General features: G+C 52.4%; 7 protein-coding genes and 1 long non-coding RNA gene across 9 annotated transcripts in view; 6 read left to right on the top strand and 2 right to left on the bottom strand.

Moving 5' to 3' along the window:
• The first annotated feature begins 2,291 nt into the window (after positions 1-2,291).
• Positions 2,292-36,506, top strand: IP6K2 (inositol hexakisphosphate kinase 2). 2 transcript variants are annotated; one of them, XM_012771207.2, is made up of 6 exons: positions 2,292-2,369; positions 28,131-28,451; positions 30,348-30,570; positions 32,072-32,247; positions 35,094-35,269; positions 35,733-36,506. In XM_012771207.2, the coding sequence occupies exons 2-6, from the start codon at positions 28,250-28,252 to the stop codon at positions 36,231-36,233; spliced, it is 1,278 nt and encodes a 425-aa protein (XP_012626661.1). In that variant the 5' UTR covers positions 2,292-2,369; positions 28,131-28,249; the 3' UTR covers positions 36,234-36,506. The 2 variants fall into 2 exon arrangements, with proteins under 2 accessions (XP_012626661.1, XP_012626665.1); XM_012771211.2 differs by lacking the exons at positions 30,348-30,570; positions 32,072-32,247; positions 35,094-35,269; positions 35,733-36,506 and adding an exon at positions 29,279-30,076.
• Positions 36,507-38,681: 2,175 nt separating this feature from the next.
• NCKIPSD (NCK interacting protein with SH3 domain) lies at positions 38,682-49,457 on the top strand. Its single transcript, XM_012771204.2, has 13 exons — positions 38,682-38,956; positions 41,505-41,614; positions 41,817-42,021; positions 42,449-42,539; positions 42,796-43,286; positions 44,364-44,534; positions 44,706-44,792; positions 44,880-45,018; positions 45,135-45,215; positions 45,400-45,528; positions 45,620-45,712; positions 45,851-46,023; positions 48,574-49,457. The coding sequence occupies exons 1-13, from the start codon at positions 38,786-38,788 to the stop codon at positions 48,775-48,777; spliced, it is 2,145 nt and encodes a 714-aa protein (XP_012626658.2). The 5' UTR covers positions 38,682-38,785; the 3' UTR covers positions 48,778-49,457.
• Positions 49,458-50,814: 1,357 nt separating this feature from the next.
• Positions 50,815-55,300, bottom strand: LOC105874937 (uncharacterized). Its single transcript, XR_001155748.3, has 2 exons — positions 54,638-55,300; positions 50,815-51,024 (listed from the first exon to the last, which is right to left on the bottom strand). It is a non-coding gene; the product is annotated as an uncharacterized LOC105874937 (long non-coding RNA).
• Positions 55,301-56,503: 1,203 nt separating this feature from the next.
• On the top strand, positions 56,504-93,791 carry CELSR3 (cadherin EGF LAG seven-pass G-type receptor 3). Its single transcript, XM_076007459.1, is given in 56 exon segments — positions 56,504-60,251; positions 61,845-62,495; positions 62,962-63,187; positions 63,448-63,563; positions 63,929-64,017; positions 64,124-64,281; positions 64,874-65,037; positions 65,315-65,440; positions 65,530-65,699; positions 66,107-66,292; positions 66,998-67,114; positions 67,510-67,681; positions 67,851-67,992; positions 68,091-68,211; positions 68,488-68,671; positions 68,960-69,061; positions 70,392-70,486; positions 70,712-70,921; positions 71,201-71,396; positions 71,654-71,809; positions 72,120-72,285; positions 72,840-73,007; positions 73,176-73,302; positions 73,393-73,638; positions 73,640-73,681; positions 73,837-74,011; positions 74,240-74,352; positions 74,805-74,884; positions 75,379-75,502; positions 75,972-76,088; positions 76,177-76,328; positions 76,567-76,676; positions 77,037-77,195; positions 77,745-77,945; positions 78,942-79,827; positions 82,508-82,514; positions 85,814-85,965; positions 86,048-86,187; positions 86,362-86,472; positions 87,024-87,169; positions 87,351-87,515; positions 87,593-87,745; positions 88,076-88,158; positions 88,236-88,383; positions 88,659-88,772; positions 88,905-88,982; positions 89,271-89,366; positions 89,451-89,557; positions 89,705-89,774; positions 90,786-90,878; positions 90,962-91,069; positions 91,503-91,595; positions 92,485-92,664; positions 92,821-92,875; positions 93,131-93,267; positions 93,508-93,791. Coding segments are annotated over 56 exon segments (12,246 nt in total). The 3' UTR covers positions 93,523-93,791.
• A 1,728-nt stretch (positions 93,792-95,519) lies between these two features.
• On the top strand, positions 95,520-96,590 carry TMEM89 (transmembrane protein 89). Its single transcript, XM_012771656.3, has 2 exons — positions 95,520-95,979; positions 96,392-96,590. Exons 1-2 carry the CDS (start codon positions 95,683-95,685, stop codon positions 96,581-96,583), a joined length of 489 nt encoding a protein of 162 aa, XP_012627110.1. The 5' UTR covers positions 95,520-95,682; the 3' UTR covers positions 96,584-96,590.
• Positions 96,591-104,400: 7,810 nt separating this feature from the next.
• On the bottom strand, positions 104,401-105,292 carry LOC105858869 (mitochondrial import inner membrane translocase subunit Tim9). Its single transcript, XM_012742275.2, has one exon. It carries the CDS (start codon positions 105,064-105,066, stop codon positions 104,797-104,799), a length of 270 nt encoding a protein of 89 aa, XP_012597729.1. The 5' UTR covers positions 105,067-105,292; the 3' UTR covers positions 104,401-104,796.
• Positions 105,293-106,349: 1,057 nt separating this feature from the next.
• UQCRC1 (ubiquinol-cytochrome c reductase core protein 1) lies at positions 106,350-116,096 on the top strand. Its single transcript, XM_012771188.2, has 13 exons — positions 106,350-106,492; positions 106,752-106,892; positions 109,334-109,420; positions 110,395-110,524; positions 110,999-111,197; positions 111,794-111,873; positions 113,358-113,473; positions 113,712-113,855; positions 113,989-114,149; positions 114,265-114,350; positions 114,965-115,053; positions 115,393-115,468; positions 115,910-116,096. The coding sequence occupies exons 1-13, from the start codon at positions 106,424-106,426 to the stop codon at positions 115,972-115,974; spliced, it is 1,443 nt and encodes a 480-aa protein (XP_012626642.1). The 5' UTR covers positions 106,350-106,423; the 3' UTR covers positions 115,975-116,096.
• Positions 116,097-120,190: 4,094 nt separating this feature from the next.
• COL7A1 (collagen type VII alpha 1 chain) overlaps positions 120,191-121,896 on the top strand; it is a 30,633-nt gene continuing 28,927 nt past the window's right edge. Inside the window, exons 1-3 of the mRNA XM_012771185.2 lie at positions 120,191-120,391; positions 120,885-121,065; positions 121,717-121,876. Of these exons, the coding sequence (XP_012626639.2) occupies positions 120,307-120,391; positions 120,885-121,065; positions 121,717-121,876 (426 nt within the window). The 5' untranslated portion in view covers positions 120,191-120,306. The remainder of the gene's footprint in view (positions 120,392-120,884; positions 121,066-121,716; positions 121,877-121,896) is intronic.

Below are 121,896 nucleotides of genomic sequence, written 5' to 3'. Positions count from 1 at the left end.
CATGCTTGTAGTTCCAGCTACTCTGGAGGCTGAGACAGGAGGATCACTTGAGCCCAGGAGTTTGAGGTCACCCAGTGAGCTATGATGACGCCGTTACACTCTAGCCCGGGTGACAGAGAGAGACCCTGTTGACAGGAAGGAAGGAAAGGGAAAGGAAGAGGAGGGAAGGGAAGGGAAGAGGATAAAGGAAAATTAGCTGGGCATGGTGTCGTGTGCCTGTAGTCCCAGTTATTTGGGAGGTGAGGCAGGAGGATCACTTGAGCCCAGGAGTTTGAGGTTGCAGTGAGCTATGATGATGCCACTGCACTCGGGCCAGGATTACAGAGCAAGACCCTGTCTCAAAAACAAAACAAAAACAAAAACAACAAAACAAAACAAAACAAACAAAAAAACAGTGTATGAGAAGGTGGTAACTGCTATGGAAAAAAATTGAGCTGGGTAAGGCTATAAAGGTGATCCCTAGTGCTGGGGGCAGAGAGGGGTAAGTTACGGTTTGAAATGAAGGACTCTGAGAGTGTTGGGATGCAACTCTGTGGAAATTTGTGCATTCCAGGCATGGGGAGCAACTAGAGGGTGCATGGAGTGTGTGATGTGTGAGGAACTTTGTGATGTTGAGCAGTAGGGCTGGAGGCTAGCAGAGGAGATGCAGTTGGAGGGGTAATGGGGAATTATGGGGGTCCTGGGTCCTGCTGGTTCTGGCTGTTCCCTGGGGAGGAGCTACTGCAGGGTCCTGAGCAGGGCATGAAGGGATCTGACATCACAGGCTGATGTGTGGAGAACAGACCGAAGGCATCAGAGATAACAGCAGGAGACTGGGAGGCAGCTGTGACATTGCCCTGGAGAGGCGGTGCTGGTTTGGACTCGGTGGAAGCCATGGATGTGTCAAGAAGTGATCTCATTCTGGACAGATGATGCTGATGGAGGCAGCAGAACTTCCCGGCATGTTGGATATAGGTGTGAAAAAAAGTAGGGGTGCTCTGAGGTGTTTGCCTTGAGCAATAAGCAGCACCATGCTGCCATTACCCAGTCTGGAGGAAGTAGGGTGGGGCAGGTTGGGGAGATGAGCTAGAGCTAGGGTAACACAAGTTGAGTTTGAGATGCCAATGACTGGAAGGCAGAGTACAGATGCCTAGTCGACAGCTAGACACTGAATCTAGCACTCAAGGAGGGTCTCAACTGGACAGACACCTTTGGGAGTGATTGATATGTAGGTGGCATTTGAAGTCACAAGCCTGGATGGGATTATGAAGGAGTGAGTAGAGACAGAGGGAGCCAAGAGGCAAAGGTGAGAAACCAGTGAGGTCATAGGAAACCCAGGAGGCATGAAGCCTTGAAAGTCACACAGGGAAGGAAGGTGCTTCCAAGAGAGGAGAGATCTGTCTGTCACAGGAAGTCTGCGCTGCCCACTCTCATAAAGGCAGAAATATTTATTTACTGGCTTTGTTCACTGCTGTATTTCCATCACAGAGTGTGTTCAAAAACACTTGTTGAATTAAAGAGTGTATGGGTGAAGACTGTATGGGTGAATGCACACTTCTGCAATGCCAAGCACACAGGGCGGCTACATTGGCCTCCTCTGCGGAAAGAGCCGAGATCAGGTAGGAGGCTCTGCCCACTCTCACTGGCACCTAACCCCTCCCCTGCCTCTACCACCCACATTCATCCATGTGAGAGCCTTTCTGGCCAACACAGGCCCCAAGACAAATGAGTCTCAGACAAGCCCTGTGGTGTGGAGCGTGGCGGAACCTGGGTTGGGCACTGGGTCATTCACCAGTCCACAGAGGACTCTATACAGCCACTCCTCTGTCCATCCCTCTATATCTAGTCATTTGTCCACCCACCTACATGCAACCGTCTGTTCTGTGTATATAACTAGTCCTTTGTCCACCGTCCAGTTACTTTTCTGTACACTGTCTACAGCCACTCTTTTGTCCATCTTTCCCTCTATTCACATCCAGTCCTCAGTCCATTCATCTGGTAGGGTGACCAACTTCCCAGTTTGCCTCCAACTGTCTTGATGTTGGCACTGAAATTCCGCATCCCGGGAAACTCCTCAATGCCGGGGAAACCAGGACGGTCAGTTGATTCCCCCAATTCCCATGCATCATGAAGTCCACCCACTGTCCGCAGCCCGGGGGACCATCCTCGCCCATCTGACTTCCCTTCCGGAAGCCGCCGCAGCGAATCCCAGCACCCTAGCAACAGCGTCTTTCAGGCGGTCCAGTCCGCATTCGCAGCTGCTGGTGCGAGCCAATAGCGAGGGAGGCCGGGAGCGAGGGGCGGGGGGCGGGGCTCGGCCTGGCGACCGCCATTTTGGTGGGAGAGAAACAATAGGACGGAAGCGCTGCGGGACCGGGCTGAGGCAGCAGGTAACGCCCGGCGCGCTGGGCCTGTGGCCCTGCTGCCCCTCGAGCTTTGGGGAAGGGTTTTTCCGGGCCGTTGTGGAGGCAGGATCTCTGGTCATTGGTGTCTCCCGGGTTATTTGCGAACAGGGTCTCTCGTGATTATTGTTGGGAGGTCGTCTTGAGTCTTTGTGGAGCCAGATTTCCCTCGGTCATCGGGGAGGGGCATTATTTCTTCAGATCTTTGGGGAGTGAAGAGCTCCCCTGGTTTTGGGGAGACAGAATCGTCCCCAGTCGTTGGAGGAGGTCTTCCGGATTTTTTGAGGGACAGGATCTTACCTAGTCGTTGAGGAGGTCTCCCGGGTCTTTGTAGGGGCAAGATCTCCGTGTCATTGAGGGGTCCCCCAAGTCATTGGCGGCCACGACCTCTCAGGTTATTGAGAGGGGTCTGCCTGGATCTTTGGGTGGAGGGCTTAGCCCAGTGCCTCAGGTACTGTTACCTGGGGCCGGCAGCTGTGCAGCCATTTTGAGTGTTGGATGCCCGTTGGGCCTATCAGCTGGTGTTTGATGGGGAAAGCTACACACCTAATCTTACTGGAAAAAAACGCCCTAAAATGGATTGGAAGACCTCTTCTTTATAGTGGTATTTCCACTCTTCACATTTGATTACAAACGGCTTTTCTTTTGTATCTTCATGACTTGTTTCATTTTAGGATTTTATTCGGTCCCATATATCAAGAAAGGTGCACTAAAGGAAAAAAATGGCTGGAAATAAAATGTAGCAACCAGTAAAATCTTGTGCTCTTAAATATCTGGGGAAACCGCTAGTCACGGCTTGAAATTAAATATTTTGGTAGCAAAATGTACATAGAACAAAATACAATCTTCTTGAATAGTTCTAAGAAAAGGTACTGAAACTTTCAAAAAAGTGGTAACAAAAATGTTGCAGATCACCAGTTTTATGATATTTTAAAAATAAAGGACCATGATTACAGTGATTTTGTTGAATCCTAGTATTTAAAATGTTTGCTGTATTTGCATTTTTAGCCAGGTAACAGTTTAAGCGAACTAAGATGCTTATTTACATAGGTTGTTGGTCTGGGGTTTGTATAATTGCATCCTGTAACTTGGTGTTAAATATTTAAAGAGAAGTTTCAGGGTGGTTGTGTTTTAACTTTAGCCTCTATCAGAATTAGAGATGGCAAAATGAATATTTTATCATATTTGGCATAATAGGCCAGTTTAACACCTAGTAACTTTTTTTTTTTTTTTTGGAGACAGAGTCTCACTCTTGCCTGGGCTAGAGTCCCATGGCGTCAGCCTAGCTCACAGCAACATCAAACTCCTGGGCTCAAGCAATCCTCCTGCCTCAGCCTCCCGAGTAGCTGGGACTACAGGCATGTGCCACCATGGTTGGCTAAATATATATATATATATATATATATATATATATATATTAGTTGGCCAATTAATTTCTTTCTAGTTTTAGTACAGATGGGGTCTCGCTTTTGCTCAGGCTGGTCTCAAACTCCTGAGCTCAAACGATTCACCCATCTCGGCCTCGCTGAGTGCTAGGATTACAGGTGTGAGCCACCGCACCCGGCCCCTAGTAACTTTTTATTTGGAGAAAAAGTCAGTTGAACTGTTAACTGTCATTTCAATAGGTTTACCTGCTTTGTAACTTTAGAATTCACAGGCATGGTTAGAAATCAAACGGATGAGAACTAGGACTAGACTTGCTATAGTTGTAGAAGCCAGTTTAACAGATGTCATAGACTTCTTTTGTGCTTTGAAGTTTCATAGGTGACAGACAAGTACACTGTATACCAGGCCTGTATCTGTCTGAGCAGTGGAATGTGCCAGGAAGGAGCAACCACTTACTGAAGAACCTTAGCCAATCTCCCTTGCAAGACGGATGCCAGAGCCTTCTGTTAAGCTCCTGAGATGTCACTGGTATCTAGGCAACAGGGATGAGCCTTAGACTCCCTGAGGCCAGCTTGCTGAGGTGAAAATTTTCCATTGTTTGGCTCATAAACAAGATGCACTGGGGAAGAATTTTCCCTTTAAATGAAGTTATTTTACCTAGTTGAATAATCATAATCATTTTCAATAACAACTTGAACATATTTTTGTACATTAGAAAGTAATCAGGATGATTACTCTCATGTGATTACATTTTATAACATGTTTTTGCTTTTTTTTTTTTTTTTTTTTTTGAGACAGAGTCTCACTCTTGCCCAGGCTACAGTGTCGTGGCGTCAGCTAGCTCACAGCAACCTCAAACTCCTGGGCTCAAGCCATCCTCCTGCCTCAGCCTTCTAAGTAGCTGGGACTACAGGCATGTGCCACCATGCCTGGCTAATTTTTTTCTCTATATTTTTAGTTGACCAATTAATTTCTTTCTATTTTTAGTAGATACAAAGTCTTGCTCTTGCTCAGGCTGGTTTCGAACTCCTGACCTTGAGCGATCCACCTGCCTCGGCCTCCCAGAGTGCTAGGATTACAGGCGAGAGCCACCTCACCCGGCCTTGCTTTTAAAATAAATTATATTTTTGCCTATTTGCTTACTATGTAATAATAGCAGTAAGTAGTAGTGTTTTACAGTATATATATTATGGTGGCAAGGAAATGTCCTTTGCCTCCAAAGTTGAATTTAGAGTTCACGTCAGAGTTTGAAGGAAAAGACAGTTTGCCAAGATGATATACAGTTGGCTTGGGTCTGTCACCCATCACCAGTGTCAGCAGTTACCAACTCTTGGCCAGTCTTGTTTCATCTGCACTCTGCCCATCCTCCCTCATTGCCCCACCTAAGAGAGAGAGAGAGAGAGAAGATTAAAATTTAAAGGAAAAGCATATCCAAGAAATGTTATTTTATCCATAAATATTTCAGTGTATATCTAAGGGATAAGGATCTAATCACAGAATCTACAATACCATTATTCTGCCTAAAAAACATGATAATTCCTTAATTTTTTTCAAATTACATCATGTTGAACTGTTTTCATTTGTCTCAGTAGTAGTTTTTTTATTTTTTTATTTCCAAGGGATTGACCTTTGATCAGTAGTAGTTTTTAACAGTTGTGTTGTTCAAGTCAGGATGCGGGTAAGGTCTGTACATTGCATTTGATAGAAATGGCTCTTTTGTCCCTTAAATTTATATGTGCTCTTTCTATTTTTCTTTTCTTTTTTTTTTGAGACAGAGTCTTGCTTTGTTGCCCAGGTTAGAGTGAGTGCCGTGGCATCAGCCTAGCTCACAGCAACCTCAAACTCCTGGGCTCAAGCAATCCTGCTGCCTCAGCCTCCCGAATAGCTGGGACTACAGGCATGCGCCACCATGGCTGGCTAATTTTTTCTATATATATTAGTTGGCCAATTAATTTCTTTCTATTTATAGTAGAGACGGGGGTCTCGCTCTTGCTCAGGCTGGTTTCAAACTCCTAACCTCGAGCAATCCTCCTGCCTTGGCCTCCTAGAGTGCTAGGATTACAGGCATGAGCCACCACGCCTGGCCTATTTTTCTTATAATTTATCTGTTGAAGCAACTGATGTTTGTCTTGTAGAGTTTCCTATTATGCTATTGCTGATAACTCCTTGTGCTTTAGACATTTTGGCTCTAATGGCTGGATTTTAAGGATTCTTCTCTCTTGTTTATGTTTTTGGTAAAGAAGTTGAGAAGGAATTCCCATGGCTTGCTAAAAAATGAACTCCAAGCTGTGAACTCTGAGAGCTGTCAGGGCTCTAATGGGCCATAGAGTATGAAACCCTCCTCCCTCCCTCCAAAGGGTCTGAACCCTGGATTTCCATGTAGAACTTGGAGGAGATTCTGACTTGGCCTCCAGGAGGGTGTAGATATTCTGCCCCTTGTGTCTCTTTCCCTCACACTATTGTTGCACCCTTTACTCAAAGCAGGTTCACAATTATTGGGGCTTTGACTCTTTGTAGCTAATTCCCAGTTCACTTAACCTCTAGTCCCAGTGGCTCCCACCTAGCAGCTGAACATTTCTTCTTGAGTGCTTGACCATCCCCTTACATTTTCTTAACAATTGTCCTGACTCCTGATGGCCTAATATCTGACTCATCTCTCTCATTTTATTTCCTATATCAGCAGTTCTGAAGATAAGATCCATGGTTACCCCAGGTTACATGCAGAGTGACTGACAAGGGTATGCAGTTTTCAGGAGAGAGGCCCACAGATTTCTCAGATTCTCCAGGGAGTTAGTCATACCTCTAAGGGTTAAAAACAGTGTTCTATACCGAGACATCTACCAAGATCTGTTTCTCTGTCTTCCCCCTTCTTTCCTTAATTCCTCTGTGTGGGCTGAGTGTCTATGGGCTGGACACAGTGGAGAGGGTAGGGGACCCTGTGTCCTGCTGCGTGTGCCATGGAGTGGGGGTGATGACATTAAAGAGGTCATGGCAGGTGGAACAAATGTTTGGAGACAGTAGCTCTGGTGTCTTGGGAACTGCAGAACAAAGGGTTGTCAGGGAATGTTCCCCTTCCCACCTAGATGAAGAGGCCTATGAGAGAAGAAAGCCTAGGCTGGGGGATGATGGAGAGGTATCAGTTTGGTCTTGATATCCTGGTGGCTTTCCAGGGGTTACAGCTCTGGCAGGGATGCTCCTGCTATCATCACCTTCCTCCAGAAAACTTCCAAGCTCAGGACTGTGAGGGCAGTGCTGCCTCCTTTCCTTTCCCTTCTGGTTTTGACATCTGAATAACCAAATATTAAATTTATGATCTTGCTAAGTTACCTGAAACATTTCTGTGATATGAAACTAACAAAAAAGCTTGAGAACTTTCTGAGGCACAGTTTTTCTTACAAAGTTTTAAAATTTTTTTTTTTTTTTTTTTTTTTTGAGACAGAGTCTCACTTTGTTGCCCAGGCTAGAGTGAGTGCCGTGGCGTCAGCCTGGCTCACAGCAACCTCAATCTCTGGGGCTCAGTGATCCTACTGCCTCAGCCTCCCGAGTAGCTGGGACTACAGGCATGCGCCACCATGCCCGGCTAATTTTTTGTATATATATATATATTTTTTTTTTTTTTTTGAGACAGAGTCTCGCTTTGTTGTCCAGGCTAGAGTGAGTGCCGTGGCGTCAGCCTAGCTCACAGCAACCTCAAACTCCTGGGCTCGAGTGATCCTTCTGCCTCAGCCTCCCAAGTAGCTGGGACTACAGGCATGTGCCACCATGCCCGGCTAATTTTTTATATATATATATCAGTTGGCCAATTGATTTCTTTCTATTTATAGTAGAGACAGGGTCTATACTATTTATAGTAGAGACAGCTCTTGCTCAGGCTGGTTTTGAACTCCTGACCTTGAGCAATCCGCCCGCCTCGGCCTCCCAAGAGCTAGGATTACAGGCGTGAGCCACAGCGCCCGGCCTGTATATATATTTTTAGTTGGTCAATTAATTTATTTCTATTTTTGGTAGAGACGGGGTCTCGCTCAGGCTGGTTTCGAACTCCTGACCTTGAGCAATCTGCCCGCCTCGGCCTCCCAAAGTGCTAGGATTACAGGCGTGAGCCACCACGCCCAGCCAGTTTTAAAATTTTTCTTCTCTCAAAACCTCCTTTTTCATTTGTGCTTGTAATATGTATAGGATTATTTCTTTACCCCTTAAATAAGATAGTGCAAAGCAGGCTTTTATTGCAGAGAAGACTCCCAATAAATGCTAACTTCTGCTGCCAGTGTCCTTCTACCCGTGTCACTGTAGTAGTGACTTGCAAGACCTCTATGAAACCAGGTTTTCCCTACTCTCTCTGCCTGGTTAATTTTCCTGACATAAAATGTCATTGTCTGGCTCCAGAACCTGCAGTGGCTCACCTACATTATAGGTCAGAGTGAAACAATGGGTGCAACCTTTTTAATATATACTCTGTCCGAGCAATTCCACTTACAGGATTTAGTGTGCAACGACAGGTACAAGAATGCTTGTTTGCATTATAATTGTAATTAAAAAATTAGAAATAGCACAGATGGCTGTCATTAGGGAAGTCAATAAATACATTATGATTATGTGTGAATATAATGCAGGCTTTGAAAGGAATCAGATGTGGAAAGATGTTGAAGGCATATAGTTTAGTAGGACAAAAATGTCAAAACAAAAGACAAATAGTGAATGATTCCACGTATATGAGTTACCTAGAGTACTCAAATTCATAGACAGAAAGTAGAATGGTGGTTGTCAGGCTGGGGGCAGAGGGGAGTGAAGAGTTATTTAATGCATACAGTTTCAATTTGGGAAGATGAAAAAGTTGTGGAGATGGATAGTAGTAATTATTACACAACAATGCGAATGTACTAATGCCACTGATCTATAAACCCAAAAACAAAAATGGCAGATTTTACATTATATATATTTTATCACAGCAAAAATAAAGTTAAGGGAGAAACATAAAGCTGATTTTACTAGGGAAAAAAGCTAAAACAACACATACAGCCTGATCTTATTTATGTAAAGAAAAGAAAAATGCATGTGAGAATGGAGTCTAGTATAATAAAAGAAAAAGAAAAAATACATAGAAGAAAATCTGTAGGATGAAGAGGCCCCCATACTAGTAATGGTCATTTTATCATACTTATAACCAGTAAAAAAAAAATCCGTTTATTTAAAAAAACTAAGCAGGATTGTCTCTTGGCACTCCATTCCTCTGCCTGGCATTGAAGCCCCCTTTCTTCATCCTCCTTCTACAAAGGCAAGCTTATTATGGTCTTACCCCTTGTACTGACAAGTCCACCTTCCAACCACCTCTTCCATTGAACTCTTTGGGGGAACTCTGGGGCAGTGGACTCACAAGGAAAGCTTATGTTTGGGAGTGCTTAGCATACAAGCTAGGCAGTAGGTTAGATGTTTGATCTTGGTTCCACCTTATGGTGGATAATTAATTGTACTATATACCTGGTTATAGATGAAGACAGGCACTAAGAATAGGTAAAGCATTATTTATACCCAAATAATGTAAGGCAGCCCCTGATTTCCCAGGGAGAAAATTTAAGAATTTTTTGGCACAATTCAAATGTATAAACTTATAGAGATGTTGATGAAATTGGATTTCTCATAATTTTTTTTTTTTTTTTTTTGAGACAGTCTCGCTTTGTTGCCCAGGCTAGAGTGAGTGCCGTGGTCTCAGCCTAGGTCACAGCAACTTCACACTCCTGGGCTCAAGCAGTCCTACTGCCTCAGCCTCCTGAGTAGCTGGGACTACAGGCATGCACCACCATGCCTGGCTAATTTTTTTCTATATATATTACTTGGCCAATTAATTCCTTTCTATTTACAGTAGAGATGGGGGTCTCACTCTTGCTCAGGCTGGTTTCGAACTCCTGACCTCGAGCAATCTGCCCGCCTCGGCCTCCCAGAGTGCTAGGATTACAGGCGTGAGCCACTGCGCCCGGCCTCTCAGAATGTTTTTAATTGTATGTACATACTTAGTTATTACCTAAAATACTATATTTCTTTAGCAGTTATACTTTTTAGCACATTTTGAATTAGTTCTACTCCAACTTGCCTACATGCATCTTTGCTATTCCTATAGCTACATTTGGAGTCATTTGATACTCTTCTCTTGAATACATCATCCTTACCTCTTAGTGATGGGAGATGTGACATTGGAAACCTTACCCCAGTTTGGTTGTGATTTCTGCAGTGTGACCCTTTTACTTTGTTGATTTAAGAAAAAAAAAATAATAGCTTTTTGAGATACAGTTCATATACCATGTAATTCAGCCCAAAAGCAATCTTGTCGCCCCCTTGCTGTCCTGGTATAGCCTTTCTCCCCACTCCCCGCCTCCCCACTGGCTCATCAGTCTTTCTGAACTCCTCTTATCCTGGCAGGTTTCAAAGGATATAACTGCACTGTATTAGAGGCATTAAATCAGGGTCTAGCCCCAAAGATGGAGGGAGGAAGCAGGTCAGTGCTGTTTAGCAGGCTCTGTTGTCACTTGTGGCAATATGCTCTGCAGGTGGTCATTGGGGAGGTTGTAGCACATGGGCCTTTTTCTGGTTTCTGCATGGGCAGTTGGGGATGGTGGGACTTTTACTTATTCCGCAGGAGTTTGTTGTGCCATGGCATACATCCTGCTCAGGTGCATCTTGGATTCAGACTTCTTACATGTTTTAGAAATTGAATGTCTAATCCCAAGCCTAAGGAAAAGTAAAACTTTTCTTTTAATGGAATAAAATGTGTTAGAGACTAGGAAGCCAGAACACCAGCTCTAATGTTGCTGTTTCTGCAGTTAGTTTGTGAGAATGTGCCCAGTTGATACCTGGGCTTAGATCTCACAAGGCTGGGTTTGTGGGTAGCTGCCATGTTGCCTGGGCTGACCCTGGGGTTCTGTGGCCCAAACTCCCTGGGTAATACATTCTGCCTTTAACCGTGTCTGTCAGAAGAGTCCACCACCAGGGCTCCTTGCCTTGATCTTTGTATTCCTCTTTTAGTTGGGGCTGCTTCAGAGCCAATAGGCCTTCCTAACTACAACTGCACACTCAGAAAAGCAGGTGCCCGGTCGGCTGTGTAAGCTTGTCTCAGCTGTCTGGCAGAATGTGAAAATCTTGCATCCCCTTTCAGTGCTTGTTTCAAAGAGTAATAGACTATTTTTGTTTTGCAAGTATAAAACTAACATTGGATGTGCATTTTCAGTGTAACCTTTGTCCCCACCCAGATACTTGCCTGTGCCAGTCTCTGATTGAGATCCCATTTCTACACAAATTTGATGTTATTGCTGAGACTGCAGCAACATTTGTCTTAGGATTAACCTAAGCCCAAGCTTGCGAGCTTTCACTCTGATGCCCATTTGTTTAGATGTGCTTTAAACTTGGTGTCTATGGACTGTGCTGTGCCATGGTTCCTTCTCCTCTCATGAGCTGGGGATGTTAAATCTCTGCAAAGTTCATAGTTTATCTGCTTTTGTGGGGTGCTCTATGGAGGTGTGCAGACCTGCTTGGCTCTAGTGCTGAACAAAGTCACTGTTTCCTTGGGAATTTGCCCAGAGTTACTTAATAAAGGAAGAGAGGGATGGGCTATAGTAAACTTGACCAGAATGTATGTTTTTATGAGTTTGAGCAACCTGGTAGGAAAAACATTCACCAATAACTTATTTAAACCACCTATTAGCACATTGCTGAAATTACTGTCTTTTTTTTTTTTTTTTTTTTTGAGACATAGTCTCACTTTGTTGCCCAGGCTAGAGTGAGTGCCTTGGCGTCAGCCTAGCTCACAGCAACCTCAAACTCCTGGGCTCAAGCGATCCTTCTGCCTCAGCCTCCCGAGTAGCTGGAACTACAGGCATGCACCACCATGCCCAGCTAATTTTTTCTATATATATTAGTTGGCCAATTAATTTCTTTCTATTTATAGTAGAGACGGGGTCTCGCTCTTGCTTAGACTGGTCTCGAACTCCTGACCTCGAGCAATCCGCCTGCCTCGGCCTCCCAGAGTGCTGGGATTACAGGCGTGAGCCACCGCGCCCGGCCTTACTGTCTTCTTAATTTAGTTAATTCTTATTTAACATTTTCAATTTTTCTGCTATTATAAATAGAAATTCTACATGTAAGGCAGTGAAATATATCATTCCTTGAACAGTATCTGTTCTCTGAGGTGAATACCTCTGGAGGAGAGATTAGCTGAGTTGGTTATAGACCCACTACTGAAGAGCTTGGGTGGGTTTTTTTGTTTTTGTTTTTGTTTTTCTGAAACAGGGTCTTACTCTATCAGCCAGGCTAGAGTGCAGTGGTGCAATCATAGCTCACTACAGCTTTGAACTCCTGGGCTCAGGTGATCCTCTTGCCTCCGCCTACTAAGGAGCTAGGACTGCAGGCATGTACCACCTCACCCAGCTAATTTTTTAAATTTTTTTGTGGAGATAGGGTCTAGCTATGTTGCCCAGGCTGATCTCAAACTCCAGGGTTCAAACAATCCTCCTTCCTCACCCTCCCAAAGCTCTGGGAGTACAGATGTGAGCCCCCATGCCCAGCTGGTTTGGGATGTTTCTTGCTTTGCGTTCCTGTCTGAGTGTGAGGATACAAATGTCTCTTCCCCCAGACCTTTGGGCTGCCCCTGCCCTTGGTAGAATCTGCTGGGCCATATGGGACTGATACACAGCAACTTGCCAGGGTCTCATGCATGAGGACCTTATGGGGTAGTCAGGTTGCTGCATTTACACTGAAAAAGGCCAGGGGAGGACTGTGAGTTCAGTGTACAGGATCCTGGGGCATTTGAAAGGTTAGACTTTACAGGAATACCAGTTGGCAGCTGACAGATTTAGACTCTGGGGCTGAAAAACTAATGGATGTGGCCAACAGTCCTGGGGCAGGTGAAACCTGAGAAAGGGAAAGGCCCCCCCGCCCCCAGTGATTTTTCTTACTCTCAGAGTGATTTTACTTTGAAAATAACTTAAGCTCCTTGTTATGAGCCATAAGAGTGGTTAGAATGTCAAAAGTGGAAGTACCCTGTTGGCTTTCACTGCTGGTCCTCAAATGCCATCTTTTTTTATTTTTTTGGCAACACTGTTTTAAAGACATCTCAAATACCATCTTGATTGACTGAAGCTACTGTCCTCCTCACAAGCCAGGTGATTCTGACGGGACTTTTGCTTTGGAACTATGAGTGTGGTTGATAGTGATTTCCCCAAAGAAATTTTAAAAATATTTTGCTGTTCCTTAATTTGGAAAGAAATCTCGGGCCTTGTGAAGGATAATTGGCAAGTGGCTCTATATTAGGACATAGTGTTGTGACTGGTGCCGTCTCAGGAATTTTCTCACAGTTGTGTCTCATTCTTTTCTTGGAAGAATACTGATTGCACTCAGGCAGAGTGGTTGAGTGATAAAAGCTTCCAGAATGATGCTGTGAACCTAGGATACTTTGCAGACCCTTGAGGGGAGTGTTTGTCTGAGTGAAGTGTTGAGAGGACCCAGAGAACACAGTTCCCCTAGGGGCCCAAGGGGCCCACAGGACCTGGTGCAGCATAGGGCACACTTTGATCCCCCTTCTGGCAGGTGTGGCACTTGGGGATGCTGGCCTGGGCAGGTTGGTTCTGTGGCTGTTCATGAAGACTGAACATTTTTTGGCACCATTTCTTTCAGAGGATTAGTTTCGGTGTCATTTGGGTTTGGCAACAGGCCCAATAGGTTAAACATTGCCCACAGGCAGGGAGCATATAATCTTGTCTGAAGCTAATGGGCCATTATTTATTGGCACATGAGAGAACCATGATTTGAGGTAGCAAAATCCCTCATAGATTGAGACCTCTCAGCAATTTTGGCCATAGTCTAAGAGGGTCACTTGTATGTGTTCCTGTTATGTATGTTTCCTACTGGGTGGTGGGAATCGTAAGTCTGCACCAAGGAAGAGGAGACTAGAGGTGGAGAATTGCCCTTAAAAGAGGAGTAACTGGTTCAGGTGTGGTGGTTCACACCTGTAATCCTAGCACTTTGGGAGGCTGAGGCCAGAGGATCACTTGAGCCTAGTAGTTCAAGACCTGAGCAGCATAGCGAGACTCTGTACAAAAAATAGAAAAATTAGCCAGATGTGGTGGTGTGTGCCTATAGTCCCAGCTACTGGGGAGGCTGAGGCAGGAGGATCACTTGAGCCCAGGAATTTGAGGTTGCCATGAGTTGTGATGAGGCCGCTTCAGTCTAGCTGGGGGAAGAGCAAGACCCTGTCTCAAAGAAAAAACAAAAAAGAGAAGTAACTGGGTTTTTAAGGAAAACTAAAAATTCTTGGGGTGTGTATAGAATACATTTAGCTATTTATAAGAAAATTTTATATTCTAATAAAGGGGACATTTGACACCTTAGAATCAGTAATTGTTTTAGCTAGAAGAAGCTTTTTTAAATTGCTAAAATTCTGTATAACTGTAGCAGGTTACTCTGATGAACATATTTCTAGGTAAGCTGAAAGCTCCTTCTCCCTGTCCCCCTTGATCTTGAGACCCTCTAGTTTGTCATTCCAGAAATCTGGTCTCATGAGACAAAGAGATGGGCAGTGTGGTCAGTGCTAGTAGTTCAAGAGAGGAAAAGCAGCTGAGAGGCCGCTATGTTTCTTTGGAAAAGCTTATCCAGAGTTTTGGAACAGAGTCTGCTGTTTTATTTGCCCCTTAGCTTTTAGGGGAAGGATCTACATGAATTATAGCATGATTTTCATGAAATCATTTCCAGTTACAACCTGTGGTTTCTTTCTTTATTAAAACTAGAATAAAATGTTATTGAGGGCAAAAATGAACCACCTAGTGTTGGAGCCCAGGAGTCTATCAAGTTGATAGAGAGCCTTTGTGTTTTGTCAGTCTGGTCTTCCTCCTTTGACAGGTCCATCTCCTGCTGTGGCATGGGAGTGACCCTGCCAGCCAGCCAGGCTGCAGCACCTCTGAGGTTAGGACTATGATTCCAACATTCTAGCAGTGATTCTTTCATATCAGGTACCATGTTGTTTTTCTGTAAAGAGGCAGGCCTCAAGGCACCCATTTGTAAGGACGATAATCACAGTATCTGCTCCAGAGAGTTCTTGTGGAATAAAGGAGCTATATAAACAGTAAGTGCTCAATGAATAGGAGCTCTCATTTCTGGCATGGTTTATCCCATTGTCATTGAAGGTTGAGGAGTTGGTCACATCCTCCTCTGACCTTCTAGCACCTTGTATACACCTAAGGACAGTGTGTGTTGGGGTTGTTATCCTCACTTGTGTATGTGTGGTCCATCTTCCAGGGTCTTCATCATGGAGTGAAGCTCTAAGCATGTGGTGTGGGCTAGATTAGTGTGTGTTTGTAGGTGGATTTAAAACCTTCAAGAGCTGGGCAGCCATTTGCATTTTCCTATTTCAGTTTCAGTGAATTTCTCCCCACCCTCTACATATTTTCTCTCTCAATTATAGAGATATAACATGCTCAGAGTTTGAGAATATTTCAAGAAGTTTGAAACATTCAGAAAATTAAAAAGAGAATAATAGTCTTACCATCTAGTACAGGGCAGATCCAAATTTTGTGGTTTCTGAAGTTTATACCAAATAATATAAATGCATATACTTTATATAAATATATAATTTATAATTATACATGTAATTATAAATGTCATCTTTTTTTATTTTTTTTTTCAAGGGGAGTTAATACAGTTGTATAAATGTCATCTTTAAACAAAAGAATTTACAGTTATGAAAACAATTAGGTGAGAAAGTAAATGCTCATTTAGATAGAAAAAATCTCAAAAAGTTACACATTTTAAAAAGTAGGCAAATACTACAACAATAATAATTTTTCTCTGTTGTTTTAAAGAGATGGAGGTCTCACTATGTTTCTCATACTGTTCTGGAACTCTTGGATTCATGCATTCCCCTTGCCTCAGACTCCTAAGTATCTGGGACTACAGGCATGTGCCACAAGTCCTGGCTCCCCTACATTAAGGGTAGCATTTTTACCACATCTTTCTATGATAGCAATGTTATAACTTTCTGTAGAGAGAACAGAAGGGTCTGTCATTCCTCCAGGGTGGTTGATCCTATCTGCTTTCTATTAGTGACAATGTAGTTCTTTCAGCTTCACAACTCACCATATGTCCTTTCAATTTTTAGGATTGTTGTCATGTTTGAAAAACCTGTATCAGGTTTCTTTTACACATGAGCTATGGGGGAGTTCAAGGCATTCAAGGTTTCTTATGCAGTGACCATAGGGCCTTGGAAAGGGGCAGGCAGCCATGGCACCTGTGAGTAGCTGGTACTTTTTTTCAGTTTTTATGTATGTGTGTAGTAAAATATACATAACATAAAATTTCCCATTTTCAACTTTTTTTTTTTTTAAATAAGTAAACAGCGAAGGAAATTTTCAACTTTTTTTGACACAAGGTCTCAATATATTGCTCAATAGCACTCTGGGAGGCTGAGGTGGGCGGATTGCTCGAGGTCAGGAGTTCAAAACCAGCCTGAGCAAGAGCAAGACCCCGTCTCTACTATAAATAGAAAGAAATTAGTTGGCCAATTAATATATAGAGAAAAAATTAGCCGGGCATGGTGGCGCATGCCTGTAGTCCCAGCTACTTGGGAGGCTGAGGCAGGAGGATTGCTTGAGCCCAGGAGTTTGAGGTTGCTGTGAGCTAGGCTGATGCCATGGCACTCACTCTAGCCTGGGCATCAAAGCGAGAGTCTGTCTCAAAATAAAAATAAATAAATATATATATATATATATATTGCTCAGAATGGGCTCAAACTCCTGGGCTCAAGTGATCCTCCCCACCTCAGCCTCCTCAATCACTGGGACTACAGGCATGTGCCTCCATGCCCTGCTAACATTATAACTATTTTAAGTATATAATTCAGTGGCATAGTTGGTACTTTTTGATAGTCTTTTTCACTGAAAGTCTTTTTTTTTTTTTTTTTTTGAGACAGAGTCTTACTCTGTTGCCCGGGCTAGAGGGCCATGGCATCAGCCTAGCTCACAGCAGCAACCTCAAACTCCTGGGCTCAAGCGATCCTCCTGCATCAGCCTCCCAAGTACCTGAGACTATAGGCATGTACCACCATGCCTGGCTAATTTTTTCTATATATTTTTAGTTGGCCAATTAATTTGTTTCTATTTTTAGTAGAGACGGGGTCTCGGTCTTGCTCAGGCTGGTTTGGAACTCCTGACCTTGAGCGATCCTCTTGCCTCGGCCTCCCAGAGTGCTAGAATTACAAGTGTGAGCCACTGAGCCCAACCAACTGCAAGTCTTTAGACATAGTTTAGTGATATAGGTTATACAAGTTTATATCTTCTTAAAGAGTATTTCATAAATGTTTTCTTGTTGTTAAAAAATATAAAATTGATAAGCAAACTTTTGATGGTATCCTAATACAATTGAATGAAAAAAATTTTTTGTTTCACTCCTCTCCTATTGTTGGATGTGGAGGTGAGTGCGTTCATGATCAGGGATAAGAGATGTGTTGTCGGGATTTGATTTTTATGGAATTTTCCTGAGGTTGATGGTATTTTGATGCCACGTACCCAGATGAGTCGATTTGGTGCTCTCATAAGGCATGCTCTCAAACATTGATGACAGCTTTCCTCTTTCCTTACTGGCTTTATTTTGCTAAAACTCCTTTTTTTTTTTTTTTTGAGACAGAGTCTCGCTTTGTTGCCCAGGCTAGAGTGAGTGCCGTGGCGTCAGCCTAGCTCACAGCAACCTCAAACTCCTGGGCTCGAGCGATCCTTCTGCCTCAGCCTCCCTGGTAGCTGGGACTACAGGCATGTGCCACCATGCCCGGCTAATTTTTTTATATATATATCAGTTGGCCAATTAATTTCTTTCTATTTATAGTAGAGACGGGGTCTCGCTCTTGCTCAGGCTGGTTTTGAACTCCTGACCTTGAGCAATCCACCCGCCTCGGCCTCCCAAGAGCTAGGATTACAGGCGTGAGCCACAGCGCCCGGCCTTAAAACTCCTTTTTATATATTCATTTTGTTGCCAGGGATTATATCTCATTTGTTGCCCAGCTTTCCTTGTAAGTGTAGGTCATGGGAGGGAATGGACTTCCTTTGGTATAATCTTGCTGAGATACCTTGTTAAGGCTAAACTGGCAGACCCATTGCTAAAGAGGCCTGGTGCATATGCTCAGGACCAACTCATGGCCTTTCTTGGCTTTGCCTACCAAAGATAAGGATGATTCTTTTTTAGTGACAATTTAGCAACATGAAAACCTTGAGTCTTTGGGATGTGGCATCAATACCAACACAGAATATGTGAATTCTAGTTAATATATTTGTTTAAACTATAATAGGATTTAATCTTTTCATAGCCATGTTTTGCATTTATTCTTTAGTAATCAGTTTTTCCTCACCTAATAATTTTCCAAAACGTTAGTTGTCATCACATTAAGAGCTTGGGCTTTGGGCCGGGCATGGTGGCTCACTCATGTAGTCCTAGCACTCTGGGAGGTCGAAGCGGGTGGATCGTTTGAGCTCAGGAGTTCGAGACCAGCCTGAGCAAGAGCGAGGCCCTGTCTCTACTAAAAATAAAAAATAAAAATTAATTGGCCAACTAAAAATAGAAAAAAAAAAAGAAATAAAAAAAAAATTAAAAAAAAAAAAGCTTGGGCTTTGTTTACATGAAGTGTTTCCACACCAGCAGGTCCCATATGAGTGTTCAGGTACAGAGTCCTGCATTTGTACTTCCCATTTAATGCAGACTTAATAAGGTAGATAATAATAAATGCAAAATCAACACCAGTCAGTGCTTGGAATGCATTTTGAGATAGGGTCTTGCTCTGTTGCCCAGGTTAGAGTACAGTGGTGTCATCATAGCTCACTGCTGCCTCAAACTTTTAGGCTTAAATGATCCTCCTGCCTCAGCCTCCCAAGTAGTTGAGACTACAGGTGCGCCCCACCACACCCAGGTAATTTTTCTTTTTTTCTTTCTATTTTTTTATAGAGATGGGGGTCTTGTTATGTTGCTCAGGCTAGAGTTGAACTCCCGGGCTCAAGTGATCTTCCTGCCTTGGCCTCCCAAAGTGGCTTCTTGGAATGCATTTTGTAAAGTGTGCAACATGCCTTGTTTTAATAATTGTACTCACCACTGTATGATTAGTGTGAGTTTGGATTATGATTGTAGTGGGTGCATTTTGAGTTCTCTGATGATGTGTGTGCAGCAGATATTCATGACACAGTAGTGATTTGAGGCACATTCTGTGGAACACCTACTCTATACTGGTGCTCTTTTGAATTCTGGAGATTTAGCAGTGAGCAGGACAGTTAAACATTTCTGACTTCATGGAACTTGTTTTCAAGTTGAAGTGGGGTGGGAAGTGACAGTGTGGGAGTTAGCTACTCTCCCAGCAAAACAGGTCCCAGGCAGGATCGTTGCAAGATATTTGGAAATAATAGAGACAGATAAATAACAGAGACAAAGTGCAGTTTAAAGTGATGGGGGAGTCAGGGGTCCTCCAGCATTCCTGTGAGCTGTGAGGCCCCAAGTGAAATCCCATATCAGTATTTATTGTTACAGTAAATAGTTGTCCTTGGTTAAAGAATTATGTGTATAGTTCATTCGTTGAGGTTTCTAGGCTCCCCAAAGGTTTCAAGGGACCTTTACCTAATTCTGTCTACAAGAATAGATGGCTACAAAATTTTTTAAGATAAACATACTAAGCCCTGAGTTGGAAACATACCTAGCTGAGCATACAAATTAAAGATAAAAATGTATAAAGTAGGAATACTGACTCTGTGTGCTAATCTAATCTATTTCTCTAAAGTCCTGACCACAGAGACATGTGGTCAGGAGTGCAGCAGGAATAGTCTTGAAGTTTAAGATAGTTCCATCTGCACATTATCTGCTGGGCACTCATGTTAATCAGCTTCTCAGCTAGGGCCCAAACCGAGCTTTTGCTGTGCAAAAAATCTCAAGGCGATGACGGGCAGCATCAAAGAAACGCTGCTGTGCAGACGTCCTCTGACAATGCCTCCTCTGTTGGGAACAGCTTCTAGTTTATGAACTAACATGCCCACAGATTCCTTCAATGCAAAGCCTTGCAAAACTCCTGAAACCTTTCACTTCTCTTAGCCTATTTTCCCAACAGACAGGCAATAAACAAGACCAATAAGAAGCATATAATATGTTAGATGCTAATAAATACTAAGGAGAAAATAAAGCAAGAATGCATCAGGGAATGTGGCTGGAAAGTGGCAATTTTAGATAATGTGGCTTGGGAAGATCTCATTAAAGAAGTGACATTCGCATAAAGAGCTGAAGGAGGTTAAGAGAGTGAGCCAAGGAGGAATAAATATCTGGAGAAGAGTGTACAAAGCCTAGGGGAACAGCAAGCACAAAGGCCCTGAGGTAGGTGTGTGTCAGGCATATTTGAGAAATAACAAGGAAGCCAATGTAATTGGAATAGATTTCTTGCTGATTTTTCTTTCCTTCTGGCTGTTTTAAAGAAAGGTTTATTGGACCTTTATGTTTCTGTTCTGTTCCCATGTGCGTGAAGGATGCTTTTGCTTTGGCTTTACAAGAATTGAAAAGAAGATAACCATGCAACGGTAGAAGTATGCTAGTGTTGAGACCCTGATAAAATTAGGTTTTCAAAGTGAGAAGATGGGCCGGGCGCTGTGGCTCACGCCTGTAATCCTAGCTCTTGGGAGGCCGAGGCGGGCGGATTGCTCAAGGTCAGGAGTTCAAAACCAGCCTGAGCGAGACCCCGTCTCTACTATAAATAGAAAGAAATTAATTGGCCAACTGATATATATATAAAAAATTAGCCGGGCATGGTGGCGCATGCCTGTAGTCCCAGCTACCCGGGAGGCTGAGGCAGACGGATCACTCGAGCCCAGGAGTTTGAGGTTGCTGTGAGCTAGGCTGACGCCACGGCACTCACTCTAGCCCGGGCAACAAAGTGAGACTCTGTCTCAAAAAAAAAAAAAAAAAAAAAAAAAAGTGAGAAGATGGCTTTAGGATGTGTTGGTATTAGCAGTGGTTGTCGTGGATTTATGAGGGAAAGCATAGCTGTCCCTGAAAGGCTCTACTATCAGGGGCTGCCTTCACCACAATCAGAGAGAACCCCTTATTTTGACCAAGATAGCAACCCATGCTGATCCTGGCATGAGTGACTCAAGATACTCAAAGTGAAGCAGATGAGCCAAATTAGAATAGATGAGAAAGGAAATTTCAGTTTGCTTGTAGAAACTAACAGTGAATAGGTGTTTTTTTTTAAGTATAATCTTTTCTGATTATTAAAATAATATGTACTTTTAAAATTTGTGTAAATTCAAAAACATATAAGGAAAACAATCTGTTTTATTGAAGTATTATTTGTATACCATAAGACTCACCAATTTTAAGTCTGTATTTGAGGAGTTTTGGCAAATTTATGGAGTCGTATAATCACTGACCAAGACACAACATAGAACAGTTTCATTACACCTAAAAGTCCTCTTGGCCCCATTGGCAGTCAGTCCTGTTTCCCCAACTTCTGCCTCTTTGGCAGTTACTCATCTGCTTTCTGCCACTGTAGTTTTGCCTATTTCCGAGAATTTTATGTAAATGGAATCATATAGTATGTAGTCTTTTGTGATTGGCTTCTTTCACTTAGCATAATGCTTTTGTGATTAATCTGTGTTGTTGCATGTATCAGTACATACCTTTTTAGTTGCTGAATAATTATCCACTATATGAATATACAGTTTATCAACTGACCCACTGGATGGAAATTTGGGCTGTTGTTTCTACCTTTTGGCTATGGTGAATAGTAGTCCTGTGAACATTTGTGTATGTCTTTCTGTGGACATCTGTTTTCATTTGTCTTAGTTAAATGCATAAGAGTGGGATTGCTATATATAGTAAGCATATGCTTAACTTTTTTTTTTTTTTTTTAAGACAGGGTCTCGCTCTGTCACCCAGGCTAGAGTGCAGTAGCTTCATCACAGCTCATTGCAACCTCAAACTCCTGGGTCAGGCAATTCTCCTGCCTCCGCCTCCCAGGTAGCTGAGACTACAGGCACACACTACCATGCCTGGCTAATTTTTCTATTTTTAGTAGAGATGGGGTCTTGCTCTTGCTCAGGCTGGTCTCAAGCTCCTGAGCTCAATCAAGCAATCCACCTGCCTCAGGTTCCCAGAGTGCTAGGATTACAGGCATGAGCCACCATGCCCAGTTTAGGCTTAACTTCGTTAGAAACTACCAGACTGTTTTCCAAAGTAGCTATACCTTTTTGCATTCCTACCAGCAATGTATGAGGTATTCAGTGACTGACCCTGATGGGTGTAGTCATGGGTTATGTTTGAATGTGTATTGGGTAGATGCTGGGCCGAGGCTCTGGGCCTCATGGGGGTGAGGTGCTATAGTGAGGGTTGTTTTTCCACCATCAGGATAGTCTCTCATGCCATCCCCTGTGACTTTCTGACCCTGGGGCTTTTCTTGAGGCAAAGTAAGTGGCTCCATGGATCCCATTTGTAACCTAATTAAATTCTGGATGACTGAACCAAGGACTCACAGGTTTTCATAAGTCATAGCCATTTTACTTGCAATACTTAAAAAGTTAAGAATATTAGACCTGGTATGATGACTCATGCCTGTAATCCCAGCACTTTGGGAGGCCGAGGTGGGAGGGTCCCTGAGGCTAGGAGTTCGAGACCAGCGTAGGCAACATAGTGAGTCCCTGTCTTTAAAAATTAAAAAAAAACAAACCAAAAAGCAGCTGGGTGTGGTGGCACACACCTGTAGTTCCAGTTACTTGGGAGGCTGAGGTTACAGTGAGCTGTGATTGCATCACTGCACTCTATCCTGGGTGACAGAGTAAGACTCTGCCTATTAAAAAAAAAAAGTTAAGATTATTAAGGTATTGTTTCCAGGAGATCCTTAAACCAATTTGATATGGGGGATGGACTGTGGGGGAAAGCTATATCTATCCTATCCTAGGATGATCATGTTCTGTGTTCCTTACCTGTTCATAGTATTATGGACAAATGTGAGGCAATGTGAAAAGCTAAAATAGATGCTAAATCTGAAGCCAGTATATCGCGAGTATTTCCTATCTCTCTAGCTACGTGGCCCACACATTGCTTCAGCTTTATGGTAACCATTAATACTGCAGGATTCCCAGGAAACTGAGCCTTACACCTTGGATCTTAAAACCTTAAAAGAAGACCAAGTGTGGTGGTTCACGCCTGTAATCCTAGCACTCTGGGAGGCCAAGGCGGGAGGATTGCCCAAGGTCAGGAGTTCAAGACCAGTCTGAGCAAGAGTGAGACCCCTGTCTCTGCTAAAAATAGAAATAAATTAGCTGGACAACTAAAAAATATATAGAAAAAATTAGCTGGGCATGGTGGCACATGATCGAGACCAGCCTGAGCAAGAGCAAGACCCCATCTCTACTAAAAATAGAAAAATTAGCCAGGCTTGGTGGTGTGTGCCTGTAGTCCCAGCTACTCAGGAGGCTGAGGCAGAAGGATTGCTTGAGCCCAGGAGTTGGATGTTGCTGTGAGCAGTGCTGATGCCACAGCACTCTAGTCCAGGCAACAGAGCAAGACTGTCTTAAAAAAAAAAACCTTTAAATTTAGAGATCCCACTGTTCAAAGTGCATGTTGAACAAAGAGAGTAACAGATGAAACAGAGCAGGTGCTTTGGAGATTTGCTGTGTAATCTTTGGGAAGTTGATCCTTCACTTTCTTGCAGAGATAGAGCCTATAAGGGACTGTAACCAGTGCTAGAGTGCAGTAGCCTCATCACAACTCTACTTCCTAGCAACTTCAAATATAAGAAATATGTTGAACAGTGAAGGCATACTGATGTTCATATTAAGAGATGGAATATAGTTGAAAAAAAGGATCACAAAGGACTTAATTTATTATGTAGAATGCACTGACATTTTGTTTCTCTCTGGTTTTTTGGTTGTTGTTGTTGTTGTTGCTGTTGTTTTTTGTTTCTAAGACAGAGTCTGGCTCTGTTGCCCCAGCTAGAGTACAGTGGTATCATCACAGCTCACTGCAGCTTCAAACTCCTGGGCTCAAGCGATCATCTTGCCTCAGTCTCCCGAGTAGCTGGGAATATAGACGCACCACCACACCTGAGTAATTTTTCTATTTTTAGTAGACATAGGGTCTCACTATTGCTCAGGTTGGTCTCGAACTCCTGACCTCAAGTGATCTTCCTGCCTTAGCCTCCCAGAGTGTTAGGATTATAGGCATGAGCCACCATGCCTGGCCTTACTATGTTTTATTAAAAAAGAAAAAAGCTATTGGTCATCACTCACTAATTTGCTTATACAACCTGTAACATAGAGATCTACTTCAAGCCTCTCTTCTCAATTTTACAGACCAGAAAACTAGAATCCAAAGAGAGCCAGGGACTTAGAGTCTTCTCTAATACATAATTTCTCCAAGCAATTGAGTGGAAGAACTGGTACTAGAATGGGGCTGCACCTCACCACATGCCAATTATTTGTCTCCTTAATTCTCCCTCACATTTTAGAGTTTCTTCTCTTAACTGACTTGGCTCAGGCAAGAATGAGCCTTATTTTTCCTACCCCTGTACCGAAAAAGATGATGATTCTCTCAGGAGCAGCATCCTCCTGGGTTAGAGTGGAGGGAGGGTGGCAAGGTGCCACATCATGCCCAGCAGCTAATGAACACTCTGGTGACCTGGGAGAAGGAGGTAGAGACCCTTACTGGACCTTTTAGCTTCCAACTGCAGCCATGAGCCACACCCTAGTGAGATGCCATGAAAGACTGTTTTTGTCTGTTTCATTTTATTTTACTTATTTGTTTATTTTGAGACAGGGATTTGCTCTTTTTCCTGGGCTAGAGTGTAGTGGCCTTATCATATCATAGCTTACTACAACCTCAAACTCTTGGGCTCAAGCCATCCTCCTGCCTCAGCCTAGCTAATTTTTTTTTCTTTTTTGTAGAGATGGGGTCTAACTATGTTGCCAGGCTGGTCTGGAAGCTGGCCTCAAGCATCCTCCTACCTCAGCCTCCCAGAGTACCTGGATTGTTTTTGTTTTTTAAAAAATTTTCATCAGAAGTGGGGATGGGTGGCCCATCGCAGTGGCTGACGCCTGTAATCCTAGCACTCTGGGAGGCCTAAGTGGGAGGATTGCTTGAGCTCAGGAGTTTGAGACCAACCTGAGCAAGAGTGAGACCCCTTCTCTACTAAAAATAAAAAAAAAAATAGCTAGCTGGTCATGGTGGTGCATGCCTGTAGTTCCAGCTACATGGGAGGCTGAGGCAAGAGAATAGCTTGAGAGAAGGAGTTTGGTGTTGCTGTGAGCTGGGCTGATGCCATGGCACTCTATCTGGACAACAGAGCCAGAGACTCTGTCTCAAAACAAAACAACAACAACAACAACAAAAAGAGGTGGGGAGGGGTAAGAGAGATAATGTGGAGAGAGAATTTTATACTTAACTGAGTACATTTAAGGAATCCTGAGCAGAATGGGAAAGGGGTTTGCATCGTTGTTAGCAATGCTCTGATAGCAAAAGCAGTTTTATACCTTTAAGAAAGCTTTGGGCCGGGCGCTGTGGCTCACGCCTGTAATCCTAGCTCTTGGGAGGCCGAGGCGGGCGGATTGCTCAAGGTCAGGAGTTCAAAAAAACCAGCCTGAGCAAGAGCGAGACCCCGTCTCTACTATAAATAGAAAGAAATCAATTGGCCAACTGATATATATAAAAAATTAGCCGGGCATGGTGGCACATGCCTGTAGTCCCAGCTACCAGGGAGGCTGAGGCAGAAGGATCGCTCGAGCCCAGGAGTTTGAGGTTGCTGTGAGCTAGGCTGATGCCACGGCACTCACTCTAGCCTGGGCAACAAAGCGAGACTCTGTCTCAAAAAAAAAAAAAAAAAAAAAAAAAAGAAAGCTTTGGATTGTGTTTCTAAAGCCTAGCCCATGAAACGCATCTTGTGCTTTCACAATTTAATAATTATGGCATCTGTGCTGTGCTTTGGTACTGGTAGGTGTAGGCTGACCATGCATCAATAGCTTTCCTTTGCTATTGCTCTTACTCAAGTGGTCTTTTCAGTAGACTAATGTGAATTAATCTGTATAGACCTAGAGAAAGGGCTTGTGTGGCCAGGCATCTCAGAGCTCCATCTTCTGGGGAGAGTATAGAATGGCTAGTTACCAGGAGCTGGTGCAGTGGCTCATGGCTGTAATCCTAGCACTTTGGGAAGCCAAGGTGGGAGGGAGGATCTGTTGAAGCCAGGAATTCAACACCAGACTGGGCAACATAGCAAGACCCTGTCTCTACAAAACAATAAGAAAAATAAGCTGGGAGTTGTGGCATGCGCCCTGTAGTCCCAGCTACTTGGCAGGCTGAGGCAGGAGGATTGCTTGAGTCCAGGCATTCGAGGCTGTGGTAAGCTATGATTGCACCACTGTACTCCAGCCTAGACAACAGAGCAAGACCCTGTCTCTTAAAAAAAAAATGTAGAATGGCTAGAATGTACTCATATTTACAGTCCCATTGCCTGTATTGAGTTTCTGGACTCTTCTCAGTACATAGCCTCCTGTTGGCTTTTGTGGTGATGTGAAGATAGTGCCAGGCAATTAGGGCCTTAGGTTCTCTACTCTTTGCATATAGGAAAGTTTATTGATTCCTATTCCTTAAGTCCAATTGAGGCCCACAGTCAGGTTCTCTCTGAAAGGAAGAGATTACACCAGTTTAAACTCTTTAAAAGAGGCTACTTTATAAATAGAAAATACAAATATGTGGTGAAAACACTTTCATGGGAAAAGCTAAATGATCCATATGCATAGTAAGAATGCTGTACCAAGTCAGAAGTGCCAGAGACTGTGGGCTCTAGAGGTAGATGTGTGGGGCATCCAATATTCTGAGGTTCACTTGGGAGCCGTGGCTTATCGTCCCTGGCCCTGAATAAGTTTCCTAACCTCCCCTAATTGACTTCATTGTTTGTAACATGGAGAGTAGTATCTACTTCATAGAAAGTATCATGAGGACCAAAAGAAGTTCCTGGCCGGGCGAGGTGGCTCACGCCTATAATCCTAGCACTCTGGGAGGCCAAGGCAGGAGGATCGCTGGAGGTCAGGAGTTCGAGACCAGCCTGAGCAAGAGCGAGACCCCGTCTCTACTAAAAAATAGAAAGATATTAGCTGGACAACTAAAATTATGTAGAAAATATTAGTTGGGCATGGTGCACATGCCTGTAGTCCCAGCTACTTGGGAGGCTGAGGCAGGATGATCACTTGAGCCCAGGAGTTTGAGGTTGCTGTGAGCTAGGCTGACGCCATGACACTCACTCTGGCCTGGGCAACAAAGCAAGACTCTGTCTCAAAAAAAAGAAAAAAAAATTCCTGTAAGGGGCCTGGCACATAATAGGTGCTTTACCCACATTAGAGGTTAGAGGACACATCTCCAGAGATGCATCCTCACTACCACCATCTCAGTTGGAGTCACGGGAACTAAAGGAGTTCCCAGTAAGATCCCTGTACAGATACTGAATGTAGCTCAAGACCTGTAAGTAGTTTTAGTAGAGACTGTGTAGTCTGTAAATTGGACAAAACAGAAAAATAGCTTGACGTGCCCTGAAATGATTAACAGGGTGCATACACAGGTGTGCTTTGCTAATTATGCATCTAGTGTGTGGCTAGTTTCTAAGGTCCTGGACCTGGGAGGGGATGAGAGCCCTGATTGCCCCTGAAGCACAACTTTGATTTAAAGGTGTGCCCCAGCTTTTGGCGATCAGGATAGAACTGATAAAAATAGTAGGTGACCTAGAACACTGTGTATCTTTTTAAACGGAGTTAGCCAGCCTCAATCAGTTGTTTTTAGATACAGCCGTTAATCATTAAAGCTGGGCCCAAGCTCCATTGCTAATAAGGTTAATGGGGCTTGTCTTTGGCCTTGGGCAGGGGCGGTGTTTGTCACCAGCCTGGACAAGTAAATCTTACTAGATTATGCGTAAGCAGGTTTTCCCTGTATTTAAATGCACTTTATAATTAATGGAAAGACTTGGGCATCATTCACCTTAAGCTTGACAATCTTATTAGAAAATGATAAAATTTAATCCAAGTATTAGGTTTGAAATTGTGATTTCACCTCGTCCAGCATCGTGTTTTGCCTGCTGTAGTGGCTTCCTAATGCAGAGGTGGGGGTGCTGGCCCATTCGGTTCCCCTGGATCCCTTTCCCTGCCAGTCTGCATCCGGCCCTGCCCCTGAGCTCAGAGTATTTGTCTTTCTGCGGGAGGAGGCGGGGCCTGGGTGGGCGGAGCCCTGCGAGAACTCGGGCTGTTTGTCTTTCTGCTGGACGAGAGGGCAAGCAGCTCTGAGTCGGTTCCCACGGGGCTTCCAACCCTCATGTTATCATTGTGTTTGCTTCCGGCATAGAGTACTGGCCTGAACAAGCCAAGAAGCCGAGACCAGTCAGACGCAGGGACAGAAAACAGGACGCACTGGCCGCTGGACTCTGCCACCGCCCCCTTCTCCCTGCCGTCTGCGCCCGGAGGATGAGCCCAGCCTTCAGGGCCATGGACATGGAGCCCCGCGCCAAGGGTGTCCTGCTGGAGCCCTTTGTCCACCAGGTCGGGGGCCACTCGTGCGTGCTCCGCTTCAATGAGACAACCCTGTGCAAGCCCCTGGTCCCGAGGGAACATCAGTTCTACGAGACCCTCCCAGCCGAGATGCGCAAATTTACTCCCCAGTACAAAGGTGAGCCCCCAGCAGAAGGAGGGGTCTCCAGCACCTCGCTAGGAGATGTGAGGGATCTTGGCTATGGAAGGCCCTGGCAGCCATCCCTGGAGCCCTCGCCCCCTCCCACTCTGTGCTTTCCCTCCTCCTCCTCCTCTTGGCCCTCAGCCCAGCACCTCCCCCTCAGTTTTCAAGCCTTGGTAAGATTGCTTGATTTTTTTGTTTTGTTTGGTTGGATTTGAATTTATTTTTGGTGGAGGTGTAGTTGTATTTTATGTTCAGGTATCTCTTGATCACAGTAACCCATAGTCCCCCATGGGGGGACTGTGGGGGAAGACTTTACCCAGACTACTTGCCACCTGCTTTTTGTCCTCCAGGAAACCAGAAGCCCTGGTGATTAGGTAGGCTGGGAGCAGGGTTGAGTCAGATGGAATGCAGGAGTGGGAGGCCTGTGCTGATTATGATTAGCTGAAGCCCTTTGCTATTACGGAATGTCCCCAAAATTGCTATGTGAAGGCAACCCTTTGATTCTCATATGGTGACTTTTCTCTCTTTTTATAATTTTTTTGGAGGGACATCAGCAACCACCAGCTTGGTGTGGTCTTTCCTGGGGAGGGAGGAATCTTTTGTAAATCAAAGAACCCATTAAAGAAATTAATTTTAAATGTGCATTGCCTGGTTATACAAAAGACTGGAGGACAATTTAGGTTCTTGTGGGACTGCTGAAACATTGTTTTTAAAGATAGAATGTACTGGGTGCCTCTCTCTGTACTCTGAATATGCATGTATGTGGTGGGGGTGGGGAAGTTGGGGGCCCTCACTTGGTCCTTCTCTGTTGTTTTTTCCAGGACAAAGCCAAAGGCCCCTTGTTAGCTGGCTGCCCCTGCCCCCTTTTGTCCCCTGGTCCTTTAGCCCGGGGCCACAGGGAAGTGGGGTCCCTGAATTCCCCACCCTGGCTCCTTTCCATCCAGAGCTGGGGGCCATCTCAGAAGTGTCGTCTCTCTCTGAGCACGCATTCCCCTGCAGCAAGCGAGCGGGCAGGCAGAAGGACTGAGCAGATTGAGTGATCCTGGGGCAGAGAGGCCTGGGAGGAAAGGTGTTCAGCCAGTCGTTTGTAAGGCGCTCGTCGGCACCTGCTGAAACGTTCCCACCTGACAGCCCCCTTCTCAAAGACTGTCTAATTACACATGGCAGGTTCTAGAGACTCGAGGGGGAGAGCTGCTTTCAAGGCTGCCATGTGTCTGTGCTCCCTGCCCAACCCTATCTGCCTTGTGTTCATTTTGTTATTTTGTGACATGAGACTGTAAAGACAAATAAAAATATTTCAGAAGGACAAAATACTTGGGGTGCCCACCTGTGTGGGGTGTCACGGAAAGCCTTTGCTTGGGTGTCTGTTGTGCTGTGTGGTTTGTTTTGTTTGCCCCTTTATTTTGTTCTGCTTACCCAGTCTTCCCATACCCTTGGATGCATTTTACCCTCAGGCAAACCCTGTGTTCAGGCTTTGCTTTAAAGCAAGCCTTGAGGCTGTCAGAGTTTCTGTTTAGGGCATTAAAACTTCCCACAAGAAATAAAGAGCAATGTTTTAAGTCTCTTAGGATTAGAAGAGTTAACACAAAAATTAATAAACACTTTCAATGATGGAAAAATGTGTCTTGTAATTCTTTGGCTCTTGCCTTGTTGAGTGCATTAGAGAGGAAGACTCTCGGCTGTGTTTGCTCCCTAATTGCTTGTCTTGTATGGTGTCATCTTTTCTAGCTGTTTTGATATTTGTTAAGTTTGCAGATGAGTGTGGGGCCTCTGGCATCATAGAGACTAAGGAACAGGGTAAGAAAAAAACAAATGTTATAATCATGTTATTTGGAACGCATCTTCCTGTGGAATTAAAAATCCTTTCTGCTCCTCACCCCCCTCTTCCAGGTGTAGTATCTGTACGCTTTGAAGAAGATGAAGACAGGAACTTGTGTTTAATAGCATATCCACTAAAAGGGGACCATGGAACTGTGGACATTGTAGATAATTCAGACTGTGAGCCAAAAAGTAAGCTCCTAAGGTGGGCAAACAAAAAACATCACGGCCTAGAAACAGAAAAGACTCCCAAGGACTGGGTGCGTCAGCACCGGAAAGAGGAGAAGTTGAAGAAGTGAGTATAATAGACTGCTGGGAGGTGTTGGGGGTTTTGATTATGTCCCAGTTCCCTGGAACTAAGGACTCATGATGGGTTTAGTAGGTGCCTTGTCATTCAGTGGCCAGTTCCCCACATGCCCAACTTCTTTTGAATTTACTCTGGGTTAGATTATGCCATTTTGGGTAAATAGTTTTAATGGCTGCTATAAACAAGATTCATTCTTTCCATAACTGCTCTGTGTCAGGCCCTATCGTGTGTCCTGGGGATATAGCAGTGACCATGACAGGAGCTTACCCTTTCACTGTGGGTTGCTCATCAATGGGGACAAAATGTGATCACTGATATTGGACATCCCCAAAACCCCAGGGTCCATCTACACAGGGCCTTCCAAGTCCTGCACTTTGGCAGAGCTTATGAAAATACAAGTTATATAAATTAAAGTATGTGATAGCATAGGTAAGTAGGTCGACCTATTCCCTCAGAATTTCAGTTCATATTTTCCCAGTCTCCAGCATTTTAAGTCAGGGGAACCTGAATGTATCAGAGACCAGGAGAATGGTACTAACTAGAGGAGGACAGTGAAGGCTGCTTACCTGCAGGGGCCAGGGAGCAGAGACGGATCTTGCATCTTAGGTTCTCCTTGATGTAGAAAACAGTGGTGGGCTGGCCCCTTGATTTCCTTTTTTTATTTTTATTTTTTTAATTTTAGTGTATTATGGGGGTACAAGTGTTAAGGTTATATATATTGCCCATGCCCCCCTCCCCCCTCGAGTAAGAGCTTCAAGTGTGTCCATCCCCCAAACATCGCACCTCCCACTCATTATGTTTGTATATACCCCATCCCCTCTCCCCCAACACCCCATAAATGATACTCCTATATGTCCACTTAGGTGTTGATCCGTTAATACCAATTTGCTGGTGAGTACATGTGGTGCTGGTTTTTCCATTCTAGAGAGACTTCATTTAGTAGAATGGGTTCCAGCTCTATCCAGGAATATACAAGAGGTGCTATATCACTGTTGTTTCTTAAAGCTGAGTAGTACTCCATGGCATACATATACATTTTATTAATCCACTCATGAATTGATGGGCACTTGGGTTGTTTCCACAGCTTTGCAATTCTAAATTATGCTGCTATAAACATTCGAGTGCAGGTGTCTTTTTCATAAAGTGACTTTTGATCTTTTGGGTAGATGCCCAGTAGTGGAATTGCTGGATCAAATGGTAGATCTACTTGTATCGCTTTGAGGTATCTCCATATTGCTTTCCACAGAGGTTGAACTAGTTTGCAGTCTCAGATTTCCTTTTTTTAAATGAACTTTCTTGAGGTATAATATACTTTGGATAAAATGCACCCATATGAAGTCTTCAGTGAGTTTTGGCAGATGTGTGCACTGAAACACCACTGCATCAAGATATCAGACTTTTCCATTACTCCAGAAAGTTATTTCCTGCCTCTTTGGCCCTGAATTTTGATAAGACATAATTGATTTATTGGGTCCTTGTCTCTTTATAGCCATAAGTTAGAAGAAGAATTTGAGTGGCTAAAGAAATCTGAAGTCTTATACTACAGTGTAGAGAAAAAGGGTAATATAAGTTCCCAACTTAAACACTATAACCCTTGGAGCATGAAGTGTCACCAGCAACAGTTGCAGAGAATGAAGGAGAATGCAAAGCATCGGAACCAGTACAGTATCCTTTGTTCCTGGGTCTCTCTGCCTTGGGGAAAGGGGATGAGAAGTGAGGAAGGCACTTGGAGCTCGGAGAGAGTGCTTTGGTTTTTATACTAAGGTTGTGCTAGGACACCCTGTGTGATAACTGGGCAAATATTGCCTCCCTCAGGGCTAGGGACTAGATTGGGAGTGTGCTTGTGGGGAGTGGGAGGTATTTGGTCTCTGGAGGTGAGGGGTGCCTCATGAAGGGGCCAACTTGCATCAGGTGGGCTGGGTAACCTAGAGGAAAAGGGCAAGGGGCTAGTCCCTGTTTTCACACACCTTCAGAAGCCAAATGGTGCTTATCTGCCAAGGGCTGTGAGGAGTTGGGGGCTAAGTGAGGAGACTTTCTTTTCAGCCCTGGCTCACCAGACTGGCACGTGAGCTGTGCATAAGGAAAGCACTGGGGTCTGTCCTTTTATTTATTTTTAATTTGTATTAGGGAAAACATGTTAAAATAGAATAATACATTGAACCCCTAAGTACCTGTCACCCAGGTTTAGTAAGAATCCTTCAGAGATAATATAGTACATGTCCGTTGGGAAGCACAGTGTTTGGTTGTCTTCTCTTTTGGGTTGTCATTGTCTTTGGTCCATTTTTTCATTAGGTGATTAGGCAAAACTTTTTGGTAAAGGGCCAAATAGTAAGTATTTTAGGTTTTGTGGGCCAGAGTCTTATTCTGCCATTATAGCATAAAAACTGCCATAGACAATACTGTACATGAGTAAATGTGGTTGTGTTTAAAAACTTTTTGGTGGCCGGGTGTGGTGGCTCACGCCTGTATCCTAGCACTCTGGGAGGCCAACGTGGGCGGATTGCTCGAGGTCAGGAGTTCAAAACCACCCTGAGCGAGACCTCGTCTCTACTAAAAATAGAAAGAAATTAATTGACCAACTAAAAATATATATACAAAAAATTAGCCGGGCATGGTGGTGCATGCCTGTAGTCCCAGCTACTTGGGAGGCTGAGGCAGGAGGATCGCTTGAGCCCAGGAGTTTGAGGTTGCTGTGAGCTAGGCTGACAGCCACGGCACTCTAGCCTGGGCAACAGAGTGAGACTCTGTCTCAAAAAAAAAACTCTGTCTCAAAAAAAAAAAAAAAGAGATAAATATATATATATATTATGATGCATGAAGATTAACTGTGTACGCCTGTAGTCCCAGCTACTCAAGGGGCTGAGGCAGGAGGATCACTTGAGCCCAGGAGTTTGAGGTTGCTGTGAGCTAGGTTGACAGCCACAGTACTCTAGCCTGGGCAACAGAGTGAGACTCTGTCTCAAAAAAAAAGAGAGATAAAAAAAAATATATATATATATATCTCAAAAAAAAAGGAGATAAATATATATATATTTTATAATGCATGAAGATTAACTGAAATTCAATTTCAATGAGTGTAAATAAAAAGTTTTTAAACACAGCCACATATATTCATGTACAGTATTATCTATGGCTGTTTTTATGCTGTAATGGCAGAGAGAGACTCTGGCCCACAAAACCTAAAATATTTACTATTTGGCCCTTTACCAAAAAGTTTTTTTTTGTTGTTGTTGTTTTTTTTGAGACACAGTCTCACTTTGTTGCCCAGGCTAGAGTGAGTGCTGTGGCGTCAGCCTAGCTCACAGCAACCTTAAACTCCTGGGCTCAAGTGATCATCCTGCCTCAGCCCCTCGAGTAGCTGGGACTACAGGCTTACACCCACCATGCCTGGCTAATTTTTTATATATATATTTTTAGTTGTCCAATTAATTTCTTTCTATTTTTAGTAGAGACGGGGTCTCACTCTTGCTCAGGCAGGTCTCGAACTCCTAACCTTGAGCAATCCACCCGCCTCGGCCTCCGAGAATGCTAGGATTATAGGCGTGAGCCACTGCGCCCGGCCTATTTTTTTTATTGCTTAAAAATGTAAAAATGATTCTTAGCTTACAGGCTGTACAACAGTGAGCTGCTGGCCAGTTTAGCAATTCCTGCTCAGGGGAAGCACTGGTTCCTTTTAATGGGAAATGATGAGACAACCGAACAATCTGCGCGTTAGGGACTCTCATTACTTCTGGTCATTGTTTCTAGACCTTTTCAGTGCACACTGCTAGGAAACAGACATTTATTTATTTTTGAGAATGAGTCTCACTCTGTCATCTGGGCTGGAATGCAGTGGCGTGATCAAAGCTCATTGCAACCTTCAATGCCTGGGCTTAAATGATCCTCCCGCCTCAGCCTCCTGAATAGTTGACACTACAGGTGTGCACTACCTCACCTGGCTAATTTTAAAATTTTTTGTAGAGACCGGGTCTTTATATATTGCCCAGGCTGTTCTTGAACTCCTAGCCTCAGGCAGTCCTCCTGCCTCAGCCTCCCAAAGTGTTGGAATTATAGGCATGAGCCACTGCACCTGACCAATAGACATTTATTTTTAAAGAAAAAAGTATTTTCATGAGTTATACTGATATTTCCAATTCACATTTAAGGCTGTAGGATTTACTGAACTTACTTGATGTTCAATTTGTAATTGAAGACTTTCTGTTGTTGGACACTGGTCCTACACCTAGCTGAATTCAGGAAATGGTATGTGTGTCTGCTGCACAGGGAGAGCCTGAGCCTATGTTGAATCCAAATGTAGGCTGCTGTCATGTCAGTTCCCTGACAAGAAGTAAGGTGCCATTTAGCTCTCTAGTCAGCCCTGGGCTCCCTGTGGGGGAGATGGGCAGGACTAATGGAGTCTGCTGTGGATTTGGGCTTCTCTGGGTCACTATATCCAGGCACTGTGCCCTGGGAGTGCCAAAGCCCCATGCAATAGCACTTCTTCTTTAGGAGTATTGTCCTTAACCACTCAGAATTTATCTTATTGGAGAACCTGACTTCCCGCTATGAGGTGCCTTGTGTCCTTGACCTCAAGATGGGCACACGTCAACATGGTGACGATGCTTCAGAGGAGAAGGCAGCCAACCAGATCCGAAAATGTCAGCAGAGCACATCTGCAGTCATTGGCGTGCGTGTGTGTGGTATGCAGGTGAGGAGTGTGCTAGTACTTACCAAGGGCTGACTAGGGCACCCATTGTCTGCCACTTCCCTGCCTGGACAGTTTTATTTGCTCAAAAGATTCCAAGTTTGACCCTACATGAGTCTGTTGCTTTCTGGTTACAAAGATGGCATGCATGCCTAGGTGATCCCCTCTGAGGTTGGCCGGGGTGGCTGAGTTCAGAGACTGTGGATAGGAGTGGGGAGGAAGGCAAGAGGGTTAGGTCCTCTCCACTGACCCAGATGATGAGCAGGGGGCTGGGGCCCAATTACCAAACCCAGGTTAGATGGCTGCATCCCAGGTAGAGACTGAACACAGAGGACAGCGGCTCATTTATAACTGGTGTACTTGACAAGTTAAAGGATCTGATCTGGGCTGTTTCATTGTACCTTCCCCTGTGGTCCAGGCTTTGAGATGGCCCTTAGCTCCTGACTTGCTTGTCTCTCTCCCACAGGTTTACCAGGCAGGCAGTGGACAGCTAATGTTCATGAACAAGTACCATGGGCGGAAGCTGTCAGTGCAGGGCTTCAAAGAAGCACTTTTCCAGTTTTTCCACAATGGACGGTACCTGCGCCGTGAACTCCTGAGCCCTGTGCTCAAGAAGCTGGCTGAGCTGAAGGCGGTGTTAGAGCGACAGGAGTCCTACCGCTTCTACTCAAGCTCCCTGCTGGTCATCTATGATGGCAAGGAGCGGCCCGAAGTGGCCCTGGACTCAGATGCTGAGGACTTGGAGGACCTGTCAGAGGAGTCAGCAGATGAGTCTGCTGGTGCCTACGCCTACAAGCCAGTTGGCGCCAGCTCAGTAGATGTGCGCATGATCGACTTTGCACACACCACCTGCAGGCTGTATGGCGAGGACACCGTGGTGCATGAGGGCCAGGATGCTGGCTATATCTTTGGGCTTCAGAGTCTGATAGACATTGTCACAGAGATAAGCGAGGAGAGTGGGGAATGAGCTTATTGGCTGCTCCAGTATCTGAGAGACTCTCTGTGTCCCAGGCACAGCTGTGCTGCGTCGGGAAGGAGGCCAGTATGGCCAGGTGGTGGCCCCTGCAGCCTGGAGCTGATGTGTAGTGGCCTGTGTGAGCTCCAGCCTGAGCCAGCCCCAGCTGTGCTTGGAGTCTTTATTTATTTTAACTATTTCTTCAACATTCCATGTTTGATGATGCAAATACCTCTTTCTTCCCTGAGTGTATATGTTCTAATACAAATCTTTTTGTTTATTGTACACAGTGCTGATGTCATTCTTTCCAGGGGCAGACAGCCCCCTTCCCAACCTACAGAAGCCTCACTACATGCTGTGACCTCCTCCCTGGCCCAGCAATATTCTGGCCACTGCTCCCACCCCATGGATCAATCCTAAAATCACCATAGCCTCTTAGCTTGGTCCTCAGTCCCCCAACCTAGTACCCTGAGATTACCCAAAAAGGACCCCCCCAACACACACATATACCTTAACCCAGTCCTTCTGGGGTCTATACTGGCCAAGGTCTTTCTATGGCCCTGTGCAGCTTAATCCAAAGTCGGGCAGTGGGTGCTCCAAATTTTGGGTCCAGCTTTTGATCCCTCTTGTGCCCCTAGCAGCAGCTAGTTCACTGGACATCGTGATGTCAGATATCCTGGAGCCAGTACTAGGGTCTCAGGTAGCTGCTAGGCTCAGGTTCATTGGCAGCCCTGGGCTCTGTGGTAAAGGGGCCCAGGTGGTAGAGGGCTGAATGAGGAGTGTTCTGGTAGGGTAGTCCTCTTAGACACCTCAAAACACCACCTGTCACCACTCCTGCCTGGCCCTGGGCCTCACAATTATAGTTATCCTTCACGGAGTCCCAGTCGGTACATCCCGAGAGCTACTCCTGCTGTGTGCCAGGAGGTCTTTCTGGAAGGAAGAGGATCTAAGAGAGGTCTTGAACTGCAGAGCCAGACCTGGTGCAGAGAAGGCAGGGTCTGGATGTCAGATTGTAGCAGCTTTACCCCTCATCTGAACATCCTAGTACCTACCTCCTCCCCAAGGCCCACTATGGTCTATGTACTCTGCCTAAAAACATAGGTCAACTACATACACTGGTCTAGTTGTGCCCATAACCGTGCTTCCTGGGCTCAGGCTTCCTGAGGAGAATGTGTGGCTGGACCAGCCCCAGGGCCATCCTCTCCCCAAGAGCCTCTTCACTGGGTTCCACAGGCACTCATACTACAAGGATTTCAAAACCTGGAGGTCTGGGCTGACTGGAAAGTTGGGTGAGTCAAACATGCACTTAATGCCACTTGGTAACTTACTCCCTACCCTCTGCCAGCCCTCCTGTAGGCTCTCAGAAGGGGACATCAAAAATAATCTAGAGTTTAAAGTCCTATAAAGACAATAAAGCAGAGCAAGATGATAGCGACTGATAGGGGTGGGAGTTTACAACCTTATGTTGTGAGAGAGCTAGGGGAAAACTGTCCCAGATAAAGGGAACAGAATATGCAAAGACCCAGAGGAAAACAGAAAAGCCAAGGCTAAAGGGAGAAGTGGTGGGGGTGGAGGGTGGGGAGCAAATATGGGAGGACTCTAGACAAGGAATAGCCCGGCCTGGTTTAATGGTTTCCTTCTTTTTTTTTTTTTTTGAGACAGAGTCTCACTTTGTTGTCCAGGCTAGAGTGAGTGCCATGGCATCAGCCTAGCTCACAGCAACCTCATACTCCTGGATTCAAGCAATCTTCCTGCCTCAGCCTCCCAAGTAGCTGGGACTACAGGCATGTGCCACCATGCCCGGCTAATTTTTTTTTCCTCTATATATTAGTTGGCCAATTAATTTCTTTCTATTTATAGTAGAGATGGGGTCTCGCTCTTGCTCAGGTTGGTTTCGAGCTCCTGACCTCGAGCAATCCACCCGCCTCGGCCTCCCAGAGTGCTAGGATTACAAGCTGAGCCACCGCGCCTGGCCTACTGGTTTCGTTCTTACTGCACCATCCTCCTCCCCCATCACACACACATTTGCTCCACACTGGCACAGTACGGGGCAGGGACTTAATGAAGAGGTGTCATGAAGCCTAGACACGCCAAGGAGACCTGGCCTCTGCTGAAGCTGCCAACTGTTGGGTAAGCGGGATCCAACAATGAGACCGGCCTCCCGGGTCGCTGTCCTTATTGTTAGTAGGCCGGGACCCATTCCCGGGGGCGGCGGGGGCGCACCGGCTACGACCGCGGCGCGCCCTCCCCGGGAGGTAGGACAGGCCACAGCTCTCAAACTTGAGCGGGGAAAGCCGAGGCTGGGGTAAGGAGCCCAGAGTCGCAGAGCTCAGGGCCAGAGGGACCGGCTGGCTCTGCAGCCCGCCCCGCCGTGTCTGTCGGGGCCGCAGGGGTGCGCGGCGCCAATGCCCGGGCCGACACACTCCGGGGCGGGGCTTCGGCGGGCGTGCGCGCGCACGCGTGGTGTGTCACTGGGCGGGGCGAGCGCTGCGCGGAGTTCCCGGCCTGGCGTTCTGGCTCCGCAGCCCCCTGCCGCCTACCCTGCACCGGCCCGGCCCGGCCCCATGTACCGCGCGCTGTACGCGTTCCGCTCGGCGGAGCCCAACGCGCTGGCGTTCGCCGCGGGCGAGACCTTCCTGGTGCTGGAGCGCAGCAGCGCGCATTGGTGGCTGGCGGCGCGGGCGCGCAGTGGTGAGACCGGCTACGTGCCGCCCGCCTACCTGCGCCGCCTGCAGGTGAGTGTGTCCCTCTCGGCCCGGCCTCCGCGGCCCTGAAGCTGGACTGGCAGAACCAGCCTGAGGACCCCAGACTCCCTGGCCCGGAGGCCGGGACCTCTAGCAGACAGGGAGTTTGAGAACCTCACCGTGAAACCCTAGGCCCATGGGAACTGAGACTGCAAGAGCCAGCATCCCGCACGAAAGACTATGCCCTTGACAGCCTACCCAGATCTACCAAAACACTAACTCTGGAACTAGGACTCCTTGGACACCAGACCGTTCAGTATTAAAACCTCCATCTGAATAGAATTTAAGAGCACCCTGAGGCTCCAGCACCAAATTCTGGCCAGTCACCCAAATCCTTGAGACCCCTTAACATGCCTTCCCTAGATTCCTAGTATTCCACATTCTTGCCTCTCCCTCAGGCCCCCAGTTGGAGCCACCACCTCTACCACTGAGACCCGGGCCACCTTGGACACCACCTGTTTCCCCAAACATCCTCCGGGTCCTCAACCCCCTACTTGGACCCTGCATCCCCTAGGTGATACCCCCATCCCCTATGTGACACCCAAGCCCTGGGACCTTAGTGTCATTCATTGTCCTGTACTCATCCACCCTCTAAGCTCTTCCCAAGACTCCCCCAACCCTATATGAACCAAGGACCCCAGCCCCTGCTGACACTCCCTGGCACTGCTCCCTCTACTTCCCAGGCCTCAGGTCCTGACTTCTCAGATTTACTTCCTCTTACTTCCTTTGAAAGTGGAGGAGCTACATCCCTCCTTGTCCTGAGCCTGTAGTGGGGGCTGCTTCCATTGTGAGGAATGAGTCTTTCTCATGGCTTCCCCTGGTCTGACCATGGCCCCATTTCCTTCTAGAGGCGGCTCTAGTCCCGGTTCCTGTTTCCTTGAGAGGAGCCCTGCCACAGGGGCTGGGTCGCTGTGTTTCCAGCTGGTTTATTCTGACCACTGCAGGAAGGAGGGCCCAGAGCCGCCTGGCCTGTGCATGACACCCCCACCCCATCCTAGTCCCCAGCTTTTAGAAACATCCTGTTCCAGCCCGGTTCAGGACAGAAATAACAGGATAAATTTGGACATGTCATCTGGTCTTAGCAAAGGGAATGGGCCCTAGCCCTAGGGGCTTCCACATAGACTGTCAGTCTGGTCATTTGTAGGAGTGCCCGGGGTAAGAGTGGGGGGTCCTGGACACCAGGGCTGCTGGGCCTGGAGTGACGTGTCAGACCCAGCCTCTTTGGGAATGGGGTCTCATTGAAGGCCTGGGGGAAATCCCGTCTCTTCCCTTGCTAAGCATAGGTCACAGGCCTGAGTCCCCTGCCCCAGCCAGGACCAGTAGGGCAGGGTGTTTGGGGAGGCCAGAGACGCTGCATCTTCTGTGTCACTGTCTCTCAGTTTCATTCTGTGTACCTCTCTTGGTTTCCCTGACTGCGTATCTCTGTCTGTGTCATTCTGACTCTCCACCTGTGTGTGTTTTCTTTCTTCTTCCAACTCTCTCCCACTCTCTGTCTCTAGCTTTCAGTTTCTTTCTACGTTGTCTTCCTCTGCCTGCCTCCCCATTCTTCTCTGAGCTCCTCTCTCCATGTCTTTTTTACTCTGTGTGTGTGTCTGTGTGTCTGTGTGTGGTTCTCTGTCTGTCTTCCTCTCTGTTTCTGTCTCCCTGCACTCTGGCATACCCCATACCACTCGGAGGAGTTTGTTGACCTCTGCGCCCACCTCTCTGTCCGTCTCAAACTCACTCTGGAGTGAGTTCACCTCAGCTCCGAGGCTCCTGTGTCACCTGATGGACCATGTGTACCAGGGGAGGTGGGGGTGGCTGGTCCCACAGCTGCTACCCCACACCCCCACCCCATGCCAGACAGGCAGGTAGACTGGACCCTGGGTTGCTGGGCATGGCACCAGAGCCTGGAGCAGGGGCCAGGCCCCTCTCTCATGTCTACTCATAAAACACAGAACTGCTTCCCAGGGCAGGTCTGGGAGCTTACTGGGATACCTTGAGGGCATGCGGGCTGCCAGCAGGGATGGGGAGGAGAGGTCCCTTTGGCCCGTTTTTGGCTCCCAGGGTCTGCAGAGGACAGGGCTGTTCTGGAGTATGACCTTGGTTTTGTGAAGGATCAGCAAGATCCAGAGTGATTTATTAAGGATTCCAGACACTGGAGGCATCCTGCTTGGCATGTCAACCTGGGCTTTGAGCCAAGACTAGGGATAGACTAGGTGCGTGCTTCTGGCCACAAGCCGGGGGTCCCTGGGCTTTGTTTTTATTCCCTGGCTTTCAGAAACATCTTAGCCAAGAGCCTCTCTGTGGGGCAAAATCCCAAGTGGGGTCTCAATGTGTAATGTGGCAGCATGGGGGCCACCCTGTGCCTTAGCTCCCTGAGTGCCACAGCTTGAGAACTCCATTCCGTATTCTAGTTCCACTTTCTGTGCTCGTGTCTAGCATTCCAGTCTTCAGCTGTAGTGGTCCTGCGCTCTGGGTTCCATTTGGGGTGGGCTAGATCTGGGCTGAGCACCTCCACTTAGCCCCCGGTCTAACTCTGCCCTGTCCCCCTCTCCAGGGCCTGGAGCAGGATGTCCTGCAGGCCATTGACCGGGCCATCGAGGCTGTGCACAACACAGCTATGCAGGATGGTGGCAAATACAGCCTGGAACAGCGCGGAGTTCTCCAGTGAGTGTGGTGGGAGGTGGAGTGACACCTCCCAGTGAGCATGGTGGAGTGGGTCCTTCAGTGAGTGCTAGAGATGTGGGGAGGGCATGGGCGAGATGGGGAGCTGAGGGGTCTGAGCTGTGGGATCCCAGCATCCCACAAGGAGCATGTGAGGACTTTGGGAGCTGTGAAGTGCACCCCCCAGTAGTTCCCTGTCCATCAGGAAGTTGATCCACCAGCGGAAAGAGACCCTGTCTCGCAGAGGCCCCTCAGCTTCCAGTGCTGCAGCAATGACCCCATCCACCAGTGACCACCATTTGGATGCTGCTGCCGCCAGGCAGCCCAATGGAGTGTGTCGAGCTGGGTTCGAGCGGCAGCACAGCTTGCCCAGCTCTGAGCATCTTGGTGCAGATGGAGGCTTCTACCAGGTACGTGGTGGGGCATCCTGGAGAAAGGAGATGGGTAGGGCTTAAAGGCTTCATCCAGGCCAGGCATGGGGACTCACACCTATAGTCCTAGCACTTTGGGAAACTGAGGCAAGAGGATTCCGTGAGCCCAGGAGTTTGAGACCATTCTGAACAACATAGCGAGACCCTGTCTCTACAAAAAAATAGAAAAATTAGCTGGGTGTGTTGGTGCACAATTGTATTCCCAGCTACTTGGGAGGCTGAGGCAAGATCACTTGAGCCCAGGAGTCTGAGGTTGCAGTGACTATGATGTCTCTACTGCACTCTAGCCTAGGCGACAGAGCGAGACCCTGTCTCAAAAAAAAAGCTTCATCCAGAGGTTCAAGGAGTCCATATGGGGTCGCAGCCTATCCTCCCAGATCCCCAGATCCTACTTCTGTCTTTCCAGATCCCACCACAGCCTCGCCGGGCAGCGCCTGCCACACCTCCCCCGCCTGTGAAACACAGAGACCGAGAGGCCCTGGTGGCCTCGGGGAGTGGTAAGAAGGCAGGGTTGAGGGAATTGAGGTAGGGGTGCCCTGTGATTGGAATGGTTACCCTGCCCATATCAGGGGAATGGGGGCTCTAGGCTTGGGGAGAAGACAGGGCCCCCATGTTGGGGCAATTGTGGGGGTGCTCTGGGCATAGAGAGGAGACAGAGTGTAGCAGAGGAACTGGCCCCTGTACTGGGGGACAGGGGCCCTGGGCTGGGAGGGGTAGGGGCTGCCCCAGCACAGCATCCACTCTTTCTCACAGGCGGCCGCAACAGCATGCCTTCCAGGGGGAGCTCCGTGTCCAGCGGCTCCTCAGTCAGCAGCACCTCCCTGGACACGCTCTATACCCACTCCAGCCCGTCTGAGCTGGGCTCCAGCTGCTCACCCACACCCCCTCCTGTGCCCCGCCGGAGCACCCACACCACTGTGTCCCAAGCCCAGCCCCCTCCTTCCAAGGAACCAGACCCTGAACCCCCTGCAGAAGAAGTGGCAGTTGGCACAACCTCAGCCTCTGATGATTTAGAGGCCCTGGATGCACTGAGCCTGGGGACCACAGAGGAAAAGGCAGTGGCTGAGACAGCTGTGCCAAGGACCATTGGGGCAGAGCTGATGGAGCTTGTGCGGCGAAACACCGGCCTGAGCCATGAATTATGCCGTGTGGCCATTGGTGTCGTGGTGGGTCACATCCAGGCCTCCGTGCCAGCCACCGCACCTATCATGGAGCAGGTCCTCCTCTCGCTGGTGGAGGGCAAGGTGAGGTGGGCAGCACAGCCAGGAGCCTCCCTACCTTCAGGCCATCCTGCTAACCCCACCCTGTTCCCACCCCTCACACATTTGTCCAGTTTGTACATGATAGGTATTTGTCAATCCCTGAGCTTTCATTGTGCTGGGTGTTGGGGACATTTGAGCTGATCCCTGCAGGAGGAAGGGAGGAATAGCGTTCCAGGCAGAGGTGCAGCCTGGACAAGGACAGTGAAGCAGGGCTGAGCTTCGCTCCTGGGGTGAAGCAGAGCAAGGCCGGCATGGCTGGAAAAACAGGGAGAGAGGGCAGGTGCTGTGGGAGGAGGTGGGACCTGCGGCAAGTAATGGATGAGACCACATGTGGGTGGCCAAGAGTTCCGCCTGGCTGCAGAGGAGGAGCAGACACACAGCATGGGTGAGGGCAGTACCCTGCTGGCCTTGGCACTGGAGAAGCATGGGTGCGTGGAGAGCTATGATGGAGGCCTAAAGGCTGACCTGGACAGAAGGGAGTGAGGTGTGTAGGCATTATGGGATGGGTGGGGTCCTTTGCCGAGGTTGGGGCAGTGCTGGTCAGGAGGAGGATTGGGTGGCAGCGAGCCTATGTACGTGATGGGGGCCAGATTGGCCAAAGGTCCCTCCCTGGGGCTCCATGGTCCTTCTTATAATTCTGGTTGGCTGTGGAGGATGACAGTGGGTTAATGGGCTTGTCTGTGCTGGGCATGGAAGCCAGTGCCTGGTCAGCAGGGTTTGAAGAAAATGTGGGAGGTGGGTAGATGACAGGCCTGCTGCCACTTTGTGTGGAATGGGAGGGTAAGGTCTCAGAATCACATTCAGGTAGTGACAGAGTTCATGGCCCTCTTCATGGGACAGTTTATGCAGATCTAAGATGATAAGAAAGTTGTTAGAAAAGCCCCCACAGACGTGTGGCATGCAGAATCTTGGCCCAGGAGGTTGTTAAGACTGGGGTTGAGCCCCCTGCCCAGTGTGGACCACATAGGGCTTGAGTGGGACTCTCCCTCCAGGCTTGGGGACTTCCTGGAGATGGTGAGGGGAGGGAGTGTGCTGAACCATGCCTCGCCTCTCCCCTAGGACCTGAGCACAGCCCTGCCCTCAGGGCAGGTCTGCCATGACCAGCAGAGGCTGGAGGTGATCTTCGCAGACCTGGCTCGGCACAAGGATGACGCCCAGCAGCGCAGCTGGGCCCTATATGAGGACGAGGGCGTCATCCGCTGCTACCTGGAGGAGCTGCTGCATATTCTGGTGCGGGGTGGGGGCCCATATGCATCCCCCAATGTGTGCAACAGCGACCCTCACCCTACGCCTTCCCCCCTCGATGCTTAGGAGTCTCCTCTGCGCACGTGCACTCGGCTCTCCCGTGCGGCCGCAGAGCTCGGCTCACATGGGTGACTCTCACACTTCTTCCTCCCACAGACTGATGCAGACCCTGAAGTTTGCAAGAAAATGTGCAAGAGAAATGAGTTCGAGTCTGTCCTGGCCTTGGTGGCCTATTACCAAATGGTGTGTGCAAGACAGAGGGGAGGGGGCACAGAGGGACGGGGTAGGGGTGGGGATTCCAGGCACTGAGCACCCAGGGTACCCTGCCAGGAGCACCGAGCATCACTGCGGCTGCTGCTCCTCAAGTGCTTTGGTGCCATGTGCAGCCTGGATGCAGCCATCATCTCCACACTCGTGTCATCTGTGCTGCCAGTAGAGCTGGCACGGGACATGCAGACGGACACACAGGGTGAGGCCGGGGGGAGCCGGGTGGTGGAGATTCCTGCCATCTGGAGGGGGTGCCTGCCATCTGCTGGGGTTTCCTGCCATCTTCAGGGACTTTGACTGCCTGCCTTGTCCCCCCAGACCACCAGAAACTCTGTTACTCTGCCCTTGTCCTGGCCATGGTCTTCTCCATGGGGGAGGCAGTGCCGTATGCACACTACGGTAAGAATGCATATCATGGCCCAGCAGACCACAGGTCCTGGAGCCAGGGCCTGTGGCCTGGGGACCTGCTGACTACACAGCCTGGCAGGGATAGGGTGTCCGCAAGGCTCACAGAAAGCCAAGAAGGCCAGTGATGTTGGGGGGAGGGGACAAGGCTACACACTTCTGTGTGCCCCTCTCCCAGAACACCTGGGCACACCCTTCGCCCAGTTCTTGCTGAGCGTCGTTGAGGATGGGCTGCCCTTGGACACCACGGAGCAGCTGCCAGACCTCTGCGTGAACCTGCTTCTGGCTCTCAACCTGCACCTGCCAGGTGGGGTGGGGCCCGGCTGGGAGGTGGCTGACCAAACGGGAGGGGGGCTGTCCAGGCTCAGCACCTTGTCTACACCCATGTCCTTCCTCAGCCCCTGATCAGAATGTCATTATGGCCGCCCTGAGCAAACATACCAATGTCAAGATCTTCTCTGAGAAGCTGCTGTTGCTCCTGAACAGAGGGGGTAAGGGCACAGGAATCTGCGCGGGTACCACTGCGATGCCCTGTGACCCCATGACCCCCTGCAGTGGCTCCTGCAGCCCCCTGGGTGACTCTGGGACCCCTGCAAAGACCCCCCTGACCCGTGACCCCTGCCTCCTAGATGACCCTGTGCGCATCTTCAAACATGAGCCACAGCCACCACACTCTGTCCTCAAGTTCCTGCAGGACGTGTTCGGCAGCGCCACCACAGCTGCCATCTTCTACCACACAGACATGATGGCACTCATTGACATCACTGTGCGGCACATCGCAGACCTGTCCCCTGGAGACAAGGTGCCTGGAGGTGGCTGCAGCAGGGCTGGTCGCTATGTGGAAGCTGAAACAAAATCAGGTTGACATGATAATGAGTGGAGATGAGGGGACAGGGCCACTGCTGGAGCCAGTAGTGTCAAAGGCCATTCAGAAACCATGGCAGGTGTGCCAGGAGCCGAAGGAGCGGCCGTGAGGTGATGCGGAGGCGGGTGTTGGAGAAAGCTGGAGCAGAGGAAGTGTGCAAGATGAGGAGAGGGGGTGGAGTTCGTAGGAAGCCTTGGAGGCTGCAGCAGGAGGTTGCGATCCCTTAGAGGAGGGACAGTGCTGTGATGAGCGTCCCAGGTGGAACTGAGACTGGAAGCAGAGTGGGAGCTGGCCAGCAAGGAAGCAAGCTCAGAGGGCCAGGCGGCATGGGTGAAAAGAGGCCATTCTTGGAGTGTGCTGGAAGTGGGTCTGGCAGGGCTTGCTGCTGGATTTATCTTGAGCAACAAGGTGGATGAAGTCCTGATCATTGACAGCCAGAAGAACTTCTTGAGGGAAAGATAGAGATGTGTTTTGAATGTGTCGAGGTTGAGGCGATACCTGCTAGTCAGGTACCGGGCGCAGCAGGGAGGCAGTGGGGGCGAGTGGGCACTAGAGATGCCCCAGAGCTGCGTACGTGGAGGAGGAAGGAGATGAGCCGTCCCCACACTGTTAGGAGCCAGCATAAGACAAGGGCTGAGAACTGGCCGCTGGATTTGCCACATGGAGATCAGTGGTGATTGACAGGTGGTTATCTGTGGGGTGGAGGGAAGAGAGTCTGAATGGTGCGAAAATTTGAAATTACTGGAGAGTGGAAATGAGGGAGGAGTTGGAAGCAGTAAATGGAGACAATGCTCATGAATTTTCCAGGAACAGGAGCAGAAAAATGGGGGGTTGCTGGAGCAGGACGATGGGTCAGGGAGAGTGTTTTAAAGGCGGGAGATGCTGGTGCTCGTGCTGAGCCAGCGGGAATGGTCTAGGAAGCACAGAGAAGTGGATGGAGTGTTAGGGACAGCAGCCACTGCAGGAGTCTAGTACGAGAGGCCACAGTGGAGGGTCCAGCCCACATGGACGGGAGTGGGCAGTTCATTCAGGTGGGAAGAGGTGGGATGTGGGTACTGAGCAGGGCAGACAGGTTTCTGAAAGATTGCTTCTGTTTTCCCCATGAAGCACCAGCCAAGCTGACCAGGCAGCTTAGCCTTGGCAGAGAGGAGGTGGGCAATGGCGCTGTAAGGGAGAGCGGACGCAGCAGAGAGCAGCCATGGGAGTCCCTGCTGCGGGTCCATCTGAGGGAAGTTCAGACCTGTAGGCGGCTCCATGCTTGTCTGCTGCCTAGACACTGGCCTGTGATGGCCAGGGCTGGGACTTAGCAGGGTGATGCTGCCTAAAGGTGGTTTGGGTATTGATTCCTCTAGTTACAGGTAAAGAGAGAAATGAGAGACAAAAAGTGCTGGGATCAGGTCAGTGGGTCGCGGGCCTCAGTGAGGATGAGGAAGAGGTCGGCTGTTTAGTCACACGGGCTGTTGGGACAGCTTCAGCCAGAGGTGCTGAAAGTAAGGGTTGGGGGAGGGGTGTTGGGAGTGAATTCAGGACACGTGGAAGGTGACACGGCCAGGTGTTGGGGATGACTTGGATGTGAAGTGTGAGGGAGAGAGGAATCAGAGGACACCCGCGCTTCAGGCCTGTGCTTTTGGATTGACAGTGGCGTTCTTCACAGAGATAAAGAGCGAGAGAGGCCGGGTGCAGTGGCTCACGCCTGTAATCCTAGCACTCTGGGAGGCCGAGGAGGGTGGATTGCTCGAGGTCAGGAGTTTGAAACAAGCCTGAGCAAGAGCGAGACCCCGTCTCTACTATAAAGAAATTAATTGGCCAACTAATATATATAGAAAAAAATTAGCCGGGCATGGTGGCGCATACCTGTAGTCCCAGCTACTCGGGAGGCTGAGGCAGGAGGATTGCTTGAGCCCAGGAGTTTGAGGTTGCTGTGAGCTAGGCTGATGCCACGGCACTCACTCTAGCCTGGGCAACAAAGCGAGACTCTGTCTCAAAAAAAAAAAAAAAAGCGAGAGCCTTCAGCTTCAGGAGGGTGGTACACGTGCGTGTGACAGTGCAGATATGCAGGTTTGAGACATGCAGGCAACGACAGGCAGTTGGACAGTCTCCCTTGGAGCTCACAGGAGAGGCCTAGCCAGAGGGAGCGTGGGTCACTATTTGAAGCTGTGGGTATGAACAGGATCTTTCAGGTTGAGAGAGGAGAGGGTGAGAAGCAGAGGGCCTCTGACGGACAGATGGACAGGCCTGCCCTGGGCAGGCCACATCTGGGGACTGTCTGTGGCTGGGATAATCCATTCATGCACTGGTTTATTCACCAACTATTGAAGACTAGTTCTGTGCCAGGTACATTCCGGGTGCTGAGGTTGCAGCTCTGATGTCTAAGCGGCATGAGCTGATCCACAGCCCTGGGGTCCATGGGCAGTAGTGGCCTGTCCCTGTCTGGTGGCAGTTGCAGTACCTCCCTGGGGTCCCTGAGCTAGCCTGCTCTTCCCACAGCTGCGCATGGAATACCTCTCCCTGATGCATGCCGTGGTCCGCTCCACGCCCTACCTACAGCACCGCCACCGGCTGCCCGACCTGCAGGCCACACTGCGACGCATCCTGGCTGAGGAGGAGGCTTCGCCCCAGTGCCAGATGGACCGCATGATTGTTCGAGAGATGTGCAAGGAATTCCCTGTGCTAGGGGAGGCCCCCAGCTAGCACTTTCCTTTCCTCCCTTCCCTGCAGCCCCAGTCAGGGTGCAGGGGACTTGGGGCTTGGCCCTAAGAACGTTTTGCACTGACAGTGAGGGGGTAAGGTGGAAGAAGGGACCTGAGCAGGGCCCCCCACCTGAAGTAGACCTTAGGTAAGGGGCCAAGTGTAGGATTGGGGACCACAGTCTGGGAGCTGTCCTGGGGCAGGGGGATATGCAAGATGAAGCCCCTCTATCCCCATATAGGCTGCCTCTTCAGCATGCCCCCTTCCCCCACACCCACGTGCACACTTAGAGTACTGCTGCTGCTGCTCCAGGCTGGGCCGCAGTCCCCATCCCCACCCCACCTGGTTTGTGTCCTGGGCCTGAGCAAGCCATGTCCTTGGGGTGAGGGAGGCGTCTCCCACCAGCTCTGTTCTTGCCTTAGCTTTGCAGTGAGTGCTGCTCATGTGCTCCCCCTGCCCCCACGGGCTCACTCCCACCCCAGAGGCCTTGGCCAAGCTGCTGCTTTGAAAGCGGGATCTTGGAGACAGGCCATCCATCCTGGAGCCTCACAGAACAGGATGATGGCGCTGAAAAAGCCAACGATGGAATCTATTTTCTCTGTAAAAATGTAGACTGAAAAGCCATGTGTATTTTCCTATGTGCTGCAGCTCTCCTTTGGAAATAAATCACGGACGTCTGGAAACAGGCTTCCCCGAATGATCCTGGGGGTGCTGGGAGAGGTTGGGCAGGGGTGCTGAGGTCTCAGGACCCCATCGCTGTGGCTTGCACTGACCTCTCCAGCCTGAGGAGGTGATGGGCCCTGACAGGCCTTGCCTTCAAGGTCCTTTGAGCCCTGTTTCAGCCTCTTTTCTCTGAGCCCCCACTTCTCTGGGCCCCAGCCCCCCACTGTACACTTGCAGGGGTCTGTACCTCCAAGCTTACATCTTGCTCTTTGTTTTATTTTATTTTATTTTATTTTTTTGAGACAGAGTCTCACTTTGTTGCCCAGGCTAGAGTGAGTGCCGTGCCCTCAGCCTAGCTCACAGCAACCTCAATCTCCTGGGCTCAAGCGATCCTACTGCCTCAGCCTCCCGAGTAGCTGGGACTACAGGCATGCGCCACCATGCCCGGCTAACTTTATATATATATATTAGTTGGCCAATTAATTTCTTTCTATTTTTATGGTAGAGACAGGGTCTCGCTCTTGCTCAGGCTAGTTTTGAACTCCTGACCTTGAGCAATCTGTCCGCCTCGGCCTCCCAGAGTGCTAGGATTACAAGCATGAGCCACCGCGCCCAGCTGCAAAAAGAATATCTCAACAAGTGTGGGGCTGGGTTTACACTACTGTGTTAGAGGAGTTAAGGACCAAAGTTTGGCAGAAACTTCATTCTGCTTATGGGTTCCAAAGTTAGCAAAGAGGCTCTCACTATAAGTGGGGGAGGAGAGTCAGGAACCCCCCACATGCAGACACCAGTCAGAAGTAGTTTTGTTTTTATTTTGAGACTGGGGTCTTGCTGTGTTGCCCAGGCTTGTCTTGAACTCCTGGGTTCAAGCAATCCTGCCACAGCCTCCCACGTAACTAGGAATATAGGCACATGCCACTGCACCCAGCTCGAGTGGTTTTCATCATTTCCCATCATTTTTTGCCCCAAATTCCTCTTCCATCAGGTGATTCCACACATGATTGACACTGTGATTTCTGGTTATGACTTTTTGGGACATCAATGGGATGCTGAAGGCGGGGGCTGATAGTCTCCCAACGAGAATCTAATGCAGCAAGCAGCACAGGGAGGCCAGGGCTAGGAGTGGGGGCCCCGGGAAAGGCTCTCAGGAAGCTGAGGTGGGCACATGTGATGGGAAGTTGGTGGAGTGAGGCACGGGGTCTGGTGGGGACACCTCTGTTGTGGAGCCTGTCAGAGGCTGAGCACACAGGCTCCCTGCACTGGAGGAGGGGCTGGCAGCGTTCGGCCCCCAGTAAAGCTCTGTGGGGCACAACCTGGGTGCTCTTCATCCTGGAGACATTCTGCCTCCCTTTCACATCCAGAATCAAGGACACTGACTTCCTGTCACAACTTTTTTATCAGGGTGCTGAAGGCAGGGAACCATTGTTCTCAGGAGATAGTGTCATTCAGTGCAAAGCACAGGTCCCAGGAAGCTGAGGCAGGGAACTCTGACAGCCTCTGTGACTTGCTCTGTTTGCTGTCATGATGCACACACCGAGCTCCTGGGAACTGCAGGCTACGCTGTGCCCTCTGTCCCAGCGCTGACACCTAGAATAAACAAAGTATGGCTCCATGGCAGAAACCCCTGCCCACTTCTGCAGGGTTGTCCAGTGGGCCCTTGCGTGTGTTGGTAAGGAATGCAGGAGCGCCAGCTGACAAAGTTACATAAATGCTGGCTCCTGGTAGCAAGCGGGACTCCAGGACCCCCTCAGCAAACACCCTGATGATGGTCTCACAACACAAAGTTAACAGCCACGAAGGCAGATTATGATTAGATAGAGAATTCGTCTCGGAGGGAACTGAGAAGACCCCTCTGGCTGCTTGAAGGGTGGCAGGTGTGAGGTGTGGCTAGGCAGGAGAAAGGGTAGTGAGAGAACAAGGGACACTTCAAAGAAAGAAAATGTTTGGGTGGGGTTGAGAAAAACTCAGGTTTTGGGGTACAGTGAGTGGAGGTTGGGCTGATTACTGGGTCAGAAGTGGCACCTAGAAGTGGGTGCCTAAAAGTGCTGGTACCATGTCTGTGGAACATGACCTGGACCACAAGCTGCTTGTGTGTAAGGCCACCCTAGGGTGATGGATGGAGTAAAGATCATCCACCTGCTCGGTCCCCAAAAGATACAGACTAAGGTTCCAAGTAAATGAGGACAATTTGTTTGATTTTATGGAAGAATAACACTATGGAAAGTACAGTATTCAAAGAGGATGGCTTAGTGAGTTACAACAGTGAAATGCTAACACAACCAGCACTCAGGTGAAGAAATAGAATGTCACCAGTCCCCAAAACCCACTTAATCACTCTTAATCACTGACTCCTCCCTTCTCCCCACAGGTTATCATAAATTTTGCCTATTTTTCGAACTTTATATAAATTGATCATATAGTATAAATTCTGTGTCTGGCTTCTTTCATTCACCATTAAGTTTTTGAGATTCAACTATGTTATAGCATGTGGTTGCAGTTTGTTCGTTCGCAATGCTGTGTGGAATATACTCTCATTTGGCCATCTGCTGTTGATAACTTTTCCAATTTTTGTCTATTACAAATAGTGCTACCAGGACATAGTGTAATTCAGTGAAAAGCACAGATCTCCAGGAAGCTGAGGGAGGGACTTTGACAGCCTCTGTGACTTGCTCTGTTTGCTGTCATGATGCACACACCGATCTCCTGGGAACTGCAGGCTATGCTGTGCCCTCTGTCCCAGTGCTGGCATCTAGAATAAACAATGTATGGCCCCTGGCTTGTTGCTCATGTGGATTTTTGCCATATCTTCTTGTTGCTCATATGCATTTTGTGGGGAGCGGGGAAGGTATATTCCCAACAGTGGAATTGCAGGGTCATAGGCAGATACTGCCAGATAGTTTTCCATATCCATAATTGCACCAACATATACTTCTACAGTAGTGTCTAAGACTTCCAGCTTCTCATATCTTTTCCCAAAGTTAGTATCGTCATTTTTATTTTAGCCATTCTGGCAAGAGTATAGTGGTATTTATTTGTTAATTTGCATTTTCCTGATGACTAAAGAAGTTGATAGCTTCTTTAGTTTACAGCTATTTGAACATTCTTTTTTATGAAGTGCCTATTCAAATCTCTTGCCCATGTATCTATTGGTTTGTCTATTTTTTATTGATTTATAGTATGTGTTCAGGATATGAGTCCTTGGGTTTTATATCTTATAATATTTTTCCCACTCTTTTTTTTTTTTTGAGACAGAATCTGTGTTGCCCAGGCTAGAGTGCCATGGCATCAGCCTAGCGCATAGCAACCTCAAACTCCTGGCCTCAAGCAATCCTCTCACTTTGGCCTCCCAAGGTGCTGGGATTACAGGTGTGAGCTGACCTCTTCTCCCACTTTTAAATGTCTTTTTTTTTTTTTTTTTTTTTTTTGAGACAGAGTCTCACTTTGTTGTCCAGGCTAGAGTGAGTGCCGTGGCGTCAGCCTAGCTCACAGCAACCTCAAACTCCTGGGCTCAAGCGATCCTTCTGCCTCAGCCTCCCGAGTAGCTGGGACTACAGGCATGCGCCACCATGCCCGGCTAATTTTTTATATATATATCAGTTGGCCAATTAATTTCTTTCTATTTATAGTAGAGACGGGGTCTCACTCTTGCTCAGGCTGGTTTTGAACTCCTGACTTTGAGCAATCTGCCCGCCTCGGCCTCCCAAGAGCTAGGATTACAGGCGTGAGCCACAGCGCCCGGCCTTAAATGTCTTTTGATGAAAGGAAGTTCTTAACTGGAATGTAATCCAGTTTATGAATATTTTCCTTTATAGTTAATACATTTTATATCCTGTTAAAAATCTTTGCTTAAAGTCATCTTTTTTTTTTTTTTTGAGACAGAGTCTCACTTTGTTGCCCAGGCTAGAGTGAGTGCCATGGCATCAGCCTAGCTCACAGCAACCTCAAACTCCTGGGCTCAAGCAATCCTGCTGCCTCAGCCTCCCGAGTAGCTGGGACTACAGGCATGTGCCACCATGCCCGGCTAATTTTTTCTATATGTTTTTAGTTGTCCAATTAATTTCTTTCTATTTATAGTAGAGATGGGGTCTCGCTCTTGCTCAGGCTGGTTTCGAACTCCTGACCTTAAACAACCCCCCGCCCCCCCCTCCCAGAGTGCTAGGATTACAGGCGTGAGTTACCACGCCCAGTCAGGTTTTTTGTTTTTTAGACAAGAGTCTTGCTCTGTTGCCTGGGCTAGAGTGCCATGGTGTCAGACCAGCTCACAGCAACCTCATACTCCTGAGCGCAAGCAATCCTGCCTCAGCCTCCTGAGTGGCTGGGACTACAGGCATGAGCCACCATGCCCAGCTAATTTTTTTCTATATAGACTTTTAGTTGTCTGACTAATTTCTTTCTATTTTTAGTTGAAACATGGTCTTGCTCTTGCTCAGGCTGGTTTCGAACTCCTGACCTCGAGCAATCTTCCCACCTCAGCCTCCCAGAGGGCTAGGATTACAGGTGTGAACCACCACGCCTGGCCAGGAGAGTTGTTATAGCATTGGATTCTATAAGGCTAATGGTAAAGATCAAGGAGCTGAGGAGGTGAACAACAGACTGGAGATCTCAGTGAGGTCAAAGAACCATAGGGTAATTGAGCTGGACAGTATGGCAAGGTCTTCTGGCCTACTCTCCTGGAAGGGTACAAGAGAATCTGGGAGAGGGCAAACTCAGGGTGGGGAGGAAAAGCCAGGGTGGGGAGGAAAAACTCAGGGTGGGGAGAAAGAGAGAGTCTGAGAAGTGTTAGAGGCTAAGAACAGCCACACCTTTGCCCTCTGGTATTCTGATCTTCTCTGTATCAGTCCCAAAGCAGCCTCAAATCCAGGTCTCTGGGCCCCCTGGGGGGGGCTCTACCTGGGAACTAATGAGAGGAGAACGAGAATGAACTATGTAGGGGTCTTACTATGTTCTTAGGAGCTGTCATCAACATTTGGTTTTTGACTTTACAGGGAGTGCATTAGGAGCTGCCACTGGCGGTGGGGCACGGGTGAGTGCAAATAGGGGGAGGGGCTCCATAGAACAGCAGTCACAACTGGAGGACAACAGTGGAGGCATCAGCTCTCTAAGGTAACTCAGGTGCCTCCTCTGGAACCCCAGCACTCCTCCCCCACTAATGCCCTGTCTGTACCCTACTTCTTTGGCGTAAGGTGTGCCCTCTACTCACTAGATTGTGGACCCAGAGAGCCGAGAGCCATAGTACTCTCAAAAGCACGTCCAGGGTCTCAGGGTCTCGCTTCTCCAGCCCCTGCACCGACTAGCCCGGATCCAACGGAGTTCCGCCCTAAGCGTCTCTACACATCCTCCACCTGCACGCATAATCCTGTAGGAATCCAGCCCGCGTGTCTGGCGCGGAGCTCTGATTCTGGAGAGGTCTTCGCATTCAGAAACGCCGGAGGGCACAACGAGCCCACCGGCCTGTTCTCGGTAGCCACATGGGGCGCTCCGGAGGTGGAACCCGCAGGAGCCTTGTCTCTGGGAAGCGGAGAAGTCAAGGGGTGAGAGAATGCACCGTCTGATTGGTTGGTGGTGATGTCATAGGTACCCGGGGCGGGCCAGAGGCCTTGGCCAGGAGTTCTTCGCCGGTTTGAAGCAGGATCTACCCGGTCGGGGGAGCCGCACCCAGTGGAGCCTTCTAGGGGTTCTGATCCTGACCTCCTCCTCCGTGCCAGGATGCCCGCGTTTTCTGTATCTGGCACTGCAGCCCGCTCTCGATGCCGCCTTTGGAGGCTGGTCCATATAGTGCCACCTGGGTCATCTCTCCAGGCTAGCCTGGAACCCGCGGAGTCCCCTCCCTGCATACAATGAATCCTGCTGTGAGGGGCGGGGCCTCCCATTGTGCCAATAGAAACAATGACTCTCTGATTGGAATGCTCCACGTTCACCCCTCGTCCCCGCCTGTCTTCTGTGACGTCTGTTGCGCCAAGAACACCATTGGCCAGCTGAAACCGGCGCGTTCCAGGAGTTGCACCGCGCGGGGAGAGCTGGATTGATCAAGGAGGAGGGGGGAGGACTGAGCTTCTGTCAGTCCCTTCAAGGGGTTAAGGGATGCGGTCGTGGCAGGCGAGGGGCGGGGATCCGAGGAAGCTGGTTCTGCCGCCGTGGGGCTACTCCGGGCTCCACGTGGCATCCCAGAGCACTCGGGACCCGTGACCTGGAGAGGGGGTGTACCCTCCAGTGGAGGAGCCCCGAGCCCAGGAGACTGCTGGGGGCTGGCAAGGAGGGGAAGAATTTGGTCTCTCTTCCCTCCTCGGTAGGGTCATCTTTGGTCTCTGCCCCACAGGGGCGCTCCAAACAAGCAGATGGTCACGACATGTTTATAAGTTAAAACTGCTGATCGATTAAAGCTATTCGGGCTGCTGGCGCCTCAGGCCCCTGTTCGTCCATCGTCGCCCGCCCCAGGATTCCACATGGTACCCCCGCCCAGAGCAGTGAGAACGTTTATGGGCACTAAATTTTCAGACCAAAATTCGGGACACGATTCGGAACCAGTGTTCAGGAACAGGGACGAGAGATCTGCAAGCCAAAGAAAGGCTGGGAGACGGAGCTGGGACAGCGCCCTCGAAGGGGGAGGGAGACGGAGGAGGGAGGCGGGGAGGGCGGACCCAAGCCGGCGGTGCTCTGCGCTCTGTTCAGCACCGCGAGCAGCACTTTTGTCCTTAGTAAAGATGGCGGCAACGGCTTCGGCCGTCAAACCTGCCATGCGCCACGGGTTGTACCACTGGGTTTGGGGTGTCGGGGCAGAGGTGGAGCGAACCATCGGGCATCCGGGAGCCATGTTGGAGCGGCGGGAGGCGGCAGCAGCGTCGGGGATGCTGTGGTGGGGGCTGCAAAAGCCGGGGCCACACGCCAAAGAGGCTCTGGCCGGAGAGTAGATGGTGCCCAGAGGGCGGCGGCTGCGGGGAGCGACAGGCCGAGGGGCGGGCGGCCGGGGCGGCGGCAGGGGCCCGGGAGGGGGCCCGAGCAGCGGGGCCGGCCCAAGGCTCGAACCCGGGCGGGGGGCGGTGGAGGCCGTACAGGGAGGCGGGGGGTGATGGCGAGGCGGCTGCCGTGGCGTAGTCTCGGGGGACTATCGACCCCCATACTCCTGGTCCTTCTCTTCCTCTCTTTGTTCCCCCTCAGCCAGGAGGAGCTGGGAGGCGGTGGGCACCAGGGCTGGGACCCGGGGTTAGCTGCTTCTACGGGACCAGGGGCGCGGATCGGCGGCAGAGCCTTAGCTCTTTGTCCGGAGCCGCCCGGGGTCCGGAAGGAAGGGAGCCCTGGCTTGGAAGTCAGGGAGCCTGTCTTTGTGGGGCTCCGAGGGAGAAGGCAAAGCGCCCGGAGTGGTCAAGGGCCTCCTGAGCAACTGAACGCGGAGCTGAGGACTAAACATGGGGTCCAGGCATTGGACAGCCGCGGGCAAGAGACAGGACAGGTACCAGGGTCTCTGTTATACTGGCGCCCAGAGGTCCCCTCTTGCGGGCGGACTGGACCTTTGCGAAGAGGTAGTCTGTCGCCAGAGGCTCTTTCCCCAGGGTTCCCTAGCCCAGGGAACAGCTCGCCCCTCCCTTCGGACCTCCTGTCTCGGGCCCGTGGTCCCAAGCCGGTGTCCTCCCAGTGGAACGCTGGGACAGGAGCCTACAAAAGAGGGGGAGCTGCCCGCTGCTGCGGGGAATTGTGGGCACCAGGGCGCAGGGCTCAGGGCGAGAGAGCCACGATATCCCGAGCGGAGGGGACAGCCCCTTGGCGGGACTGTTTTCCCGGGGCTGCGGGATCTGTTCCCCGGTTGGATTCAGCACCGTGCACGGCGAGGACAGCTCCTACATCGGCTTCAGCACCCCGCGAGTCTCGGACAGCTCCCGATTCGGCGCCCGAGCGCATGCGCTCCCGCGGTCTCTTCCGCCGCCGCTTCCTTCCGCAGCGCCGGGGGCCGCGCCCCCCGGGGATCTGGGCCAGTCCTCAAGCGTGGAGAATACCCTCAGGCAACCGAGCACGCTTCCGTCGCGCTGCAAACCGCCACCCGCAGTTTCCGCAGTACAACTACCAGACGCTGGTGCCCGAGAACGAGGCGGCAGGCACTGCTGTGCTACGCGTGGTTGCGCAAGACCCTGACGCTGGCGAGGCCGGCCGCCTAGTCTACTCGCTGGCGGCGCTCATGAACAGCCGCTCGCTGGAGCTGTTCAGCATCGACCCTCAAAGCGGCCTAATCCGCACGGCGGCCGCTCTGGATCGCGAGAGCATGGAGCGTCACTACCTCCGTGTGACCGCGCAGGACCACGGCTCGCCGCGCCTCTCGGCTACCACCATGGTGGCAGTGACAGTAGCCGATCGCAATGACCACTCGCCAGTTTTTGAGCAGGCGCAGTACCGGGAAACGCTTCGTGAGAATGTAGAGGAGGGCTACCCCATTCTGCAGTTGCGCGCCACGGATGGCGACGCGCCCCCCAACGCCAACCTGCGCTACCGCTTCGTGGGTCCGCCTGCTGCGCGCACCGCCGCCGCTGCTGCCTTCGAGATTGATCCACGCTCGGGCCTCATCAGCACCAGCGGCCGCGTGGACCGTGAGCACATGGAAAGCTATGAGCTGGTCGTGGAAGCCAGCGACCAGGGCCAGGAGCCCGGGCCGCGCTCTGCCACTGTGCGTGTACACATAACCGTGCTGGACGAGAATGACAACGCTCCCCAGTTCAGCGAGAAGCGCTACGTGGCGCAAGTCCGCGAGGATGTGCGCCCCCACACGGTGGTGCTACGCGTCACGGCCACCGACAGGGACAAGGATGCCAACGGATTGGTGCACTACAACATCATCAGCGGAAATAGCCGAGGCCACTTTGCCATTGACAGCCTCACGGGCGAGATACAGGTGGTGGCACCTCTGGACTTTGAGGCAGAGAGAGAGTATGCCTTGCGCATCCGCGCGCAGGATGCCGGCCGGCCACCGCTGTCCAACAACACGGGCTTGGCCAGCATCCAGGTGGTGGACATCAATGACCACACTCCTATCTTTGTCAGCACGCCCTTTCAGGTCTCTGTCCTGGAAAATGCACCCCTGGGCCACTCAGTCATCCACATTCAGGCGGTGGATGCTGACCATGGGGAGAATGCCAGACTGGAGTACTCCCTAACTGGTGTGGCACCTGATACTCCTTTTGTGATAAACAGCGCCACCGGCTGGATCTCTGTGAGTGGTCCCCTGGACCGTGAGTCTGTGGAGCATTACTTCTTTGGTGTGGAGGCCAGAGACCATGGCTCACCCCCACTCTCTGCCTCAGCCAGCGTCACAGTGACTGTGCTGGATGTCAATGATAATCGGCCTGAGTTCACGATGAAGGAATACCACCTACGGCTGAATGAAGATGCAGCTGTGGGCACCAGTGTGGTCAGTGTGACCGCTGTAGACCGTGATGCCAACAGTGCCATCAGTTACCAGATCACAGGTGGCAACACCCGTAATCGCTTTGCCATCAGTACCCAGGGAGGTGTGGGTCTTGTGACACTAGCTCTGCCATTGGACTACAAGCAGGAACGCTACTTCAAGCTGGTACTAACTGCATCTGACCGTGCCCTTCATGATCACTGCTATGTGCACATCAACATCACAGATGCCAACACTCACCGGCCTGTCTTTCAAAGTGCCCACTATTCAGTGAGCATGAATGAGGATCGGCCAGTGGGTAGCACCGTAGTGGTCATCAGCGCCTCTGATGATGATGTGGGTGAGAATGCTCGTATCACCTATCTCCTAGAGGACAACCTGCCTCAGTTCCGCATTGATGCAGACTCAGGGGCCATTACGTTGCAGGCTGCATTGGACTATGAGGATCAGGTAACCTACACACTGGCTATTACAGCTCGGGACAATGGCATTCCACAGAAGGCAGACACCACTTATGTGGAGGTGATGGTCAATGATGTGAATGACAATGCTCCACAATTTGTGGCCTCCCACTATACAGGGTTGGTCTCTGAGGATGCCCCACCTTTCACCAGTGTCCTGCAGATCTCAGCCACTGACCGGGATGCTCATGCCAATGGCCGGGTCCAGTACACTTTCCAGAATGGGGAAGATGGGGATGGAGATTTTACCATTGAGCCCACCTCTGGCATTGTCCGAACAGTGAGGCGGCTGGACCGGGAGGCAGTGCCAGTGTATGAATTGACTGCCTATGCAGTGGACCGAGGCGTGCCCCCACTGCGGACTCCAGTCAGTATCCAGGTTACGGTGCAGGATGTGAATGACAATGCACCCGTCTTCCCAGCTGAGGAATTTGAGGTGCGGGTGAAGGAGAACAGCATTGTGGGCTCAGTGGTGGCTCAGATTACCGCAGTGGACCCTGATGAAGGCCCCAATGCCCATATAATGTACCAGATTGTGGAGGGGAACATCCCTGAGCTGTTCCAAATGGACATCTTCTCTGGAGAACTGACAGCACTCATTGACCTGGATTATGAGGCTCGCCAGGAATATGTGATTGTGGTGCAGGCCACGTCTGCTCCTCTGGTCAGCCGGGCCACTGTGCATGTCAGCCTGGTTGACCAGAATGACAATAGTCCTGTGCTCAATAATTTCCAGATCCTCTTCAACAACTATGTATCCAATCGCTCAGACACCTTTCCCTCGGGCATCATTGGGCGCATCCCAGCTTATGACCCTGATGTCTCTGACCACCTCTTCTACTCCTTTGAGCGTGGCAATGAGCTGCAGCTGCTGGTGGTTAACCAGACCAGTGGGGAGCTGAGACTCAGCCGAAAGCTAGACAACAACCGCCCACTGGTGGCCTCCATGTTGGTGACTGTCACAGGTGAGTAACAGGGAGCAGGCAAGTGACCCAGTGACCTCAATCTGTCAGGGCCTCAGGAACTCCACAAGGGCACCTCAAACCAAAGAGGGATTTCCAAGCCTTCCAAGATTCCCTTAAGTGTTGGGTCCCTGCAACCCACAGATCTGCCATAGACCTCACAGGGACTCTGCTTGAACAGTCTCTACAGAATCCCAAAGATTCCAAGGCATCTAGCAGACCCCATAAAGACTGTAAAGAACCATATGCTACACTAGGGATAGCTCCCCTCCCCACAAAATGCCAGAGGTCCTAGGGTGATTCTCTGGAGGTCCCAGACAAAGCCAGTATGGGCCAGTCTACATCATGCCCATGTTCAGATGAAGGGGTTACTTTGGATCCAATTAGACTGTCACCCCATCTGTGCAGGAAAAGAAGACCGGTAGTTTAGTGGTCAGAAACAGCAGCTTCCTATGGCAGCTTCAGGCTGAGAGTGGGTCCAAATTGGCCTGAGTGCTGCCCAAAGGGCTGTCCGGGGCCCTGCTCTTTGGAAAAATGTCCAGAGGTCCACCTGCCTCGTTCCTGCCTCCTCTGCTTCAGTCTTTCACGAACCCCTCTCTAATAGGAGGGTGCAGGCAGGAGAGGCTCTTCAAGTCCTGTCTACTGGAGGCTGCAAAAGTTGGAAGACAGGCTTTACTGGTGCTCATTTCTCAAACCTGGAGCAGGGATGGCACCGCCAGAGAAGGCACAGCATTCATTTATCCCTCAATTTACTCAACAACCTATGCATATTGACCACCCAGTGTGTGCTAGGGTGTGGAGACAAGGTGAGCAAGGCAGATAACCACCTCATCTTCATCTCTCTGGTGGCCACTGAAACTACAGGACCCAGACATGGAGTAGTGGACAACTTGCTAACTCAAGAATGCTGGTGTGTGTGTGTGCATGCATGAGAGAGAGAGAGAGAGAGAGAGAGAGAGAGAGAGAGAGAGAGAGAGAGAGAGAGAGAGAGAGAATATCCTGGAGTTTGCTGACCCAGATTACTGAGGGATGGCATTGAGTCATTGGGTGTTCACAGGGCCAGGCCCCCTTCTGGTGCTGCAAGAGAGCAGTTTGCTGACCAGAGATAGAGATAGGCAGTGGGTGATCTCTGACCCAGAATCCTTGCTTCTTGGAGGGAATGTTTTTCTAGTTCTGCTATGCTGGGGTAGGGGAGAATGGGGTGGTGTCTGAGAATGGGTGGCCAGTGGCCCTAGGTACTCTTTGTGTCCTGAGTAGGGTGGCCTGCTGACTATTATAACTTGGGGAAGTGTGAGTTACTGAGCACTTAGTTGACTTTTTGTGTGCTGTTGGGAGAGCAACTTGCTAACCTATGGGCGTGCTGTGGGGTTGGTTGATCCCTGTCCCAGATCTTGCTTTGTGATGGAGGTTGGGGAAGGAAACAGCACCCTCTGACGCTGGGGGAGCTGGTGGTCACTAGCCCCCGACTCCCTTGTGTCCTGGTGGGGTCAGCCTGTTGACTCAGAGGTGCTTGGGGCCTGGTTTGTCATTGGCCCCAGCCCTCTTGTGTGCCAGGGAGGGGCACCTGCTGACCACTGCCCCTGCCCCCACCTGCAGACGGCCTGCACAGTGTGACAGCACAGTGTGTGCTGCGTGTGGTCATCATCACGGAGGAGTTGCTGGCCAACAGCCTGACTGTGCGCCTCGAGAACATGTGGCAAGAACGCTTCCTGTCACCGCTGCTGGGCCACTTCCTTGAAGGAGTGGCCGCGGTGCTCGCCACGCCAGCCGAGGATGTCTTCATCTTCAACATCCAGAACGACACGGACGTGGGGGGCACCGTGCTCAACGTGAGTTTCTCCGCGCTGGCTCCGCGTGGGGCCGCGGCGGGCGCTGCGGGGCCCTGGTTCAGCTCCGAGGAGCTGCAGGAGCAGTTGTACGTGCGCCGCGCCGCGCTTGCGGCCCGCTCCCTGCTCGACGTCCTGCCCTTCGATGACAACGTGTGCCTGCGCGAGCCCTGTGAGAACTATATGAAATGCGTGTCCGTGCTCCGCTTTGACTCGTCCGCGCCCTTCCTGGCCTCTGCCTCCACGCTCTTCCGACCCATCCAGCCCATCGCCGGCCTGCGCTGCCGCTGTCCGCCCGGTTTCACGGGCGACTTCTGCGAGACGGAGCTAGACCTCTGCTACTCGAACCCATGCCGCAACGGCGGAGCCTGCGCGCGGCGCGAGGGCGGCTACACCTGCGTCTGCCGCCCACCGTTCACCGGTGAGCAGCGCAGAGCTTGGGGCGGGGCTGCAATGCCAGTGAGGACTGGGCATCACGTTTTTTTAAATGTAGTTTTATTTCAGAGCATTACAGGGGTACAAACGTTTTGGTTACATAAATCGCTTTTATACAGTTTGAGTCAAAGTGGGCATCACTTTTGAGGCCATAGGGGCTGGTGCGGGCGGGGTAAGATCGGAAGCCGTAGAGCTGGGACCCGGGGGCGCCTCGGGCCGGGAGGGAATGGGGGTCTTTGCGGGCCGGGCGGGGCGGGGCGGGGCGGGGCGGGGCGGGGGCGGGGCCGAGCCGGGCGGGGGAGTGGGTGGGGCCAGGCCGGGAGCGGCCGTGCGCAGAGGGAGCTCCGCCCCTCAGGGGTCTTGGAACCTGGCCTGGGCGCGCGCGGACGTTGGGCCCACTCGAACAGGGGCGGCGTGGTTGCGACCGCCTCTGACCGCGGCTTGGCCCCCAGGAGAAGACTGCGAGCTGGACACCGAGGCCGGTCGCTGCGTGCCGGGCGTCTGCCGCAACGGGGGCACCTGCACAGATGCGCCCAACGGCGGCTTTCGCTGCCAGTGCCCGGCAGGCGGCGCCTTCGAGGGCCCGCGCTGCGAGGTGGCAGCACGCTCCTTCCCGCCCAGTTCCTTCGTCATGTTCCGTGGCCTGCGGCAGCGCTTCCACCTCACGCTGTCCCTCTCGTAGGTGCCCGCCCGTGTCTGCGCGCCTCCATGCCTCCCCTACCTGTGTGACCCTGACTCAGTCCCGACTGCCCCATCCTCACGTCCCCACAGGACACCGCCCCCTCCCCTGACGCCCGCTCTTGGCGTTCCCGTCGGGCCAGCGGTCCCTTGTCGTTTCCTCTCCCGCCCTAGCTTGGGCAGGCGCCCCCAAAACCTCGCAGGGATGGTGGGTGTGAGGTGGTATCCGGCTCCTGACTCCCCCCGCCCACCCCACCCAGGTTCGCGACGGTGCAGCCGAGCGGGCTACTCTTCTACAACGGGCGCCTGAACGAGAAGCATGACTTCCTGGCCCTGGAGCTAGTGGCTGGCCAAGTTCGGCTCACATATTCCACGGGTGGGTGCCCCTGCGGTTGTGTGTGACGGCGAGTGGGTGCATGTGTACGTCACGTGGCTGGAAGATGCAAGCCCCAAGTCCCCTCAGGTTTGCCTAACTGCACCTGAACACCCACTTCCATGCCAAACAGACAATAGTGAAGACAGCTCCCTGACCATTCCCTGTGGGAAGATCCATCTCTTCAAGAAGTGTGTGATTTTTCTATCTGTTCAAAGGCACTCTGGTCCAGCCAGTGTGGTCAACAGTGGGGGCACTGATCTGATGCATCCATAGTGACTCTGGGAGTAGCTGCGCCTATATGACTGGGGTGGGGGTGGGGTGATTCAGCTGTCCCATATAACTCTCCACTTGCATCTCCTCCACAGGTGAGTCCAACACAGTGGTCAGCCCCACAGTTCCAGGGGGCCTAAGTGACGGGCAGTGGCATACAGTGCATATGAGATACTACAACAAGGTGGGCACCACCCCTGGCATGGAGTATGAGGGAAGTTGGGATGCTGAGTTCTGCTCCTCAGGGATTACCCTAGGGGCACTGTTGATTGTTGTGCCTCGTCCTTTAGCCCCGGACAGATGCCCTAGGGGGTACTCAGGGTCCCTCTAAGGACAAGGTGGCTGTGCTGAGTGTGGATGATTGTGATGTGGCCATAGCTCTGCAGTTTGGTGCTGAAATCGGCAACTACTCATGTGCGGCTGCTGGTGTGCAAACAAGCTCCAAGAAGTGAGGCCCCCACCCCCTGGTGCCCATGTTCTCTGCCTACCAAGGCCCACCCCAACCCTTCATATACCCTCTTCCCCACCCCAGCCTGCCAAACTCCCTATCCTTTCCTCAAACCATGAGATTCCCCTCTTCCCTCAAAGGCCTTGAAAGCATATTCACCCTAGCCCTCAATCCTGTATTCTACCGCAGACTCCCTGCTCCACACACAGACCCCAGGCACCAGTCCTCCAAAGCCTCCACTTCCCAACCCTAGTCTCTCTAATGCCCCAGGTCCCCCCCCTGCCCCTTAATCTCATACCCAGGCTCCCAGACTCTCCACTTCTCTATCCCCTACCTCAGTCACCCAGGTGCCACGTTCCTTCATTGTTGCCCTCAATCCATTCCCTGTCTTTCCCCAGAGCATCTGCCCATCTTGAGCTCTCCTTTGTACCCCCACACCTGAAGTAAGGCCCTAACTCCTTCCCTGGCCTGGCCTTATCCTTCCTCCTCAACCTCCCTAGCCTCAGAGTCCTACCCTCTACTTCCTATGGCCCCCAGGAGCAACCTTACTCTGGTCCCAGTCCCACCAGTGACCCAGACCCCTGACCCCCAGGTCCCTGGACCTGACGGGCCCTCTGCTCCTGGGGGGTGTCCCCAACCTCCCCGAGAACTTCCCCGTGTCCCACAAGGACTTCATCGGCTGTATGCGGGACCTGCACATTGATGGCCGCCAAGTGGACATGGCGGCCTTTGTCGCGAACAATGGCACCATGGCAGGTAGGCTTGAAGCTCCCATGAGCCCAGCACATGGCCCTGTCCCAATCAAAGGGAGGGAGTGGACGACTACATAGGGTAACTTCAACCCCGTTTCCTTTGATGACAAGCATGATGCTACAGCTCAGCCTTTAAGGCCTGATTCCTGCCAATCCCACCCTCTGAGAGAACATGGGGCTAGAATCATGGCCTCTTTTGGCCCCTTTGAGCACCAATATCCCCCAGCACTCATGCTCCCCACCCCATGTCCTCATATCCTCCATGTGCCTTCCTCTCCTAGGCTGCCAGGCCAAGCTGCACTTTTGTGACTCAGGCCCCTGCAAGAACAGTGGCTTCTGCTCAGAGCACTGGGGTGGCTTCAGCTGTGACTGCCCTGTGGGCTTTGGTGGCAAAGACTGTCGGCTCAGTGAGTGGGCAGCATGGGGCAGGAGGGTGTATGGGGTAAGGTCTATTTCTGGGTTTCAGCCTGTGACCCTGCTTCTCTTATCCCCTCAGCCATGGCCCATCCCCACCATTTTCGTGGCAACGGCACACTGAGCTGGAACTTTGGAAATGACATGGTTGTGTCTGTGCCATGGTACCTGGGGCTGGCATTTCGGACACGGGCAACACAGGGGGTCCTGATGCAAGTGCAGGCTGGGCCACACAGCACGCTTCTCTGCCAGGTGTGTCTACCCTTCTGATCTCAACCTCTAATGCCATCAGCAATATTCTTGTGGCCTATTGCCTGGTCACACAACATACTTTTCTGCCGGGTTTCCTGACCACATGTGACCCTGCTCTGGACCCTGACCCTTGATTCTCTTCCCCATGATGGTATCCTCTGCAGGTGCAGGGTACCAGCATAGCTCCCTCTTATGCTAGCTGTACCAGTCCACAACCCTGGTTCTATCCTCTGCCCCCTGACTTGATATAAGCAACATGCCGTTCCCTGGCACAGTGCCCTGGGCGCCAGGTATAGCCTGGACCAATGTTCTGAGTTCTGATATTGACCTCTGAGCCCTCTGATCTCACTTCTCACCCCAACCCAACTTGGGGTTCTAACTCAATGGCTGTGCATTTCTACCCACAGCTAGATCGGGGGTTGCTGTCTGTGACGGTGACCAAAGGCTTGGGCCGTGCTGCCCACCTTCTCCTGGACCAGGTGACTGTCAGTGATGGCCGATGGCATGATCTGCGGCTGGAGTTGCAAGAGGAGCCAGGTGGCCAGCGTGGCCACTATGTCCTCATGGTCTCACTGGACTTTAGCCTCTTCCAGGTCTGACCTCTGACTCTGGGGTAGTGTGTTCTCAGCCTTCCAACCAGACCTGCCTTGTTTGACCCCACCTCTAGTCCAGCTCCTCTCAGTTCCCTGCACTGCACCAAGAATAATGTTCTTCCCCTAGTCCCCCTCCTTATATCCTTGAAGAGCACTTCTCACCAGCCAGTTGGGCCACTGTCAGGCCTTCCTTACATCAGGGAGCCCACCTAGATTTCTGGCTTGGTGTTGTGGAACCTCTGTAGCTAGCAAAGGCCTGACTCCCAGAAGCCCCTTCTGATCTCTCCCCTGATCCCTACCCACCAGCTCAAGATCAAAGAATGTCAAGGTCTGCACTGGGTCTAGGAGGGAAGGGCCTATCTAAGGCTGGCTGCTGCTTCTTTTTTTTTTTTTTTTTTTTTAGCCAAATTTAGCAGTGAGGGGTTGAATACCAACTTTAGTGACACTGATGTTAATAAGTTCTGCTAACCCACTACCATCGGACCGGCCTGACCGGCTTTTGACTGAAACTTTCCTATCACACGCCACCCACGCCCCAGCGGCTTCTCCATGCTTGGGAGCTGCTCATTCCCAAAGCATTGCTCTGGCACAGAGGGACAAAGCGTGGTCGCGCAGGGCTAGAAGAAGGCCAAGACCGACTCTAGGGTATGGCAGGCATTCCTCAGGCCCCCCCACCCCCAGTGCTGACTGTTCCTTCTTCTCCAGGACACCATGGCGGTGGGGAGTGAACTGCAGGGCCTGAAGGTAAAGCAACTCTACGTGGGAGGCCTGCCCTCCAGCAGTAAGGAGGAAGTTCCTCAGGGTCTGGTCGGCTGTATCCAGGTGGGGGTCAGCATGGGAATGTGATATGGGGCATTAGGGTCAGTGGCCAGAGGTCAGGGGCTCCTTGGACCTGAAAGGAAACATTCAAGTGGGGGTTGGCATGAGGGCATGGGTGACCCAGAGTTATCAGAGATAAGTGAAGCCTTTCTGTTGTGTTAGAGGTAAGAGTCTGTCTTAGATGATCAAGGGTCATTAGGGATCTGTGTCAGAGACAGCACAATTAGGATTCCACAGGGACCCCAATCAGGGAGACTGAACTGGGGATATTATGGGGGGCCTGAGTGTTTTTGGGGATCTTGGGGAGATTGCATGTCGGAGGTTATCATACCGGGTGGCTGGCTCTGCAGGACTTGTGCCTTGACATGGGTCTCACCCCTTGCTGGCTGTGTCCATAGGGGGTGTGGCTTGGCTCCACACCCTCGGGGTCCCCGGCCCTGCTACCCCCCAGCCACCGAGTGAATGTGGAACCTGGCTGTGTTGTGACCAACGCCTGTGCCTCTGGGCCCTGCCCACCCCACGCCGACTGCCGAGACCTTTGGCAGACCTTTTCTTGCACCTGCCGGCCAGGTGGGCCTTGAGAGGGTTGGGGGAAGGGTGATCTGGGTAGGAGCCAGGGGCCCATGACAAAGATGGGGGATCTAGATGGCCTGCAGGAGGGAGGGACGGAGAAGGACAGATGCCTATTGCCTACCATGCTCTGTGACCAGTGTTCTGAACTTCCTAATCCAATCTGCAGGTTACTACGGCCCAGGCTGTGTGGATGCCTGCCTCTTGAACCCCTGTCAGAACCAGGGGTCATGCCGGCACCTTCCAGGAGCCCCCCATGGCTATACCTGTGACTGTGCAAGTGGCTATTTTGGACACCACTGTGAGCACAGGTGAGAGGCTCGGGGCTGAGCTGATAGAGAGACCTGGTGGGGACAGGGAGAGTCACTGAGATATCATGGAAGCATCTCTCCTGGTTATTCACCCCCAGGATGGACCAGCAGTGCCCACGGGGCTGGTGGGGGAGCCCAACCTGTGGCCCTTGCAACTGTGATGTTCACAAGGGCTTTGACCCCAACTGCAACAAGACAAATGGGCAGTGTCACTGCAAGGTGTGCCTGGCCCCTGACCTTTTAACCCTTCCTTGGACATGATCTGTGATTCTTGTCTAGCTTGTTGACCTCTGTCGCCTGACTTAGAGCTTAACCTCTTACCTATGTCCTTTGACCTACTTTCCATCTCTCATCCTTGACCCCAACCCCTCCCTTGCCTTCATCTGTGGCCCTGTCTTCCTCCTGGCCTTTGAGCACTATTCTCTTTACTGTTTGCCCTTGATCGTTCCCCAAGCCCTGACCTCTGACTTCAGGCCCTGACCCATCCTCAAACAGGAGTTCCACTACCGACCACGGGGCAGTGACTCATGCCTCCCGTGTGACTGCTACCCTGTGGGCTCCACCTCTCGCTCATGTGCACCCCACAGTGGGCAGTGCCCCTGTCGCCCAGGAGCACTTGGCCGCCAGTGCAACAGCTGTGACAGTCCCTTCGCAGAGGTGACAGCCAGTGGCTGCCGGGGTAAGTAGGCTCCACCCATAGAAGGCTGGTTCCAGCATGCTTCCACCAAGTATTAGCAGCATATGTGGCTCCTTGGGTAGGAACTCTGGAAGCTTCTGAGGAAGAAGGGATCCCCATGTTTGCCCCAGGTACTTTGCTGACCTGTCACAGAATCTGACGGGCCAGCTCCTGAGAAGCCAGCAGGAGTGGTGGACAGTGGGCCTGGAGTGGGCAGTGGAGGGGCAGTAGGTGTGGCTGCCACTTGTCTCAGACTCTGGCTGCCTGCCTCAGCACCTCCTCTCTCCCTAGTGCTCTATGATGCCTGCCCCAAGTCCCTGAGATCTGGTGTGTGGTGGCCCCAGACCAAGTTTGGCGTCTTGGCCACAGTGCCCTGTCCCCGGGGGGCCCTGGGTGAGTATGTGGGGGCCAGGGGCTTTGCTGAAGGTAGGAATGGGCCTTTTCTCTGACTGTTAGAGCCATCTTTTTTCCTGAGTTGGGTGGTCTTCCTCCTGCAAAGAGGTGGGAATGGGGTGGGAGTCCATGTGGGCCCCTCACTACCTCTCAGGGGCTCTGGGTCCCTCCCTAAACCCTCATTGAGCCTCCATCTGTTTCTCTTGGCTTCTGGGCAGGATTGCGGGGTGCAGGTAAGGGGTACGTGTTTGCTCAGGTGCGCTGCCCCCTCCCACTGCCAGAGCTTTTGCAGATCCCTCCCACTGCCTGAGATCCCTGCAGACCCTTCCCTGCTGCCTGAGGTCTCTAAAATCTACTCCTAAGTGCCTGAAGTCCCCGAGGCCCCTTCCTACTGTCTGAGGACCCCTGAAAGCCCTTCCTTGATGCTTGAGTTCCTCAGGGACTGCTCCCTATTGCCTGGGGACCCTGCAGATACTTCCCAACTTCCTAAGATCCTTGCAAACCCCTTCTCAGTTCCTGAGGTCCCCACAGGACTATCACTACTTCCTGAGGTCCTTGTAGGCCTCTCCCTACTGCCTGAGGTCATGAAAGATCCCTCCCCTCGGAGGACCCTACAATTCCTCCTTGCTGCCTGAGGCCTCTCCGAATACTCCCTGCTGCTTGAGGTCTCTGCAGTGGCTGGACAGAGACCGCCTGTGTATGCATGCTCGTGTGTCTTTCTGTGCCTGCGCACGCATCTGAAAGTCTGTCTCGGAACGACGGGGATTCTGTGTTTAAGTTAGGGACCCTCTTGTTGGTGGCTACAAGCTTCTTTAAGGACCAAGTCAATTCTCATTCTATCTCCATCCCAATAAACAAGGGAGAGAGATGACAGCAAAGTCACCACTGAGGCAGTTAAAACTGTGTGAACCTTCCCACCTCACTTTGATCACAGGATATTCCTGGAATACCCCATCTGTGTTGGCATATCTATGTGTGTATGTGACCATTGCGTGTCTGTGCTTGTCCTGGTCCATGTGTCTGTGTGCGTGCAGCTGTGAGCATTGGGGGGGTGTGTTTATGAGCCTGTCCCAGCCCATGCGTGAATGTGTTTGAGTGTGAGCGTGTCTGCAGCCCCACCCTGTTGCTTTCCTTTATGTAGCTGGTGGTTGAGAATGGCCCACAGACCCCTCAGGAATTGACTGACAAGTGCTGGGGCTCACCTGGGTTTGGGCTGCTATGTCCAGGGGTCCAGCCATAGATGCCCCCCTGGGATAGGAGAGGGTGCTGTGGTCACCCCCTTAGCAAAGGGATCCACACCCAGGCCTGACCAGGGCTTTCCTGCTCCCAGGTGCTGCCGTGCGGCTATGTGACGAGGACCAGGGTTGGCTGGAGCCCGACCTCTTCAACTGTACCTCCCCTGCTTTTCGAGAGCTTAGTCTGCTGGTGAGACTCTGCCCAGACCTTGCCCTGCATCCAAGATCTTCTCTGGCTCCGATCCTGGCCTCAGCCACCCCAGGCCTGTGGCAGGTCTCAGATATCATACCCCAGCCATTGACCTCCTGGGCCTTTTCCAGTTGTGCTTTGAATTGGCAACCCCTCCTCCCTAGGAGGCTTTTGAGAAAGGCCTAAGTGATCACAGAACAACTACCCTCATCCTTATCCTGGCAGCTGGATGGCCTAGAGCTGAACAAGACAGCACTGGACACCGTGGAGGCCAAGAAGCTGGCACAGCAGCTGCGGGAGGTGACTGGCCACACTGACCACTACTTCAGCCAAGATGTCCGTGTCACTGCTCGTCTGCTGGCCCATCTGCTGGCCTTTGAGAGCCATCAACAGGGCTTCGGGCTGACAGCCACACAGGATGCCCACTTCAATGAGGTGGGGCTATGCCCTATGTTCCCAGTCCCCTGGCCCTGGACCCCCAGCTCTGTGCCCCTGGCTCCCCAGGCCCCTAGTCCTGGATTGCCAGCTCAGGCCCCTCCTGTCCTCCGGGGAAGTGAAGGTCCCAGGCTGTTCCTCTTCCCTTGTCCTCTCCCGCTCCACCTCCCTTGCCTGTTGGGGCCCTTTTGAGCACCTGGCCAGACCCCTCATGCCTGTCCTGTCCCCTCATACATCCTCACTACCTGGCTGAGCCCACCTCCATCTCCGTCCTTCTAGAATCTGCTGTGGGCCGGCTCTGCACTGCTTGCACCAGAGACTGGGGACCTGTGGGCGGCGCTGGGGCAGCGGGCCCCTGGGGGCTCCCCAGGAAGCGCAGGGCTGATGCGGCATCTAGAGGAGTATGCGGCCACGCTTGCAAGGAATATGGAACTCACATACCTGAATCCTGTGGGGCTGGTGACACCCAATATCAGTGCGTGGTGGGTGGGGTGGGGCGGGGCATGGCAGGGGACCATGAAAAGGCAGGGACCTAGAAGTCTGAGGGGCTGGAGCTATTGATGCCAACATTCATGGCAGGAGGCTGTGCCACCACCCTCAGCATTTTACAGGGACAGGCTCTGCTGGTAGCAAGGAAAATGTGGATTGTGGGACTTGGGTGCTGGAGGGAGTGGGACCCTCAGCATGGGGAATAAGATCTTGATAGGCCTCCTCTTTCTTCCTACTGGGCAGTGCTCAGCATTGACCGCATGGAGCACCCCAGTTCAACCCGGGGGGCCCGTCGGTACCCCCGTTACCACAGCAACCTCTTTCGAGGCCAGGATGCCTGGGATCCTCATACCCATGTGCTACTGCCTTCCCAGTCCCCTCGGCCATCCCCATCTGAAGGTGAGAACCCTTGGGGAACCCCTGGACCAGGTCCTTTCTCCCTGTCCCCCCTAAGCCAGACCTCATGTTGCCCTTCTGCCAATTTCCCCTTTGCCAGACCTCCCCCATGTCTGACCTCCTCCTCCTCTCCACACATGACCCTTCCCAATCCTTGAATATTCCCCTCACGGGCTCCTGCTCCTCCATCCCACAGTTCTGGACCTGCCGGGAAAAGATCCTTGTGCTTGATGCTGGGCTGGGTTCAGAGCTGGGTTTGTGGGTGCTTGGGGTTGGAGGTCACTGACAGTGGCTCCTCCCCCTTTCCTGGCAGTTCTGCCCACAACCAGCAGCATGGAAAACTCCACCGCCTCAAGTGTGCTCCCCCCACCAACACCCCCAGAGCCAGAGCCTGGGATCTCCATTGTCATTCTCCTCGTCTACCGCACTTTGGGGGGGCTGCTCCCTGCCCAGTTCCAGGCTGAGCGCAGAGGTGCCAGGTACCCAGGCCCCTCACCCCTGAGCTTCCTACGAGCTTCGACTCAGCCTGCCACTCCCTTCTTTGGTGGCAGATGAGCAGGTTCACAGACATACAGAGATGTTCCTGTGCACAGCTCCATGCTGGGTTCCATGTGAATCATGCTCTCTGGCATTGTGCAGAGGTGTAGAGCTGCAGGCTGATAGACACAGAGTCACAGATGGGGGCAGTCACACACAGGAGGGGTACATGAGCCAGGAACAGACAGGCCATGTGGCTGATTGAGACGGGCAAAGACAGGCTGACTGATGGAGATCAGATGGGGCAGGCGGGAGGGCAATGAGAGCAGACGGTCGCAGATCCTCTGGAGCTGCTCAGGCCTCAGACTGCAGCCTGGGCAGTGAGTGTGAAGCCCCAGAGTAGCCCAGCAGAGAGGAATCTCAGAAGGAGCATCCACTCTGGGGACATCCCACACCATGGGTCAGCCATGGCAAGTGGCATAAAGACAGGGTGAGGTAGGCAGGCAGAGCTCGGAGAGGTCAGCAGTGGCCAAGCCCAGATCGGGTGTCTCCTCAGGCTGCCCCAGAACCCCGTTATGAACTCTCCGGTGGTCAGCGTGGCTGTATTCCATGGACACAACTTCCTACGGGGTGTCCTGGAGTCCCCAATCAGCCTTGAGTTCCGACTGCTACAGACGGCGAATCGGAGCAAGGCGATCTGCGTGCAGTGGGACCCACCTGGCCTGTGAGGACTCCCATTCTGGAAACCCCTGGTCCCCCTGTTAGCTCCCAGGAGGCCAACTGATAATCCCAGCCTGCCCCACAGCCCTTCCCACAACCCCTCACCAACCTCCACCTGACCAAGGGGCACTCCTGGGATGGGGTGGTAGGTCTAACTGCCCTGTGGCTGCAGGGCGGACCGGCATGGTATGTGGACAGCACGGGACTGCGAGCTGGTGCACAGGAACGGGTCCCACGCACGGTGTCGCTGCAGCCGGACGGGCACCTTTGGGGTCCTCATGGATGCCTCCCCCCGTGAGGTGGGGCTGTGTTAAGTGTTCTGAAGAAAGGCGGGGTCAAAGGGACGGGGATTCTGCCCAACACCCCAGCGACCATCCCTGTCTCCACAGCGGCTGGAGGGTGACCTGGAGCTGCTGGCTGTGTTCACCCACGTGGTCGTGGCCGTGTCCGTGGCTGCACTGGTGCTGACCGCCACCATTCTGCTGAGTCTACGCAGCCTCAAGTCCAATGTGCGTGGGATCCATGCCAACGTGGCAGCCGCCCTGGGGGTAGCAGAGCTCCTCTTCCTGCTGGGGATTCACAGGACTCACAACCAGGTGCAGGTTCAGGGCCGAGGGAGCTGTGTCCTGATGACCCCACCTCACCCAGGAGGCCTGGGGCCAAAGCTCGGGGTCAGAGGTCAGGGATGCTCAGATTGAGGCCAGGGTTTGGGGCAACATGCCCCAGTAAGATGCTGTGGTTTAGAGGTCAAAGTGGGAAGTGGATTCTTGGTGGGGGGGTCAGAGGTGGGGCGAGGCAGGAGCGGTCCTGACACCCCCCTGCCCTGCCCTCAGCTGGTGTGCACTGCGGTCGCCATCCTCCTGCACTACTTCTTCCTCAGCACCTTTGCGTGGCTCCTCGTGCAGGGGCTGCACCTCTACCGCATGCAGGTTGAGCCACGCAACGTGGACCGCGGTGCCATGCGCTTCTACCATGCCCTGGGCTGGGGCGTCCCTGCTGTGCTGCTGGGTGAGGGCCCTGCCCACTCGCCCATTCAGGGCTGTGACCCCTGACCTCTAGCCATCACATTGCCTGACCCCTGACCCTACCCCCAATCCCAATCGTGACCTCCAACCTCAACCCCCCGCATCCCCTCTTACTGGAGGAACCTGCTCCGCCCTCACCCACCTTCTTCCCGCATGTGGGAGGGTCAGCAGCTCTAGAACACACCTCTCAGTTCTACCCATTGTCCCCAAGGCCTTGCTGTTGGCCTGGACCCTGAGGGCTATGGGAACCCTGACTTCTGCTGGATCTCAGTCCATGAACCCCTCATCTGGAGCTTTGCTGGCCCTGTCGTCCTGGTCATAGTGGTGAGTGCCCTGTACTTGGTGCCCACTTCTGTGCTTCCCTCCTGGGGGCAGGTGAGGGGCTTACAGCACGTGTGGTCTACAGGCTTCCTGGGCTTGGCCCTCCATTTCTGTTCTCTGGTCACAGAGTGACCACTCCTCACTCAACTGGCACGGAGATGGGGCTGTGGGGTCACAGACTCTCCTGCCTCTGCCTCTGTCTCTGTCCTTCCCCATCTCTCAGTCCCTGTATGGTTCCCATCTCCAACTTTTTCTGTGATTCTAAGCACCTCTGTCTTTTGTTTCTGATCTCTGTACTTTTGTGTGCATGTGTGTAAGAATTTCTCACTGGTTCTGCCCCTTTTTCTGTGAGTCTTGGTCTCTCTCTGTCCTTTCTTCTCTCTGTCTCTCATTGTCTCTCTCTCTCTCTCTCTCTCTCCCTCTGCCCGGCCCCACACGTGTGGCTGTGGGTCCAGATGAACGGGACCATGTTTCTCCTCGCCGCCCGCACATCCTGCTCCACAGGGCAGAGGGAGGCCAAGAAGACCTCTGCACTGTGAGTTGGCTGGCTGGGGGAAAGGGGGATTCTCAGGATGCCAGGCCCCTCCTAAGTGCAGTCTGGGGTCCCGAGAGCATCCCTGGTGCAGGTTTGGCTCCAAGTTCTAATGAAGGGATGAGGTCACACCTGCAGTCCTGCCCTGGCACCTCGCCATACTCTGGCCTGCATGTGCTTCCACCATGCTGTCTCTCCTTGTCCCCTGGGTCTCCCCAGAGTCTCCCTGGCCTGGGTGTCTCACTCTGCCCCCTGCCCCACGTGTGCCCTCCTATCTTCCATGCTTTCCCTCATGGCCCCACACTCATGTGTATTTTCCCCATGTCCCCTTATGGCTCCCTGAGTGCTCTCTTGGTTCTTTGCATGACCTCCCATCTCCCCAGTGTCCTCCAGAGACCCCCATATTTCTGTGTGGGTTCCTTCTCTTCCATGTCCCCTGTATGAGCCCTATATGAGCCTTTCATGTCCTCCTGTGTCCTCCCATGTCCCCATGGCAGGACCCTTCGCAGCTCCTTTCTGCTCCTTCTGCTGATCAGTGCCTCCTGGCTCTTTGGCCTCCTGGCAGTCAACCACAGCATCCTGGCCTTCCACTACCTCCACGCCGGCCTCTGTGGCCTCCAGGTAACCCTGGTGCCCTTCCCCCACCCCAGTGGACCTGCAACAGGCTTGGCCCAAGCCTAGGCAGGGCACTGACCCTGGCCTGCGGCTGACTCTTACTGAATGACTGTTGTCAGGCCAAGTGCTAGCCCAGGCCAGACACTGGCCCCGGCTGCTGACCCCAGGCCTGGAGCTGACTCTTAGCTAGATTCTGACCCCGGACTGGGTGCTGATCCTGGATTGACCTTCACCAACACTGAAGTTCCTAGCCCCCTGCTGATCCACAGTGACCTTTACTGATCCAGTCTCTAATGCCACTCTGGCCTCTGCTCCTGCTGACCTTGCCTGACCCTTTTACTGAGTCCCCCTGGGCTCCTTACTGCTTCATACCAACCTGCAGTGACTGGCCCCTGCTGACCCCACTTCCATCTTCTCTGACTTTAATCTCTCTCTGCCCTTTGCTAATCCCACACTGACCTTTGCTGACCCACAGGGCCTGGCAGTGCTGCTGCTTTTCTGTGTCCTGAATGCAGATGCCCGGGCTGCCTGGACACCAGCCTGCCTAAGCAGGAAGGCAGCACCCGAGGAGGCTAGGCCCACGCCTGGGACGGTGAGGGGGTGTCAGGGCTGGGGGGCCTGGGGAGGTCAGGGTTCGAGGCTCCTACAGGGCTGGCTCACATTCTTACCCCTGCCTCCAGCAGGGACCAGGGGCCTACAACAACACAGCCCTCTTTGAGGAGAGTGGCCTCATCCGCATCACTCTCGGCGCCTCCACTGTCTCCTCAGTGAGCAGTGCCCGCTCCGGCCGGACCCAGGACCAGGACAGCCAGCGGGGCCGCAGCTACCTCAGGTGAGTAGAGGGGCCTTCTCATCTAGCCCCATGTTACCAAGGGTTGGTCTTACCAGGTCCTGGGGTGGGCGGCTTCACCCATCTGGGCCATCAGGGGCCCTGCTGCTGCCTCTGCCCCAGACGCCTCCTGCCGCACACCCAGGGATGCCCTCAGAGCCATTCCACCTGCAGCTGGCTGTGCACTCAGATACTCCAGCCTCCAAAGCACCCTTTTTGATGAGGCCTCCTGCCTTTCCAGGGACAATGTTCTGGTTCGACATGGCTCAGCTGCTGACCACATTGACCACAGCCTCCAGGCTCACGCTGGCCCCACTGACCTGGATGTTGCCATGTTTCATCGAGATGCTGGTGGAGTTGGGGGCCTGGGTCGGGGAGGAGGGAGGCAGAGGATCTCTCCCTGATCGATCCCCTTTTCTTCTGCCCCAAACTGGGAGCAGTGGCTGACTGGAGTGGGAAAAGCTCCCCCAGGTCACTGCCTCAGGAGGGCACCTACCCACCAAGACCAGGTTCTCTCAATCCACTCCTGCTGGCCCACGTGGGATAAGTCCCGGCCCTTCTGTTCCCACCTCTACCCCAAGCTCTTCCCAGGTCCCCAGCCCCAGCCCCCTTGCTGTACCCACCTCAAGACCCTCAACTTCAGGTTCTTCCCTTACCCCCAAGTCCCTTGCCTCCCCAAGTTTACCCTCCTTCTGACTTTCCCAACTCCAGGTGCAGACTCCGACTCTGACAGTGACTTGTCCTTGGAGGAGGAGAGGAGTCTGTCCATCCCATCTTCAGAAAGCGAGGACAATGGCCGGACACGGGGGCGTTTCCAGCGTCCACTCCGCCGGGCAGCCCAAAGTGAGAGGCTCCTTACCCACCCCAAAGGTGATGGGAGACCTCTGACCTCATGGGTGAACAAGGGACACCCCATTTCCTGCTTAGGTGTGATGCACGGACCCTGCTATCCCTTAAGGATGCCTGGGACTGGCCCATTGGGAACCTCTGGGGTCATGATAGGGATTCCCATGCACATCTTCCTACCCAGCCTCCCGGCAGTGCTTGCGAGTCCCAGGAATGGCCTGGTACAGAGTAATGCGAGTTCAGGGATGTTATGGAGTGGCAAGTCATCCCTCCAGCCCCGTCTTCCCTGCAGGTTTGGGTCCAGCTGGGCCTTCCTGAGCCCTGAGCCATTAGGTTCCTCCATTTTTAGTCTCCATTCGCCCCCAGTTAAGGCGAGGGGGCTAATCAGGAACCCCCTCCCTGGGTGGTTCCACTGATCTCTCGGGATATGCCCTCCTATTCTGACCTCTGCTCACTGGGAACACCCAGGGCTTCAGGGTTCATTAGGGTCAGACATCGCTGAGTCTGGTTCACAGGGGTCATGAGTCACTGGGGTCAACCCAGAGGCTCCTGTAACCTACCCTGGCTCCACAGATGTGGATGGCAATGACCTCTTGTCCTACTGGCCAGCCCTGGGGGAGTGCGAGGCAGCCCCCTGTGCTCTGCAGACTTGGGGCTCTGAAAGGCGCCTGGGGCTGGACACCAGCAAGGACGCAGCCAACAACAATCAGCCAGACTTGGCCCTGACCAGTGGGGATGAAACCTCGCTGGGCCGGGCCCAGCGCCAGAGGAAAGGTATGAAATTGACTCTTGGCCTGCACTGCGGGAACCCTGAGGGCTGCCCATGCCCTGACCCCTGGAGCCATCAGGTTCCTCCATTTCCAGTCTCCATCCACCCCCAGTTAAGGCAAGGGGGCTTATCAGGAACCCCTCCCTGGTGGCTCCACTGATCTCTGGGGACATGCCCTCCTTTTCCCATTTCTGCTCACTGGGAACAGCCAGAGATTCAAGGGTCATTAGGGTCAGGCATCACTGAGTCTGGGCCACAGGGGTCATGAGTCACTGGGGTCAACCCAGAGGCTCCTGTAACCTACCCTGATCCAGGGCATTTCAGCTTCCTGTTCCAAACTGAGAGCTCCTCTTCCTCTGATCAGGGGGTTTCTGCTTCTCTAGCCTGCTTCATAGTCTCCTTGTCCTGACCCGGGAGTTCCTATCTTCCCATACCCTGGCTGGCACTACAGGGACCTCAGGGGCCACTCCTGCCCCAATCCAAGGGATTCCTCCCCTTCCTCCAACCCCAGTATACAGGAGCTGCTGCCTCCCAGATCCCAGAGTCCCTGCTCTGATCTGAAAGGTTTCTGCCCCTTACCCTGCTTTCTAGTGTCCCCCAGAGGTTGTCCCTGCCCCAACTTGAGCTTTCTGCCATCATCCTATGTATCACAGAGACCCTGGGAACTTCTCTTGCTCCAACCCAGGGGATTCCTGCACCTTTGACCCAGGCCTCATTGCCAGGACCTGAGGGCTGCCCCCTCTGACCCGAGGGAGAGGTTGCCCTACCCCTGCACCACGGGGCCTGCCCATGACCTGATCTAGAGCGTCACTGCCTCCCCACTCTGACCCCTGTCTTGCTGCCTCTCTGGGACCCCTAGGGTTGCCTTTGCCCATCCCCAGTGGGTTCCTGCCCCCAACCCTGAGTCAGGGATCCCAGGGGCTGCCACATGCCTAGGCGCGGGAATTCCTGCCTGTCCTCCCCACATACACACCTTGTCCCCCATTTTGTTCCTGCTCTAGGTATCCTGAAGAACCGGCTGCAATACCCACTGGTGCCACAGACCCGAGGTGCCCCTGAGCTGTCCTGGTGCCGTGCAGCCACCTTGGGCCACCGTGCTGTGCCAGCTGCCTCTTATGGTCGCATCTATGCAGGTGGGGGCACAGGCAGCCTTTCACAGCCAGCCAGTCGCTACTCTTCCCGAGAACAGCTGGACCTGCTCCTCCGGCGGCAACTGAGCCGAGAGCGACTAGAGGAGGCCCCTGCCCCTATTCTGCGTCCCCTGAGCCGGCCAGGTTCCCAAGAACGTGTGGACGCTGTGCCAGGCCGCCTGGAGCCCAGAAATCGGGGCAGCACCCTGCCACGGAGGCAGCCACCCCGGGACTACCCTGGCGCCGTGGCTGGCCGCTTCGGGTCACGGGATGCGCTGGACTTAGGGGCACCTCGAGAGTGGTTGAGCACGCTGCCCCCTCCCCGCCGCACCCGGGACCTTGACCCACAGCCCCCCCCTCTGCCCCTGTCTCCTCAGCGGCAACTCTCAAGAGACCCTCTCTTGCCATCCCGGCCCCTGGACTCCCTGTCTAGGAGCTCGAACTCTCGGGAGCGGCTGGACCAGGCGCCTAGCCGGCACCCCTCACGAGAAGCTCTCGGGCCACCCCCACAGCTGCTCAGAGCTAGGGAGGACCCAGCCAGGGGCCCCAGCCATGGCCCCTCCACGGAGCAGCTGGACATTCTCTCCTCTATCCTCGCGTCCTTCAACTCCTCGGCCCTCTCCTCTGTGCAGTCCTCAAGCACACCCTCGGGCCCCCACACCACTGCCACGCCTTCTGCCACAGCCTCTGCGCTTGGGCCCTCCACACCACGCTCTGCCACCTCTCACAGCATCTCAGAGCTGTCACCGGACTCAGAGTAAGCATCGTGCTGCCACTCGCTCACACCCTTCTCAGCTTAGGGCAACCTCCTGTGTACCCTGCTCCGTGTTCTGCCAGTTAATAGAGTGAGGGTTGGCAGCCAGGTGTGGCCTACCCCAGGCTGGGCACAGAAATCTGGCAGGAAATGGGGGTATGACCAGCAGGGACATGCCAGCCAAATGACAGGGGCCAGCCACCCTTCCCTGCACCTCCCAGGCTAAGGATAGATAGGTGCCTTCCAAGGGCTTGAGCTAGCGCAGGCAGAGGACAGGGATCAAGGCCTAGAAGTGGAGGTAATCTGATGAGTGCAAGGGGCAGGGGAGGGAGGAGGCTTGGCTTAGGAGGTTGTATGCGATAAGGAGGGACTGGAGGTTGTGCCAGGATATGCCAGGTGAAGAGCTAACTTTGTAGAGGGGAAATCATTCGTTCATTGGTTTCTTCAGTCAATATGAAGGTCTTCCTGCCGTGGGCACTGTGGGGTGGGGCTCACGGGAGCTGAGTTGGGACCTGGCGCATCTCAGGTGCCGGTGGGCATCTGTGGGGGAGGAGACGGCAGATGGACCTGGGAAGTAGCTGCATGCACAGGAGCCAGAGAAGGAGTGGTGGGGTGGGAGGAACCAAGAGTCGTCAGGTCTTGAAAGCCAAAAGGACAGGTGAGTTTGAAGGAGAACAAATAGGTGGTCAAGCTTATAGGGTAAGAGATGGCTTTGGGGGAAGGGGCCCCCCGGGGTGGGGAAGGGACCAAAAGAACTGAGCAGAACCCAATGTTGGGAGAGGACAAAGGAAGGTGGGAGGAGAAAGGGGTTTGGGGGCCTGAGGCTCCAGAGCGATGCTGGGGGTGCAGATGAGAGGGAGCTGACTCCTCACCTGGGTCCCCCTGTGGTCTAGCCTTGGGGTCTGGCTGTATGTGAGAGGGGCTGGGGACTGAGCAGGGGTTCAGGCTCTGGAGTCACACAGGTCTGAGTCTTAAGTTCTATGTCTCACCTTATAAGCTGTGGGCCTTGGAAGGGTATAAGCCTCTCTGAGCCTCAGTTTCCTCATCTGTAAAACGGGTCTGTAGTAACAAACTCAAATGTGGAGAGTTATGAGACAATGTCAAGTGCTTAACATAGCATCTGTACATAGTAGGTGCTTTGGAAGCACTTAGAGAACAGACCTAGGTGGCGGAGGAGCCTTGTGATGAGTCTGGGGGTGCAGAATGGATGGGGTGGGCATGAGGGGGCACGAGGGTCTGGGGCTGAGAAGCAGGGGTAATGGCAGGGGCGTTGGGAGGTGGACCAGGCCAGGACTGGTGGGGGAGGCCAGAGCCACCTGAGTCCTCTCAGCGTCCACCTTTGGTTTCTACCCACAACTCCACAGAGTTCCCAGAAGTGAGGGGCACTCCTGAGGGGCCAGCGGTGCAGACGAGGAACAGCTGAGGGCGATGGAGGATTTGGGCTGACAGAAGAGACTCCAAGAGTTGGGGGCTGATCCCAAGGCAGCCTCTGCCCCCTACCCTACACAGCTCTGCCCCCTGAGGTTATGAGGTTCCATGCGCATCTGTGAGCATGCGTGTGACAGATGCAGGGATGGGGAAACTGAAGGGAGGACTTTTATATGTTTTGTACCTTTGTAACCAGAGAGATATGCTTATGTTATTTTTCAGCTTTTCTGTCTCCCAGAGGTCCGAGGCTGGGCTGGGAGGGGGAGGGGGACAGAGGAAGAGAGGCAGAGTTTGGCCCCATGTGGGTCCCTAGCAAACCATATGCTCTTACTGGGGTGGAGTCAGACAGGTGGGACAGAGCCTTTCCTACCCTCCCCCTACCTGCAAGGTGGATCTGAATATTGCCAGGGGCCCAAGTACAAAATTGTTCCTTGTTTTTCCTTGAACACCCCAAAGGCCAAACTTCTAGGGCTGGGGTTTGGTCTTGGAAACGGGTCCTCTGGCTTCCTCATGGGGGCTTGCTCATGCCTCCCCTCCCTGTGGATATGTGTGTTTATTATGTGGAGTCCTTGCCACTTACTGCCTTATGACCTAGGACTGATGCTGTAGGGTGCTGGTGGAGCAGCAGATGTCGTGTTTACAGAGCAAGGCTTCCCTGGCTCCCATGGGGGCTCAGGCCTCTAGTCCGACATTCCTGCAGAGGGTGGGGGAGGGGTTGTTCACCTGCCCCTGCCCCTGCTGTGAGCAAAAGTTGTCTGTGGTGCCATTTGACTCCCTGACTCTGCCCCCTGCTAAAATTTGCTCTGAAGGGTAGGTTGGGAGGGTGAGCAAGGGGATCAGAAACAAGGGAATTCAAGACCCAGAATGTAGGTGCCACTGCCTCTGAGTTTACAGGACCCTCCCTGGCCCTTGGCACCGGGCTGCAGGAAGCGACTCAGTTCCACTCCTCCTTTATTCCCTTAAAAAGGGAAACATGACTGTTAGGACCCTGTTCACAAAGCTCTCACTTTTGTTACTTTGTCTGATGTCCAGAACTGGGACTTTAAATTTTTGTTGCTTTGTTTACAGGTAGAGATTTAAAAAAATTTTTTTTACCTTTGTTTACAACTTAAAACTTTGAACTTTTACACTTTGTTTACAGTTGTGAATGTTTTTTCCCCCCTTTGTTTACAAGTAAAAGGTAGGGAAAGTGGGAGAGGGGCTTGGAGGACCCACCTGTGAGGACCCTGGACCTGGCCATCTTGAGCTCTCCCAGGCCAAAGGTCAGCCCTAAGTCCCCTGTTTAACAGCAGATCCAGGGGGCCTCAAGAGTAGGCACCCTTTTACCACAGGGGACTGTGGTTGTATAGGGCTGGGGGTGGTCTTATAGACACCCCCCCACCCCATGCATACTCCTAGGAGGCAGTTTCCTAGGAGATTAAAAATTGTACTTCACTGACTGGTGCCAAATCCCACCAGCCAGGACCCAAGCTCTCCTTACCCAGAATGATCCCAGCCCTTGAAGGGCTGAGTGGCCTGCTAAGGGTGGGAGGGTGTCCTTGCTATGGCCTAGGTTTTGTAGATGCCCCTCCCTGGGGGTGCCCCCCTCCAGCCCAGCGGTCCCCTTTCCTGTCTGTGTAAATTGTTCCGTGAAGCCGCGCTCTGTTTTGGGAATAAACTTCTATAGAAAACAGTTGTTGCCTCTTTCTGTTGTGGGGTGCAGGATGGTGACTGTGAATGCTTCAGGCCAGACTGACCTTTGGGAGGAATCTGAGCCCCCTCCAAGAATATCCAGCTATTTTTAGCCCATTTCATCCTAGATTTGGACCAAGTTCCCATCTTTCACCCTGAAACCTCGGCCCTCACCTTGTAATTGGGGCCTAAAGTGCTGGGAGTAAGGTGCCAAAGGAAGCTTCCTCTTGGTCAAGGCAGTGGGCATGAGGACATCCTAAGTCTTTGGGACCTGCAGCCCTGGCCTGGCGTTTTATGCCCTGGCTAGGGGTCATGACACTAGGGGTCACTAACATCACTGACCCCCACCAGCCTCTCTGACTTGGAGCTGGCCAGGATGACACGTCCCCCCTCGGGTCAGGCAGGAACCTTCCAGGCGCAGGCACGGAATCAATGCCAGGGCCAGGCCGAGTTTTGTGCAGGGGGAGGGGAGAAATGGGAGATGGAGGAGGGGATCCTTGCAGCTTCATTTCTGGCCTGGGTGGTCAGAGCTGAAGAGGAGGCCCTGGGGACCATCTCAGAAACAAGCCTAGCTTCAGAGGGAAAGCCTGAGGGTGGCGCCCTAAGCTGGCTGCTTGAGAAGCCCCACAGACCTGAATCCCCCACCAAGAGTTAAGGCTGGGTTATTAGACACACCCCAAGGCCTCCAGACCACTCGAGGTTTCCCCTCCCCATTCCACGGGTACCGTGCGCAAAGCCAAGACCGAAAAGCAGCTCCATCCCACACGGGGCTGGGGGCGCGGCTACAGCCAGCCCAGCGCTGGTCCTTAGTTCCAGTTCTGCAGTCCCACCGGGCTCCCGGGCAGAGGGCTGGGCGAGCCGCGATGGTGAGTGCGAGCCAGACCTCCGGGGAGGAAGGAGTTAAATCTTCGGTCTCGGGGTTCTGGGGGCCGGGAAGCGTCCCTTAGACCCCGCCCCCGCACGCCGATTGGCCCAAGCCTTCCCTGTGCTGCCCCAGGATTAGTCCCCGCGAGCGCGCGGCCGGCCTTGCAGCTGCCCCAGCGCCGCCTTCCGGCGCGTAGCGGCCCGGAGCTGGAGCTGTTAGGAGCAGCTACCGGGCGCGTGCGAGCCACGGGGCTGTCGGAGGCGTCCGGGTGAGTGCAGGGCGCGGTCCGGGTTCTCCGTGTCCGCGAGGTGCGGGCCCTGCGTGAGCGCCAGACCTGGAGCAGGCATCTCCCGCCTGCGATCGCCTCTTTGTCGATTTTCTGCAGGCGGCTGCCAGTCGGCAGCCAGGGATGGGGGTGGGAGCCGGCGCGACCCCAGCCCCTGCGGGTTGTGCGGGTAGCTGCTGGGGTGCTGCCCGAGGGCTAACCGGGGGCCGCAGGGAGCCAGCAGCGTGCAGAAAAGCTCTGGCTGGGGCGCGTGGGGGCCTAGAGGTTGCTGCAAAAGAGTCTCCGGCCGGGGCCCGTGGGTTAACTGCTTTCACCTGGGGCCCGGGTCAACCCAGATGTACACCTGACCGAGGAGTGAGCTCTCTGGCCCTTCTGGCTGTACCTTCCTAGAGGGAGGGGCCAACGATCTAGGCTTCGCCCTCTGGGCGCGGGTCCAGCGTTGTCCGTTGTCCGGGAGGGAGTCCTTGAAAAAGACCTAAGCGACTCACTGAGGAGGGGAGTGAGTGGAGCCTCTAAGATTTGGAGATAGCGGTGCCAAGAATCTCTGAGGATCTTCCTCGCTCCCACTCCACTGTCTCCTCTAACCGGGACATCCAGTTTAGAAGCCCTTCCCAGGTGAGTTCCTGTCCCTCAGGTGCGATTCTCTCCCCAGCTCAGAGCTTCCCCCAAATCACAACTTTCCCGATAGGTGAAAGCTTCCCCAACAGGCTAGAGCTTTCCCCAGCTAACATCCCTGCTGTGAGATATATTCCCAGGTGAGTACTTTCTCCCAGTCCCCCCTCTCCTGGGGGGAGCCTCCCCCCAGGTCAGAGTTCCCTTAGATGAGAGTAACTCCCAGGTAAGAACCTCCCCCTGGGTCTCCTGTCCCAGGTGAGATCTTTCTCCCACTTCAGTTAGGAGCCTCTGGACAGATAAGAGGTCTTGCCTGGGTGGTGAAAGTTTTCCTGGCAAGTCAGAGTTCCCTCTAGGTGAGATTCCCCTGAGAACTCCTATTCCCAGGTGAAATCTTTCTGCTGCATCAAGTGGGCACTTCCCTTTCTAGCTAGGAGCCTCTTTCCCTCTAGGTGAGAGCTTCCCCCTTCTCCTCAGGTGAGAGGCATCCCTTGGTTTTCCCAGACTAGGCCTGAGCTGTCTAAATCTGAACCCTAGGGCTGGAGGCCCAGGGGCAACCTTGGCCCCAACACATTCCTTCCCATAGAGGGGAGAGTCTCATCTGGAGGCCTGAGGCTTGGAGAGGGAGTTGCTTGAAGAACTGGACCGCTGGTTTGCTGGATCTCTTCCCTGAGTGTGTTCTCAGCCAGCCAGCACTGGGCTCCTGGGGTAGCTGAATAAGAATGTGGGGACCAGACACAGACTAGCTGGGGGAAGACAAGGAGCTGGGAGAAAGGGGCTAGGAGGGGTGGCCAGCCTTGGACCCAGAGCAAAATGCTCAGGGCTGGGCAGCCACACCTGGGCTGAAGGTGAGAGTCATGTTCATCCTGCTGTGCTCATCTTGCTGCCCCTTGTTGGGGGACTTTGGCCCAGAAAGAGGCTTCCATCAGCCAAAGTTCAGGTACTGCCCCTGCTTGGGCGTGGGCATGGGGCCCACAGGGGCAGGCTGGGACTGGACCTACTGTACCTTGATCTTGGGGCCTGGAAAAATCAGGTAGGTGACTCTTTGGTCCCAGGTGGAGGTGTGGGGGAGGTTGGATCAGGGGTGTGCTCACTTTATCTGTGTGGTCTCACCACCCCATGGCAAGAACGTGCAGGTACAGCTGTCTGCAACGCAGGCAATGGAGCTGCAGAGGCGAGACTACCGCATGGAACGGCCACTGCTGAACCAGGAGCAGCTGGAGGAGCTGGGGCACTGGAGCTCAGCACCTAGGACCCGTCAGTGGCGAATCTGGTTTCAGTAAGGCCAAGAGTGGAGGTCTGGGGGCTCTGGCAGGGCCTGAGTAGCCCCTGTCCCCGATACTTACCCCTCATGTCCTCAGGTGCTCCCATGCCCGAGCCCGTGCCCTTCTGCTCCAACGCCTTCCAGTTTTGGTCTGGTTACCCCGGTATCCCGTGCGTGACTGGCTCCTGGGTGACTTGTTATCTGGCCTGAGTGTGGCCATCATGCAGCTTCCACAGGGTGAGCCTCTTCTAGGCCTTGGCCTGGAAGCCTTGTGGTCTGTGAACCCCCCAAACCTGGAGCCACGGCCTCTGACCCTGGAACTGTGGCACCTGAGGATTCCCAGGGCTGGGATTCCCCTACCCTTTTGAGACCCTGGCTTCCAAGCCTGCATCACTACACTCCCACCCCCAGGCTTGGCCTACGCTCTCCTGGCTGGGTTGCCCCCTGTGTATGGCCTCTACAGCTCCTTCTACCCCGTCTTCATCTACTTCCTGTTTGGTACTTCCCGGCACATCTCTGTGGGTAAGCGGAGTCAGGCCTACCCTTCAGGAGGGTGTCCACATCCACCATGGAGGACAGTGAAAGGAAGGGCTGGGAGGGCAGAAGAGCTTGGGGAAGAGTGCAGGGTCACTGGGAGGCTAGCCCAGGGGTCATCCCCAGGCAGGACTAAGACCACAGATTCAAGGTACCTCAAAGCCCTGGCTCCGGGAAAATATGAGTGAGTGCAGCAGGTTGAGGGGCATGGAGCTTGGCAGAGGCCTGACCAGCCTGAGGCAGGCCCTCGCCCCTTCCCCACTCCATAGAGAGCCTCTGTGTCCCTGGGCCAGACAGGTGGGACAGGGTGGGTGATGCAGGGCCAGCATTTCTAGTCAACCTTAAGAGCCTGTGAGCTCAAGGTTCACTCTTGACCCTGGCCATTCCTAACCACCAGCGCTTCTCCACCTTATTTGTACAGCCGTATTCTGAGGATGTTTGTCCAGAACTGGATGTCTCTTGGCCTCTCTCTTAAGACCAGAGCTCGAGAGTATGGCAGTGTCCTCTCCCTTTCAGACTTGCCCTGACTATCCCTGCAGGGACCTTTGCTATCATGTCTGTGATGGTGGGCAGTGTGACAGAATCCTTGGCCCCAGCCACGAACTCCACGGTCAACGAGACGACCACAGATGCCGCCCGGGTGCAGCTGGCCTCCACGCTCAGCGTCCTGGTCGGCCTCTTCCAGGTGTGGAGCAGTCGGGAGTACGTGCTCCCCGCACCCCTGCCGTTCCCCTGAGTGTCTGCCCAGCTCCACCCTCCTCCTCCTCTGCTGTCCACTCGTCCCCTCTGATCCCACATGCCCTGGGCTTCTCTTCAGTCACCCCTGGGACCCCTGCCTCCCTTGACTATGCCTGGCCACTTCACAGGTGGGGCTGGGCCTGGTCCACTTCGGCTTTGTGGTCACCTACCTGTCAGAGCCTCTGGTCCGTGGCTATACCACAGCTGCGTCTGTGCAGGTCTTCGTCTCGCAGCTCAAGTATGTGTTTGGCCTCCAACTGAACAGCTACTCTGGGCCACTGTCCCTCATCTATGTGAGTGGGGGAGGGAGGAGGGATGGGTAGGTGTGCCCCATGGCCTTGAGTGCGGGCTGTGACCTGCCTCTCCACAGACAGTGCTGGAGGTCTGCTGGAAGCTGCCCCAGAGTGTGGTCGGCACCGTGGTCACTGCAGTTGTGGCGGGGGTGGTGCTTGTGATGGTGAAGCTGTTGAATGACAAGCTGCAGCGGCATCTGCCTGTGCCAATACCCGGGGAACTGCTCACGGTGCGGGTGCCAGGAGCGGGGGTGCGGGTGACAGGCCAGGATGGTCCCTGCCACGTGGGGAGCCTCCGGGTGTCTGAGGGCCAGCGGGAGTGAGCTCGGGGGAGCATTCCAGGTGTGAGGGAGCCCTGTGGCAGTGTCTTCCTACCCCTGACAGCATCTCCCCTGCCCAAAATGGCGTTGTCTATGTCACCCCGCCAATGACTCCATCCCACCCCTCTGAAGAAGATTTTGTCCCGGTGGCTCCCTCCTCACCTCAGGGGGGTTTATTCACCCCCCTCCAACCCGACTCTGATGCCAGCACCTCCCTCCCCGACCCTGTTCTCCCAACAGCTCATCGGGGCCACAGGCATCTCCTATGGCGTGGGCCTGCAGCACAGATTTGGGGTAGATGTCGTGGGCAACATCCCTCCAGGGTGAGCTCCGGGCAGGCCAGGGAGGGTTGGACAGCCAGGCCAGGACCTTCCTTTGGCCTCACAGACGCTTTCCACAGGCTGGTGGCCCCAGTGGCCCCCAGCCCCCAGCTGTTCGCAAAGCTCGTGGGAAACGCCTTTGCCATCGCTGTGGTGGGGTTCGCCATCGCCATCTCGCTGGGGAAGATCTTCGCCCTGAGGCATGGCTACCGGGTGGACAGCAACCAGGTCTGGGTGACGTGGGGCATGTGAGAGACATCCAGGTGTACGGGGCCTCCAGGGACAGGGGGAGGGAAGGCCAGGTGGGACACAGGGAAATAGCAGAAGTGCAGGGGCCACGGGGGGGACTGAGGGTGGGAGAACAGGATCTATGTGGGACAGCACCCAGTCTTTGGGGGCGATTACGTGGGGATGGAGGTTGGGGATGCATAGGCCGAGGCACAGCGGGACAGTGACCAGGCACTTCAAGGAAGTCTCCTCACATCCATGTTCCCCTCCACCAGGAACTGGTTGCCCTCGGCCTCAGTAACCTCATCGGGGGCATCTTCCAGTGCTTTCCTGTGAGTTGCTCCATGTCTCGGAGCCTGGTGCAGGAGAGCGCCGGGGGCAACACGCAGGTGGGCTGTGGGTGCGGGTGCGGGTGCGGGTGTGCCTCTGCCTCTGTGTACACGCTGCTTTGCCAGTGCGCACACTGCTCCCCCCACCCCTGCTCCCTCCAACTGCCTCACCCCTGCTGCCCCACCCAACAGGTTGCTGGAGCTGTGTCTTCCCTTTTTATCCTCCTGGTCATCCTCAAACTTGGGGAACTCTTCAAAGACCTGCCCAAGGTAAGACCCCAGCTCACCCAGCCGGGCTACAGGTCCTTGGCCAGGTGAGGGGCGAGGATACAAGGTTACATCCTGTTTCTTAAGGGTGAGATCTTTGGGGTGAGATTTGGAGTCAAGGGTCAGGGGTTGAACCTTTCAGAGATCCAATTTGTTAGGATCAGGGGGTGGGTGCTACTTAGTGTCAGTTGGGGTTCTACCCAACTTGAGGTGAGTCTGGGTCATGCCTGGGTGGTCAGGTTGTCAGCATCTGGGCACCTCTCAATGGCCCCTGGCGACATTCCCCCCCAGGCAGTGCTAGCAGCCACCATTATCGTGAACCTGAAGGGCATGCTGATGCAGTTCGCAGACGTGTGCTCCCTCTGGAAGGCTAACCGAGCGGATCTGGTGAGAGGCCTGGGCAGCCCGGGCTGGGATTCAGGGCCTCAGCCCCAAGCTCCACTGAAGTAGACCACTGCCCTCTGTTCTCAGCTCATCTGGCTGGTGACCTTTGTGGCCACCATCCTGCTGAACCTGGACCTTGGCCTGGCAGTTGCCATAGTCTTTTCCCTGCTGCTCCTGGTGGTCCGGACACAGCTGTGAGTCAGCCTCGTCAGTCCCCCTGTTCCAGCTAGTCAGGGGGCTCCACACCGCCTCCCCTCAGCTGTCCCCACATCTCTGGGGACTTCAGGCTCCTTCGTACCCCCTTGTTGCTCCCTCTTCTTGAACTCACTCTCTCCCCACAGGCCCCACTACTCTGTCCTGGGGCGTTTGCCAGACACGGACATTTACAGAGACGTGGCCGAGTACTCAGAGGTGAGCAGCGGGGGCTGTGCAGGAGGGCAGCGTGGGTGGGTGGGTGGGGTGGACAGAATGGGCCTTTGTCAGTCCTTCCACACCTGGCCAGGATGTGGGGGCTGAGGCACTTTGGGTTTGATCCTTGGAATTTCAAGGGAGGAATTGGGGTTTCAGACCCCACCAGGGGTCTAAGGGGCTGCAAAGGGGCAGAGGAAGAGTGGGCAGAGCTGGGTCTGGGGACACAGAGAAGGGTCTGCCTTGGAGGCAGCAGCATAGGCCCCATCCTGTGGAGCCAGAGGGGCAGGGTCCTAGGGTACCAGGATGGAGGGGGACTGTTTCTTGATATGATCAGTGGGGTTGCTAAGTCCCCAGTCATTCATTTACCCCCTGAGAAATCTTGGGCCAGGTGCTGGGAACATAGGTGGAGGACTCTGGAATAAAACAAGCCCATTCCCTCTAACATGGAGTCTTGAAGGCTGAGCACGGTGGGACTGGGCAGCTTGAGGGTAGGAACCAAGGGACCGAGATGTGGGAAAGGACACAAGGGGAGCAGCCCAGCTGGATGGAAATTAGCTCCCACATCGTGCAGGGCCTGATGCCAAGCAGAGACTGGGCTGTGTGTGGAGTGGGTGGGAGTGGGGGAAGGTCTGGTTGGGATGACAGGAGATGTGTGTAGGAAAGAGACCATGGGGCAGGGGCTGGAGACCCAACAGGAGGGCTGAGAGCCTCTGAAAGCTGGCCTGGGTAGTGGCAGAAGGGCGGGAGAGGTGTGGGCTCTGCCCTGGAGGAAGCGCTGCTGAGGGCCTGGGCAGGGGAGAGGAGGGAGCAGGGGGTCAGGATGACACGACCAGGCTCCCACACTTGTGGCCCAAGCCTCTGAGAGGGCATGGGCCGTAGGCAGGGGCAGAACGTTGGGTGGTGGCATTGGGTGGTGGTGGCCCCCTGGCACTCCTGGGGAGGGGAGGTTAGAGAACAGGTGCAGCAGAGGGAGAGGAGGGCTCAGCTGCCCCAACCCTGCTCTGTCCCCAGGCCAAGGAGGTCCCGGGCGTGAAGATCTTCCGCTCCTCAGCCACAGTGTACTTTGCCAATGCCGAGCTCTACAGTGATGCGCTGAAACAGAGGGTGAGGCATGGGGTCCCCAGGGTGGGCGTCAGGGCCTCGCCTCCCCGCAGCGCCCACCCCACTTCCCTGACATTTGCCCCCAGTGTGGCGTGGACGTGGACCACCTCATCTCCCGGAAGAAGAAGCTGCTCAAGAAGCAGGAGAAGCTAAAGCTGAAGCAACTGCAGAAAGAGAAGCAGCTCCTGAAACAGGCAGGGCCCCGTTAGCTGGCGACTCCGACCCCTGCCTGCGCTCGGCCTCTCCCCTCTGCCCTGCTGTGGGCCCAGCCTTTCTCCCAGCCTCCTGACTCCTCGGCCACCCCTCCCCTCCTCCCCCTTTCTCCCTCTTGCCCCCAGCGACCCTGCCTCCCACGCCTGGCAGGTCAGGGCTCTGGGTGGTGGTTTGTTTTTCTCCCATCTCCCAAACCAGGGACAGTGTGGGCCATCATGGTCCTCTTCCATTTTATGGCTGTTCCTAGAACTGGTCAGAACCCTGCAGCCTTCAGCCTGGCTGCCCTGGGTCCCCTGCTTTGGGTCCTGGGCTGCCTACCTTCTGTCAAAGCCAGGGGCAACACCAGGCCTGCCTGGCATGGCTGTCAGGGCAGCTGGGATAGCTCCTTCCCGTTCCCGCTCTTCCCTGGCCTAGGCTGCCTCCTCCAAGGGCGCCTCAGTTTCCGTTAATGTCAACAGCAGCCTCGAAGACATAAAGAGCAATGATGTGGAGGACTCCAAGGCCAAGGTAAGGCCAGAAGTGGGAGAGGAGGGCCCAGACATAAGTATCCATAGGTGTCCCAAGAGGAAAGCTGTGGGCTTTGTGGGCATTGTGCTGGTAGCAGGAGGAATGGGGTGATGGATCAGATCCTCTGTGAGGACATATCTAGTGGTATGCCTTAGAATTTTGCTTGTGGCCCTCTTGTCTAGTATCTCAGGCCTAGATGAAGACCTTGAATTTGTAGATGCCACAAGACCCCACAGTCTGTGCTCATGGGTAGAGGGAAGGGATTTGATATATGGGGAAAAAACTTAGGGGTCAAAGCCAGGTGCAGTGGCACATGCCTGTAGTCCCAGCTACTCAGGAGGCTGAGGCGGAAGGACGGCTTGAGATCAGGAGGTTTATTTTTTTGTCCCCCCAACCCTATTGAGGCCAGGAGTTTGAATCCAGCCCAGGCAACATAGTGAGACTCTGCCTCAAAAAACCTTAGGGGTCAAAGGGGATGCCAAGCTCAATGAGAGACTCAGACAAGGCAGGGTGCCCAGGTGCCCATGTGTGAGTGTGTGCACATGAACGCATGTGTCTATTCTGGTCTGCTCTGGGCCCCCTACCCACTCCACCCTGGCTGGCTGAGGATGTGACAGTCTCCTAGTGCTCTCCCTGTGTCCTTATTTAGCCTGGGCCCAGGAGGTAACAGAACAGTGTATGCATGTCTGGGTGTGCTCTCCTGCATGTCCCCGTGTGTCTGTCCTTCCTGTCTTGGCTGCCCCATGTCTGTGTCATGTCTCATGTGTGACCCCATCTGTATGTGTTTATGTACGGGCCCCCACATCTGGCCTGTGTGTCCTGCATGTCTGTGCACATTCCCTGCCCTCACCCTGTCTGGGTGGCCGTTGTGGCATGTCTGGCTTTCCAGCAGGTGAGCCCAGGGGATAAGCTGGAAGACACAGCGGCCAATGGTCAAGAAGATGCCAAGGCCCCAGACATGTCCACACTGAAGGCCCTGGGCCTGCCTCAGCCGGATTTCCATAGCCTCGTCCTGGACTTGGGTGCCCTCTCCTTTGTGGACACCGTGTGCCTCAAGAGCCTGAAGAACGTAAGGGCTGGGCCTGGCTGAGGCCCCTCAAGCCCCATAACTTGCCCTGAGAGCCCTGACCCTCTGGTTCCCCAAACTCTCCGAGCTCCCCTTTTATACTCCGCCCCCAAGCCTGCCTGAGCCTCCCTCTGAGTCCAGCCCCCTTTTCTGCGGCAGATTTTCCATGACTTCCGGGAGATCGAGGTGGAGGTGTACATGGCGGCCTGCCACAGTGCGTGCGGTGGGGGCAGCAGCGGGATCTGGGAAGGGGGCGGGACTCTTGGCCAATGAAAAGGTCTGCCAGGCAGCACAAGGAGAAAGTCTCTGAAACTGGAGGTCAGAGGTATCCTCGGAGGCAGGAGTGACTGGGGTTCAGCTGTAGCCTCGGGGTGGTGGTCGGGGCGATGGGGTCAAGGCATTCTGCTGGTTCCTGGGGCTGGGTTCCTGGTGGCTCTGAGAGTCAGGGAGGCCTACTCCTTGCCTGCAGGCCCTGTGGTCGCCCAGCTTGAGGCCGGACATTTCTTCGATGCATCCATCACTAAGAAGCATCTCTTTGCCTCTGTCCATGACGCTGTCACCTTTGCCCTACAACACCCGAGATCTGGCCCCGACAGCGCTGTTCTGGTGAGCTGACCTCTGAGCTGTTGAACTCTTTTTTGTTAATCTGTTGCTTGTCCTCACCCTGGCCCCAACTCCAAGAAGTCTGTCCTGGTGACCACGGCTCTGCCGCCAGTGGACCCACTGCCTTCCCCTCCTGCCTCTGGATACAGCTGCTCCAGGGGGCAGGGGTTGCTTTCCCAGGGCTGGGGGTTGGTATGTGCCCTTTGGAAACCGACTGGAGCCTCCCCTCCTCTGCCCATTCAGGCCACCAAACTCTGACCATGCTGCCACCCTGCCTGAGACCACCTACCTCTGGAGGCTGTGACGAGGCACCCTTGAGAAGTCTCCCATCCTTGGGCTGCCTCCAGGTGCCACCCAGGAGTCCCCTCCATGCAAACACACACATAACTCAGGGATGGAGGCCCTTGGACTCCACGTCAGCGCTCCGGGCCTGGGACAGGGTACTGCAGTGAGGCTGGCACTGCCCAGATGCGGGGAGGGAGCTGCTGCACATTTTCAGCTGCCAGAGTAAAGATTTTTCTGCCCAACTGCAGGCTCTGCCGTGGCTTGGTGTGGGCTTGGTGGTGGGTGGTCCACAGCTCTGGCTCCTGGCCCTTCTATGCCCCAGTTGGTTCAGAAGCTGGGGAGAAGATTCAAGGATGGTCAGGCAGGGAGAGTACAGAGGAGGAGAGCTGGGGGCATCCCAGGTTCAGGTTTCCCGCAGCCAAGTGCGGCCCGTGTCCTCAGCTGTGAAAGAGCTGGAGCCAGAGCTGCTCTCAGGAATAGTCCATTCTCAGGGATACCCGACGAGGTGTAGGGCAGGACAGGTGCCACTGGGCAGCCCCTGGAGGGTGCAGAGTGAACACCTGAGCAGCCAGCTGAGGAAGAACAGCTGTTCACCATTTAAAAATAAGAATAAGCGTGATCGGTTTTCTGGGAAGAATGCTTGTTCATAGAATTAGATCATCCGGCCTTGGCAGCGCACTGTCAGCCAAGAAGCATGTGTTGATTTCTGCTATAAAGCGCCAACTTCTGGGCATGTGGCCTGGCGGGCCGGGGGCTTTGGACCAGCTCCGCACTGGTGATAGCAAGGGGGGGGCGGTGCTTGTGTCCTCTGGGCCTGCGAGCTCAGCAGTAGAGCGGGGGTGGTAGCAGGGCCTGCTTCACGGGTTGCTTGTTATTCCATGAGCAAATGCCAGGAAATGTTTAGAACAGGGCTGGGCAGGGGTCCCTGCTCAAAACACGTGAGCTTTGCTGTTCATCAGGTACTGACCAGATGCCAGGTCTGTGCTGGGCGCTGGGCATGGCCCTGAGAGTAGACAGAGGTCGCCCTGCCCTCCAAATCACTGTGGCAGCCTTGCCCAGCCCTGCGTTATCGCGGCCTGTGTCAGCGCCTGGCACTCAGCTAGGAAGTCGGAGCTTTTCATCTGCTCTGTCACGCCACGTCCCGGCACCAGGCACAGTGCCTGGCGGCTGCTCAGCAAATATTAATCTATCGAAACTCATTTGCTGGATTGGGAGGCAGACCTCAAGCAAGAAGGTGCAGGTACTTAGAAACGTGTTGAAGTAAATAAAGCAGGGTCACATGAGAGAGAAGGGACTGTGTTACCCAAGATGGTCGCGGGAGGCAGGCTTAGGGAGCAGGTGACACTTGACCTGAAACTCCAGCTGTGAGAAGGTGACTTTCCAGGAGTGGGAAACAGCGCTGCTGGCACAGGGAGCAGCAGGTGTGCTCAGGGAGGCCGTGGGAGCAGGGGAGGAGACTCCCAGCCTTCAGGCTTTGTTTGGATAGTGAGGGGAGTGTGGGCTTTGACCGCATCCTTGAGCGATCACCCTGCTGCCACGTGGACTGTGGGCTGGGGCCGCTCGTAGGAACCAGCGAGCAGCTCAGTTGTACTGGCCTTAGTCAGCCTGGGGGTGCTGCCCGTGGAGAGCAGCAGGCTGCAGGGGCTGTAGGGTGTTTGGATTTTAGGGGTTGGATCAGGGGTCCTCAAACTTTTTAAACAGGGGGCCAGTTCACTGTCCCTCAGACCATTGGAGGGCCGTTGGAGAGTGAGTACAGTGCACATTCCACACATGCGCACTGTGGGCCCGGGACCAGTTGGCTGCTAAGCAGGACAGGCAGCTGCGGCAAAAACACCCGTGGGGCCAGATAAATGTCCTCAGTGGGCCGCATGTGGTCCACGGGCCAGAGTTTGAGGACCCCTGGGTTGGATGATGAGTGAGGAGGCGGCAGGTGTGGGAGGAACAGTCCCTCAGCCCTGGGCCAGCCAGGCCAACTGGGAGCGTGGGAACCAGGCCCCAGGCCTGCCATTCACACCCAGCCCTGGAGCCCAGCCCTCTGCCCCTTCCATTTCCTAGCCAGGCTGGAACCTGCTCCCGGGGGAGGGGCGTTTGCCCGTTGCCAGGTGCCCAGGTTCCGCCGCACTAGCCACAGCCATGCTGCCCATGCTGCCCGTGCTGCCCGTGCTGCTCCTGCTGGCGACGGCTGCCCCCAGCCACGCCTGGTCACGGCCCCTCTGGTACCAGGTGGGGCTGGATTTGCAGCCCTGGGGGTGCCAGCCGAGCAACATGAACGGCTGCGGGACCAGCCTGGGCTGCCCTGGCTATTGGATGGACCTGGGAACGAACCACATGTACCCCGTGGCTGGGGTCACGCTCACCACCACCATGATGATGCTGGTGGTCAGCCGCCGGGTGCTGCAGCGGCGGCGCCTACAGGCCACCAAGGTTGAGGTGAGCACAACTCTCCTCTGTCGCCTCTGCTTATACCCAGTGGGCCTGTCCCCTCTGCCCAGCCCTTCCCCATCTGCCTATCTTGGGGCCTGTGGGTCCCCTGCTCACGCCCCATCGTCCCTGCGTCGGTCCACATGTCTCTAAGGGACCCACGTCCACCACCCGTCAGTTCCCGACCCTTCCCCACAGCAGTACCCTGCCCTACCTGTCCCCGTCAGTGCCCCATTTTCATCCAGCCCCCACAGGCCCCGTGACCACCCTAGCCCACAGAGACACTCAGCGATCTTCCATCGCCCTGTCTCCTTACCATCTCCTCCGGGCACTGCCCCGCACCCTCCTCCCCAGCTGCGTTGCTGCCCCTCGCCGCACCTCTGCCTGTCCCTCCACTCTCCCTCCTGCCTCTTGGTCCTAGTCTCAGCACCCGAAGGTGACCACTGAACCCTGTGGACCCTGGAAACGGCAGGCCCCAATCTCAGACCGCACTATACTGCTCGGAGTCCTGCACATGCTGGATGCCCTCCTGGTCCATATCGAGAGCCACCTACGGCGCCTAGCCACCCAGCAGCAAATCCAAATAAAGGGGACTTCCACCCAGAGTGGGTGACCTCGCACATGCCTGTCTTTGCCTGATGGCCAGCGGGGCGGGGATGGCCTGAGGCCCTGGGCCAGGGCTCAAGCCTGTGCGTCTGTTCCCTCCAGGCCTGTCTGGACCCTGTGTCCCCTTTCCACTCTTGTAGCCAGCAGACCTGTTGAGGCCTTGGTGCCCAGGATGGGTGAGCAGGGGAGGCCCAGGCTGGCCCACCCAGCTCACCCTTCCTCCCTAAGGATCCCACCCACAAACACAACTGCTCCTCTGGCCTGACCAGCACCGGGGATCCCCAGTGTGGCAGAAGACTTGACCACCAGGGCAGACTTGGGGGTTCAGGGAGGGCTGCCCAGAGGAGGTGACAACCTGGCTGAATCCTGAGGAGGAATGGGTGTGGGGAAGCATATTCAGGTGCGGGTGTCATTCCGAGCAGAGGCCATGTGCTGAGTTTGGTACTCTGCACACACTGCTGAGTGGGCAGTGCCCATCACACGGGGCCTCGAGTGCCAAGTGAGGATCAGGGGCTTCTCCAGTGCACGGGGGGAACTGAGGAGGGGCATGGTCAGCTGAGAAGGTGGGTGGGGGCAATGGTGAGGCTGGAGCCAGACCCCAAGGGTCTCTGATAGGGGACTGAGCGCCATGGGTCCCCACTCACTGTGGGGTCCCACCACTCCTTTGAATCACCCACCCTTGTCCCCATCTCAGGGAAGTTTACAGGGGAGCTGTCCTCATGACTTTAGTCCTGCCACCAGAAAGGCATCTGGCTCTGGTTTCCTTCTTCCCTGGCCCCGTGAGGCCCTTCCCCAGGGTGTCAGCCACTCTGGGTCTTCAACAGCAGCTACTCTGCAGATCCTTGGCTCCTGCCTGGCCCCCCAGCTCATGCCCAGCAGCCCCAACTGCCTTTTTTTTTTCTGAGACAGAGTCTCACTGTGTTGCCCAGGCTAGAATGCCGTGGTGTCAGCCTAGCTCACAGCAACCTCAAACTCCTCGGCTCAAGCGATCCTCCTGCCTCAGCCTCCCAAGTAGCTGGGACTACGGGCAGGTGCCATCATGCCCGGCTGATTTTTTCTATATCAGTTGGCCAATTAATTTCTATTTATAGTAGAGACGGGGTCTCACTCTTGCTCAGGCTGGTTTTGAACTCCTGACCTCGAGCAAACCGCCTGCCTCAGCCTCCCAGAGTGCTAGGATTACAGGCGTGAGCCACCGCGCCCAGCCCCCAACTGCCTTTATTGCTACGACAGCCTCAGACAAGCTCCAACGCCTTAGTGTTGCTTGCTCCAAGGCCCCTGGAAGAGGAACGAGGGCCAAACCTCCCCAAAGGGTCCTCACTCCTTCCTCCCTTCCTTCTCTCCAGGTGATCCAGGGTGAGCTGGGCCTGAGGCATATGCATTTTTAGGGTCCTGTTTTAAAAAAAGACTACAACATTATGAATTCAAAAATAGAAACAGAAGTGAATTAAAATAATGAGAAAAGCTGGGCACGGTGGCTGGCACCTATAATCCTAGCACTTTGGGAGGCTGAGGTGGGAGGATCGCTGGAACCCAGGAGTTTGAGGTTGCTGTGAGCTATGATGATGCCACTGCACTCTAGCCAGGGCAACACCGTGAGACTCTGTCTCAAAAAAAAACCCAAAAATTGCAACTGAACACCCCTCCTTACAACCCCCCACCCCTTCATATTAAAAAAAAACAAAACACTTTTGTGCATTAAATGATACTATCAAGAATAGACAGCCCCCCAAAAGGGAATATGTTTACAAATCATATATATAATAGGAGATTAATATCTGGATAATATAAAGAACTTCCATGACTCAATAACAAAAAGACAAACAACCCAATTAAAATATGGGCAGCCAGGCACGGTGGCATGTGCTTGTAGTCCCAGCTACTAGAGAGGCTGAGTGGGGAGGATCTCTTAAACCCAGGAGTTCAAGTCCCGCTTGGGCAGCATAGTAAGACTCCCTTTCTGGAAAAAAAAAAAAAAAAAAAAACTGGGCAAAAGACTTGAATAGATTTCTCTAAATAAGATATATAAATGACCAATAAGCTTATGCAAAGATGCTCAATATCACTAGTCATTAGAGAAATGTAAATCAAAACTCAATGAGATGCCAATGCATACCCTTTGGGATGGCTGTCTTTAAAAACAAAACGAAACAAAAAGAAAATAATGGTGAGGATGTAAAGAAATCAGAAGCCGGCCAGGCGCGGTGGCTCACACCTATAATCCTAGCACTCTGGGAGGCTGAGGCAGGCGGATTGCTTGAGGTCAGGAGTTCAAACGAAACCAGCCTGAGCAAGAGCGAGACTCTGTCTCTACCGTAAATAGAAAGAAATTAATTGGCCAACTAATATATATAGAAAAAATTAGCCGGGCATGGTGGCACATTCCTGTTGTCCCCGCCACTCAGGAGGCTGAGGCAGGATGATCATTTGAGCCCAGGAGTTTGAGGTTGCTGTGAGCCAGGCTGACGCCATGGCGCTCACTCTAGCCTGGGCAACAAAGTGAGACTCAAAAAAAAAAAAAGAAAAAGAAATTGGAAGTTTTGTGGGAAACAATTTGGTGGTTCCTCAAAAAGCTAACCATAGGCGGGGCGCAGTGGCTCATGCCTGTAACCCTAGCTCTCTGGGAGGCCGAGGTGGGCGGATTGCTCGAGGTCAGGAGTTCGAAACCAGCCTGAGCAAGAGCGAGACCCGTCTCTACTATAAAATAGAAAGAAATTAATTGGCCAACTAATATATATAGAAAAAATTAGCCAGGCATGGTGGTGCATGCCTGTAGTCCCAGCTACTCGGGAGGCTGAGGCAGCAGGATTGCTTGAGCCCAGGAGTTTTAGGTTGCTGTGAGCTAGGCTGACACCACGGCACTCACTCTAGCCTGGGCAACAAAGCGAGACTCTGTATCAAAAAAAAAAAAAAAAAAAAGCTAACCATAGAATTAGCATATGATCCCGCAATTCTGCTCCTAGGTATATACCAAAAGGATTGAAAGCAGGGACTCAAACAGATACTTGTATGTAAATGTTTACTGCAGCATTGTTCACAATAGCCAAAGTCAGTAAACTTAAATGTCTATCAACAGATGAATGGATAAACAAAATGTGGTATCTACAGACAATGAAATACATTATTCAGCTATAAAACTAGTGAAATTTTGATACACACTACAACATAAATAAGCCTTGAAGACATTATGCTAAATGAAATTAACACAAAAGGACAAATACTTTTACTTACCTGAATTACTTACAATAGGCAAATTCACAGAAATAGAAAGTAGAATAGAGGTTACCAGGGGCTTGGGGAAAGGCAGAAATGATAAGTTATTCCTTTTGTTTTTTTTGAGATAAAGTCTCACTCCATTGCCCTGAGTAGAGTGCTGTGGAGTCAGCCTAGCTCACAGCAACCTCAAACTCCTGGGCTCAAGTGATCCTGCTGTTTCAGCCTCCCAAGTAGCTGCAACTACAGGTGCGCACCATGGCGCCAGGCTAATTTTTATATTTTTAGTAGAGACAGGGGTCTCACTCTTGCTCAGTGCTGGTCTCGAACTCCAGAGCTCAAGCAATCCTCCCGCCTTAGCCTCCCAGAATGCTAGGATTATAGGCATGAGCCACTGTGCCCAGCCATGAGTTATTTCTACAGATTTTCTGTTTGGGATGATGAAAAAGTTCCAGAAATAGAGAATGGTGATGATTGTACAACATTGTGAATGTACTTAATGTCACTGAATTATATATTTAATAATGATTAAAGCATTATATTTGATGTTATGTATATTCCAGTAAACTTTAAAAAATAACATAAAAAGAAAAATATGGAAGAATAGACAGGTGAATGTATCAAACAAAATATTGAGTAAGAAGGGTAAGGTGAGTGGCAGCGCCCTCCCAGACAGAGCACAGCCCTTGTAGACCTGGCACAAGTTTGAGAATCTCTGGGACAATAAAGGTGCCTCAGAGACAGATTGAGAAAGGAGGCCTGGTTAGGAAATGGTGTTTCAAAATTTAGCTTGCCATTTAGGGGAAAAGAGGATATTCTGACCTTACCTCACTTCACATACCAAGTAAATTACAAAAGATCAATGAGTCACTGAAGACTGTTGCCAGATCGTTGCAATGGCCACTGCTTTTACTGGACCTTTTAGTAACATTTCTTTTTCTGATCAGCCTCTTGAAACTCATCCCTCCCTGGGTGCCTACAGCACCGCACTTCCTGGTTGTCTCCCTGGCCTTCCCGTCTCACCCTAGGATAGCAGTGGAGGTGGGGAGGGAGGACAGGGGACTGGATTTAGAAATTATTTGGAACGGGACTTGCTGAAGGACTGGGTGTGGATTGTGAGAGCAAAGAGGCAAGGATGACTCACTCCTACATTTCTAGCCTGAGCAACTGGGTTAATGGAAGTGTCACGTACGGAGATGAAGACAGTTATGGGAGGAAAAGGTTTGGGAGGCAGAGGGAAGAGTTCAACTTCAGCCATACTTAATGTGAGATGTCTGTTGGCCATCCAGGGGCGACAGGCAGCATGCTGATGGGAACACAAGAGCCATCAGTACACGTATGGACAGCACTGAAGCTGTGAGGCTGGACAGGAACAAGGAAGGGAAGGGGTGTCAGGACAGAGCCCTGGGCCCTAGTCGTGTAGAGGCAAGGAGGTGGGACAAGAACATGGAGCAGGTACCGCAGGGCCCCAGGGCCCAGGTGCCCACCCCAGAAGTAGCCAACATTCAGGAGGGTCTGGAAACACAGAAGCAACCAGGTTTATTTATTTTCCCCCTTTTCTTTGCAAGTAGCAATAATAATAATTATTATTATTTTATCACTGCTAATAGTTATGTAACAATTACTCTATGCCAGGCTGCGTTCTATACTTTGTCTTTTTTTTCCTCCCCGAAGAGGATATGGAGAAACGGAGGGACACATGTGCTTTAGCAGATTCTGCCAAACAGTATTCCATAGCTCCCCTTCTTTGAATTCAATTTGCTACAGCAGCTCACAAAACTCAGGGAAATACTTACATTTGCTGTTTTTTTATAAAGGATATTACAAAAGACACAGATGAGGAGATGCATAAGGCAAGGCGAGGTGTAGGGGAAGGGGGACGGGGCTTCCATGCCCTCCCTGGGCCTGCCACCCTTTAGGAACTTTCACGTGTTGGCCTATTGGGAAGCTCTCCAACTTGGTCCTCTTGGGCCTTTCATGGAGACTTTATTAGATAGACACAATTGACAACCATGTAGAAATGGGATTGGACAAAAAGGGTATTTTCTAATGTGAATAGACTGAGTGGGCAAACCCAGGAAGGCCTGTCTGTTCCGATTCTTCTTGGCCTCTCTGAGCCGCATTCCTTCTTGGAGGGTATGGGGCGGGACTCCTTCTGAAATGGGACCTTATGACCTACCATCAGACAAGGCAGGTCAGAGAATTTCTTTATAGCCAACTCCAAGACAGAAAGGTAGGGGAAGATTCCTGCCTTGGGGAGAGAAAGGAGCAGCTGATAGGAGGGCAGTAGAAGGTCAGAGAGAGATTCTGTTTTCTGAGGCCTAAAGTGACTCAACATTATAATAAAAGACTATAACAAGGGCTGGACTTTGTGGCTCACAGCTGTAATTCCAGCACTTTGGGAGGCCAAGGTGGGAGGATCGCTTGAGGCCAGGAGTTCAAAACCAGCCTGGGCAACATAGTGAGACACATTGTCTCTACAAAAGACTGTAACAAGGGCTATGGGAGTTATGAGCCAGGAAGAGTGGACAAAAGCCACTATCATAGTATCAGAGAACCCCCTTACCAGGCTGTGTTATAATTATTTTTTTTTCAGAACCCTCATACCACCTGAAATGCTGTTATATATGGATCCTTCATTTGTTCCTTTCGGTGGCCCCAGTGTATCCCTGGTACCTGAAACAGGCCCCAGAACATGTCAGGTGCTCAGTAAATATTTGTTTAAGAATGAATGAAAAGAGAAGGAAGAATGTGTGAAAAAAATTAAACTGAATTATAAAAAAGAAAATAGAAGTTTTATACCTTTGGAGAGGTAAAGACTTTCTAATAAAGTGGCAGAGAAAAATAATTCTCCCTGAAGAAGATGCATCTTAAAGCCAATCTTTCCAATGCCAATGTGAATCTAGTCCAATTGGCTAATGATCTATTTCATTGTGAGGTTCACGTTTTTTGAGAACTTGCTCTTGGAGAACCTGCTCATCCCCTCTGGACTTGGGTGTTTCATGTTCCTTTCCTTGAATCTAGTCTTTACCATTTCAGACAGTTCACACCCAGTAGGGTCTAGATAATGGCTTTATTTCCATGTTTCTGGAAAGTTCCTATCACTACTATGTTACTCCATATATCAAACACTCAAGACTTTTTTTTTTGAGATTAGGTCTTGCTCTGTTGTCTGGCTATCACCATAGCTCACTGCAAGCACAAACTCCTGGGTTCAAGTGATCCCCTTGCCTCAGACTCCCAAGTAGCTGGGACTACAGGCATGTGCCACCATGCCTGGCTAATTTTTCTATTTTTAGTAGAGACGGGGTCTCGCTCTTGCTCAGGCTGGTCTTGAACTCCTGAGCTCAAGTGGCCTCTCAGAGTGCCAGGATTACAGGTGTGAGCCATGGCCCTTGTTTGGGTCTTGAACATTTTCCATTATTCTATTACATTTTGTTTAATACATGTACTTGATCCAGCCACAACATAAATGAACACATCTAAATGCAGTTTGTTTTTGTACAATGACAAATAATTGTGTTAAAAAATCCAGAAGTGTCACAGGCAAGAAGAACCTAAGGATACAGACAACTGAATATAATGTGGTATTCTGGATGGGATCCTGGAACAGAAGGTAAAAAAAAGGAGGAAATCTGAATGACTTATGGACTTCTTTTTTTTTTTTTTTTGAGAGTCCCACTCCGTTGCCCAGGCTAGAGTGCTGTGGCATCAGCCTAGCTCACAGCAACCCCAAACTCCTGGGCTCAAGCGATCCTTCTGCCTCAGCCTCCTGAGTAGCTGGGACTATAGGCATGCACCACCATGCCCGGCTAATTTTTTCTATATATTTTTAGTTGGCCAATTAATTTCTTTCTGTGTTTAGTAGAGACAGGATCTTGCTCTTGTTCAGGCTGGTTTCGAACTCCTGACCTTGAGCGATCCGCTTGCCTCAGCCTCTCAGGGTGCTAGGATTACAGGCGTGAGCCACCGCGCCCAGCTGACCTATGGACTTTAGTTAATAATAACGTACCAATATTGGTCCATTAATTCTAACAAATACATCATATTAGTGTAAAATGTTAATAGGGGAAACTGTGCAACTCTGTATTGGGGGTATGTACAAGGGAACTCTGTACCATCTGTTCAACTTTTCTGTAAATGTAAAACTGTTCTAAAAATTAAAGTTTAAAGAAAGTGGAAAGATGGATGGACAGCTTAGAAGATCCTAGTTCATTTTATTTATTTATTTATTTTTAGACAGAGTCTTCGCTCTTTTGCCTAGGCTAGAGTGCTCTGACGTCACCCTAGTTCACAGCAACCTCAAACTCCTGGGCTCTGGTGATCCTCCTGCATCAACCTCCGGGTAGATGGGAGTATAGGTGTGCACCAATACACTCAGCTAATTTTTAGTTGCCCAGCTAATTTATTTTCTATTTTTAGTAGAGATGGGGTCTTGCTCTTGCTCAGACTGGTCTCAAACTCTTGAGCTCAAGCAATCCTCCTGCCTCAGCCTCCCAGAGTGCTAGGATTACAGGCGTGAGCGACCACACCCGGCCTATTTCACTTTATTTTTCATTTCAAAAGCATAATTTTATCCCACAAAATATTACTCAACACGCACCAAGCATCTTTTTTTTTTTCAGTGATATTTCCATTTATTTTACTTTTAGTAATAAAAATTTTTTTCTATCTCATACATGATTGGACACATATTTTGCTTTAAAATTAACAGTCAAAATTGAAGAAACAATGGTTTATTTTTCTAATCAAGTGACCAAGCTGCTGAATCTTAAGGCCTCAATAAATGTTGCATCTTATTATTTTCATTGAATAAAACCTTCTATTTTGATTATTCCTGGTAAGTAGCAATTTTGTTTCTCCAGTGGCTTCCATTTGCCAAACAGTCATGACAGATGGTTTAACATGGTGGCTGCTGCTTTCAGGGGGTTCTGTCAGGTGACTCCTCATTTCCAGTACAGCAGCTCTTGGTAATCTTTCATCAAAAGTCCATCCATCAGGACTTCTCTATCGTGGCTGGCCAAGGAGTCCTGCTTTGGCTGCCAGAGCCTCATTCTGCTGAATATGATATTCCTGAAATCTCATGGATATTCTCTGTGTCATTTTTAAATATTTCTGTAAGCAATGTTCTGAACAGGTGGTCTCTTCAGGTTTTACTTCTCTTGTTGTGAAGTCTTTAACACAGTCCAAAAAGCAGGTTTCTGTAAGTTTATTGTAGGTCCCAAGAAATTCCTTAAACTGTTTTATCTGATCAGATTCTGGTATTTGTGCAGCCATATTCTTTTGGTACCTTTATTAGTCACCTTTTCTGATGCATGAGTTTCCTTTCTGTTCTGGAAAAGTTGTCCAACTTTTGCTTCAATGTCTCCAGTGAGGTTGTTTCTTACTCAAGCACAGGCTCCCGCTTCCGACATCTGTACGAGGCTGGGGGGCTGCGCTGGGTTGAGTCTGGGGACAGAGGGTCAGGATCAGGGCAGGCGCTGCGGTCGCTGCATAGGAAAGAACCCCAAGCATCTTTTGTTTGATTTTTATAAAGATAGTTCTAAGAGTGGTTTCTGGAAAGATTACAAATATAGAAACAAAATAAACCATGTATACTTGTAAAAGGAAGCAGAATTCAGAGGTATGGTTTGTTATTTCAAAAGTAACACATATTTTTTGCAAAAATTAAAAAATCTGTATTAAAATAATATAGAAGTGTAAAAATGGTAGCATCCTTTCTCTTCTCTGAGATCCATTTTCCAGAAGTCACCCAACGGAACTTACAGTGTGTTCCTCTAGATTTTTTTTTCTGTGGTTTACTAGGTAAGGCATGCTATTTTTCTTCTGTTTTGTTTTTGCTTTTGTTTTTCAAACAAGGAATCCTATTTCACAAATTAATCTCTAAGTTGTTCCTTTTTTCTTAGCAATGACCAGTATATATATATATATATATATATATATATATATATATATATATACATATATTTTAGACAGAGTCTCACTTTGTAACCCAGGCCAGAGTGCCGTGGCGTCAGCCTAGCTCACAGCAACCTCAAACTCCTGGGCTCAAGAGATCCTCCTGCCTCAGCCTCCTGAGTAGCTGGAACTACAGGCATGGGCCGCCATGCCCAGCTATTTTTTTCTATATATTTTTTAGTTGGCCACTTAATTTCTTTCTATTTTCAGTAGAGACGGGGTCTCGCTCTTGCTCAGGCTGGTTTCCAACTCCTGACCTTGAGCAATCGGGCCGCCTCCTCCCAGAGTGCTAGGATTACAGGCGTGAGCCACCAATAAAGCGTATTGTTAACCTCCTTCCAGGTCAACTATCTGAATCTATTTCATTCTTTTAAAGAGAAAACTGACTTTCAGCAGCTGCCTCGTAGTCCCACGATTCTACGCTGGTGCTTTAACCCCTGGACTCGGACTCGCCAACACTCTGCCTTCCATGGGTGGAAGGGAGAGACGGACTCGAATGCTGTGAGCGGGGATCATGGACCGGCGCACTTAACTCGCGACCGGCGTGGTGAATAGTCCCAGCTCCCGCCAGGGGGCGGCCGAGCGCCAATTCTGCAGTACTGCGCTTGCGTCTCGGGAGCCATCGCGGCCACTCTACGCGTGCGCAGTGCGGTTTAACGCCGACAGGAGCTAGAAAATGGCGGCGTCCGTGGTCTCCCGGGTTGCTAGTGCTGGGGCACAAGTGCTGCTGCACACTCGCCGCTCGGTGAGGTGGCAGCGAGAGAGCGGGGCTGCTGGGCGCAGGGCTTCGGGACACGGACGGGGTGCGGGCTGTTAGCGGTGGCAGGTCGAGGTGGGGAGGACGCGGCAGGGTCAGGGCCATGGGAAGGTCACGGCCGATGGTGGGGATGGGTGTCTCGCCGCTGGCCTGGGCATGGGGACGGGGTCCCGCTCCTGTCCTGGGAGTTGGTGAGCGAACCCCTCACCCAGTCTCACTCGCGGCCATCCCCCTTTCCCTTCCGCAGCCGGCCCTGCTGAGGGCGCCGGCCTTCCGGAGTACGGCAACCTTCGCCCAAGCCCTCCAGTTAGTGCCAGAGACTCAGGTTAGCTTGCTGGACAACGGTCTGCGTGTGGCCTCGGAGCAGTCCTCCCAGCCTACCTGCACGGTGAGTGTAGGGTGCCGTCGTGGGGACCTCCAGATTGGGGTGTGACCTTGGGCTTGAGTCTTAACATCTATGGTTTGGGTTCAGAGTTGGGCTCACTCATTCCTTGATTGGTCTCATTCCCAACCCCAGCCACGCCTTCACTTCATGGAGCAACCTTTGTTATAGCCAACATTTATTTAGCATATGGTACTCGCCAAGCAGGCTCCCAAATTCTTTAACAGTTTTTTGTTAAAGATACCGTATGAGAGAAGTGGTCACGTCCCTATCTTATAATGAAGAAAATGGGATTCAGAGACATTAGGTGACTTGCAAGGGTCCAGGTCTGTCAGCCTCACAGCCCAAGGTCATAATCTCTGGGCTGGACCAGGGATGCTCTTTATGAAGAGATGCATTTGAAGAGTACAGTGAAATGGATGATTTTCAAAAAAATATAAATCCTTAAAAGTGACTCAAGGATAGAAATCTAAATTAGATATATGAATAAGTGAGAAGATTCCCAAGAAATCCTCTTCTCCCTCCACCAGCTCTCAGCTCTAGGGTCAAGTGTTTTTATTGGCATTCTTTTCGTTTTCCAGGAACAAATAATGTGCTATCATATAAGCAGTTATCGAACACAGGAAAAGGTGGTGGGCAACTTCCTCATTACATGGCACCTATTTAAACCTACCCAAAGCCTGTTACGAAAGCTCAGTAGAGAATGCTATATCTCATGGACTCTAAGATCACTAGATTGTAAGAAGCATCACCGTGTTCCAGTACGAGAGAAAGAATCCTGCCAATTTTAATCAAAGGCCACTATAGATTGTAAAATGCATCTTGTTTTCCAAGATGTTAAGTATAAAATACATGTTCACCTAAGATTGTATGACATACAGCGTGTGCATCAATATTTCTTAGAAAGTAGATTTGGAAAGCTTAAATCAGCTGTAAACAAACAGTAAATTAAATGATTAGGCCACTGTGACCATGTGGGGTGAGTGGTTGCTGTTTAACAGCAACCAGAAGGCTGTTAAGAAGATTAAGATTCTCTCATTGGGTGCTAAGGGAATACTTGGCAGTATTTGGTGTCCAGGTCAGATTAAAAACTTAAAATGCTGGGTGCAGTGGCTCACATTTGTAATCCTAGCACTTTGGAAGGCCAAGGTGGAGGATAGCTTGAGGCCAGGAGTTTGAGACCAGCCTCTACAAAAAAGTTTAAAAATGAGCTGAGTGTGGTATCCCATGCCTATAGTAGCTAGCTACTCCTGAGGCTGACACGGCAGGATTGCTTGAGCCCAAGAGTTCATGGTTATAGTGAGCTATAATTATTGCATTGCACTACAGCCCGGGCAATAGTGAGACCTGGTTTCCAAAAACAATTTTAAAAATAAGATAAATAGGCAGGGCGGGTGGCTCATGCCTGTAATTCTAGCACTCTGGGAGGCTGAGGCAGGAGGATTGCTCAAGGTCAGGAGTTCGAAACAAGCCTGAGCAAGAGCCAGACCCCATCTCTACTAAAAATAGAAAGAAATGAGCTGGACAACAACAACAAATACATATATATATATTAGCTGAGCATGGTGGCACATGCTCCCAGCTACTCGGGAGGCTGAGGCAGGAGGATCACTTGAGCCCAGGAGTTTGAGGTTGCTGTGAGCTAGGCTGATGCCACAGCACTCTAGCCTGGGCAACAGAGTGAGACTCTGTCTCAAAAAGTTATAAATAAATAAAAAAATAAGACAAATAAATAAAAATAAAAACTTAAAGTGTTAATGGAAAGATAATTCCTTTGAGACAGTCTTGCTCTGTCACCCTGGCTAAAGTGCAATGGCATCATCATAGCTCACTGCAACCTCAAACTCCTGGGCTCAAGCAGTCCTCCTGCCTAAACCTCCCAAGTAGCTGGGATTACAGGCATGTGCCACCACAGCCAGCCAATATTTCTATTTTTTGCAGAGATAGGGTCTCTCTCTTACTCAGGCTGGTCTTGAACGCCTGACCTCAAGTGATCTTTCCACCTTGGCCTCCCAGAGTGCTAGGATTCTAGGTGTGAGCTACCACACCTGGCCAAGATACTTCCTTAATATGATAAAGTATACAGTGTCTAAATCAATAGTCTCCTTCCTTAATGGGGAAAGGATAAAAATCACCACCAGAGCAAAAACAGGGCATGCTTTTTAGGAAGGAGAAAATAATTTATTGTTTGCAAATGATATGAATTTCATTTGGTGCACAGAAGTGTCCCTGTGTATCCTTGGTAACCAGTCAGGAAATAGGGCAGGAAGGAGAAGTGATTTATGGCTGGCCCCCTGTACCCCAGGCACAGCTATACCTCCAAGCACAGGGGTCCTGTTAGGGAGCTCTCCCCCATCCTGGGACCCATGAGCCCATGCGTGGGTCACTCTGGGTGGGGTATGAGTGGGGCCGTGGTGGTTTGTTAACTTTGTTGGCTTCTCATCTAGGTGGGGGTATGGATTGATGCTGGCAGCCGTTATGAGACTGAGAAGAACAATGGGGCAGGCTATTTTGTGGAGCATTTGGCTTTCAAGGTAAGGTTCTTGAAGTCTTTGTTTCCCCTGGGCTTAGGGCTGCCTGTTGTCCCTCCGGAGGATGAAGGTCAGAAAAAGTAGCCTCCTGATTATGGGCCTCAGTTGGGGGGTGATTCCAGGCTGGCCTTTATGAAAGGAGCCACTTGGGTTTAACCTCTCCTGAGTGAACACTTTTCCCACGAGGCCCCCCAGAGCCAAGAAGCCCTGCTTTCCACCAAGAAGCCAAGCCTGTGTTGTGTGCACGCATGTATGTGGACTTACGGAACACACAGATGTGCATGTGCATCGTAACAAACCCAGAGGCGTGCATGCTTGCTTGTGAAATGTCCTGCTCTGGTGGAATACCTAAGCAACTATTGTAAAGTAGAGACCCATGTTTTTTAAATGAATGAAAAAGATGGAGAAAGGGGTGGGGGCTGTGGATCTAGAACGGGGAACTCAGCCAGCTGCAGCATCACAGATGTGTGTGTAGATTTAACATGTGTGTTTGTATGTGTGCACACCATGAGACAGCACTGCCCCATGCATACGAGACTGGGGTTGTGTCCCACAGAGGTGGCCACTAGCATACACATACAGTAATATGAATGGCATGAGAGAGAGAGGGATGCATCACTTTAACATAGGTGTGGGCTTACCTGACCATGGCTGTCAGTAAGGAGTAGGGGTAATGACCTTACCAGTCCTTGGTAAGCTTTTACCAAAACTTTAGACTTTAGGCAACACTTGCTTTGGCCATGCCCTTCTGTCCTGGCCCTGGCTGTCTCCATTCTGTTGGCCCATAATGCTGTGGCCTCAGTCAGCTCAAGGCCTGCTTAGTGCTTGGTAAGCACAGACTCTGGGCCCTATATCCCCAGAGTCTGCTGAGGGAGATACCTGTGGACCAGTGGTCCTGCAGGGTCTTTAGCCTGTGAGGACAGGGTTCCTGGGCTCCTATGCGGTTCTTGATTGGTTCTGTCGATGTCTGGTTCCAGGGAACAAAGAATCTGCCTGGCAATGCCCTGGAGAAGGAGGTAGAGAGCATAGGGGCCCATCTTAATGCTTACAGCACCCGAGAACACACTGCCTACTACGTCAAGGCACTGTCCAAGGATCTGCCAAAAGGTAACACGTGGACAAGGGGGCAGGGACAGAGGTGTAGGACTCCAGGGGATCAGAGGATAGTCTCCCAGGAATCCCTGGCCTGGCCACAGAATTGGATTTCCCTTAGGGCTGTGGTCCCTAACCCTTGGGCCGCAGACTGGTACTGGTTCATGGCCTGTTAGGAACCGGGCCACACAGCAAGAGGTGAGCAGCAGTAGGTGAGTAAGTGAAGCTTCATCTGTATTTACAGCTGCTCTCCATCCTTCACATCACTGCCTGAGCTCTTCCTCCCCCACTTCCCAGGTCTGTGGAAAAATTGTCTTCCATGAAACCAGTCCCTGGTGCCGAAAAGTTTGGGGACCACTGCTTTAGAGTATAGCCTTGCAGCAAGGCAACTGGAAGTGGACAGCAGGAGATCCAGGCCTGGGTTTTTTTTGTTATCATTGGTCTCCAGTGGCCCATCTGGCACTTAACACATGTCCTCCTTGCATCTAGTTGTGGAGCTCCTGGCTGACATTGTGCAGAACTGCAGCCTGGAAGACTCACAGATTGAGAAGGAACGTGACGTGATCCTGCAGGAGATGCAGGAGAATGATGCATCGATGCGCGACGTGGTCTTTGACTACCTGCATGCCACAGCGTTCCAGGGCACGCCTCTCGCCCAGGCTGTGGAGGGGCCCAGTGAAAATGTCAGGTGAGAGTTGCCTGGGCTTGTGGTGAAATCTGTGCCCCCATTCTGGCTTGGCCAGACCCCTTCCAGATCATGTTTTTAGTTGGCTGGCTGCCTGTGTTATTTATTTTCCTAACTCACATAATTGGAGATGGTTTCTACATTGCCATGTGATCCCTGTGAGTCTTTTCAAGTCTTCACTTGAATCTTGAGCTTTATTTTAGGATGTGTTTCCATGTGTGTCCTGACACTCCAGGACTCCAGGGGGAGAGAGCATCTTGGTATCCCATCCATGTGGCTTCTTGTTCCTGGTTGGGGATGGGCTGTGAGAGCTCTGTTGTTATCTCCTGAGAGTCCCACAGTGTCAGCTTGTACCCTCCTCAGAGAGGACCGTGAGCCTGTCTTGAGATCAGACATGAGGCAGGGCCAGATGAGGGCTGCCTTCTGGGCCCTGGAGGGGTGGGTGGCAGAGAAGGGGGAAGTGGATCGAGGGATGTGCTAGAGCCCGCTCTTCAGAAACGCCACGCCTCTGCTCATTTCTGCCTCCTCACCCCCATTTGTACAGCCCAACTCACTGTAGTTTGGGAGAAGTGTTGACCCATTGGCCAAATGTCTTATAGGAAGCTGTCTCGTGCAGACTTGACTGAGTACCTCGACAGGCATTACAAGGCACCTCGCATGGTGCTGGCTGCAGCTGGAGGTGAGTGATGGGTTCATTGAAGCCCTGAGCATGTTGGCACCAACCTTGGTTTTCAGAGCCCAGGTCTCCTAGTTCAGACCACAGGGGACCTTCCACCCCCGGGGACCCTGTTCCCACCCTGTCCTTGATGGGAGTGACCTTTCTCCTGTGCTCTCTGAGGTATGGTAGGATTCTACCTTGTTGCCACCACTGGGACTGGTCCCATAGGGATGCTCTTTCTCTAGCACAGGCCTCAGGCATTTCTTAGCCCCACCTGGTCCTAGGATACTTAGTTTGTGGGCCGGGAGCAGGGATACAAGGCCCTGGGCTTGTTCTTTGTGGCCTGCCATTTGGTGAGCCAGACATCGGACTGGGAAGCGCCTTGAAAGGAGGGCACAGAATGGCAGAGGAGATTTTAATGGGGCACTCAGAGTTGTAGGGTGGGGGTGGACATTTTAAAACATATATCATTTGAATAGAGGCCTAAAGGGTGGTGAGTGTTATATAGGTGGCATAGGGGATCGGAGCAGAGGGAAGCATCTTGGCCTGATGTGTGTTAAGTTTTGCTCTGCTGCTGTGTGGGGCCAGAGTGAAGGCAGGCCGGCTGGGGAGGGGCTGTGGCAGGTCTCCAGGAAAAGATGGCAGGAGCAAGGCAGAGAAGTGGATGGACCCATTTTATAGATGGAAGCCTGATGGGGGTCTAGACATGGGTGGGGGAATGGGGCCAAGGATGCTTCCCTGCTTGTGGCCACGGCAGTTGGGTGGCAGAGAAAGTCTGATGGGAAGAGCACAACTGGGGCTGTGGAGCCAGGGAACCTGGGGGCCTAGAGCAGCGTGAGCTACAGACGCCTCGGGCTTTGTGGAGTGCTGGTGGGCCTTGAGCCCACGGCAGGAAAGAATAAAAGGCCAAGGCAACTGGCAGGCTGTTGTTCAGAGGCAGGCTGCCCACTGCCACGGTGCCATGGGGGACTCATCTCGTGGAGGTGAGGCAAGGTGCAGCAAGGGGTCCTGAGGGCATGAGTTCGTAATTGTAAATGCCCCCAGCTCTCAAGGGACCCCAGAGCTAATCACAGGCCTGCAGTAGTGCCTGTTTGTGCCCTTTCACTTGCCACCTCCTATAGGGACAGCAGCCAAATTTACTTGAGGTAGGACTAGAGGGGGCGGGCTCTGTGCGTAGGGAACGCCAGTCTTGTCCCTGATGTAGGTGAGATGCTGTTTCTAGGGTAAGAATCAACACTTGTGTCACACGGCAACTCCTTTTGAAGCTGAGTGCTGCCTCTCTCCTGTGACTGAGGCCATGGGAGCTGTGTGGCCCTGAGGTACCTGTCCTGCCCATGAGGCAGGATCTGTCTGTGGACGATCCTCTTTCTTCACCCTGATGTCCTGTCTTCCTTCTGGTGTCTCCTGCTAGGACAGAACATGGAGATCCCCTTCCTGTCTGTGATTGCCCCTACTCTGTGCCTTGGACCCTGGCTGGCCAGTAACACCACTGTCTGTCTTGGCAGGGGTGGAGCACCAGCAGCTGTTAGGCCTTGCCCAGAAGCACTTCAGCAGCATCTCTAGGACGTACGCAGAGGATGCCGTGCCTACTCTCAGTCCGTGCCGCTTCACTGGCAGCGAGGTGTGCTGCCTGGGGGGCTGGGGTTGTGCTCTCGGCCAGAGGCCTGTGGGAGGACCCTCATGTGCATGGTTATCCTGGTGACTCCAGAGATGTCTCAGGAGTTGGGAAGGGGTCCTGTGGCTGCAGCCTCTTGAGCGCATGTGTTCATATGCACACATACACACTCCACCCACACCTGCCACCCTTTCTGTTTGCCAGGCAGTCTGACTGTCACTCAGCCTATTGTATACTGTTTCAGATCCGCCACCGTGACGATGCCCTGCCTTTGGCCCATGTGGCCATTGCAGTAGAGGGGCCTGGCTGGGCCAACCCAGACAATGTAGCCCTCCAAGTGGCCAATGCCATCATCGGCCACTATGACTGCACTTATGGTGGTGGCGTGGTGAGTGCCAGGAGTGAGCATGGGACCTTGCCTTCAGGGAAGAGTTTGTGGGGCTGTGTGATCCTGTGCTGTGGGGGTCAGAGTGTGGGCCACAAACAAGAAGATGGGTGCTGACCACCTTTGCCCCTGGCAGCACCTGTCCAGCCCACTGGCTTCAGTTGCTGCAGCCAAGAAGCTGTGCCAGAGTTTCCAGACCTTTAACATCTGCTATGCAGAGACGGGGTTACTGGGTGCACACTTTGTCTGTGACAGAATGAGCATTGATGACATGATGTTCTTCCTGCAAGGCCAGTGGTAAGTGCTAGCCCACTGGGTGGGATGGGAGCTTTGACCAGGATAGTGGGAGGCTAAGAGACAACAACAGTGTCTCTCAGATGAACACCACCTCAACCCCCACCCTCTGCTGTAGGATGCGCCTGTGCACCAGTGCCACGGAGGGTGAGGTGGAGCGGGGCAAAAACATCCTCAGAAATGCCCTGATATCTCATCTGGATGGTGAGTCCTGCAGCCCTGTGGGGAAGGGTAGAGTGCATCCTGGTAACAACAGCAGGGGCAGCCTCAGTGTGGCCACCACTTCTAACCAGGGTTGGAAAGGAAAACACTGAAGATCATGCCACACCCCACCACCTCAGCCTTAGAGATGCAGGTGGGATGGACCAGGTCAATAATAGCCCTTCACTATAGGAGCAGGTGGTTGTAGAAGAGAGGACTGTGGGCCAGGCGCTGTAGCTCACACCTGAGATCCTAGCACTCTGGGAGGCTGCGGTGGTACGATTGCTTGAGTTCAGGAATTTGAGACCAGCCTGAGAAGAACGAGACCCTGTCTCTACTAAAGATAGAAAAAATTAGCCAGGCATGGTGGTGCTCACCTGTAGTCCCAGCTACTCAGGAGGCTGAGACAGAAGGATCACTTGAGCCCAGGACTTTGAGGTTGCTGTGAGCTAGGCACTCTATAGAGAATCTGCCTCAATAAAAAAAGAGAGGGATGTGATCTGGGGTCAGAGCCAGGTCAGAGAGGTCCTTGTGGACCTGAGGCTAGAGAATGTTTGGGTGCCTGTGGGTCCAGGATTGGTGTGGGTGGATCTCTAAGTCTTCCCCCACCCTCAAAGGCACTACTCCTGTGTGTGAGGACATTGGACGCAGCCTCCTGACCTATGGCCGCCGCATCCCCCTGGCCGAGTGGGAAAGCCGGATTGCGGTAACATGGGCCCCTGGGAAAGGTTCTGGCTTGGCAACCCCCTGGGGGGTGAGAGTTGGGGCCTAATGGAGTGGTGACTGCTCCTGTAGTCATCTCAGGTGTCCTAGGCAGCTGTCACCTGCAGGGGTGGTGTAGTCAGAAGGCAGGGCACTGATGGCTGTAGGGATGGATGGGGCCCATAGGAGTCTGTAGTGGGGAGACCCCTGCTGCCTTTCCCTTCTCGGTAGGGGGACAGCTCCACGGTACATGTGGGAGGTCATGGTCAGCTGGAGAATGTTGACTGGTGAGGGTGGTGCCCAGGTGCTTGTCAGCCAGCATGCCCTCTGCTTCGCCCTGCAGGTGGTGGATGCCAGCATGGTGCGTGAGGTCTGCTCCAGGTACTTCTACGACCAGTGTCCAGCAGTGGCTGGATTGGGTGAGTGACCTAGAAAGTCTCCTTTTCTTTTTCCTCAGGCCATTCTCTTGGTCTGCCATTGTGCCTCTTCTTGCCCATACCCCAGCCTACACTGAGAGCAGCATTTAAGGCCCCAAGAGGTTCTCCCCAGTAGCCTGGCTGCCAGGGAGTTCTTGCTTAGAAAACCTGTCCCAACAGTTCCCTGACTCCTTGCCAAGGTTCCTCCATCAGTGCCCCACACCCGCCAGGTAACGGGCATCTCCGAGTGTGGGGTGGGGCTCCAAGGGCCTGAGCGTGAAGGGACAGGCTCAGCACCCCTAGGGGAATGTTCTCTTCCCTCTTGCCACTCAAGGCCTGTCTTGTGCTGCTTTGGGCAGCAGCTCTGAGCTGGGTGTGGCACAGGGCCAGGTGTCCTTGTACAGGCCAGGTGCCCCACCCTGACGCCCCACCCTATCCCCACAGGCCCCATTGAGCAGCTCCCAGACTACAACCGGATCCGTAGCGGCATGTTCTGGCTGCGCTTCTAGGCAGGACGCCTGTGCTGGCAAGAAGGCGTGGCTGGGGCCCATGGTCCCCCACCACAAACATACCACTCTAGCTCCTCAAACTTGTGCTTCGGGTTATCACCAATAAAGTCCTCTGTTGAGAATTGTGTTGTCCGTCTTTTGGCATTGGCGTGGAGTCCACTGGGCAGTAGATAGGGAGCAAGGATTTCCCTCCTGTTCAGCATCCCCTGGATCCCTCGGCCTTCCCACAGGCTGATGTGTTCTCGGCCAGGGGCAAGAGTGGGGGCTGTGGGGGCTGCAGCACAGGCCGGAAGCCTTTGATGCCTGCGGGGAGCTGAGCCCAGATGTTTCCACTCAGTCACATAGGGGGACATTCCTCAGCCAGTCTGTCCCAAGAGTGGGGCGTAGGCGTCCACAGGAACTGTAGACTTAGCCTTTGTCCTGGCAGGGGTCCTAGCCTGGAAACCCTGGGGGTTCAGGTGGGAAACCCCTCACTGTGGTCCCTCACAGAGACCCTCTGGTGGTCCCTGGTCTGCTGGGATGGAGCGGGAGGGGCGGAAGGCTGTCCTTGAGGATGCCTCCTTGTCTGTTTACTCTGGATTCTGGAGGAGGATAGCCTGGGGCACAGTGTTCCCATTGGTTTCTAACTGCTGCCTGGACAGGCAGGGCAAGAATCCTTTGCCTCCGCTGACTCAGGCTCCAAGAATAGCCCTGAGCTCAGTGGGGCCCAAGCCCCCTCCCTCGACTAGGTCTGTCCCAGGCAAGTCCTGAGCTGCTGGCTTTATGATCCCCTCCCCATTTTCCTGAGGCTGCCAAGACCTGATGAAGCTCTCAGCTGCTAGTCCCTCTGTTACCCCTTTTGGGCCCTCATCCACAAGCCAGGTGGGCCCCTCTTCCTGCCCCCTCCAGTTCTTGCAGGTCAGGTTCCCTGGTAGCCCAGTTCTTTGAGGAAGTTGCTGTTCGGCAATTGTGAACAGGGTCCTGGGACAAGGTTCATGGGGAAGAGGATGATTCAGAAGTCCCCTAGCATCCTAGCCTGAAAGCTCAAACAACCCTTGTATCACTCTCACACTGCCCCAGGGCCTTTCCCTCACCATTTGCTGCCACAAATTGTCTATCAGGAGACATCTGTCAGGAACCTTCTATAACCAGGACTGGGGCTCTTGGCAGATCATCCTCCTACTCTGCTCTGCTGTGGAGAAACTGCTGGACAGCGCAGAACCCAGACAAGCCCAACTCTGGCTGCTCGGAGAGATGCAGCACCCAGGCAGGGGGAACAAGAGCCAAGTCTGAGCTCCTGGAGGATGAGGCTTGATTTCTCTTTTAAGCCCCATGCCTGATTCTCAAAGGTTACAGGTGTGCTGGACACGAGAGCTCGAGTTGCTGGGAGTGATCTGGTCCTGACCTACCTTGTGCACCAGGCCAAGGAATTTGGTCTTTATCCGGGAGGCATGTCGGGGAGGTGCATCGCAGGTTACTATGAGAAGTGACTTGGTCAGAGCTGAGATTTAGCACACGGACTCTCAAGCTGCATTTCTGTAGCAGTCCTGGGGAGCCATGATGTGGCAGAGCAGAGTTCATGGCCATGGGAAGAGCTGGAGTGGCCTGCAGAGGCACAAGCAGGACAGCGTTCCCAGCAGGGCTGGCAGGCCCAGGGAGGAGTAGGTTGGAGGAAGATGACCTGCCATGGTTCTGGTGAGGAGTTGGAGGTGTCCAGGACACAGTAGGATGTGTAGGGCTGGGACCTCAAAAATAGGCTCTGGTTGGAGACACATGTGGTGCCATCTGGCAGAGGTGGTGACTGAAACCATGGACAGAAACGTTCAGGAAAGTGTGGGAGAGAAAGACAAGCTCTGTCCCCCCTCCCCATGGAGTTACAGGTAGGCACATGGCCTTGGGGTATGCCCTAGCCCGTGTGCCTGCCAGGAGGCTGGAGCCAGGGGCCTCAGAGGGCAGCACCCTTGCTCGTGAGCCCATGGAGCTTGATGTGCACCCATCCCTACCTTGCTTCTCCCTTCCCAACAGCCTCTCCCAGCATGCTTGGTTTTTTTGTTTTTGTTTATTTTGAAACAGAGTCTCACTTTGTTGCCAGGCTAGAGTGATTGCCGTGGTATCAGCCTAGCTCACAGCAACCTCAAACTCCTGGGCTCAAGCAATCCTACTGCCTCAGCCTCCCGAGTACCTGGGACTACAGGCATGTGCCACCATGCCCGACTAATTTTTTTTCTATATATATTAGTTGGCCAATTAATTTCTTTCTATTTTATAGTAGAGATGGGGTCTTGCTCTTGCTCAGGCTGGTTTCAATCAAACCCCTGACCTTGAGCGATCCGCCCACTTCGGCCTCCCAGAGTGCTGGGATTACAGGCGTGAGCCACCGTGCCCGGCCTCCCAGCATGCTTTGAGTGATCCTGTCACAGCAGCCCTTCTCTTCTTTTGAGGTCACCTCACATCTGATGAAGTTGGCCTGAACACCCACCCTCTCAGCTGGGCCTCCTGACTCCCCTAAAGGCTGGACCCATGTGTACAGCTCTGTCCTGCTCTCACCCAGCCTTGCTGTGCAGCAGGTATCAGGGGCTGCCCTTGTGATGAGCATGCCTGGTTCTCTGCTGCCCTCACCTGGAGCACACTTTGCAGGGGTGGGGGCTCCTGGGACATGGCTGAGGAGACCCCGATCTTGGCCCCATGGGGTCACAGCACTGTGTCCTTGGATAGTTGGGGAGGGGGCAATAGTTAGAGGCAGCTGTAGCCTTCCTGGACAATAGGAAGACAGACAGCATGGAGGGTCCTCACTCCCCCCAGCTCTGGCCATACCAGGGAGCCCTCAGGCTGTGGAGGAGTCCAGGGGAGACAAATGTAACAGAAGTGCTGTGCCTGTATCTCCCCACTCAGCCAGTGGATCCCAGGGGAGGCTGCAAGTCCGGGCATATTGGAAGGGGTACAGTGGCAGTGGTGAGTATAGATGTGCTTTCTGGGCTACCCAGAATTATCTAGCACTGGCAGGGGAAAAAATGAGAGTGGGGCCCAGATGGGGGCCTGCTCTTTTTGGGGGTGTCTTTCTGCATTAGTGTCACCACCTAATGAAGAGATGTACATACACAAATATTCACCTCCTCAGGACAGTGGCCTGGCCCTGACATGGGTGTGTGTGTTGGGGTCCACAGTTATAGAAGCCCATCAGAGAGATAGGTGGGAAGTCAGCTTGGTTAAGGGGAGAGGAGTGAGGCAGGGGGCAGGGAGGCAGTTGTGAAGGGGGAGCTACAGATTCCATGAGGGCAGTGAGGAAAGGAGGGAGGGGCCCCGGGTGACTTCTGGGCCTGATGGGGGAGATGGGTGGAAGGGTCTACAGGAAGAACAGATTGAAGGAGAGGATGCCTGTGGGCCAGAATGAGGACATACAGGTAGGGGGGATCTGGCCTGGGGCATGGACAGCTCTACCAGTGGGTTGTGGGCAGAAGGGGGTGAATTTCTGAGAGATGAGCTGTCACTGTGGGTGGTCCCACTCTCCACATATGGGCAGGCCCCCTCCTGCAGGCACAGCTGGATGGTAACTGTCTGGGACTGGTTTAAAGCATAGCAGGGGGTGTGGGACACGTATGCATAAGTGTGACACAGGTTCTCTCCTCCTCCTGGCGTACCCTTCCAAAGAGGGGGTGCCTTACTTGGACCTGGCCCAACAGGGCCTTGGTTTCCCTAGGATGGGCCCAGAGTCCCTCATTTGCTGGAGGTTGCTCCACCTGTCAAGGGGATTGGGGTGGGGCACAGGAGGCCCACCAGACAGGGATGGCTGAATCACAGGAGTGGCCCATGCCCTGAGGGCTTGTCTAGGCACCCTCACAGGGTTGGGGGTGAGTCACCACCAGCTGCAGCCTCCCCCTACCATGGTGCTGCTGCCTCTTCGGTTTGCAGAAACAGGACCACATTTCAGCCTCCAGCAGTCCCTTCACTGGTCACTCTGTGACCTACCCAAAGCAACCAGGACCTATGAGGCTAGATGTGGTTGGGGGGCTCCTTCAGCATCTGTCTGTGGAGAACCTTCTGGGGGATTACCAGAAGCCAGGGGGGGGCTTAAACTTAAGTGCGTCATATCATCTGTCCAGGGGAGGGGTGGGGGGGCGACCTCTGGGGATGTGGGTGAGGGCGGGCGTCTGGGTCCCCGCCCGACGCTCCGCCCCCTGGGATCGGGGACTTTTCTGTGCTCTGCCGGCGGGACTGCAGCGGCGGCGGTGGGAGCTGGCGGACTTGCAGGCAAGACAAGGACTCAGGCTGGAGGGGCCCTGGGCTCAACGCGCCAAAGCCGCGGGGGCCAAGGGACAGAGCGGGAGTCCCAGCTGACCGTTTCTACCACCCAGGATGAGGCTGCGGCTCCTGGTGGCCGCTCTCTGCGCCGGGATCCTGGCGGGGGCGCCCCGAGTGCGGGCCCAGCACAGGGAGAGAGGTGGGCACGGCTAGGAAGGACCCCGCCTGGGGCACTGCACCCTGTCACCCACGGCTCCACTCGGCCTTCATCCCTGACACCCCTTCCACCTCCACGACCGCCGCGGGTTCCTCCTAACTCTCCTCGGACTCCCCGAGCTCGTCGCGATTGCCCTGGGTTCCCTAAACCGCCTCCTATCCTGTTCGGACCCAAATTCCGGCTCCTGGACCGCGCGCTGGGTCCCCTACCTTATGCCACCCCGCGCTGGCCCCTGGAGGCTATGGCCTCAGTCCCAGACCCACACCCGTGCCGGGGCTCTCCCTCCCCCACCCCGACCCCCCGCGGGGAGTCTGCGCCGGCCCACCCGCCTCCCTCCCTGGCCCACAGGCCAGGTTTGCATAAGCAGATGCGGCCTACGCTCCACCCGTCCCGTCCGCAGGCCCAGGGGACCACGGTGCGGGGAGGGTGCGGGTGGGCTCCCAGAAGAGGTCGTGATCGCTTCTCCGTGCCCCAGTGACCTGCACGCGCCTTTACGCGGCTGACATCGCGTTCCTACTCGATGGCTCCTCATCCATTGGCCGCAGCAATTTCCGCGAAGTCCGCGGCTTTCTGGAGGGGCTGGTGCAGCCTTTCGCTGCTGCAGCCAGTGCACAGGGGGTGCGCTTTGCCGCGGTGCAGTACAGTGACGACCCACGGTGAGTCGTGGCCCTGGGGACGGGAGACCAGGAGATCCCACCAAGCCCCCTTCTGCAGACAGGGGGGACAGCCTAGAAACCCCAGGCCAGGTTCTTCCCGAAACAGGTTTTGAGGAACCCAGAGACCCCCTAGCTAGGACCGCCTCTGGGGACAGACGTAGGGATTTCCCAGGTAGAGCCTTCATGCCCTGAAACACCTCCAGGCTAGCGCCCTGCCAAGGACAGGGAGTCTGTGTTTTCTGACCTGAAGATGGGGAACCCAGGAGAAAGCCCCGGGGCCCCATGCCGGTTGGCCTCTTCACGTTTTAGCCTCCTAACCCCTTCAGCCTCTCAGTTCACCAGAAGGGCTCCCTGTCTGGCCAACATCCACCTTTCTACAACTGGGCCCTTCCTCCTGCAAGTATTCAATTCACCACACACCCTGTCCCCCTAGGCTGTGAGCCCCAAGGGTTCCTCCAGGCCTGCCTGGGCCCAGCCACAGGTAGCGCACAGAGGACCCAGGGAGTTTAATTTGGGGGCTATAGAGATGGGGGGGCAGAAATCACAGAACCAAGAGATCCTCTAAAGGGCCTGATACCCACAACTGTGATCCCAGAGGCCTCCTAAAGACCAGAGTCAGAAGAGGTCCTGACTCCCTCTTCCTCCCAACAGGACAGAGTTTGGCTTGGATGCACTTGGCTCCGGGAGTGATGTGATTCGTGCCATCCGTGAGCTCAGCTACAAGGGGGGCAACACTCGTACAGGGGCTGCGATTCTCCATGTGGCCGACCATGTCTTCCTGCCTCAGTTGGCCCGACCTGGTGTCCCCAAGGTGATCCCAAACCCTAACCA

This window comes from Microcebus murinus, chromosome 1 (assembly GCF_040939455.1).
Source record: "Microcebus murinus isolate Inina chromosome 1, M.murinus_Inina_mat1.0, whole genome shotgun sequence".
NCBI lineage: Eukaryota > Metazoa > Chordata > Mammalia > Primates > Cheirogaleidae > Microcebus > Microcebus murinus.
Note: the sequence above shows the minus strand (reverse complement) of the source record. Positions and strands in the feature narration are given on the sequence as shown.

Bases quoted from the DNA above. Each gene is read 5' to 3' on its own strand.
- IP6K2 (XM_012771207.2), top strand. From the start codon at position 28,250: ATGAGCCCAGCCTTCAGGGCCATGGACATGGAGCCCCGCGCCAAGGGT. The intron at 28,452-30,347 runs GTGAGCCCCCAG...CCCCTCTTCCAG, and splicing joins ATTTACTCCCCAGTACAAAG to GTGTAGTATCTGTACGCTTT. The intron at 30,571-32,071 runs GTGAGTATAATA...GTCTCTTTATAG, and splicing joins AAAGAGGAGAAGTTGAAGAA to CCATAAGTTAGAAGAAGAAT.
- NCKIPSD (XM_012771204.2), top strand. From the start codon at position 38,786: ATGTACCGCGCGCTGTACGCGTTCCGCTCGGCGGAGCCCAACGCGCTG. The intron at 41,615-41,816 runs GTGAGTGTGGTG...CCTGTCCATCAG, and splicing joins GAACAGCGCGGAGTTCTCCA to GAAGTTGATCCACCAGCGGA. The intron at 44,535-44,705 runs GTGCGGGGTGGG...TTCCTCCCACAG, and splicing joins AGGAGCTGCTGCATATTCTG to ACTGATGCAGACCCTGAAGT.
- TMEM89 (XM_012771656.3), top strand. From the start codon at position 95,683: ATGCTGCCCATGCTGCCCGTGCTGCCCGTGCTGCTCCTGCTGGCGACG. The intron at 95,980-96,391 runs GTGAGCACAACT...TCTTGGTCCTAG, and splicing joins TACAGGCCACCAAGGTTGAG to TCTCAGCACCCGAAGGTGAC.
- LOC105858869 (XM_012742275.2), bottom strand. From the start codon at position 105,066: ATGGCTGCACAAATACCAGAATCTGATCAGATAAAACAGTTTAAGGAA.
- UQCRC1 (XM_012771188.2), top strand. From the start codon at position 106,424: ATGGCGGCGTCCGTGGTCTCCCGGGTTGCTAGTGCTGGGGCACAAGTG. The intron at 111,198-111,793 runs GTGAGAGTTGCC...AATGTCTTATAG, and splicing joins GGGCCCAGTGAAAATGTCAG to GAAGCTGTCTCGTGCAGACT. The intron at 115,054-115,392 runs GTAACATGGGCC...TTCGCCCTGCAG, and splicing joins AGTGGGAAAGCCGGATTGCG to GTGGTGGATGCCAGCATGGT.